General features: G+C 39.0%; 3 protein-coding genes across 4 annotated transcripts; 1 reads left to right on the top strand and 2 right to left on the bottom strand.

Annotated features, from left to right (window-relative positions):
* Positions 1-53,823: 53,823 nt before the first annotated feature.
* On the top strand, positions 53,824-121,874 carry LOC134536579 (FGFR1 oncogene partner 2 homolog). 2 transcript variants are annotated; one of them, XM_063376335.1, is made up of 5 exons: positions 53,824-54,194; positions 67,746-67,915; positions 79,192-79,443; positions 92,888-93,013; positions 104,882-121,874. In XM_063376335.1, exons 2-5 carry the CDS (start codon positions 67,781-67,783, stop codon positions 105,017-105,019), a joined length of 651 nt encoding a protein of 216 aa, XP_063232405.1. In that variant the 5' UTR covers positions 53,824-54,194; positions 67,746-67,780; the 3' UTR covers positions 105,020-121,874. The 2 variants fall into 2 exon arrangements, with proteins under 2 accessions (XP_063232405.1, XP_063232404.1); XM_063376334.1 differs by having other exon boundaries at positions 53,983-54,194; positions 67,750-67,915.
* On the bottom strand, positions 111,683-127,341 carry LOC134536534 (zinc finger BED domain-containing protein 4-like). The gene is made up of 2 exons (XM_063376266.1): positions 112,118-127,341; positions 111,683-112,036 (listed from the first exon to the last, which is right to left on the bottom strand). The coding sequence occupies exons 1-2, from the start codon at positions 112,739-112,741 to the stop codon at positions 111,683-111,685; spliced, it is 978 nt and encodes a 325-aa protein (XP_063232336.1). The 5' UTR covers positions 112,742-127,341.
* A 122-nt stretch (positions 127,342-127,463) lies between these two features.
* LOC134536580 (signal peptidase complex subunit 3) lies at positions 127,464-143,515 on the bottom strand. Its single transcript, XM_063376336.1, has 5 exons — positions 143,141-143,515; positions 134,920-134,993; positions 130,413-130,501; positions 129,873-129,976; positions 127,464-127,864 (listed from the first exon to the last, which is right to left on the bottom strand). The coding sequence occupies exons 1-5, from the start codon at positions 143,281-143,283 to the stop codon at positions 127,735-127,737; spliced, it is 540 nt and encodes a 179-aa protein (XP_063232406.1). The 5' UTR covers positions 143,284-143,515; the 3' UTR covers positions 127,464-127,734.
* Positions 143,516-144,179: the final 664 nt, after the last annotated feature.

Here is a 144,179-nt window from a genome sequence, read left to right as displayed (position 1 = left end):
TTTTTTTAATCCACCTGATAAAAATATTGTATGTTCTGATTTATTGACAGAATTTCACTGATTAAATGTAACTCTGAATAAAAATGACATGACTCAGTAAGTAAAAAATTCTTCATGCAGAGATAGATCTCTAACAAATAATCAGGAGCACTCGGTGAAAACCATCAGATGTCTAGCCAGGAATAATCAGAAACACTTGGAGAAAGCCATCAATATAATATCAAGATTAATCAGAAGCACTCGGAGAAATCCATCAGATGTCTAGTTAGGTATAATCAGAAGCATACGGAGTAAACCGCCATAATATTGTCAAGAATAATCGCAAGCTCACGGAGTAAACCGCCATAATATTGTCAAGAATAATCAGGAGCACACGGAGAAAACCACCATAATATTAACAATAATAATCGGAAGCACACAGAGAAAATCATCATAATATTGACAAGAATAATCGGAAGCACACGGAGAAAACCACCACAAGTTTTCTTTGATATCATAAAAATACAGAAAAAATATTTAATAAATAACAAAAAAAAATTAATAAAAAATTTTAAATGACAAAATAAAATACAAAAATACATAAAATTCTGGCTTGTACTAGAACTATATCTTTGCTCAACAATGAGAAGTTCACAAGCTAGCAGAATCTGTTTATGTATTTTTGTATTTTATTTTGTCATTTAAAATTTTTTATTAATTTTTTTTGTTATTTATTAAATATTTTTTCTGTAATTTTATGATATCAAAGAAAACTTGTGGTGGTTTTCTCCGTGTGCTTCCGATTATTCTTGTCAATATTATGATGATTTTCTCTGTGTGCTTCCGATTATTATTGTTAATATTATGGTGGTTTTCTCTGTGTGCTCCTGATTATTCTTGACAATATTATGGCGTTTTACTCCGTGAGCTTGCGATTATTCTTGACAATATTATGGCGGTTTACTCCGTATGCTTCTGATTATACCTAACTAGACATCTGATGGATTTCTCCGAGTGCTTCTGATTAATCTTGATATTATATTGATGGCTTTCTCCAAGTGTTTCTGATTATTCCTGGCTAGACATCTGATGGTTTTCACCGAGTGCTCCTGATTATTTGTTAGAGATCTATCTCTGCATGAAGAATTTTTTACTTACTGAGTCATGTCATTTTTATTCAGAGTTACATTTAATCAGTGAAATTCTGTCAATAAATCAGAACATACAATATTTTTATCAGGTGGATTTAAAAAATAATAACTTTACTCAGACAAATAATATGCTTTGAGACAGCTGAGAAGCATTAACATGAAAGACAAACTTCCTTCTCCTTGATGTCTAGCGAAGCCATCCTTGTTTTGCGAACGTTAGTGAGCATCCCGCATACCACATAAAAGAACTAAATAAATTATGACTCAACACAACACCTGGTGTCATCTGTTGTTGAAAAGCAGAACTGCTTATAAAAGGCCTGGATTAGCTGTCGGAGCTTCAGTGTGTTCTTAGAGTTTGAGTAAGTTAGTTCGTGTGTGAGTTTCGCTGCTACCACGATTCCTACCGCCAACGCTACATCATCTTCTGCAGCTCCACTTCATCGTTTTTTGAGGTATGCTACATGTTTCGTTAATATTTTTATGTTTCTATTAGAGTAGTTTTGAGGTTATGTAATCAATCATTTTTAGTTAGCATTGAATACTTTTTCAGCTTTAACTTTTACCAGTACTTTAAATATTATACCATTTTTTGGATTGTACATGAAGGAGCAGCTATGAGGTTATGTTTGCAACTTTTTTATTTAGTTACATTGCTAACAGTTTAGGTTAGTAAGCTTGAGGGCTAGAGTTTTGAGGTTATGTTTGCAATTTTTTTATTTAGTAACATTGCTAACAGTTTGGGTTAATAAGATTGAGGGTTAGAGTTTTGAGGTTATGTTTGCAACTTTTTCGTGTAACATCTAGCTACATTGTTTTCTTTATTCGTTTGTTACAGTACTCCGTGCGTCGAGCTTCCTTCGCGTGTTCCGTACGTCGAGACCGGACTACAGATAGCTGTGATGGCATCAACCATGCAGAAATGCCGTTTCTGTCCTGCTACCTTCACGGCAGGCAACAACCGCTACCGGCACGAGCGTCAGTGTGCTGAGAATCAGCTTCGTAACTTCCAGCAGTGCCACCTGTGTGGGAAGATGGTCGCACGCAGCGACAAGATGCAGCAGCACCTTTCAACATGTACTGGTGCTGTCGCCACGACATCAGGCACCCGGTGTAGCTTCTGCCATAAGGCCTTCGCCCGTGCTGATGTCGCCAGACTACATGAGAAGTCGGCTTGCGGTCTTAACCCTAACCGCATAGCACATTCCTGCACGAACTGTGCTAAAGAGTTCGTCAGGGCTGACACTCTTCGCAACCACATTAAGGTGTGCAAGGGGGCTGCTCCGCCTCCAACAAAGAAGCAGAGGATGGCAGCAGTTAAGCCAGCAGTACTGCCTAAACCATCGACCAGCCGAACAAAGGTGGTGACCGGCGCGGGTTTGGCCAATACCCATGGCTTCATCACCGCCGAAGTGGGATTCAAGGGCAACTTGAAGACTTACGTTGCTGTAAATACGTCAAGTTCTGCCAAGGACATTTGTACGTACCTGGACTCCATCAAGGCAAAAATAATAAGCCAACTTGAGGAGGAGATTGAAGAGAATGGACCGCTGAAGTTTAATGTCGTTCTTGAGTGCGACTACGAAAAATCAGTAGATGCCTGTGAAGACAAGAGGGCCTTCAAAACCATGAATGTTCCCCTCTACGCAGTTCATGAGGTGGAGGAAGCAGTTACTGAATCCATCTCTAAGATCTGCAAGGAGGAGGAAGACTACATGGGAAAGGGATCCGGATGGACTTTGTCAGCAGTCAAGCGCCTACAGCTTCGCATAAATAAGCTTGATCCACTCCGTGCCAGTTCCTACATAGAATTACCTACTTCCATCGAGGCGAAACATGCAATCATAAATCCACAAAACCTCGAAGATCACATGTGCTTTAAGTGGGCGATCCTTGTGAAGTATGTGGAAGGACGGGATCCAGAACGTGTTAACCAGCGCTACCGTGACCTGGAGGGGAAGTTCAACTTCAGCAACATTGACTTCCCTACTCCAATCAAGCAAATACCGCTGTTTGAAAAACAGAACCCCGGAGTCTCCATCAACATTTACAGTATCGACGAGAACCTGAATGTTGTTCCTGCACGAGTCGCTCCTGAAGAGAAAGAACATCATTTCGATCTGCTGCTCTTGATCCATGACAATTCGTCCCATTTCACCTACATCACTAATTTTTCTGCCCTGGTTCGGTCCCAAATCACTTCACATCATGATGCTATTCATGTTTGCAAAAGATGCTTCAAGCATTATGATGATCGGGAAAGGGTTAGTGGGCTCACTGGTCTTCAGTGTTTGGCAAAACACAGTGAGTTCTGCAAACAGCATGCTGCTGTTAGGATGGAAATGCCATCGCTCGATCAAAATGGCTTGCCTCCTGTTCTGAAGTTCAAAAACTTCCATCACAGTGACAAGATGCCCATCGTGGTATACTGCGACTTTGAAGCTATTCTGGAGAAAATCCATACGTGTCACCCGAATCCTGATGAGTCATGTACGCTGCAGTACCAAAAGCATAAGGCATACAGCTACTGCATTTACGTGAAAGCAGATAATACAGTCATTCCTGCACACCTAACTTCTTCACTTCCTTCACAGCCTGAAGTATACAGGGGGTGTGACGCAGAAGATAAATTCATATCCCGCATTGTGGAGATTGGACATGATGTACAGAAAATATTTTCTACATATGTTACTATGACTCCGCTCACACATGTACAAAACACTGCTTTTCTGCAAGCAAGGTGTTGTTGCTACTGTGGGGGAAAGTTTGGAGGGGCTGTAAAGAAAGTTCGTGACCACAATCACTTCACCGGTGAATTTATTGGGCCTGCATGTAATGACTGCAACCTTCTCAGGCGCAGACCAAAAAAGATGATTGTGTTCTTCCACAACCTGGCATACGATCAGAACTTCATTATCAGGAAGTTGGGGTATGATACTAAAGATATTTTCATAATTCCGAATTCAGAGGAGAAGCTGATAACTTTTTCCAAGAAGTTACATGATAAGTTCAGCATTCAGTTTGTCGATACGTTCCGTTTTATGAGTCGGGGTCTCGCTTCGCTCGCCGAGTTCTTGCCTGCAGACAAGTTTATAAGTACTGCTGAGTTTTTCGCTCCTGATGAGTTGGAGTTGGTTACCCGCAAGGGAGTCTTCCCCTACGACTTCGTTGATTCTTTTGCTCGACTAGACCATACTAGTCTTCCATCCATCGATGCGTTTTTTAATATTCTGACTGATTCTGGTATTTCTGAGGCAGATTACGCTCACGCACAAAATGTCTGGGACAAGTTTCAGTGTGCTACCTTAGGGGAGTATGCTGACTTGTACCTAAAGACGGATGTTCTGATTTTGGCGGACGTATTCGAGAATTTCCGCAGTCTTTGCTTGGAAACATATAGTTTAGATCCGTCTCACTACATTTCTTGTCCTGGGTTCGCTTTCGACGCGATGCTTCGAACCACAGGTGTACAGCTAGAGCTACTCACAGATTATGACATATATATGTTTGTGGAGGCTGGTATTCGCGGTGGTGTAGCGCAAAGCATTAAACGTCATTGCGTAGCCAATAATGCCTACGTACCAGAAACACATGATGCTTCCAAGCCATCCACATTCCTGGAGTACATTGATGCAAACAACTTGTACGGGTGGGCGATGTCTCTGCCGCTCCCCATTCGTCATTTCCAATGGACAGACACATCAATTGATCTCATGTCTATTCCGGAAAATTCACCCACAGGCTACATTATCGAGTGTGATGTGGAGTACCCTCTCGAACTCCACGAAAGTCACAAAGACCTGCCATTTCTTCCCGTAAATCAGTGTCCGCCCGGCTCAAAGCAATCAAAGCTGATGACAACGCTGGAAAATAAAGAGCACTACATCGTTCACTACAAAAACCTACAGCAAGCAGTATCGCATGGTCTAAAAATCATAAGTATACATAAAGTTCTTCAGTTTGAGCAGTCGGCATGGTTGGAGCCTTATATTCGGCTGAACACCAACAAGCGCAAAGCAGCATCCAACGAGTTCGAGAAGGAGTTCTTCAAGCTCGCTGTGAACTCTACATTTGGTAAACTGATGGAAAACAAGAGGCGTAGGCTCAAAATGGAGTTGGTGTGCTCTGAGAAGAGATTTAAAAAGTTGGTGTGCCGTCCGTCCTTCAAGGACCGCACGATGTATGAGCCAAACTTGAGTCTTGTCCACCTGAACCATGAGACCATCGTTTTCGACAAGCCGATCTATGCCGGACTCGCAGTACTTGATCTATCAAAAACACTCATGTACGACTTCCACTATAATAATATGAAACCGAAATATCAGGAAAATATTCATCTGGCATATATGGATACAGACAGCTTTGTGTATGAGATTCAGACACAGGACTTCTACCATGATCTAAGAGCCGACCCTAAGTTCATGTCTGAATTCGACACCAGCTGCTACCCTCCTGACCACCCATGCTTCTCCCCCATCAACAAGAAAGTTGTTGGCAAATTCAAAGATGAATGTGGGGGAGAAGTAATGAGCGAGTTTGTCAGTCTGCGGGCCAAACTCTATGCATACATGTGCGGTGGGAAGGTCGAGAAGAAGTCTAAGGGCATCCAGCGTTGTGTGGTCAAAAACCACATCACATTCGGTGATTACCTGGATGCCCTGCAAGACCACCACACAAGGAGGGTAGGTGTTAGAGCCATATGGTCGAGAGAGCATGTGCTGTATAGTGAATACAGCAATAAGCTAGCCATAACATGGGAGGACGATAAGCGTCGAATATGTGAAGACGGTATCCGCACGGTCCCCCACGGGTATGTCGGTGATGACATGTAAATATTTTTCTGCGAATAGTTTGGATGTTGCTGTTTCAATTTGTTGTATAGTTTCAGTTTTTTTTGTTGTATAGTTTTCATTTTGTTGTATAGTCTCAATTTTTGTTGTATTGTTTCCATTTCTGTGATGCCATCGAAATCTCAAGAACAGCTAATTGACACGACTCATGCACCAGAAGAAACAAACTAGGCGATCCTTACACCGCCGACGTCAGTAACAAACTGAGCATCCTGCTGTCTAGGACTCGCTTATATACATGCACCGTATGGAATAATACGCTAGTCAACTGGCAACTAATTTTGAATTTGGCGCGCGATACTAGCGACATCTACCAGCCAACTTGAGAACCAAGATGGCGGTGCCTCTGGCAACTAATTTTTGAATTTGGCGCGCGATACTAGCGACATCTACCAGCCAACTTGAGAACCAAGATGGCGGCGCCTCTGGTAACTAATTTTTGAATTTGGCGCGCGATACTAGCGACATCTACCAGCCAACTTGAGAACCAAGATGGCGGCATGCGACACCTGCCTGCCGACTCCCTAACTAATATTTGAATTTGGCGCCATCTGGTAGTCTGTGTTGGAATTAAAGATGGCGATGGTATAATAATAATTTGAATTTCATGCATTTGGGAAGGCAAAGACACCCTCCCCCCTTTTATCATAAAACTTGACGTCAGTACGTGGCATATATAGATTATTTATTCCACCATATCCCAATTGGTCTCGTGGTCTAGTGGTCAAGGTGTCCGCCTCGTAACCACGACATCCTGGACGTTTTCACGTCCCATGGATCGAATCCCAGCCTCGGCACTGAAAATATTTTAGTTAAAGAAAAAAATAAAATAATCCCTGCTGCTATCTGGTGGTGACCAACAGAACTATATGACGTCGCAAGATGGCTGCCTCCAGCAGACGGAAACAAGATGGCGGCCTGCAGCAGACGAAACAAGATGGCGGCCACCAGCAGACGAAAACAAGATGGCGGCCACCAGCAGACGAAAACAAGATGGCGGTTGATGTTTACATCGAATTTCAAAGTTCGAAAAAAAAAATTCAAATCGAAGATGGCGTCCGTGACACAAAGTGCAACGGTGACGTCACGATTCGAAGTTGGTGGAAATTTCTAGAAATACAAAATGGCGGATGGATTAGCATGGATTGGCATACAGATTAGCATGGATTAGCATACAGATTAGCATAGATTAGCATACGGATTAGCATAGATTGGCATAGATTAGCATAGATTGGCATAGATTAGCGTAGATTGGCATAGATTGGCATACGGATTAGCATAGATTGGCATAGATTAGCATAGATTGACAAGGTCAAAGGTCAAGGTCAAATGTCATGATGACGTCATCCAAGATGGCCGCCGATGACGTCATCCAAGATGGCCGCCGATGACGTCATCCAAGATGGCGGGCTCCTGGCTCCTGCGCCTGTGCTTGAACCCCCTATTTCCAACTACTGTAACGGGACATTTTTTCGTGCGTACATGGCTGATGAACGTAACGGGACACTTTTTCATGTGTGTATGGTCGAAGGAAGTGACATAATCCAACATGGCTGATGAAGCGAAGCGTTAAGGTGGCTGGATCGGATCCCCGATCCCCCACCACCCACCGGTGCGCCAGGATGAACCAAATACATCTACTATAGGGTATTTTATTTGTATACAAACTGTTAATTTTATATTATAATTAAAATTAAATCAAAACAATGAGCCGTGGATGCCAGGAAGAGCTTCGTAGACGTATATAAATATGTTGTTATTACCAACAACCATAGATGATAGGTACTTTGATTAATACCAGAAGTAATAATACCTGTCAATTGCATATGTTGTATGTCATTCCAACCTCTCATCATCATCAGGTGTCTACAAAGGAAACGCAAAGATTTGTATGCAAATAAAGGCCTTCTCCCCTCCTTCCTCTAACTGAAAATTATTTTGTACTATGTATGGTTTGGTTACAGTGTAAAGAATCGCACAATTTATTAAGAATAAACGAAAGGTCAAAAAATTAAAAATGGATAGGCTTTAGGTATTGACGCATAGATAAGACATGGCGTAAAAAATATTGATGTTTTAATTGTGTGTATGCAAATATTTTTTTAACTTTTCGAGAAATAAGGTTTGTAATAATAATGTACATTGTTTCCTATTAATCTAATAAACATTGCACACATGTTTCTCTTTAACAATATGTCACCAAAATTAGGACTAGGTCTACAGGTATTGAAATTTAAGTACATATATTTCCCTGGATATCAAAATTTATTTCTCGACGCCCCATAACCAACCAATATAATTTTTACATGAAATGTGTAATTCATAATCATAAATGCATTAAAATTCCCACACACAAACATTTTTGCCACTATTGCGCCAGTAGTCACGTCTGAGCGAAGCCTACTGTGTTCCTCTAAACCGTCGTCTTTGTGTTGTACAGAATATCCGTTTAGTTTCCTCTCTGGGTTCGCTTATGCGTCACTGGGTTGTCGTTGTGTTGTCAAATTGTCAGTTTTTTTTTTTGTATCATCGTTGGGTCCATCTGTTTTGTCGTGTTTTATAAGGTGGTTTTTTCTATTCGTGCTACAACTGCTTCGTAACCCGATGTGAAAACATTAAATAAAAGTAGTTGCAAAGTTCTTAAGCTTTACATTAGTTTATTTGTTGAGAGTCTGGTACAATAAATTTGTCTCACCGCCGAAGCGATCCGAGCCGCGTAGTGTGTACTACTGCGAGGTTGCCGAAGTTGGCTCGGGTCGGGACGAATTTCGCTGTTAAGAAACAAAGGTTTTTAATACATGGAAAGTTATCCCAAAGAAGAAACTGTTGTAGAATGAACGTTTCTTAGTTACATGTCAAAAGTTTACCGATGCAAGCCTTGTGATCAAACCAATAACGAGCAGTTAAACCCAAAATGACAATTTTTTGCAACGATCCACAATAATGGCTATTATAAATGCAGTTTATGGAGAACGCTGGCAGTATGGAACTCAAAATAGTCTAGAAACATTGCCCTATCTGAGGATAGTAATAAAAAGTACAAAGTTTTAACATCTTTCTATAAAATAGACCATTTAAATCATTAAAGTTAAGAAATTCATTTTCATTCAATTTTACGGAAAAGTTAATACATCTTACATCAATATAAAGAGCCCTACGTGAAAATCGCTTTCAGTAAAAGTTGTTGCATATTTATTCATCTTTAAATTGGTATATTTGTTAAGGGTCTCATACAATTTGTTTGACCGCTGAAGCTATCCGAGCCGTGTAGTGTGTACTACTGTGAGGTTGCCGAAGTAGGCTTGGGGTCGGGACGAATTTCGCTGTTAAGAAACATGGAAAATTATCCCAAAGCAGAAACTTTGTACAGTTGTAGAATGAACGTTTCTTAGTAACATGTCAAAAGTTTACCAATGTAACCCTTGTGATCACACCAATAACGAGCAGTTAAGTCCTAAATGATAATTTCCCAAACGATCCACAAAATTTGTTTCGTAAATAATTTAATAACTCCATAAATACTTTTTTTTAAGTGGGCTCTCAGTATACAGAAAACTTAGTTTTTCCTCAAACGCCATACTGCTATGGTAATAGAAATATGAAATCACTACAGACAAGATTTTGTTCCGTTTACTATGGTGAAACCAGAGCTAACCGAGAAATGACCGAACGTCCCGGAAAGTTATGATATTGGACGATATTGCGCGAGTAGCACACCCGTACGTGACTACAGAGAATGGCTAGTTTCCTTAACCGTTAGGATTTCTGGGATGAACACCCTCTCACAGCTAGGGTCATAAAATACGGTCAAACTCTTGCAAAAACATCCACCACCGCTCTTTGCCACTAGCAATCCAACGACGTCAGCTAGGCGCAGCACTCAAATACATTAACTTATAAAAAAAACTACTTTTTTTATTTTTTAAATATAATAACGTTTATTGGTATCACTAGTTAGCTCGACAGTGTAAGTAAGGGAGATAACTAGGCATTTAAATTGAAAAAAAAAATCTAAAAAAAAAATTATTTTGTAAAACTTTACCAATTGATACTCTTTCATATATAATATCAACAAAAGTAAAATTTCTAAAAATTTGGAGTTTTTCAAATCTATGTATTTATCAAACTATTATTGATTAAATGGTACTTTTCGTTGATCAAACTTAAAAAAATTATACTCTTTCAGATTACATATTAAAAAAGTTGTGATTTTAAAATGTTGGTGGCGGGGGGCGGGGGGCTAACATCCTGTTTTTTTTTTGTTTTTTTGTAATTTGATATATTTATGAATCTATGATTGATCAAATGGTACTTTTCGTTGATCAAACTTGAACAAATTATTCTCTTTCAGATTCAATAATAAAAGTTGCGATTTTTAAATGTGTGTGTGTGAGGGGGGGGGGGGGGGAGGGGCACCTTCGCATTTTATTTTTTTTAAATTAGATATATTTATTAAAAAATGATTAATCAAATGGTAATTATGATTAAACAAACTTTACAAATGATCCTCTTTCAGATTCAATAATATAAGTTTGCGATTTTGAAATGTGAGGATGGCCTTACTTCGGGTTTAGTTTTCGATATATTTTTGAAACTATGATTGCTAAAATGGTACTTTTGGTTGATCAAACTTGATCACATGATCTTCTTTCAGATTCAGTAATAAAAGTTGCGATTTTGAAATGTAGGGGGGGGGGGGGGGTGCTAACATCGCGTTTTCTTTTTTTTAAATTCTATATATTTGGAAAACTATGTTTAATCAAATGGTACTTTTGGTTGATCAAACTTGATCAAATGATTCTCTTTCCGATTCAATAATAAAAGTTGCGATTTTGAAATGTGGGTGGGAAGGAAGGGGGGGGGGGGGGGGGCGGCCGCCTAACTCTGCACTTTTTTTGACAGGCTGTATCTGTTTAAATTAATTTGATCAAATGATAATTTTATGTGATCAAATGTGATAAAATTATGATAAAACAATTCTATTAATAAGGTATGTCATTTACATACTTGGGGGGCTAACTACGAACACAGGTTGACGACCTGTAGCGCCGACGTTGTACAGAGCTGTAATTAATTTTGTCGCTGTTGAACAAAGTAATATAATTTAAGATTTTTTTAACTTTTTAGTTCATACAATTAAAGCGTGTGTTTTTAGTTTTTAAAAATATAATTTTATTCTTGATTACCTTTCGATGTTTAACATCTTAGCTCTTGGTATACGGCATTTGATAAGAGTAGGTACTAACATTTTAGTGTATTATAACAAGATGGGCAGTATTTTATTTAATTCCTTGTCGAAAACAGGTCCAAAACCGGGTTTACTATTTTTCCAGGTCTTTTTTTGCTTTAATCGGAGCATTCATCTGCAAATCGATTTATTCGATAGTTGATGTTCTTTTTTTCTTGAAAGTAGAAAGAGAGTTAATGCAGCTTTTCGTCCTACATCGACAATTTGTAATTGTTTTATTTGCAGCTGGCTTTTTGTAGAATGATGTACAATAACGGTTATTGACAGAACAATATAAGCATTATGTGTTCTTCCGCCTGTATCAGCAGCAGTGTCGCACTGATTGTACAAAATTTATTTTACTCTTCAGACAACTAATGGCAGTCTTGAAATTTTCTGCAAATTTGCAGCAAAACCAATTAGATAGTATAATAATTTGAGTCAGACTTACTACAAGCATATGAAAGCACACTTGTTATAAGCTAGTTGCAAGCACATCACTACTAGCTTGCTGCATAGCAAGCATCTCATGACATCTAGTGGCAAGCCACTGACAGCTTGTCATGGCAAGTTTGCTGCAAGCTGGTCATGGCAAACCAGCTGCAAGAAGCTTGTCAAGGCAAGCCTGCTGCAAGCTTTTCATTGCAAACCAGCTGCGAGTTTGTCAAGGCAATAAACCTGCTGCAAGCTTGTCATGGCAAACCAGCTGCAAGCTTGTCACGGCAAACCAGCTGCAATTTTGTCAAGGCAAGCCTGCTGCAAGCTTGTCATGGCAACCAGCTGCAAGCTTGTCGCGGCAAGCCTGCTGCAAGCTTGATTCAATCACATTATGGCAAGCTTGCTGCAAGCTTGTCATGGCAGGCTTGCTGCTGCAAGCTGGTCAAGTGTAAACTATGTGACAGTGTGTGGTCACGAGACGTTAATTTACAATCTACCATAAAACATTTAAGGACATGAAGAAGCTTACCTTTCATGTTGACGTGTAGGAATAAACTGACATCTTGTGACGTCACGACTCATAGATAGGCTACGGCTGTGTGCGGCAAAAGACAGTGCACTTTCAAACAAAATTTCATAGACAAAGTGGAGACTTCATTCCTACACAACATCGAATTCAGTGTTACCAACTCCGGATTTAGCAAGAAGAAGAATAAATCCCTGAAAATGGTTGTTTATCGATTATTTGAACGGGTATGAAGATCCTTCTAGAACATTCGAAAATCATCTCTATTAATCCCGAGATTTGGAGGGGCAATAGGAGGGAAGGGGGGGGGGTGAGAAATTGGTATATAAGCCCGGGATTTTGATCAGTTAGGCATGGGAGTTTGCATTGAGCCTTGGCCGAGGACGGACGTACGAAGAGGAGCTCCGCGCTTGGTACATGCCAGTGGACTAGTGCACTGGCCAGAGGTGGTATTCAGAGAGTGTACTGATAGAGTGAGCGCGTGAAACGCCTGGGGAGCCGCTGCCCCTATAGCCTAGCCGCAAACCCGGACTCGTCCGGGTTTTGTTGGTCAGTGGGTGTGTCACGTGGCTGCAGGATGCAGGACAGCGAATTGAGAGAGTGTGTAGATGTACCTCTGCCCTCCGACGACGAGGCGGAGATGCAAAGTGCAGATGGCTCGACTAGCGATGATGGCTTCACCATTGTCGCTAGCAAAAAATCAAAAACGGGGGAAACGAGCAGGATCTGCTCCCCCCTCACGAACCCGGCATATGCCAAGCAGGGCGCGCCGAACACAAGACCCGGCGAGCCAGCCGGCCCCCAGCACGAGTGCAGGTTCGAGCCCTGCCTCAGCAGAACCAGCCCCTCAGGCACCCAAAAAGATGCAGGTTAAACCCCTGTTTGTTTTTGTCGACCAGGCACATAGTTACCCGGTCATAAAAGCTGCATTAGATGCAGCCCTGCTTGAAAAGTGGTCGTGCATAAGTAGGGGGCACGACCAACTCATGGTACACACCGCCACAGTTGCAAAGTACCACAGGGCAGTGAAGGCCCTAGAAGTGGCCGGAGTGCAGCACTCCGTGCTATTGAAGCGGGACGAGATCCCGGATAGTAGATGGATATAGCCGATTCTGGGACAAGCGCAGGATCCAGGATCTGGCGGTCATCTTGGATGACGTCATCGGCGGCCATCTTGGACTCAAAAATTCCCTAAAATTCCTTAAAAATGACTCAAAAATTACCGTTTCGAGGAAAAATTTCCCGTTTTCGAGGGAAAAATTCCAGTTTCGAGGGAAAATTAGGATTTCGAAAAACCTCAAAAGTCGTTTTGCCTTAGAAAAATCCCAAAATCGTAAAGTGGCTTAATAAACCTTAGAGCTAGCCACTCAATTAATAAAATTTTAATAAAAATATGAGTCCTCGGTTCGAACCCGACGAGTGCAAAAATAAAAAATGGCATCCGATCCTTCCGTCTTGGTGGCTGCTGGCAGACTGACTCCCACCACTTTTTCATAGTATATTTATCGTCAGGTAGTATGATGTCATGTCCGCCATCTTGAAAATCAATAATTTTTATGTTATAAAAACAGGAAAAAAATTAAAAATCATTAAAAAAATAACTAATCGAATTAAATAATAAAAATTAAATAAATTATTACTTAAAACCACTGTTGAACATATCGTTATGGTCGCCATCTTGGATTATATTTAATTGTTGCATGTTTCGTTATGCCCATCATCTCGGTTGAGTACGATGTTACCGTTACACTTTACATTATGACCGCCATATTGGATCCTATTAATATTGCTTGTTTCATTATGTCAGCCATCTTGGAATCGTGTAATTATTTAGCTAGAAATTCGGGAAAAAATCCATAATTCATTAAATAAATCACTCATTAATTTACATATTGATTCAATCAGTTCCTGTCCTTGGTTCGATACTCGATCGATGCAATAATGTTTAATTTTATGTAAAAAAATAATAATTTCAATAAACCATGTTCAAAATTCTTAAAGAGGCTTAAAATCCTCTACTACCATCATATTATAAGCCATCATGTCCGCCATCTTGGAAATTCGTAATTTCAATGCTAGAAATTCAGGAAAAAGTTCAAAACTCATTAAATAAATTTTGCAACCAATAAAATGATCAATTAGATCGACTTAGGTCCTTGGTACGATTCTGGATGCTGAAGAAAAAATAAATATAACAACAATTTAACATAATAGTGACAGGTTCGTAAATAAAACATCGCAAATTCTTTCACAAAATAAATTTTATTACAAAATCTATATTTTACTACAGGATCACTTGCGAAAGCTCTGCATAGGCGTGAAATGACTAATTCTTAGCTCCAATCGGTTTATACTAGACAGAGACCAACCAGAACCTTTACAGAAATAGTCCTCCTCTTCTTGACAGAGTTTCTGGATACCGTTTTTAACAGTTTGCTTCACATCGTCAGAACTGTAAATTACTGCAGCCGATGTCTTGAATGCACACTTCCTCACTTCGTCTTCGAATGGATACGGCTTTCCATATATACAGTCCAACCACAAGTTATATTTTGATGGACCGTTTGTTGCTACATCATCAGTAAGCTGATTGATTATGTCCTCTCTGATATCATCAAGAAAATTACAAATGTCTTTTGACTCACCTAACGTATTTAGATAATAGTAATCTTTCAATTTTCCACGAAATGCAGACTGCGCCAAGTAGAACCCATTATCATTCACTTGTAATGCACCGAACACAGTATTAGGTTTATTTTCATGTCCAGACGTTATAGCAATCGGTTGCTGCACATTGGTTTTCTTGCTTGTACGCTTACGAGTCTCCAATCTAAAGCGAGGAGTCGAAATTTCTACAGGTAGTTCTTCAGTAGACACACGGACTTTACCGTTGCATTTTTTCACATGCCGTCGCAAACTATCAATACGTGTAAACCATTCATGACACTCATCACAGCGGAACTTCATGCGAGATGGATTCTTCTTGCATTTACTCCTCTCATGTCTTCGTGCTACATGAGAAAAAGTGAACGACATATCGCAGTAGCTGCAAGGATACCTTGCTGATGAAGACGAGCCTTCCAGACCCGATCCAGATACTGACGTTGCCGCAGTTGCGACATCTCCAGGCATACTCTTATGAACATCGATGCATCGCTGTTGCACCGAAACCTTTACTTTCTGCCGAACAGCAGGACCTTTGCATGTCTTCATGTGCGTTTTCATATTATCTTTTCTGGCAAACTGCTTATGACATTTCTCACAAACAATCATTTTACGATATAGGTTCTTGGCACATTCTCTCTTCTCATGCCGTCGAGCATTGCTGCTGTTTGAGAAAATCTCGTCACAGTAACAGCACCGATGTTCGTTAGTTGTTGTCGATTCGGCATCCATTGAAGTCTCCATTGAGGTTGAAACGAAGTTCGTCGAGTTTTCCTGCACAGCCAACACTACCGGCATTAAAGTCTCTTCTGCTGGTGGTATCGAGCCTGATGAAGTCTCCTCCAGTGTTGTCGCCGTGGTTGTCAACGGAATCTGCTCCTTCTCCGTCGTAGCTGTCGTCAAGGTTCCCATAGACGATGCTACAACCTCCATCGAGTTCGTCGTTAAAGTCGGTAAAGATGCCATCGAGTTCGCAAGAACAGGTAATTACGTGATGAATGCACCAGAAGAAACAAACTAGGTGATCCTTACACCGATAACGTCAGTAACAAACTGAGCGACCTGCTGTATAGGACTCGCTTATATACATGCACCGTATGGAATAATACGCTAGTCAAATCAAGAACCAATTACTATAGTACTCGAGTCACATTAAAAATAGAAACCCACTCAACGAAAAAGGCAGCACATTTGGAAGCAAATTCGACATATTAAATGGACACGCAATGCACGCACTTGCAGATTTCATCACAAAGTTAACATTTAAATTTCATTCAAGCGAAGTAGCAAGCCAATGTCACATCATCATATTAACATCCTATTGGTCATACTATCCTCAAAATTTCACAGTATTATAAATCACACCAGTTATAGACGGACTTATGGTTTCTAACACACAACATATCAGTCATTTTTCTTTAATAATTCATATTTTAAAATGCAAAATATACATGGTAAACGAAGAACCAGGTACGTAAATATTTTATATACTTTATGTACACTGTAGACGTCAAGAGCTTGAAAGTACATATGTAAGAAAGGTATTTAATAAAACTCATATTAAATTGTATATTTATTCCCATTAATACACATCAGATCAAAAAAAGTAGGTTTTATTATATAAACCTCGAATTTCTTAGTTCATGTTTCTTTGAGGACGTATAAATTTTCAGCATTTCGCGAACCAAGTAGCAGTTTTAGTCTATTCTTCAATCATTTGGATTGTCTCTCGATGAACAATTGGTCTCATGTGCTACGGCTTCCATCTTCTTTACATATTTGTTATTATTAGTCTTAAAAACCACGCATCCATGTCACTATCACAGACGCAAAGTTATCATCATCATCATCGTAGCTGTCATCAATATTATCATGAGCTGCATCAATATCACTCATTTTATGATATCGTTTCCGCATTTCAGTTGTCAGAGATTTACCACAATCTATGATCTTGTGAGCTTCACATTATTCTCTATTGTTTTGTAGACATGGTTAGTTCCATTCTCGTTTTCTTTAAAAGCCTGTGTGTCCAGTTTTATTATTTAATCCTTCAACCCATCATCCCAAACACAATTAAATCATCGTAGTATACAGAAAAAAAATCAACAAAGTTCCTTTCATTTAATCTTAGGAACCGCATCATCCTTTCCACCTATAGTATAGTTTCTTGAGCCCAAGAGTCTTTCATTATATACCATGCAGTGTTCTTCAAGAGATGTGGTATACTTCTAGTTCTACATACAAATCCATCCTATCATTGATTTGTTGACACATTAGAAAAAAAACCTTAAAGTTAATTTTTACGTGTTTTATTAAATTATCACTTCTGCTAAAAATAATTACCACACATAGTGTGTTATTACATTTCCTCCTTCATCTGCAATGCTAAGTTCCTTGATAATAAATCCATACTGACTAGAGAAGCCTTGGAGGTTTACACATTTTGTCATGGTGGTCGAGACGAGACTAAGCCGGTAATGTACTGTCAGGTCTTAGATAATAGATGACACAATCTACCTTGTTGCAGGATGTCTCGATGATGTCCGGAGCCTCCTCGTCACAATCACTGGTGCAGTGATGACCGAAGTTGCAGACCTCTAGTTGGAAGTAACCATCCTCGGTGACGTAGTGCACACGGCGGAGTCCGGGCGTTACTTCCGCGTACTTTGCAGTTGGAACGAACAGCATTTGCTTGAATTTGTAGCAGCAGCTATATACCCACACGACTATGTGTTGACTGCTGTGTCTAGGGTGTTGACCTCAATTTATTCCGCTAGGACCACCCTCCAGTCCAGTCACATGTACCGTTGCTTCCGTTGTTGTCCCCCGCCTTGCTGGCGACCTCCAACATTCCAACACGGTGATCAACCATCCAAGCCCTAAGCATGCTAGCATTGTGTCTTGAGATCGGACCTGGACATCCAAGTTACATAGAGTATAATATACTCTGAAATTCATAATAAAGAGAAAATTGATATAAATAACATTATACTTTGCTTAATAGTTCCAGAAGTAATGAACGCACTGCTTGACCAGTGACAGGTGTAACTAAATATTAAATATATTTAATATTTTATTTTCCATTACCTTTCGTGGTATTTATTAATCATTCACTCTACGAAAAACAACTCAAGACAATAAACCTGACCAACGAATTAAATACAGTACTGCTATGCCTTACATGAAAGTATAATTTTTCGATAATCTGAATAACCTATAAATCGTTCATGTACAAAGCCACACATACAGGCCAATTGTCTATGGACCATGAGACCGAGTCATGACACTATCAGACGTATAGGCTAGTCATTTCAGGACCGCAGGACCTTCTTCGTCTTTAGATAATAACAGTCATTTAGACCATCATGAAATTTTTATACATACTAAAGGACCAAGTGACCTTGAAAAATATGTTAGTAACACCAAGAGGTTTTGAACTAGTAAATATTCAGTCACTACATAATTTACTACGCGCAATCAACAAAAAGTAAGCACCATCAACGAAAAGGCAGCACATTTTGGAAGCACAATCAAAAAAGGCAGCACATTTGTAAGCACCAACAACAAAAGAAGGAAGCACATTTTGGAAGCTCAATCAATAAAGGAAGCACATTTTGGAAGCACAATCAAATAAGGCAGCACATTTGGAAGCACCATCAACAAAAGAAGGAAGCACATTTTGGAAGCACCATCAAAAAGGCAGCACATTTTGTAAGCACAATCAAAAAGGGCAGCACATTTGGAAGCACCATCAACAAAAGAAGGAAGCACATTTTGGAAGCACCATCAAAAGGCAGCACATTTGGTAACACAAGTTACGAGAACTAAGTCTTAGTTAGAAATCAGAATGCAAGAAATAAAAACATTAAATTTTTACTTTTAATATTTAATTTATTTCTTAAGATTATACAAATAGAAGTAAAATAAGCCATTATTGTATGTAGCCAGCTTTCCTCAGTTCTTCGAGTATGAAGGATATTTCTTTTATGCATGAATAGTTTCCTGCACAAAGCGAGTCTTAGCCGGTCAACCAATAAGTTTGGATCTTTCCACGATGTGTAATCAATCTCTTCTACCACCATCTCACTTGCTTGTTTATTATAAATACTTTTAATATCACAATCGTCCCAGTGATCATAATAAGCGTTATCAGATTTATTTATTATAACACGTCGTTTCCATCGTTTCGGTCTCAGGACACCGTTACATTCTTCAATCTTGTCAGCTTTAGGTGCTTCATCACAGTCTATGCTTTTGTCAACAGCCTCAGAGTCACTGTTACAATCACTGTAGAAGACATCCTCTTCACCCAGATTACCATATGAATTCGATATCGATGATGTCGAAGTGCCATTATCGTCTTCATGCTTCCTTTTTAGGAGACCATCATTTTTACAAAGTAAGAAAGATCTACTTGAATTCGGCTGGAATGTATTCTCACTTTTCACGTTAAGTATTCTTCCATTGTCTTCATTCTTCCATAAATCATCATCGTCCTTCAATTTAAGTTCTTCGTCGAGATCGGAAGAGCCACGAACATAATCTCTCTCAAGACAAGGAAAATTATTGACGTAATGCAGATCACTATTCCTTAGTCTAGTAGATCCATCGTTGTACTCTGGCTTGTACGCAGGCTTAACGTTACAAGTTCTGTCATGTCTTTTTAAGCTCTCTCTCCGCGTAAACGACTTGTTACATCGAACGCAACTTATCATATTGCGTAGTGGATTTTTAACACAGTCATTCTTCTGGTGTTGTCTACCAATTCTTTCTCAAGATAAATTCTTTGCTGCAAAACTTACACCTGTGTCCTTTCGATACAGCGACAGACACCGAATCAGGATTCATATTAGTTACTGTGACTAATGTTAGATACAAACAGACAGTTTTCCAATTGGAACCATTACTTAAATATAATTTTTTTAAATATTTCTTAAGCGAGAGTTAAGTTATCTCATGCAAAGGTACTTGTTGTAAGTAGTTCTGCTTTTCAACAACAGATGACACCACGTATTGCTTGCAGGTAAATAATATTTCTTTATTTAATGCGGGATGCAGGATTCTCACTAACGATCGCAATAGAGGGATGGCATCGCTAGACTCCAAGGAGAAGGTAGTTTGTTCTTCCAGTTAGTGTTTCTCAGATTTCTCAGGGTATATATTATTATTTGACTGAATAATGATTTTTTTTTAATTCCCCCTAATAAAAATAAAATAGAAGCACTCAGAGAAAACCATCAGGGATGATGTCATTTATAAACATCATAAATTACCAATTTTTTTTTTAAAAAGTCCAAATTTACTTCTGCTTAAGCAAAAGAGTTCACAAGCCCGCTTGTGCTAGAACTCTCATGTTGCTTAAGCAAAGAGTTCACAAGCCCGCTTGAAAGAAAGAAATATTATTTACCTCCAAGCAATACGTGGTGTCATCTGTTGTTGAAAAGCAGAACTACTTACAACAAGTACCTTTGCATGAGATAACTTAACTCTCGCTGAAGAAATTTTTAAAAAAATTATATTTAAGTAATGGTTCCAATTGGAAAACTGTCTGTTTGTATCTAACATTAGTCACAGTAACTAATATGAATCCTGATTCGGTGTCTGTCGCTGTATCGAAAGGACACAGGTGTAAGTTTTGCAGCAAAGAATTTATCTTGAGAAAGAATGGAAGACAACACCAGAAGAATGACTGTGTTAAAAATCCACTACGCAATATGATTAGTTGCGTTCGATGTAACAAGTCGTTTACGCGGAGAGAGAGCTTAAAAAGACATGACAGAACTTGTAACGTTAAGCCTGCGTACAAGCCAGAGTACAACGATGGATCTACTAGACTAAGGAATAGTGATCTGCATTACGAAAATAATTTTCCTTGTATTGAGAGAGATTATGTTCGTGGCTCTTCCGATCTCGACGAAGAACTTAAATTGAAGGACGATGATGATTTATGGAAGAATGAAGACAATGGAAGAATCCTTAACGTGAAAAGTGAGAATACATTCCAGCCGAATTCAAGTAGATCTTTCTTACTTTGTAAAAATGATGGTCTCCTAAAAAGGAAGCATGAAGACGATAATGGCACTTCGACATCATCGATATCGAATTCATATGGTAATCTGGGTGAAGAGGATGTCTTCTACAGTGATTGTAACAGTGACTCTGAGGCTGTTGACAAAAGCATAGACTGTGATGAAGCACCTAAAGCTGACAAGATTGAAGAATGTAACGGTGTCCTGAGACCGAAACGATGGAAACGACGTGTTATAATAAATAAATCTGATAACGCTTATTATGATCACTGGGACGATTGTGATATTAAAAGTATTTATAATAAACAAGCAAGTGAGATGGTGGTAGAAGAGATTGATTACACATCGTGGAAAGATCCAAACTTATTGGTTGACCGGCTAAGACTCGCTTTGTGCAGGAAACTATTCGTGCATAAAAGAAATATCCTTCATACTCGAAGAACTGAGGAAAGCTGGCTACATACAATAATGGCTTATTTTACTTCTATTTGTATAATCTTAAGAAATAAATTAAATATTAAAAGTAAAAATTTAATGTTTTTATTTCTTGCATTCTGATTTCTAACTAAGACTTAGTTCTCGTAACTTGTGTTACCAAATGTGCTGCCTTTTGATGGTGCTTCCAAAATGTGCTTCCTTCTTTTGTTGATGGTGCTTCCAAATGTGCTGCCCTTTTTGATTGTGCTTACAAAATGTGCTGCCTTTTTGATGGTGCTTCCAAAATGTGCTTCCTTCTTTTGTTGATGGTGCTTCCAAATGTGCTGCCTTTTTTGATTGTGCTTCCAAAATGTGCTTCCTTTATTGATTGTGCTTCCAAAATGTGCTTCCTTCTTTTGTTGTTGGTGCTTACAAATGTGCTGCCTTTTTTGATTGTGCTGCCTTTTCGTTGATGGTGCTTCCTTTTTGTTGATTGCGCGTAGTAAAATATGTAGTGACTGAATATTTACTAGTTCAAAACCTCTTGGTGTTACTAAAATATTTTTCAAGGTCACTTGGTCCTTTAGTATGTATAAAAATTTCATGATGGTCTAAATGACTGTTATTATCTAAAGACGAAGAAGGTCCTGCGGTCCTGAAATGACTAGCCTATACGTCTGATAGTGTCATGACTCGGTCTCATGGTCCATAGACAATTGGCCTGTATGTGTGGCTTTGTACATGAACGATTTATAGGTTATTCAGATTATCGAAAAATTATACTTTCATGTAAGGCATAGCAGTACTGTATTTAATTCGTTAGTCAGGTTTATTGTCTTGAGTTGTTTTTCGTAGAGTGAATGATTAATAAATACCACGAAAGGTAATGGAAAATAAAATATTAAATATATTTAATATTTAGTTACACCTGTCACTGGTCAAGCAGTGCGTTCATTACTTCTGGAACTATTAAGCAAAGTATAATGTTATTTATATCAATTTTCTCTTTATTATGTATTTCAGAGTATATTATACTCTATGTAACTTGGATGTCCAGGTCCGATCTCAAGACACAATGCTAGCATGCTTAGGGCTTGGATGGTTGATCACCGTGTTGGAATGTTGGAGGTCGCCAGCAAGGCGGGGGACAACAACGGAAGCAACGGTACATGTGACTGGACTGGAGGGTGGTCCTAGCGGAATAAATTGAGGTCAACACCCTAGACACAGCAGTCAACACATAGTCGTGTGGGTATAGAGCTGCTGCTGCTACAAATTCAAGCAAATGCTGTTCGTTCCAACTGCAAAGTACGCGGAAGTAACGCCCGGATTCCGCCGTGTGCACTACGTCACCGAGGATGGTTACTTCCAACTAGAGGTCTGCAACTTCGGTCATCACTGCACCAGTGATTGTGACGAGGAGGCTCCGGACATAATCGAGACATCCTGCAAAAAGGTAGATTGTGTCATCTATTATCTAAGACCTGACAGTACATTACCGGCTTAGTCTCGTCTCGACCACCATGACGAAATGTGTAAACCTCCAAGGCTTCTCTAGTCAGTATGGATTTATTATCAAGGAACTTAGCATTGCAGATGAAGAAGGAAATGTAATAATACACTATGTGTGGTAATTATTTTTAGCCGAAGTGATAATTTAATAAAACACGTAAAAATTAACTTTAAGGTTTTTTTTCTAATGTGTCAACAAATCAATGATAGGATGGATTTGTATGTAGAACTAGAAGTATAACACATCTCTTGAAGAACACTGCATGGTATATAATGAAAGACTCTTGGGCTCAAGAAACTATACTATAGGTGGAAAGGATGATGCGGTTCCTAAGATTAAATGAAAGGAACTTTGTTGATTTTTTTTCTGTATACTACGATGATTTAATTGTGTTTGGGATGATGGGTTGAGGGATTAAATAATAAAACTGGACACACAGGCTTTTAAAGAAAACGAGAATGGAACTAACCATGTCTACAAAACAATAGAGAATAATGTGAAGCTCACAAGATCATAGATTGTGGTAAATCTCTGACAACTGAAATGCGGAAACGATATCATAAAATGAGTGATATTGATGCAGCTCATGATAATATTGATGACAGCTACGATGATGATGATGATAACTTTGCGTCTGTGATAGTGACATGGATGCGTGGTTTTTAAGACTAATAATAACAAATATGTAAAGAAGATGGAAGCCGTAGCACATGAGACCAATTGTTCATCGAGAGACAATCCAAATGATTGAAGAATAGACTAAAACTGCTACTTGGTTCGCGAAATGCTGAAAATTTATACGTCCTCAAAGAAACATGAACTAAGAAATTCGAGGTTTATATAATAAAACCTACTTTTTTTGATCTGATGTGTATTAATGGGAATAAATATACAATTTAATATGAGTTTTATTAAATACCTTTCTTACATATGTACTTTCAAGCTCTTGACGTCTACAGTGTACATAAAGTATATAAAATATTTACGTACCTGGTTCTTCGTTTACCATGTATATTTTGCATTTTAAAATATGAATTATTAAAGAAAAATGACTGAAATGTTGTGTGTTAGAAACCATAAGTCCGTCTATAACTGGTGTGATTTATAATACTGTGAAATTTTGAGGATAGTATGACCAATAGGATGTTAATATGATGATGTGACATTGGCTTGCTACTTCGCTTGAATGAAATTTAAATGTTAACTTTGTGATGAAATCTGCAAGTGCGTGCATTGCGTGTCCATTTAATATGTCGAATTTGCTTCCAAATGTGCTGCCTTTTTCGTTGAGTGGGTTTCTATTTTTAATGTGACTCGAGTACTATAGTAATTGGTTCTTGATTTGACTAGCGTATTATTCCATACGGTGCATGTATATAAGCGAGTCCTATACAGCAGGTCGCTCAGTTTGTTACTGACGTTATCGGTGTAAGGATCACCTAGTTTGTTTCTTCTGGTGCATTCATCACGTAATTACCTGTTCTTGCGAACTCGATGGCATCTTTACCGACTTTAACGACGAACTCGATGGAGGTTGTAGCATCGTCTATGGGAACCTTGACGACAGCTACGACGGAGAAGGAGCAGATTCCGTTGACAACCACGGCGACAACACTGGAGGAGACTTCATCAGGCTCGATACCACCAGCAGAAGAGACTTTAATGCTGGTAGTGTTGGCTGTGCAGGAAAACTCGACGAACTTCGTTTCAACCTCAATGGAGACTTCAATGGATGCCGAATCGACAACAACTAACGAACATCGGTGCTGTTACTGTGACAAGATTTTCTCAAACAGCAGCAATGCTCGACGGCATGAGAAGAGAGAATGTGCCAAGAACCTATATCGTAAAATGATTGTTTGTGAGAAATGTTTTAAGCAGTTTGCCAGAAAAGATAATATGAAAACGCACATGAAGACATGCAAAGGTCCTGCTGTTCGGCAGAAAGTAAAGGTTTCGGTGCAACAGCGATGCATCGATGTTCATAAGAGTATGCCTGGAGATGTCGCAACTGCGGCAACGTCAGTATCTGGATCGGGTCTGGAAGGCTCGTCTTCATCAGCAAGGTATCCTTGCAGCTACTGCGATATGTCGTTCACTTTTTCTCATGTAGCACGAAGACATGAGAGGAGTAAATGCAAGAAGAATCCATCTCGCATGAAGTTCCGCTGTGATGAGTGTCATGAATGGTTTACACGTATTGATAGTTTGCGACGGCATGTGAAAAAATGCAACGGTAAAGTCCGTGTGTCTACTGAAGAACTACCTGTAGAAATTTCGACTCCTCGCTTTAGATTGGAGACTCGTAAGCGTACAAGCAAGAAAACCAATGTGCAGCAACCGATTGCTATAACGTCTGGACATGAAAATAAACCTAATACTGTGTTCGGTGCATTACAAGTGAATGATAATGGGTTCTACTTGGCGCAGTCTGCATTTCGTGGAAAATTGAAAGATTACTATTATCTAAATACGTTAGGTGAGTCAAAAGACATTTGTAATTTTCTTGATGATATCAGAGAGGACATAATCAATCAGCTTACTGATGATGTAGCAACAAACGGTCCATCAAAATATAACTTGTGGTTGGACTGTATATATGGAAAGCCGTATCCATTCGAAGACGAAGTGAGGAAGTGTGCATTCAAGACATCGGCTGCAGTAATTTACAGTTCTGACGATGTGAAGCAAACTGTTAAAAACGGTATCCAGAAACTCTGTCAAGAAGAGGAGGACTATTTCTGTAAAGGTTCTGGTTGGTCTCTGTCTAGTATAAACCGATTGGAGCTAAGAATTAGTCATTTCACGCCTATGCAGAGCTTTCGCAAGTGATCCTGTAGTAAAATATAGATTTTGTAATAAAATTTATTTTGTGAAAGAATTTGCGATGTTTTATTTACGAACCTGTCACTATTATGTTAAATTGTTGTTATATTTATTTTTTCTTCAGCATCCAGAATCGTACCAAGGACCTAAGTCGATCTAATTGATCATTTTATTGGTTGCAAAATTTATTTAATGAGTTTTGAACTTTTTCCTGAATTTCTAGCATTGAAATTACGAATTTCCAAGATGGCGGACATGATGGCTTATAATATGATGGTAGTAGAGGATTTTAAGCCTCTTTAAGAATTTTGAACATGGTTTATTGAAATTATTATTTTTTTACATAAAATTAAACATTATTGCATCGATCGAGTATCGAACCAAGGACAGGAACTGATCGAATCAATATGTAAATTAATGAGTGATTTATTTAATGAATTATGGATTTTTTCCCGAATTTCTAGCTAAATAATTACACGATTCCAAGATGGCTGCCATAATGAAACATGCAATATTAATAGGATCCAATATGGCGGTCATAATGTAAAATGTAACGATAACTTCGTACTCAACCTAGATGATTGGCATAACGAAACATGCAACAATTAAATATAATCCAAGATGGCGACCATAACGATATGTTCAACAGTGGTTTTAAGTAATAATTTATTTAATTTTTATTATTTAATTCGATTAGTTATTTTTTTAATGATTTTTAATTTTTTTCCTGTTTTTCTAACATAAAAATTATTGATTTTCAAGATGGCGGACATGACATCATACTACCTGACGATAAATATACTATGAACAAAGTGGTGGGAGTCAGTCTGCCAGCAGCCACCAAGAGGGAAGGATCGGACGCCATTTTTTATTTTTGCACTCATCGGGTTCGAACCGAGGACTCATATTTTTATTAAAATTTTATTAATTGAGTGGCTAGCTCTAAGGTTTATTAAGCCACTTTACGATTTTGGGATTTTTCTAAGGCAAAACGACTTTTGAGGTTTTTCGAAATCCTAATTTTCCCTCGAAACGGGAATTTTTCCCTCGAAAACGGGAAATTTTTCCTCGAAACGGTAATTTTTGAGTCATTTTTAAGGAATTTTAGGGAATTTTTGAGTCCAAGATGGCCGCCGATGACGTCATTCAAGATGACCGCCGGATGCTGGATCCTGCGCTTGTCCCAGAATCGGCTATATCCATCTACTCCGAATAAATTTGTTTTCTGCCGAGTCCACAGCAGCATGGACAAGGTTTTCATCCAGGGGGAGTTCCAGAGAATGGGACTCCCAGTACAAAACTTTTGGTTCCTGACCAATAGGCAGAACAGGCAACCAATAAATAAATTAGTGGTTGAACTCCCGAAGGCCATCAACTCAGACAAAGTCTATGCCATCAAGTCTTTCGGTGGCCTCAACATCAGAGTTGAGGACTACAGGCACCCTAAGGGCCCACTGCAATGTGGGAACTGCCAGCGATTTGGCCACTCTGGCAAAGGTTGCAGAGCTTCCCCTGTGTGTCGCTGGTGTAGCCAGGACCACAAAACTGAGGTGTGCCCCCAGGGAGGGGACATAAAGCAAATGAAGTGCGCGCGATGCGACGGCCCGCACTCTGCAAACTATAGAGGCTGCATGGCCTTTAAGAGAGAAAACTGGCGCCACCTCCCGCAGCAAGAAAGGAAGGAACGCGAGCTACAATCTAAGCGCGCAGTGCGCGACAATAGGAGAGCTGCAGCAGCAGCTCCAGTCCCCACTCCCCCGCAACACGCGGGCCCCTCTGGGTGCCAGCCCCAGCCCCCCAGACAGGCGGGGAGAGCCCCCAGCTACCCCGCCCCGCAACAGTGCAATCAGTACACAGTTCTGGCCGACAGGTATGAAACTGAGTACCCAGTCGTTGCCAACCCGTGGAGGCCTAGAGGCCAGCCCCAACCACAAAGACCCCCGAAGAAAAACCTAACGGGGCACAAGAATGGTAGGGGGAGAAACCCCCCGGCGGAACAGTCGGCCCCGCGGCAGGAACAGCCCGCAACATTGCCCCCTCCCCACCCCCTCCCATGGCTCCAGAGCAGCCAATCACGCGGGCAGAGCCCGCAGCCACCGACATGCAGGTGGAGCAGGCACCAGCAGTGCAGCCAACTGCTCCACTGCAGCCCAGCCCCGTAAACAAGCCAGCCCCTGGCCCTAGTGAATTCCTGAAGGTTGTCCAGCAATCTAAAGCCTTCACCCAGGATCCGAACCTGGCCCAGGTCCTAGAGCCAATGTGCCAACTGATGGCCATCTGGTGCAACCCGGCCATGTCCCTTCAGGACAAAGTACAAGCCACCATGGGCTTCGTGACCACCCTAGCGGCCAGCTTCAATGGCCAACAACAGTAATTTAGGCCCTGTCGGTGACTTCAACCCCGGTGACAATAGACTAAGCACCATCCTTTACTGGAACGCACGAGGAATTAAAAATAAAATAATAGAGTTTACAGACCACTTGATTAAAAACGATATTAAAATCGCGGCCATCAATGAAACTCATTTAAAACCAACCGATCGCCTCACGATATTAAACTATATTATATATAGGCGCGATCGCGATACTAGAGGTGGTGGGGTTGCCTTTGTGGTCCACAGAAGCATTCAGCACTCAGAATTTCAATTACCTGTATTTAATGAACTGGAAGCAGTAGCCATAAAGTTAAAAATAAATAATCAAAACATAATACTAATTTCTATGTATGCAAAACCGGGCAGGACACTAACATAATTAGACTTAGAATTCTTATATCAATCAGCTCCTTCGTTTCTAGCAGTTGGAGACATTAATGCTAAACATAGCGACTGGAACTGCCGACGCAACACGGCCAATGGTTTCGTGTTGCGAAGGCACGAGTCAAATAAAAATTACCAAATATATGCTCCCTCAGAGCCAACACATGATAGTGGAGCAATAAGGCAAACCCCCGACATATTAGACATAGTACTAAACAAGCGAGTTCACACGGGTTTCGAACTCAAAGTCGCTCACGAAATGTCATCTGATCACTTCCCAGTTCACTTAATATTCGATGACGCGGATACTGACATTAATCCGCCGAGAACAGTCAGAGACTATAAAAAAAAGCGGACTGGAGAGGTTTTCAGACTAGATTAATTGACAATTTACCTGCAGCCGATGCTGCCAACTTTGAAACTAAAGAAAATATAGATTCAGCAGTAACTGAACTTACAGAGCAAATACAGCTTGCGATGAACTCGTGCATTCCAGAAAAGGAGGTTAATTATAAGCAGGACGAACTGCCGGCGTATATTCGTAACTTAATTTCCCAGAAAAAAAGACCTAGGCGCGAGTTTAGCAGGCGTCGACAACGGGATATCAAACGGCGCATAAATGAACTACAAACAATAATTTCCGAAGAAATTACTCTATGGAGGAGTTCCCAATGGGACGAAAAAGTTTCGAAACTCCAGGTGCAATACAATAGCACCTTGAATGTGACAAAGCGGTTTCTCAGTAAAATAGAAAAAATACCTCCGCTGCAGACCCCCACTGGTGTCGCCTTCACCCCGATAGATAAAGCCCAAGCATTCGCGAATACACTCGAACAAGCTTTCACACCAAATCTAGAGCCCTGCGACCCGCGATTTACTGCCGAAATCTATAGGGAAATTAGATTAAAATTAAATCAACCCCTAACCACAGAGCCTTATTTAACTCAGTCGCAGGAAGTTAAACAAGCCATTAAATGTATGAAACCTCGTAAGGCCCCTGGAAACGATGGCATTCAGGCAATAGTACTTAAGAAGCTGCCAGAAGAAACTACTGAGTATCTGGCAGCCCTAATAAATGCTATATTTAATTTACAATACTTCCCTTCGCAATGGAAAGAAGCGAACGTAATGGTTTTTCAAAAACCTGGTAAAGATAAAACTCTCCCACAAAATTATAGACCTATTAGTTTATTAAATATATTATTAAAGGTGGCTGGGTATATTATTCTTCAGAGACTCAACACCCACATTAAAAATAATAATGTATTACCTGACGAGCAATTTGGTTTCCGTAGCGAGCATACCACAACACATCAACTAGTGCGAATGACTGAACAAATAATAGATACGTTCACTTGTAATCAATACAGTATAGCAACATTTATAGATGTCGAGAAAGCATTTGACAAAGTATTTCATGCGGGTTTAATATATAAGCTTTGTCAAACAGGCTTTCCCGACTGCTATATAAAACTACTGGCCTCAGGAGTCCCGCAGGGCAGTATCTTAGGACCTGTATTATTCAATATTTTCATTTATGACATGCCTAGACCTGAACATAGATGTCCAACTAGGACTATATGCTGATGACACGGTTCTGTTTAGTAGGTCTAGGAACTTAAATTTGGCTGCTGAAAGGCTGCAAACTGCATTAAATCTGTTTGAAAATTGGTGTACAAAATGGCGAATTAAAGTAAATCCGACAAAGTCAGAAGCCATAGTATTCACGCGCAAACATCTACCGGAATTAGAAGATAGACCACGCTTAACACTCTTTAATGTAATAATACCGCATAAAAATGTAGTTAAATATCTAGGAGTACACATGGATAGAAAACTACTATGGCGTGATCACATAGAATTCAAAAGAAATGCAGCTTTCGCAAGACTCATGACACTCTATCCAGTCATGAGTAGGCGACTCGGGAGCTCTGTTAAAAATGGCTTAATAATATATAACGCGCTCATTAAGCCCATCATAACATATGCAGCATCAGTGTGGGCAACTGCGACTGAGAGCCATTTAATAAAGTTGCAGCGAATACAGAACAAGAGCATTCGTATCGCGACAGATGCGCCTGTGTACTGCCCCGTCAGGGCTATGCACAGGGAGCTTAAACTCGAACTCTTGAAAGATTATTATGTCAGGACTGCGCAGAAATTCTATGATAAGAGTCGCTTGAGCGCAAATATGTATATTTCCTCTCTCGGAGACCGCGATCCGGAATTTTATCGCCGCCGCCGATCCATCATATTGCCATCCGGGGCAGTTAGTGTGTGCGAGACCAGAAACCGAAGTTTCTATAACTCGCTTAGTGCATAGTAAATCAGGTGCACCCCACACTTTTGTAGAATCACTTGGATCAACGGGCGGGGCGCGTGTCTTGAGGGATAAGTTTGGCACACGGGCCTGTGTGTGCGCTGGTATGTTGTGTAATGCTAGAAAAGTTACGTGTACCTAATTCGGCGGGGGAGAGAAGCTCCCCATCAGCTAGATCGGCTAACTGGCGTGATGTAGTGTCGTGTTGGTGTGCAATAGAGGCTTGTCGGTGTGCTGTAATTTCAAGTGACCTAATTAAATTCGGGTGTGGCGTGTAGTGTAAAGCTGTGCAAGCCGCTCCTACGAACCCCTGGGAACACAGAAACATGCTAGGGTAGTTAGCCCATTATTGCATGTAACAAGGTAGTTCAGGCCGTCACTTCACACAGGCATATCATCGTGTGGTCGTGTTGGTGATACGGTAAAAGAAATTACATAGATTAGTAAACACCTGGCCGCCTTAAGGACCGAACTATTGCGTTCCAATATAGTTCGGTCAAAGTTAGGCTAAACCAGTATTGCTGTAGCTAGCCCCCAGGCTGTTGTCATCTAAACCTGAAAAATAGAAAGTGAAATTAGTAAATGAATGTCGTCCTATTCTATTATTGTTCGAGCAGAGAGATGCCCTCGTACAGTTTTTTTTTATTTTTTTATTTTTTTTATTTTTTAATTACTTTTTTATTTTTTATATTATTATTTTTATTTTATTTTTTTTAAATTTTTTTGTTATTTTTTTAATCCAGACTTAAAGCTACTGTACAAGCCCCCAGAGCCCTGCCCTGACAGGCATGCATGCCTCTCGGCCCGGATCCCCAGCGAGGGCTGGGGCAGCTACCTCTGCCAGTTCACCTGCATGATTCTGCCTTGACAAGGTGCTACGACATGTGTGTGGATTGTCGCGCGTGTTGTAGTGGTGTGGCTGTAAAATGTTACGTACCCCGGGGAAGGGAAAATTAATTAGGTGATGATAAATTTACGGAACTAGCTTTGTTAATTCGAAATCCCATGCCTTTCCGAAACGCGGCCGGCACTGGAGGTGAAGCCTGCCAGGCGGGTCTCGCCCTTCAGACATAGGGAGTCAGCCCTAACAACACAGGCAGTGAACCCAGAGGTCGGTTAGTACATACACCTGCGTGCTTCGGACCATTTTGAATTAGCTAGGAGAGAGAAATGCAGAGAATGTAAGAAAATTAATTTGCTATTATTAAGTGGTGAGCTAGAAGTGTATTTTATTATTATGATTCAAAATCCCATGCCTTTCCGAAACGCGGCCGGCACTGGAGGTGAAGCCTGCCAGGCGGGTCTCGCCCTTCAGACATAGGGAGTCAGCCCTAACAACACAGGCAGTGAACCCAGAGGTCGGTTAGTACATACACCTGCGTGCTTCGGACCATTTTGAATTAGCTAGGAGAGAGAAATGCAGAGAATGTAAGAAAATTAATTTGCTATTATTAAGTGGTGAGCTAGAAGTGTATTTTATTATTATGATTCAAAATCCCATGCCTTTCCGAAACGCGGCCGGCATTGGAGGTGAAACCTACCAGGCGGATCGCGCCCTTCAGACATAAGTAGTCAGCCCTAACATCACAGGCAGTGAACCCGAGGGGGTTGTATATACACCTGCGTGCTTCGGACCATTTTGAATTGTATAGGCCGTGTAAACAGTTTAAACTGTAGGCTCTGCGCGGTGTGAACACGCCCGGAGCTGGAGTGCGACTGCCTTGGTTTTTTTTTTTTTTTTTTCCTAACCTAACTAAAACTAAGTGTATTTGGGAGGGGTCCGGGTTAGGGAGGGACCTAAGTGCGTCTCAGGCCGAAGCCTATACGCCTTAGTCATGCTGGGATTAGCCATGCAGGGAGAGGGTCGCATGCATCGTGTGCTAGGAGGGGATTGGCCAGCCATGGCAGCGATTGGCGCCATGACTAACTCCCCTCACTCTTAACTCTAGACTAAACTACTAGATAAGTTGGGCCCAGGTAAAACCTGCATAGACACAGGGAAAACCCTGGGCACTTTCATGCGGGATGCCAAATTTCATGCATTAATTTCAGGCAGGTTCAATACGGGAGAAAGAAGGATGGTTCAGGAAGAAGAGTTGGTCAGAGCAGAAAGAGTCTACCATGCGGGGTTTGGGCGCTTGGACTTAAATGTCCGCATTGTTTGTTGTTCTGCAGTTCTGGATCTTCTGACCAGGGACGCGAGCGCCCCTGGTGGTGGCTGGCCACACCGGGCCACCCACTCCGCCTCCAGTAGCACCTAAACTAAAAGTAGAAAATTAGAACACCTTACTTACTAAACATACACAAACAGAACATATTTCACTATGTGTACGCTCTGCTAGTGCGGAGCGTAGGCTACATTATTTAAGATATCTTAAAGCTAATAACTTAATATGAATTAAACTATTATATTTTTGGTATTTTATTTGATTTTTTTTTGTTTTTATTATTTTTAATTTTTCTCTCTTAGCCTAATATATTATATTACTTTATTTAGTATCTTAATATCTACGCACTTAAATATAGTGGTAGAACTGCCAACATATAAAGTCACAGGCGAATGGGAACAGAGCACTCGTATTATTGTTTTAAATATTCAAAATTTTAAGTAGTCATGCCCTGCAGCAGTGGTACCCATCGGAAAGCAGCATGCCACTCGTATCGGCAACCCCAGCTCGATCGGTGTTTATTTGCACTAACTATCCGGGCAAACACGTATCACAGGACACGACTTCTACCACTAATTTTAAATTATATCGTCGCGACGCACCACAGGCCTACCATGCCCGGCAGCAAGCAGCATGCCACTCGTATCGGCATCCCCAGCTCGATCGGTGTTTACTTTCACTGAATGCGAGGGCAGAGGGCAGGTGTAATGCAGTACGACACTCTTTGTCGCTACGTTTGGTAGCCTAACTATTTATTATTGTAATTAAGTATAAATTAACTTGAAGTTTCATTTTAATTCACGAGTAGTATTTTCATTGGCCGGACGAGTCGGCCAACCACAGCGCAGCTACGGGGGCCTGTGAGCCAGGATTGAAACCGGCATTTTATATTTCCGATGCAAATCCGGATCTTTGTCGCCAAGGGAGGAAATAAACGGATTTTCACTTAATTTACATTTATCATAGAATTTCTGAGTAGTCCTAACATAATAGTCCTTTAATAATTCGAGTTTTAGCTCCCTATGCATGGCCCTGACGGGACAATACACAGGTGCTTCAGTCGCGATACGAATGCTCTTGTTCTGTATTCTCTGTAGCTTTTTCAGATGGGATTCTGCTTGTTGCCCACACTGGTGCCGCATAGGTAATAATGGGTTTAATTAGCGCGTTATATATGGTTAATCCGTTTTTAACTGAGCTACCTCGTCGTCGACTCATGACTGGATAGAGTGTCATTAATCTCGTGAATGCCGCCTTTCTTTTTGCTTCTATATGGTCGCGCCATAGTAATTTACGATCCATATGTACGCCTAAATATTTTACTACGTTTTTGTGCGGTATTTCTGCATTGAATAGCGTTAATTGCGGCCTATTTTCTAGTGGCGGGAGATGTTTCCGCGTAAAAACAATGGCTTCGGACTTTGTAGGATTAACTTTAATTCGCCATTTCGTGCACCAATTTTCTAGTGAGTTTAACGCAGTTTGAAGCCTTTCTGTTGCAAGATTTAAGTTGCGTGACCTACTAAACAATACTGTATCGTCGGCGTATAGGCCGAACTGTACTAGGCGATGCTCAGGTTTAGGCATGTCGTGTATGTAAATGTTAAATAAAACGGGTCCCAGTATGCTACCTTGCGGAACGCCTGCTCTGATTCGTTTCTCGTCTGACAGTGCCCCCTCTGTAGTGACTCTGAACGAGCGATTGGCTAAATACGAGGCTAATAATTTTATATAGCAGTCGGGGAAATCGGCTTGGTATAGTTTATAGATTAAGCCTGCGTGGAAGACTCTATCAAAAGCTTTCTCTACATCTAGAAACGTTGCTACATTATAGCTGTTCCATGTAAACGCTGTTACTATTTCTTCCGTCATGCGTACTAGTTGTTGCGTAGTGGAATGCGCGCTGCGAAATCCGAATTGTTCATTCGGCAATATGTTGCGTTCTTTAATATGAGTATTGAGTCGTTGCAAAATTATGTACTCAGCTACCTTTGACATTATACTTAGTAAGCTAATTGGCCGATAGTTTTGTGGCATTGTTTTATCTTTACCAGGCTTATGAAATACCATTACGTTGGCCTGTTTCCATTGTGAAGGGAAATATTGCAATTTAAACATGGCATTTATTAATTCAGCTAAGTACTCTAAAATTTCATCAGGCAGTTTCTTAAGGACAACTGCCTGTATGCCATCTATTCCCTGAGCTTTACGCGGTTTCATACGTTTAATAGCCTGCTTAACTTCCTGCGATTGAGTTAGATAAGGCTCTGAAGTTAAAGGCTGATTTAGTTTTATTCTTAATTCCCTATATATCATTGCATTAAATATTGGGTCGCAGGGCTCGATATTAGGTTTAAATGCTTCTTCTAATGTGTCCGCGAATGCCTGTGCTTTATCTATTGGTGTATAAGCGACTCCAGTATGGGTTTGTAATGGAGGAATTTTATCTGTCTTGTGGAGGAACCGCTTTGTCATACTCCAGGTGCTACCATCTTGCACCTGGAGCTGGGAGACTTTCGCCTCCCATTGGCTGTCCCTCCACAGAGTTATCTCATCGGAAATTATTCTTTGTAATTCATTAATACGCGCTTTAATGTCACGCTGTCTACGCCTAGTATGTTCGCGCCTTAGTCTACTTTTCTGTGATATTAAGTCCCTTATGTATGCCGGCAGCTCTCCCTGCTTAAACTTAACCTCCTTTTCTGGGATGCACGAGTTTATTGCAGTTTGTATATTTACTGTGAGTTCTGTTACTGCTGTTTCAATACTTTCTTTAGTTTCTAGGTTGGCAGCATCGGCTGCGGGCACGTTATCTAATAGATGCGTCTGAAAGCCTCGCCAGTCAGCTTTTTTATAGTCTTTGATTTTTCTCGGCGGATTGGTGTCAGTGTCCGCGTCATCGAATATTAAATGTACTGGGAAGTGGTCAGACGACAGTTCATGGACGACTCTGAGTTCGAATCCCGTTTGGACTCTCTTATTTAAAACGATATCTAGTATGTCGGGGGTTTGCCTTAGTGCTCCGCTATCGTGTGTGGGCTCTGAGGGAGCATAAACTTGATAATTTTTATTAGACTCATGCCGTTGCAGCAGGAAGCCATTGGCTGTGTTGCTCCGACAGTTACAATCCTTATGCTTGGCATTAATATCGCCAACTGCTAAAAATGCAGGAGCTGAGCCATATAATATGTCCAGCTCATTCAAAGTGAGAGACCTACCCGGCCGTGCATACATGGAAATAAGTACTATGTGTTGGTTGTTGATTTTAATATTTATTGCAACAGTTTCTAATTCATTAAATGCAGGTAAATAAAATTCTGTGTGCCTAATGCTTCTGTGGACCACTAAGGCCACCCCTCCGCTTCTGGTGTCACGGTCGCGCCTGTAAACATTATAGTTTGATATCGTTAATCTATCTGTTGGTATTAGGTGAGTCTCATTGATGGCCGCGATTTTAATCTTATATTTTAGTAAATGATCTGTAAACTCGATTATTTTGTTTCTAATTCCTCGTGCATTCCAGTAGAGGATGGTACCTAAACTACTGTCTACGGGATTAGTGTTCGTGACAGGACCTAAATTAGGGGTGTGCGGCATTGAAGCTGGCCGCTAGTGTCTGCACGAAGCTCATGGTGGCTTGTATCTTTTCCTCAAGGGACATGGCCGCGTCGCACCAGATGGCCATGAGTTGGCACATTGGCTCAAGGGCCTGGGACAGGTTTGGGTCCTCAATAAATGTTTTGGACTGGCCCACGACCTTTAGAAATGCCTTAGGGTCGGGACCTGGCTTACGAGTGGAGCTGGGCTGCAGCGGAGCAGTTGGCAACACTGCAGGCGCTGACTCGATCTGCATTCCAGTGTCCTCGTGCTCGTGATTCACCCGGGGCGCCACTGGGATTGGCTTCGTGCGTGGTGCGATGGGGGGAGGGGGGGCGGGGTGCTGCGGGGCAGGCTGTACCTGCCTTGGAGCAGGCTGTTCCTCCGGGGCCCTCTTCCCCTTTCCATTTTTATGTCCCGAATGGTGTTTTTTCGGGGCTCTCTGGGGCTGTGGCTGCCCTCTGGGCCTCCAAGAGTTGGCCACAACAGGGTATTCCAACTCGTACCTGTCGTCCAGCACCGAGTACTAGTTGGGGCTCTGCCACTGTTGAGGAGCAGGGCAGCTGGGGCCGCGCCATACCTGTCTGGGGGGCTGGGGCTGGTAGCTGGACGAGCCAGCTTGTTGTGACTGAAAGTGTGTTTGCGCCGCAGCTGCAGCTCGCTTGTTTTCGCGAATTGCACGCTTTGACTGCAGCTCCCTTTCCTTGCGTTCCTCCTGCGGGAGATGGCGCCAGTTTTCACGCTTGTAAGCCTGGCACCCTCTGTAGTTGGCGCAGTGCGGGCCCTTGCAGCTCGCGCACTTTGCCTTGTTCCTGTCCCCTCCCTCGGGGCAATTCTCTGTTTTATGGCCCTTGCTGCACCAGCGGCACACAGGAGATGCTCTGCAGCCTTTCGTGGGATGCCCAAAACGCTGGCAGTTGCCACACTGCATGGGACCTTTCGGGTGGCGGTAGTCCTCGACACGAATGCTGAGGTTACAGAATGTTTTTATGGCGTAAATCCTATCTGAGTTTACGGCCTTCGGGAGCTCAACCACAAGTTTATTTATTGGGCGCCTGGTTTGCCTGTTGCATAGGAACCAGAAGTTCTGTACGGGCAGGCCCATTTTTACGAACTCTGCCTGGATAAATTCTTTGTCGATACTGCTGTGCACCCGACAAAAGACGAATTTATTAGGGATCTCGTCTGGCTGCAGTAGAACAGAGTGCTGCACACCTGCCTGCTCTAATGCCTGTACTGCACGATGGTAGTCCTCTATCGTGGCAGTGTGGATCATTAATTGATCGTGGCCTCGACTTACGCACGTCCATATCATATGGAGAGCTGCGTCCAGTGCAGCTTTGATGACCGGGTAGCTGTGGCCTTGGTCTACAAATACAAACAGGGGTTTTACCTGTACTTTCTTTGCCTGAGGGGCAGGGTTCTGTGGCGCAGGGATCGTGCCTGTATTTGCACTCGCAGCCGGCTGGCTGGCTGAGGCGCCACCCTGTCGCCGCGGTTGTTTGCGCGCACGCTCAGCGTGCTGGCGCGCGATGGCGGGGTTGGTGAGGGGGGGACGCAGCCTGTCACGGTTTTCCCCTGTTTTCACCTTCTTGCTCGAGACAGTGATGAATCCGTCATCGCTGCTCATCTCTGCCTCGTCCTCACTCGGCAAGGGCACATTAATTCCTTCCATCTGTATCTCTGTACTGTTATCTCTCTGTACAGTAGACATCCTACAACACACTCGCACCCACTGACCAACAAACCTGAAATTAATCGAGGTTTGCGGCTAGGCTGTAGGGGCAGCTACGCCCCGGGCGTTTTGTGTGCTTACACTCTTAGCCTATATTCTCTATACCACCTCTGGCCTGTGTACAAGTACACAGGCTATACTAGTGCGCGGAGCTCCTCTTCTCACGTCCGTCCTCTCTCGCGTCGCCCGCGCAACTCGACTGCCTTGGTGTCGGGCGGAAAAACAGTTTTGTTTGGAGGCCCCCAGCGCCCCGACCAATCAGAGAGCTTCTAGGCCTGTGATTGGCCGGGGCCCCGCAGGCCCCCGCACGAGGTGTTCGGAGAGCTATTTTATGTAATTTTAAAGTTATTGAAGACTTTTTTTAAAACTGAATCCATGTCGCTTTCGTTTTTCATATTTATAGTTTTAATTTAAACGAGGTTTTTTATGTTTACGTTGCTCGGACGGGTCGTAAATCGCTATTGAATTAATCAGTGCGTTTTCGTGTTGTGGTAAATCTAGGTACATTTTATTATTATTCTTTGATATTATTTCGCGGATGTACGGAATTTTAAGTGCGTTATGAATAGTTTCGTTACTCGTAAATCTATTACAGTCTAAAATGGCCCTTAGAAAATTATTCTGTTTAACTTGTAGCCGATTTATATGGTGATTTGCAGCATAGCCCCAGACCTCGCATCCATATAGCAACTGCGGGCGTACAATTTGAGTGTAAAGTTGGAGTTTTTTCCTGCGTGGTAAATTAGGTGCTTTTAACATAGGGTACAGGCTTCTTAAGGATCCTGTTGCAATGTTTGTTGCTCGAGTAATGTGTTTGCTCCATAGTAATGTCCTGTCTAACGTAAGTCCTAGATATTTTGCCTGTGAAACATTAGGAATAGGTTGGTGAAAAATTTCTAGTTCCCTGTCTGGTCTGCCTCTACGTTTTGAAATTACAAGCGTGGTTGATTTAGCTGCATTAATTTTAATTCGCCACCGAGTGTAGTATTGCTCAAGTGCAGTTAGCTGCCTTTGGACGCATACCATGGCATATTTTAGGTTACCAGATTGTTTAATTATGGCTGTATCGTCCGCATACATCTGTACGTAGGCGTTTGCATGCGGTATGTCGGCTGTGTAAATATTATAGAAGAGAGGAGAGAGTGGGGAGCCTTGTGGCACTCCAGCTGTAAGTTCGCGAGTAGTCGATTTAGCCCCGTCCAGAGCAACATAAAAATTACGACGCCATAGATAGTGGGCCACCAGGTATATATATGTGTCTGGAAATTTGAAGTTTATTAATTTTTGAATAAGACCCGGAATCCAGACTTTGTCGAATGCTTTTTCTGCGTCGAGCATTGTCATTACTGTGTAGGCTTTAGATGGGTTATTAAATCCGTCGGTAGCATCTTCAACGATTTTTATTAAGGGGTGGATTGTTGAGTGACCTTTCCTGAAACCAAACTGAATGTCTGGAATCACGTCGTGTTCCTCTGCGTGTGTTTTAAGGCGCGAGAGTAAAGGCTCGTACACACTGCGCTGACGTTTCGTGTTAACACGCATTAACACGTGTAAACACATGTTAACACGTGTTGCAGAAAAAAGTCGTCATGACTTTTATATGGGAGTGCGCACATTGTTGTGATGTGACGTGTTATGATGTGTTATTGCGTAAGCTGACGCGGAGCGCGTCATAACACGACATTACACGCGTCACAACAATATCTAGGCTCCCAGATTTTCGTCAGACGTGTTATGCGTCAGACACGAGTATGGAGGAGCAACTGATAGAACTTGTGCATACGTACGAGTTGTTGTACGTTTTCAACAATTTAGTAGCTTATAAAACTTATTTTTCGTCATGCGGTAGTACATTAAGAACCTCTCCTCATCGTCCAGTAGTTGAGGCATCAAATGATGAAATTCGCCAACAATTGGCCTGTCTGCGTTTATAGGATGCACCCACTCTCGTTCCTTTTTTTTTATTTAACATGATGCATACTGCTACTGCACAATCTTCTTCTTCATCAAGTTCATCCATAAGTACAGTGATTTCAGCCATTTCAAATACCTGTCACAAAACCGTGCACCCTGTTCCGTATCAACACGTCATCTGACAGTATCAGAACAATGTGCACACTTTGCCGTGTTTTGTCGTGTTATGTCGCAATCTGACGTGATGTGATGACACGTGTAAACACGTGTTAACACGAAACGTCAGCGCAGTGTGTACGAGCCTTAAGGCTTTTTCAAAAATTTTACTCATACTGTTTAGAAGACTTATAGGTCGCCTGTTTTCTGGGATGGCTGGGTTTTTCCCTGGTTTAGGAATTGTGATTATTTTTGCAAGTTTCCAGGAATCGGGGTAAGTTTTGTGTGTTAGTATTGCGTTGAATATCGCCAGTAAATATTCGAGTGCCTCGAGAGGGAGTTTTTTAAGTGTTTCGTAATTTATTGCGTCCGTGCCGCCTGATTTGTTGTTCGGACTGGCTTTAATTAGCTTTAAAAGTTCCCTTAACGTTATGGGTTCAGGAACAGACTGCGTGCCTGTTTGTAAAAAGTTATTTACCGCCTGTGTTGTTAAAGTGAAGTTTCTGTCATTTACGTCTGTGTTCGGGGAGAATTGTTTCTCCAGTAGGTCTGCGACTGCGTTGGCCTTGTCTTCTGCGATGTATTTAGCCCCGGTGGCTGTTATAATAGCTGGGGTTGAAATAAATTTGTTGTTACCGCGGAGCCTGCGAGATAGTTTCCACATTTCCTGCGGTTTTGTGGCTACTTCGTTTATTAAGTTTCCGAATTGATTTATTTTCTCCTGTTTTAATTTGCGCTGTACGAGATTATTTAGTCTATTGTATTCGTTTCTGGCTTCTGGTGTGCGAAGTCTTTGTGCCCTGTTTCTGGCTTGTCGCCTTAGAGAAATGTGATAATCCAGATCGGGGTAGTGTGTTCGAGTGAACTGCCATACAAAATGCCTATTTCAATACTGGCGCACAGCTGCTCTGTGATTGGCCGGCACGCTGGCCAATCACGTCGCGCACAGGTTCATGCGCGCGGAACCCAGCCCTGTCAACACGGAAAATTTCCTACGCGAGTAATACTTCAGAAATAATTATTTAACTTATAAATACTAAATAAACAAGTAGGCTGCAATTATTCAGCAATGAAGAGCCTCGTACGGCGGCGGGCCTGCCTTGCAGACGGCTTAGTTTACACCGGCTCCGTAGGGTGGAAAGCTGTCTGCAGGAATGGGCATTGCCATGCCAAAGTGCGAGGTGAAGAACTAAACTCACAACTAACTGTAGATTGCATGCCATGACTGGAGGCGCCTGCCTGGGCAATCAGTGCAAATAAACACCGATCGAGTTGGGGACACCGATACGAGTGGAATGCTATATGCTAATGGGCGACGTCCTTCGAAAGTGGCACACATATATATCCTCAATTAATAAAAATAAAATACGAATGCTCTTTCACCATTCGCCTTAAACCCATACGCCGACAGTTCTTCCACTATATCTAGTGAATAGACGTTAGTATAATAATATTAGCCTATATTATGTTATATAATATATATTTAAAAAATAATAAAAAAATAAATAAAATATAAAAAAACCAAAAACATAGTTTTAGTTATGATTACTTAAAGTACTATTAAGGCATGTTCGCCCGCGCAACATGCATTTACTAAAATTAGTCTAGTCTGTAGGATGTTTAATTTTCTTTCTTTTAGTTATAGGTGCTGCTGTCTGGAGCGGATGTGAGTGGTTCGTGTTACCCTCACCGCCAGGGGCGCCTCCGTCCCTGGCCAGCGAATTCCAGCCCTGGTAAATTCAAAAATCAAGGCGGACCTCGAGTCCAAGTACCCAATCCCCGCATGGTAGACTCTTTCTACTCTGGCCAACTCTTCATCCAGACCATCCTCTGTCTCCTGTACTTTCCTACACTTAATGCATGCAAACTTGCATCCCGCATGAAAGTGCCCAGGGTTTTCCCTGTGTCTATGCAGGTTTTACCTGGGCCCAACTTATCTAGTAGTTTAGTCTAGAGTTAAGAGTGAGGGGAGTTAGTCATGGCGCCAATCGCTGCCATGGCTGGCCAATCCCCTCCTAGCACACGATGCATGTGACCCTCTCCCTGCATGGCTAATCCCAGCATGACTAAGGCGTGATAGGCTTCGGCCTGGACGCACTTAGGTCCCTCCCTAACCCGGACCCCTCCCAAACACACTTAGTTTTTAGTTAGGTTAGGAAAAAAAATCGGCTGGGTAGAATACACATAACTTTTATAGTGTATTACAACCTATTAGAGCCCACATAGGCCTATGTGCCAAACTTATCCAACAAGATATGCACCCCTGCCTGCGATTCAAATGATTCTTCACCAGTGTGGGGTGCACCTGATTTACTATGCACTTAGCGAGTTATAGAAACTACTGTTTCTGACCTCGCCCACGCTTACTGCCCCGGATGGCAATATGATTAATCGGCGACTGGGTAGAATCGGGAGAATAAAAATAGTGTCAAGATAATATGCAATATTATTGCTTCTTCCTTCCTGTCTGCGATCTAGTCTTGTGCCTGCTTGGAAATTTAAGAGAGTTCTCCGAACTAGTTCACAAGAGTCTAGCGGCAGCACCGCTACTCAGGGCGCAACAACGGGGGGGGGGGGGGGGGGCAAGGGTATTTTGCCCCCCCCCCCCCTCTGAAACCTTGAAGTGGGGGCAAACGGGGGCAAAGAAAGTTCTGTGTAATCAATTTTTAGATAATAAAACTGCTTAAATAGCACCATTTTTCACCTTGAAATACAAATTTTCCCGGGGGAGGACCCCCGGACCCCCCGCTTCAATAGGGGGGATCGATGATTCTTTATAAATAGGTATATTGCCCCCCCTTTGGAAATTTAGTTGTTGCGCCCCTGCCGCTACTTCCTGCAACTGGCTGCAAATGCCGCACAGCTCACACTCGTTCCGGGGCCGGCGGCGCGATCTTGCAACAGAAAGCCTTCTTTTCACAGACGAGAGATCCAAACTCCCGATCGTGCATCTTCGGTTTTTTTATAAACAATTGAAGAAACGTACTTCGTGGATTTGTATATTTTTCATACTGTATAAAATCAAGCAAGTCTTTGTCTTCCACAAATATTCTCGGGACGCCCCATATTCCCTTGCAATTTTACGCAACTTGTAATTTTCAGGTAAGGATGTGATAACTAATGGTCAATTAGGTTAGGTTAGCTACATTATGAATACTTTAAAACATTGTGGATGGTTGATTTGGTTAGGATAGCTACATTAAAGATACTGTGAAATCATGTAAACGGTTTCCTAGCACTGGATAGCTACATATTAAAAAGTTATTTGCTAAGCAACTATAAAATGATTTTACAGTATTTTTAATGTAGCTATACTTACCTCAGTGGCGGACCTAGACTCTGCGGGGCCCTGGACAAATTATTTCAGCGGGGCCCTTGTATCTCGGAAGAAGGAGGGGGGGGTGTCTTATCAGACTGGAGTATGGAATACCTCTAGGGAAAGGGGGATTTGTGATCACTCTACCGGGAAATTAGAAAATTAAACTTTTGAGCCTACATGGAACCTAAATTTCGACGATGGTAAAGAAATTTTCTTTCGTAGTAAATTGTAATTGGGTTAGTTTTATTAATGCATACAATTTAATTCTGGTGACATCTGGTCATTTTATAAGTTTATAAAAGCTGTGACTATTTTTAAAAGTGAAATTATAAAAAAAATATATAAAAAATCAAAAGCAAAAACAAAAAATAATATTTCCTTTTATTCATTTACATACATACGATATTTTTTCACATAAAATAAAATTATACAAAGAGGAAAAATAAAAATACTAACATTAATTTTAATTTTTTTTGTACAAATACTCAAATATATGCCACATGTAAATTAGGGTTAATTTATATAGCGACCTATACTTTCAATTCCTTCGATAACTGGCAGCAGTAATATAAACATAAAACAAAAAAAGCACAACTGTGTGTACTTTTCACCGCCCTTCCCCAGAAATATATCAGAGGAAAACGACACTCAGAGCAAAGCCTTGTCGCCGTATCTGTGATAACTGTAACCTGGAGCAAACACTTATCAGCATCGCCGATTATCTGACACTCGTCCCCTGCATGTTGCGGGTAATACTTATAAAAGAGGTTCTAATAAACATTAGGGGTGTACACCTTACATGGCAGGTGCTAAGGTCAGGGCAGACGCGGGGCCCCACTAGGCGCGGGGCCCTGGGCGATTGCCCGGGTCGCCCGGCCCTGGATCCGCCCCTGACTTACCTAATATAACCAACCACCCACTAAACAGTCTGTGTGGCTTTTTTATACTGGAGAGAAAAAATGCGCGCGTAAAAATAAACATCCAGGTGGTAGGCGCTCCCGATCGGCCAACTTCGGAAAGGCTCGGCATTTGCAGTCAGTTGAAGGAAGTAGCGGTGCTGCCGCTAGACTTTTGTACTAGTTCGGTCTTTTAGTGCTAATAGTTCAACTAGTACGCTAGGTTAAAGGACACACACTAAACCTTTTTTTACACTGATATCAGTTAACCTAAATGTTATAAGTATGAATATCTTATCAGATATTTTCTTGTGACCTGCAATAAGCATTTCTAATTAGATTTACAAAGATTTTAATGTAATCTTTCTATGCATAAAAACTTTTTGTTCCATAAAAGCAAACATTTGAAAATAAATCCAATGAACAATTAATTAGAATGTAACTTTCAATAATCAAGAGCACACACTACCTAATCTTATGAATCATACAAAACAATAAAAATAATATAGTGTTACACTGCTATACATTTGAATAAACGCAACAATACTAGTACTAAATTATGTTGCCGGACTCGTGCCACACACGCCACGTTATTGTCTCGTTCAGTCGTTCAAACTCGAAGGTACCAGTACGTCATTCGTTCCGTTTCCACCCTGTCCGTGACACGGCAAAAGAAAGAAGAGGCGGCGATAAGCAATAAGAAAAAGCAGGAACCAAGGAGAGGGAAAGAAACAACATTACCCCTGTAAAGGACAGAAGCTAAGAAACGCGCATGCGCACTCCCCGACTGTGAACCATGGAGCTGCGCAGTGCGTACTGCGCAGTATGTACGCACGCAAAGCACAGCCGCAAGAGAAGGGATGACAAGAACGAGAACGAGAAGGAGGTAAACAACAAACGTACATTAGTACGAAAGCATCCTGTTTGGAAACTAGTGTACTATTAAGTATGAACTATTAAGCAAAGTGACACGGAATAGTTCGTACTAGTACAGCGGAAGGAATACATTCTTAACAGTACATAGTACATGTACTACACAAGACTACTGCGATCCCTCAACTCCTCTTACTCCTTTTTCTAGAGAAGCTTTTTGGGGTTACATTCTAGAATAGTTTTCCTCTGGGGCGGCCCTCGGGATTAGGCTCTAAATCTCCCATCCTCCCTGGAGTGGCCCTTGGGATTATGCTCTAGAGGTGTAAAAGTAGGTAACGAAAAAAAAACATACCCGTATGTATATGTTATTTTTTACTGTTGTATCGTTATGTTACTCGTTACTTCTGATACCGCATAATATACTGTTATGTTACACCAACGAATCGAGTCGTATTGCATATGCGTACAGTATGACGTCGCGTAAATAATAATAAATTGAATATAAACAATTAATATTTGACAATTAACAGTTTTTGTTAACCAAGAAACAATAAAATGTCATTAGAACGGCATTATTATATTATCTCTTTTAAGATAAGAACAAAAAACGTGAAAATACGCAATAATAAAAAACAAAAACATACATATGACGCCAACCGCCGGTGCTCCCTCTGGTCCGCAAAGGTCGTTATGCCACAACAACACTGGCTCCGAAGTGCGGCGAACACGCCCGAGCGTGATCTTCACAAAGTGTGAGAAAGTGCACCGCAACGAACGCCGCAGCGACGTCAGCGCCCGGCCGGGTGTGGCAATGCGCCTAACTACTGATATATAATTATTTGTCAAATTAAAATAACTAAATTAATAACAATTTAGAAGAGGATTCATGTAAGAGAAATTATGTCTAATTGTCTCATAAGCATATGTTGTGTAATTTGTTTCTAAGTCCAAAACTGGTCGGGTCGGTTTTCCCGCGTTCCACGCGTTTAGGCGCGAGGCCGCCGGGCGGTCTCGCGCTCAGTCATCATCAGGGGCTCTCAGGGGTCGGACGCTCCGTGAACGTCGGGCCAGCACTTCTAGTTTCTCTTCAACATTTCAGCAATAGTGTAAGTTTCTACAAACCTTTCAATCAGCTTGGCGCCGACCCCACTTCAGTCGCACGATACTTCGTGCGACGCTTAACTTAATAATTTATTCCCTACAGGGATCTTTAACTTAATACGTAAGGCCATGTCCAGTTTAAGGACAGCGTAATATTGGCACGCAGTTTTCGGCTTCAGTAGCCAATTAATTGTTATCGTCGAGAATCTTGTGAAATACTAACTTTCGTATTGTAACTTTTTTTCATATTTTAGTGCAATTTGTAACGTGTGTTTTAAGTGACTATCTTGCCATTTATTGAGGCTTTTAGTACGTCACACACTGACGTGATCGCGTAACTTTTCGAGACTTTAGTTTTTCGTCGCAGGCTAGACTGCAAACCACCCTAATCACAGGGTTTCCGCTATTCGTTTACTTTTCTACATAATTTGTTGCAACCACAATTCCGTGACTGTGTACTGAATCTTACTCAGGGACACGTAGCCACCGCTTCAACCCGTTGATTTCACTTTGCAATCTACCCTGGTCGCGCGTATTGTTCGCCCGCGTTTATACGTGTGTCACAGCGGTTCGACAACGGACGCGGCCAGTAACAGGACCATTCAGTGTATCAACGTTGAATAAAGTGCAGTGTTTTGGTAATCTGTTTATTAATCATTTACAAGGCGTCCTGGGTGGCCTGAACAGCCCAGGTGAATACGGTTCCACGGCGCACCCCTGCCTATAGCCACGAGGCCGAACCCCCATTAAAATCCCTGAGATCTTTTCAAGCATTCATATTTAATTTTAAAACATAAGCAGGCAGCGGGAGTAGCGTCACATATTTCTAATTTGTTAAAAATACTTTCTTACGTTGTTTCTGTTCCAATCTCAAACTTTGTCTAAACACACAATACCTTTAATAAACATTAAAAAAACTTGGATGACGTATTTACAAATATACTTTAATTAATAAACAAACATTGTTCTTCGTAACGTACATTTTTTTAATTCATCGAATTAGCACGTATGCGTAAAACATACGAAAAATGCGAGTAAAGAAATGCATCCGTGTGTAACGTTTCGTTACTCGGTACTAGATAGCGCACCGGTTACTCAGTACCGAATACATACGGTTTGCTACAGCTCTATTGTGCTCTAGGTCTCCCATCCTCCCTGGAGTGGCCCTTGGGATTACACTATAGGTTTCCTACCCTCCCTGGATTGGCCCCCCTTTCCTTTCTATGCCCAGTAAGCATGCAGGGCGCAGGCACCTCCGGCAACATCAACCTCCATGCTGCGAGGAGGAGCAGCGGTCAGCCCACCAACAGGGCTACTTCGCCAGTGCCGTCGAACCGAGCCCAGTGTACATCTCCGGCCGCTCCTAACAATTTTCACCTGTTCCCTATTCCCCGCCAAAATCACCAACGCCTTCCCCCTCTTCCCCCATCTGCCTGTGCTCCTCTCCCCCATCGAAATCCGCATCAGTATCCTGCTCCCTGTTGAGATTCCTGCCCTTCCCCTGCGCCGGCCACCGCCACCACGCCCAGCGGACGACCTGCCTCGAGACCCGAGGCCCCAGCCCATCTCTGTTCGGCAGGGTGACTGAGGCTGTCGCACCCCAGGGGTTTCCACCACCCCTACCTCAAGCTCCTTCCAGACACTGACCCATCGCCAGGACATGTCAACGTGGGGCCCGAATTAGTCTAGGAAGACTATCGGACTCGAGCAGCCGGAGTCAACACCCACTTCCAGGAGTACAGCAAGCACCTGGTGGCGCCCTCCTTCACCCAGATGGCATCCCAACCATGCGCTGCACCTGGCTGCAAAATCCAGGAAGGACCCAGCCTCACCTGCATCTGTTGCAGTGCTCCCTTTCACTGGCAATGTCGGGATCAAGCTGATTGGAACCCGGAATCCCAAGACTTCATCTATGTATGGTGCCCCTGCTGAGAACTGCGAGACCAAAAACAATCTCCAGGGACACCTCGGCGATGTTTCACCCCAAACTGCCCCCAGATTGCCCTAGTCCTCACGACGAGTCAGACCTGCCGTCGAGACTACCACCTCTCCTGCCTGGGCTGGGAAGACACCCCGTTGAACCTCGCAGAGCTATTGTTCAAGTGGCCACTCGATGGTGGAAAACTCATGAAGGACTCTACAACACCTGGGAGGACTTCGCCTGGAGTTTCTTGAGCTATTTAGGCAGTCTACTTCGAATCGCAGAAGTTACTGCACAATTGTTCAGCTACAAACAGAAGGAAGGTGAGGAGATTGAAAGTTTCTTGATCCGCAAGAAGAAAATGTTCGAACGCCTATACCCCGACTGGAATGTCAAAAATTTCTACCTATGGTCCTAGAAATAGTGAGGCCCAATGTGCGGCCATTCCTCAGTTACCCAGCCCCGCAGGACTGGTCTGAAATACGCCTCCGAGCCACTGCTGTACAATGTGACTGTCAGGAGACGCGAAGTCCACATCCTAGTAAACCTAACGCATCCCCAACTCAAGAGGAGAAAAAATTCTTCCCTCGTCAGGAAGTCCCAAAGTGCTGGTACTACCCAGAGCGGCATTTTAATGCAGATTGCCCAGTGCAGCGCCGGGAGCGGGACGACCAGGACTAGAAGGCCCCACCGGGAAACGCCTAAGGGGAAGGAAACGTGCCTCCGGAACCATCCCCAAGAAAAAGGAGGACCCTTGGTGCTCATATGCGACCCCAGGAGAATTAGAGGGAATGGACCAAGTAATGAGTATCGAACACAACCACCCTCGGCTCCTTCCTCGCCTATCTGTACAACTAGCAGACGACCAGATATATGCCCTCCTGGACTCCGCAGCCACCACCAGCTACGTGAAAGCCAGCTGGGTTCAGCAGACTGGAGCAGCCATGGCCCCACAAGTGCAATATGCACAGCTGGCACAATGCAATACCCATGTTGCCATCTAAGACCGGGTCTCATTGACAAGCCACATTGAGGATAGGGAACTGACAGTGTATTGCTTAGTAGCTGAAGAACTCCATGAAGACCTGATACTGGGCCAAGATTGGCTCATTGAACAGAAGGCAGTCATGGATTTTGAAGCTCAGAGGGTGTGCTTCGGAGCAGCTCCACATCATACCCTCTACTGGGTCACTCAGCAGGGGGCCGATATCACACCACCCATGCTAAATTTAGCAGATCTACACCAGGGGTTCCCTGAGCCTCTGCAACCACAGCTACTGGATACACTCCAACCCTATGGAGCTGTATTCCTGCCTAGTGGGAGACTACCACGCACATCCAGTGCTAGCCAACATATTATGCTGAAGGATAACCAACCCATCTACACCAGACCAGGGGCCCCCTCGCACAATAAACACAAGCTGATTGTGAAGCAGGTGGCAGAGATGAGGGCAGTGGACATCATAGAGCCTAGCCGATCTCCCTACAACTCCCAGATTGTGATTGTAACCAAGAAGGACAAAACGCCGCGATTCTGCATCAACTTCCAGCCCCTGAATCATCCTACTATCATTGCAGCCCCACTACCTGTGAATATTCACAAAACCCTAAAAGACATTGGGACGGCATGCGTGTTCTCGACCCTAGACCTCAAGTCCAGCTATTGGCAAATCCCCATGCACCCGGAATCTAAGCACCTGACTGCATTCACTACCCCAACCGGGGAGCGGTATCAATTTAAGGTCATGCCTTTCGGCCTGAAGAACGCCCCAAACACATTTCAACGGATGTTGGTGCAGGATGTGCTGCCCGACCTCATTGGGAAATGTTGCTCATATACCTGGATGATGTCATAGTGTTCTCCAAATCTTGGGAGTAACACCTCATTCACCTAGCCCAAGTCCTGGAGCGATGTCAACTACACCACCTGACCTATCATCTAAACAAATGCCACTTCGGGAAACAACAACTGGAGTATTTAGGACACCTGGTGACATCCGAAGGAAACGAGTTCAACCTGAAAAAATCAAGGCCATCATGGAAGCCAACACCCCTAAATCCATACACCAGGTCCGAAAACTCATGGGCCTCTGCAATTGGGTAAGAGAATTTGTGCCACATCTCACCAGTATCTGTCGGCCTATTTACGACCTGCTGAGTCCACAAAGATGCTTCCATTGGGGAACTGCCCAGGATAAAGTCCTGGCCTTCCTTCGGGAACAATTCTCCCGGATAAATAAGCTTGGCCAGCCCGACCCGATTCAGCCCTTCACATTACAAACAGATGCCAGCCAACTAGGACTGGGAGCCATGCTCTACCAGGAAGCAACGCCTGGGAATCGTAGGATTATATCCTATGCCAGTGCCAAACTCTCCCCCACAGAACAAAAATACCACAGCAACGAGCTGGATTGCTTGGCAATTATGTGGGCCATCAAGCGGTTTCGACCCTACCTAGAGGACCAGCACTTTACGCTACGGACAGACAACTGGGCACTTACCTGGCTAAGTTCTGTGAAAACCAGCAAGTCCAAACTCGCTCGCTGGGCACTACTACTACAAGAGTACGACAACTTCATTGAACATTGTCCTGGGGGAGAAAAATGAGTTTGCAGACGCCTTGTCCCGGACCCCCACTGGACCACCACTGGACGACAACTTCCAAGATTGTTACAGGATGGTGATGGAACACAACTCCCTGCTGCTGCCTGAGGAAGAAGAGATAAACCTCCAACAAACAGAAATCCTGAGGGAGAGTCTCTTTCAGCTCTTATAGCAGGGCCAACAAAACGGACCAAGGGCTCTGTCTGCTAGTACTAAGGCTACAGGACCTACAAACCACACCGCCTTCCGAGAGATACCCTGCCGCCCAACAGTTTATCCGAACCCATCGTCTTCACCCAGTTGTGTGGCTAATATGCTGTGTAGTGTGGCCACTGTACAAGCCCCACGATAATGGGTGCCACTGTAAACTAATACTATATATACTGCTGCTTCAGTATGTGTGTTCTTGCGGGGTTTTGGGCGCATACCCTCTTCGCAGTAGATATCAGGAATGCTGCTACTGGATTGACTACCAGACTGATAATCCAGCTAGCACGTCACTGCACTGTGTTACTGTCCAGAGAGTAATTATTAAAAGGAAATTTGGTATTGTTGTGTGACTAGTGGAAATTTGCATTACTTAACTGACGTTTGTTATAAATGAACTAGTAATAGTCGGAAAACATATGCTTTTAATGGGTTCCTGAATATGGGCGTGAAGTTAATGTTCACATGTAATTAAGCAAGAACAACCAAAATAATATATTTTGTATGTTAACTTCTGTTCAGACCTAGGTGTCGGTAATTATATGCAAATGATGTCACAGGAACACATTGAATACCATGCCGGGTCTAGCTATACGCTATCGGAGGCTTGAGGCTCTCTTCCCAGGACCTCCAGGTGGTCTGCTGCTACGCTGGAACACTGTATGCTGGAAACTGTAATTGGCGAACTACAGAAGATCTGAGGTAGCCGAGCGTCTGGCTGAAGAATCGACTTCCCTCTCGTCCTAGAAAGTCTGGTTTAATTTGGATCGGTCTCACCAATCGTCGTGGCCGATCGCAGCTGGCGCTGACATCAGTCGTCCGGAACCACTACGGGACGAAACGGGACCGACGCGGAAGTTGGCACTCAATGTCGCCGATACTCCCTATCTAAGACTTGGTGGCAACCAAGGTTTTGGTTCGCCCCAGCCTGAGAAACGTCTTCCCGCTGCAAGATGGCGATGGCGTCTCTTTCCTTCCTCCTTCTAACTATTTACTTTCAGTCCCTAGCAACCAAGGAGCTATAGCTATCAGCAAACCAAATTAACTGCATAGTGAAATAAAACTTGGATGTTAGCGTGTGAGAGTGCTGAACTATGACCAAATGAATAAAGTTTCCAAAGAATAATGCTTAGAAGACCCTGAAGGTAAAAGTGTGTTGTCTCTGGCAATCAGATGTGTAATATCTGTTATACTTTGGTAGTCCTCTTTACAATAAAATAATTAAATACATAATATTGGCTCATGAAATATACAATTAATTTTACAATAATAATAAAAATAAAATAATATAACTGTAAACAGTTGGACTGGTAACAGTTGGCTTAATGAGATGGCCAAAGAAAGGGGCCAACCCCCAGCTACTGGTTCCCCGGGACCTGAGGCAACATGTATTAAAGGTCTATTATGATTCAGATCTCACGGGCCATCCTGGCATAGCCGAGACCCGGAGGGCTATCAAAAAGAACTACACCTGGGATGGAATAAAGAAGGATATAGAGGATTATGTAGGACATTGCCATCTGTGCAACACCTCGAAAGCCCACCACCCTGTGGGGCCCAGTCACCTTCAACCTTGCCAGCCCAACATAATTTGGGAAATAGTGGCAGCCGACCTCATGGGACCCTATCCTAAAAGTGCCCAAGGGAACCAATTCCTACTAGTAATCATCGACCTATTCTCACGATGGGTGGAGGCTTTCCCAATAGAACTTCCAAAGCACCGAAATTAATCCGAATTCTAGAGAATAAAGTCTTCTTCCACTGGGGATACCCCAGACAAATCCTCACCGACAACGGAAAGCAATTTACCGGGATACAGTGGACCAAGACCTGCAAGTGATGGCAAACTAAACAATCGATCACTGCGCTGTACCACCCCCGAGGAAACCCCACAGAGCGGAGGAACCAGGAGATAAGGAAGGTACTACGCTTACGGCTCCGCGAAGACCACCGGCAATGGGACTCGCACATCCCAGCGATCTTATTCTCCCTGCGGACCCGATATAATGGGGCTCAACATCATCATGCATTGGCCCCCTGGAACATATTAGTTTTAAGACTTTTAAGGCAGGTATTCGTAGATTAAAATAAAGGATTATGTGTTGAATATCCAACACCGGTATCCTAACCATATTCCTAGTGCATGATAAGACATGGTCAGTCTCTTATTTTTAGGCAACAGATTTTTGTGTACCGCATTAAACTATATGATAGCGAAACTATCCTGGAATACATTTTATACACTTTAATGGTTATAAATACATATATATTTGAGAAAATTCAAAATTATACAATTTAATTCGCACGAAAGTGCTGCTATTTGTAGGATTATTGGCATAGCAAATGTATCATTGGTTGCCAAACATTCACTAGAATGCAATAAAATCCGTTTCTAGCTTTGTGCAAGGCACAGTTTATTAAAATGGTTGCATTTTCGTAATTTAACAGGGATTAGGTTTGGACACGTTCTGGAATACGGCCTGCTGGTTAGGTTACAGTTGTCAAAAAGTTATAACTTATTTGCTATCTTACCCAATTGTCTTTGAATACCGCCCTAAGATATGTTTTGTTCTGTGTTTAGTAAACTTTGTAACATAAGTTAATGTTTGTTTTGTATTCTTAACTGTAGCATTTATTTGTATATATTTATTATGCGAGAAGGCCTAATTGAAAGATCCTGTCCTTGGCTAGTAATAATAAGTAATGAAATAAAATGACAGTGGATTATTTTATGTGTTGTTTTTTTAACAGTTTAGAATTAGATAATTTCGGAAGTACTTTTAAAATTATAATATTTTGTTTTAGGCACGACATATTTGTTTTCCATATCTTTGTCAAAAACTACGATCTGTTTGTTATTGTATAACTAATAATTATCTCTTAACATTTAGAAAGTTTCGTTTCACTGATTATAAAGTATTTATGCTGAAATAAAATTTAATCTAAATGAGTTGGTGAAAGTGTAAGCATTAATATGTGTACGAAAATACGTGGACTTTCATAAGGTAAACACCCAAACTTATTTTCCTCAATTACACATGGTACCACTTGAAAAGTGATGCATATTGTACTAGTATATACATCCTTTGTTTATAATTAATTAAATTCTCGTAATACTTTCATTTGTTGACTAATTAGGCACTTATAAATCATTTGGTTCAATTCTAGGTAACTTAAGACATTTCTAATGGAGAATCACTGTAAAATTTATAGTATTCCTTAAAGTTTTTTTTTTCCTTCTGACATGTTATTCAAATTATTACCTGAGAGAGTATTGGGTTACCTACTTCAAGTAGTTTCCGATCAATTGTCCATCTTAGAGTGATTACGATAAATGCGTTAAAAATAGCATTACATAGTGAGGATAGATAGTTCGGTTAGGTTAGCTACGTTTAAAAATTAATACTCGGATTTCACGGCTTTTAAGAACATCACGAAAAAAAAATCAGAAAAAATGGTTTTAACACCTACCATATATGTTCCTAAATTTACTCCGAAGTGATGGTTTCATAATTCCTACTAGTTAGAGAAAAAATGAGATTTTTATATCTTGCATTACAATACCTGTGCTTTAAAAATTCCGCCGCTATTCGTTATTTACTCAGGTGAAGTTAGATTCGAATCTCAGATTCGTTTTCCAGCGCGTACCATAATTATAGTACAGCCTGATAAAACCGAACGAAAATGATCCACGGCTTCAGTGCAAGAAGGACATAAAGAAATGATATGGTAAATGTGCATTTAACAAGAAAAATTATTTATAAACATCTGTTTCTGCCTCTTTTACAGCCCCCCGAACTTGGCACTTTTAAACACCCATAGGTAAAAATCGCCAGGTTTAAGGTGATTTAAAATGAAAAACGAATTTTCTACCCTATCACGAATAACACCACCTTAAACTACGCTACTCTGGGTACAACTAAGTATACCAGATTCAGATTCATATCTGTTTCTGCCTCTTTTACAGCCCCCCGAACTTGGCACTTTTAAACACCAATTGTTCAAAATCGCCATGTTTAAGGTGATTTAAAATGAAAAACGAATTTTCTACCTTATCACGAATAACACCACCTTAAACTACGCTACTCTGGGTACAACTAAGTATACCAGATTCAGATTCATATCTGTTTCTGCCTCTTTTACAGCGCCCCGAACTTGGCACTTTTAAACACCCATAGGTAAAAATCGCCAGGTTTAAGGTGATTTAAAATGAAAACCGAATTTTCTACCTTATCACGAATAACACCACCTTAAACTACGCTACTCTGGGTACAACTGAGTATACCAGATTCAGATTCATATCTGTTTCTGCCTCTTTTACAGCCCTCCGAACTTGGCACATTTAAACACCAATTGTTCAAAATCGCCATGTTTAAGGTGATTTAAAATGAAAACCGAATTTTCTACCTATATACCAATAACACCACCTTAAACTACGCTACTCTGGGTACAACTAAGTATACCAGATTCAGATTCATATCTGTTTCTGCCTCTTTTACAGCCCCCCGAACTTGGCACATTTAAACACCAATTGGTCAAAATCGCCAAGTTTAAGGTGATTTAAAATGAAAACCGAATTTTCTACCTTATCACGAATAACACCACCTTAAACTACGCTACTCTGGGTACAACTGAGTATACCAGATTCAGATTCATATCTGTTTCTGCCTCTTTTACAGCCCTCCGAACTTGGCACATTTAAACACCAATTGTTCAAAATCGCCATGTTTAAGGTGATTTAAAATGAAAACAGAATTTTCTACCTATATACCAATAACACCACCTTAAAACTACGCTACTCTGGGTACAACTAAGTATACCAGATTCAGATTCATATCTGTTTCTGCCTCTTTTACAGCCCCCCGAACTTGGCACATTTAAACACCAATTGGTCAAAATCGCCAAGTTTAAGGTGATTTAAAATGAAAACCGAATTTTCTACCTTATCACGAATAACACCACCTTAAACTACGCTACTCTGGGTACAACTGAGTATACCAGATTCAGATTCATATCTGTTTCTGCCTCTTTTACAGCCCTCCGAACTTGGCACATTTAAACACCAATTGTTCAAAATCGCCATGTTTAAGGTGATTTAAAATGAAAACAGAATTTTCTACCTATATACCAATAACACCACCTTAAAACTACGCTTTTCTGGGTACAACACAGTATACCAGATTCAGATTCATATCTGTTTCTGCCTCTTTTACAGCCCCCCGAACTTGGCACATTTAAACACCAATTGGTCAAAATCGCCAAGTTTAAGGTGATTTAAAATGAAAACCGAATTTTCTACCTTATCACGAATAACACCACCTTAAACTACGCTACTCTGGGTACAACTGAGTATACCAGATTCAGATTCATATCTGTTTCTGCCTCTTTTACAGCCCTCCGAACTTGGCACATTTAAACACCAATTGTTCAAAATCGCCATGTTTAAGGTGATTTAAAATGAAAACAGAATTTTCTACCTATATACCAATAACACCACCTTAAAACTACGCTACTCTGGGTACAACTAAGTATACCAGATTCAGATTCATATCTGTTTCTGCCGCTTTTACAGCCCCCCGAACTTGGAACTTTTAAACACCAATAGGTAAAAATCGCCAGGTTTAAGGTGATTTAAAATGAAAAACGAATTTTCTACCTTATCACGAATAACACCACCTTAAACTACGCTACTCTGGGTAGAAAATTCGGTTTTCATTTTAAATCACCTTAAACTTGGCGATTTTGACCTATGGATGTTTAAATGTGCCAAGTTCGGAGGACTGTAAAAGTGGCAGAAACAGATATGAATCTAAATCTGGTATACTTAGTTGTACCCAGAGTAGCGTAGTTTAAGGTGGTGTTATTCGTGATAAGGTAGAAAATTCGGTTTTCATTTTAAATCACCTAAAACTTGGCGATTTTGACCAATTGGTGTTTAAATGTGCCAAGTTCGGAGGGCTGTTAAAGAGGCAGAAACAGATATGAATCTGAATCTGGTATACTCAGTTGTACCCAGAGTAGCGTAGTTTAAGGTGGTGTTATTCGTGATAAGGTAGAAAATTCGGTTTTCATTTTAAATCACCTTAAACATCGCGATTTTGACCAATTGGTGTTTAAATGTGCCAAGTTCGGAGGGCTGTAAAAGAGGCAGAAACAGATATGAATCTGAATCTGGTATACTGTGTTGTACCCAGAAAAGCGTAGTTTAAGGTGGTGTTATTCGTGATAAGGTAGAAAATTCGGTTTTCATTTTAAATCACCTTAAACTTGGCGATTTTGACCAATTGGTGTTTAAATGTGCCAAGTTCGGAGGGCTGTAAAAGAGGCAGAAACAGATATGAATCTGAATCTGGTATACTCAGTTGTACCCAGAGTAGCGTAGTTTAAGGTGGTGTTATTCGTGATAAGGTAGAAAATTCGGTTTTCATTTTAAATCACCTTAAACATCGCGATTTTGACCAATTGGTGTTTAAATGTGCCAAGTTCGGAGGGCTGTAAAAGAGGCAGAAACAGATATGAATCTGAATCTGGTATACTGTGTTATACCCAGAGGAGCGTAGTTTAAGGTGGTGTTATTGGTATATAGGTAGAAAATTCAGTTTTCATTTTAAATCACCTTAAACATGGCGATTTTGACCAATTGGTGTTTAAATGTGCCAAGTTCGGGGGGCTGTAAAAGAGGCAGAAACAGATATGAATCTGAATCTGGTATACTTAGTTGTACCCAGAGTAGCGTAGTTTAAGGTGGTGTTATTGGTATATAGGTAGAAAATTCGGTTTTCATTTTAAATCACCTTAAACATGGCGATTTTGAACAATTGGTGTTTAAATGTGCCAAGTTCGGAGGGCTGTAAAAGAGGCAGAAACAGATATGAATCTGAATCTGGTATACTCAGTTGTACCCAGAGTAGCGTAGTTTAAGGTGGTGTTATTCGTGATAAGGTAGAAAATTCGGTTTTCATTTTAAATCACCTTAAACCTGGCGATTTTTACCTATGGGTGTTTAAAAGTGCCAAGTTCGGGGGGCTGTAAAAGAGGCAGAAACAGATATGAATCTGAATATGGTATACTTAGTTGTACCCAGAGTAGCGTAGTTTAAGGTGGTGTTATTCGTGATAGGGTAGAAAATTCGTTTTTCATTTTAAATCACCTTAAACCTGGCGATTTTTACCTATGGGTGTTTAAAAGTGCCAAGTTCGGGGGGCTGTAAAAGAGGCAGAAACAGATGTTTATAAATAATTTTTCTTGTTAAATGCACTTTTACCATATCATTTCTTTATGTCCTTCTTGCACTGAAGCAGTGGATCATTTTCGTTCGGTTTTGTCGTGCTGTACTATAATTATGGTACGCGCTGGAAAACGAATCTGAGATTCGAATCTAACTTCACCTGAGTTCATTATTTACCCACGAAAATTAGGAATATATGTTTTCCATGTACTTGAAATGTTCCTGAATTAGGTAAATATTTACAATCGCGGTAGATGCCAAAAAAAATGCTAAAAATCTGAAAATACTTTTATTCTGTGCCCTTTCACTTCCTCTTTTCAAAACAACCGGCGGAGGTAAGAAATTCCAAATACTTTAGGAGATATCGAATTTTTTAATTTCATCATATGTAGAGTCGCGGTATATGCCAAAAAAAATGCTAAACATCTGAAAATACCTTTATTATATGCTCTTCAACTTCCTCTTTTCATTAAAAGCGGCGGAGATTAGAAATTCCAAATACTTTAGGAGATATCAAATTTTTAAATTTCAGCACAAAACCAGCGCATTCCTGTGGCGTGCGTGCACCATTGTTTCTTGTTTACGTACGAGTAGCTATTTTTTTATTGGATAATGATGTCACGTGATTGTTCGTGATAGGCCAGAATTCAAATGAACTAATACGTGATTATTTAGTTCAATTATTGTTTAAAACGGTGTTTAATTACCGCCTCCAACTTACGTGAGTTTTTAACGTTTCTAATTTTAAAGTCTTATTTGTTATTTTGATATTGTTGCGCAAGTAATAAGTAACAAAAAAATTTACGTGAGTTGTTACTGTACATCCTTTGTTACGGGTTTGTTAGGTAAGGTCAGTTACATTATAAATAATTTAAAACTAAAGAATAATTAAAATTAATTCACATTATTTTTAATATCACCTTAGTTTTAAAGTATTTATAATGTAACTGACCTGACCTAATCGACCATTTTAGTTTACTGTTCACCCTCTGTCCGGGTTTGTTTGGTCAGGTCAGTTACATTATAAATATTTTAAAACTAAACATCCATTAAAATTAATTCACAAAATAATTTTTAATGTCGGCTTAGTTTGAAAGTATTAATAATGTAACTGACCTGACCTAATCAACCATTTTATTAATTACGCATTCACGATTCACGTATTCACGAACACACGGCAAAATAACAAAAATGGCGCCGCTCGAATGGTTCCACAGGTCTTGTATTGCAAAATTAAAAAAATTTGATATCTCCTAAAGTATTTGGAATTTCTTATCTCCGCCGCTTTTAATGAAAAGAGGAAGTTGAAGAGCATATGATAAAGGTATTTTAGGATTTTTTACATTTTTTTTGGCATCTACCGCGACTCTACATATCATGAAATTAAAAAATTCGATATCTCCTAAAGTATTTGGAATTTCTTATCTCCGCCGGTTGATTTGAAAAGAGGAAGTGAAAGAGCATAGAATAGAAGTATTTTCGGATTTTTAGCATTTTTTGTGGCATCTACCGCGATTGTAAACATTTACCCTGAATTAACCCTGAAATGAAGGTTTTTAAATTTCTACTGGTGACCATATGTCTTCTAAATGCATCATATTTTTAAGGTATATTTCTAAGAACGTCTAGGTACCTAATCAAAGTTTTTACTATGGAACGCTTTCAGAAAATTTCTACCTAGTTTTTCGTTTCATGGTCCGTAGATTTGAAAACCATTGTCAATTTAAAATTCTATTTCAATAACTGTTATAATTTTACACAAATTACTTTCAGACTGTAACATAAATTGTAGGAGTGTAAAATTATTGTTGAGTTCGTTAATGAGCAATAACGCACCATGGGAATTTAAATTGGTACCTAAGTTTTTTTTGAAAAACTTCTAAATCATTTATTTAGCATGACAAATATTTTTTATACCTCCTAAGATAATGTTACAAAGGTGTTTTGATAATGCTTATCATTAGCTCAAGAGGTGGTAAAAAAAAATAGGCATTTAACTCCCTTGGACATAACAGCATGAAATCCATTCAAAGCTATTGTAAAACTTTTAAATGTTATCTATAAAAAAAATTTGATAAAAATAGACTTTTAAAATAATAAAAATGTATAATTCATGATTTTAGTAGGCACAGTATCAGATATGTTCAGCATTATTTTAAACCTTATAAAAATTATCTAAAAATTTTATCCTCCTGGGAGCAGTCTGGTTGCAGTCACTGTCAACAATATGATACGGTGATTTCAAAAACGTTCCAAGTCCAGAAACTAAAATTTTTCAGGAGAAGCAAAAAACTAATTCATTTAAAAACTAGTTGTTGCAAGCAAAAATGGTTTCACATCTTTGAGTAGTCATACATTTGGTCTGTATTCATACAATAAAATAGTTTCTTAGTCCCCTGTGAAACCATCAATCGGTGACCAAAGTAGATGGACTTGGGATGATATTGAAATCACCAAATTTGTTAGGGTTTATTTTTTTACAAAATCATGATTTACTCTGTTTAATAATTAATGTATATTGAAAGAAACCTTTGTAGTAATACAGGAATGAATAAAAAGTACATACTTTTATATCGTAAGCAAAGAAATAAATCATTTTTCAAAAATATACCCACTACACACATAGCATAGCTGTCATGTAAACAATGTTCTTTCATACATTTTCTGTAATGTCTTCATAGTCTCCGTCCTCATTACACAACTCATCAGATCCAACTAGCGAGTTAATAAAGCTCACCGCATCCGGTTGTAAATACTTTAACAAAGACCTGACATCATCAAGTTTCTTTTGTTGAACTGGGAGTTGTGTGCTGTAAGCTTTACATTCAGGGATATTTGGCTTAACATTGGGTTTTAAGATGCGAAAGAATTCTGGCATCATTCCACCCATTGTTTTATCGACACAAACATCATTGATATGGCACCTATCAAACTTGAACAGTTTGTACTTGGTAACGCAAAATCGCTCGTTTTTCGTAATGCTGGATTTGAAGTACTTCTTGAAGCCCCCTTGGAAATCAATGATGTCCTCTGTTTCTAAGGAACGCACAAGGAATTTTTTCTTTATCAGTTCTACCCATCCTTCGTACATCTCCATAGTCTCCACTCTTCTTTTCATTTTTTCAATAACAGCAAAATGTTGATCACATGGCAAAAATGAATGGCCTCGGACTGGGAACATCTGAGTAACCTTTACAAATCTGTGCACATAGACTTGAGTGAAAAAATAATGCATCATGGTTAGTGTTGTGAGTTGGGTAAATACCCAGTGGGTAGGGTATTTATAAATGGGTATTTACCTAGGTACTTACCCCTGCCTCTGGTAAATACCCAAAATGAGGGTTTTTAAAGTAAAACACTTTTTAAGTGTATAATCATATGGCATATTCATTATTTTATTGCTGTAACTTTATGCTTATCTGTTACCAGTTTTGTTAAGTAACGAATTACAAGTAATCGGATTACTTGTAACGATTACTTTTCAAGTAATTTATACTTGTAACGAATTACATTTAAAAAATGTAATTCGTACTTGTAATCGGAATACATAACATTAATTGTAATCGATACATTAAGGTAATCGATACTTTATATTTACTTGCCGTTACTTTTATTCTCGGAATGTACCGTATAATGAATACAATTAAGAACAAGAAGATCATACACTTTTGTATTGGTAAAGTTTATAATTTTACGCTTGTAGTGCTACGATTGTATGCACAACATCTATGATCAAAATGAAGAGCCATAGTGACTTGCAGTGTCTCCAACATAACCCTATCCTAAAATCTGCATTTTAAAAATATAACACATCGCTGCCGTTGAGCGTCTTTTTAGTGTTGGTAAAGATGTTTTTGCCATCAAGAGAGGGAATCTCTCGGATGAGAACTATAAAATGAAATTGTTTTGAAAGGTCAATTCCTCTACTTGTATGAAGTCTTTTGATGTTATTCAAGCAAGTTTGTCCTCAAATATTATTAATTTAATTAAAGATAATAAATTTAATAATTACATGAAATCATTTTTTTAACAAAACATATATGTATGTTTATTAATTTAACAAAGTGTAAAAAAAATTAATCGTAGGTTTTTAAAACGGTAGCGGAAAGTAATTGTAATTGTAATTTTACTGATTACTTATATGTAAGTTACATTATCACCACAGTAATTGTACTTGAGCCCAATTACTTTTTCCGAGTACTTTTAACAACACTTGTCGGTTACTAAATTAACCTTATAAAACCATTTAAGTTAGTAATCATAAATAAAGTGAAAAAATACACTCAAATTTTTAATGAAATATAGCAGCATGTATTTTAATATTTTATATTATAAATTTCACAAAATTTGCTAATTATTCTAAATCTAAAATATTAATTTTTTTCTTAAGGGAAATTTTTGTTTTCGTTTGTTTTTAGAATATGGCTATACAGAACCACTGTAGATTAGCAGCCATGTTCATTGAGTTACATGATGCAGTGAAGGAAGTTAAACATACATAACCTCACTACTTCTTGTGTTCAATTTACCATGTTTTCATTTTAATTTTCATTCTTAAAGAGTTTCTCAATATGGGGAAATAGAAAGGGCCAACTTGGAATTTTTTTAAAGAGAAGAGTAAAGGAGTGGAATGTAAATACTGTTGTAAAACATACAAACATTCTAATGTTAATAAAATGACAAATCATATAAAAAAGTGTTTCAAGTGTCCTGAAGATATGAAGAAAATTCTCTATTGCAGCAATATTGTAAAAACTTTTCAAACAGTGATGTGTACATCCAAAAAAAGCAGTGATAAAGTATTGCAAAGTCATGATCATAACCATGATGTGTCACTGACAGTCGATACCAGGAACAAGTTTAAGTATTAAAAACTCTACGTTTTCGTCATCAGATGAAAGTAATACTAGGTGCTTAGCACAAACTTCAAAATTCACATCTTCACGAGAAGAGTTTGGAATATCATCATTTATGGACCACATGGAAGAGTATTATTAAAAATATTAGTTGAGGAATATTTTTTACTTTTAGTCCATTTTGCACAAATGAAGAGTGAAGAACAAATTTATCATGCAATTAGTTTATCAGCTATTGTTAGAAAATTTTGAAAATACACGTTTACTTTTTATTTTGATATTGTGTAAGTTAAATAACATTGTAGGTTAATTAATGTGAGATTTAAGTAAGGACTGGAAAGTAATAACAGATGGATTAAAATAAAACTACAAAAAGATAAATTAAAAACAGAAACTTAAAAAACAAAAAATGTAAATATGATTAGTTATGTGATATTAGGCTTTTGTGTTGAATGCATGATGATAATGAAAGTATGCTACAACTTTGAAAGATGATTCCTTCTTCCAAAAACAAGGTAGTCAAGTCTTAGAGTTACACTACGCCATTTTTTTGCATAGTACTATTCTCTAGGGAATATTTGTAGTTAAAAAATTTAAAATGGTTAATATTGACAAAGTATGGAAAATGATGTGGAGTAAAATTACAATATTTTGATAAATCTTTAGTGTGTTGAATTATCCAACCTTCGGGGGGGAAAAACCTTAAAATAAAACTCTCCCCTTCATGATAATAATAGGTCAGGCCAGGTTACCCTATTCACTATTCCCCAAAATAAAAATTTAGCTGTCTGGTTTTTCTAAATATTTCACACTGTTGCTTTTCCCCCGTAAGAATTGTGCTTGGAAAAAATGGTGGCGTATAACTATTCCATGTTTTTGATAAGGAATCATCTGCTAAAGTTTGCAACATACTTTCATTAACATTGTGTATGTAACATATTACTTAGTGAAATTATTAAAACACGAAAAAATTAAAATTATTTTTGATTTAATGAACATACCCAGGTATTTATGAAATTTGGGTATTTACCTGGGTAAGTACCCAAGGTGTTTACCCTTAATTATATATACCTGGGTATTTTACATCTCTAATCATGGTTCTGTTGTGGTTCTGACCAATACAACCATCAGAAAACACAAACAGCTCTTTACAATTTTCTGGAAGGTACGTGTTTATGTATATATTTAGACAGGAAATAACTTCGTTTGCACCTTTTTTACCTTTCGTTTCTGGCCATGTGAACATTACACTTTTGCCAGTTCTCAAATTTGTAACAGCAAAGTTGTGAAGCCACAGTTGCCTCTTGTAGAAAACATCGCTAACCTGAAGATGGGGGAAGGGAATATTCTGCTGAAAATCAAAACAGATTGCCTGTGCATTTTCATTGCCCTGAACATACCCACTTGCATCTTTCATAGATGTTCTAAATTTCCTTGCTTTTGCTTTGTGAAGTTTCAGAGTCTGTTGCATTTGTTTTCGAACCACTCCATTTTTTTCAGCGCAAATTTTGACACGATACTCTTCACAGAAAGCATATAAATCCGACCGTGGTCTGCCAAATGGATAATTAAAATGTTCCTGATAGTAGCGAAGAAAATACTCATATTTCACTGTACACTTTACATGCTTAGGATCTGCCCCACCTTTTACTTGCAAGTATGTTTCAGGGTAATGTTTTTCAAGGAACAGTACATACATTTGCATAACATCTAAATCAGAACGCAAATACCTTTGCTTCGCTCGTGACCCATAATGCTGAACACAATATGGAAAGGAACGTATGTGAGCATCAATCATTTCTTTAATGTCTTCCGATTTCGCCCTTGGTCTGTTGTTGTGACATCCTCTGTTGTCTTTTGGTGACACACCGGCGCTATGAAGTTCTGTTAACCGCCTCACTCGCCCAACACCTATTCAAAACAAGCTGGCAAATCCTTCACGGCATACAACAGTTTCTTGTTCACCAAGTTCAACCTAAAACATAATAAATGTAAAAGGCGCTATGAGAATAGCCAAACATATTATTCAAAATTAAAAACACATCTTTAAAGTTTCAGTATTATTTTATTAATATACATTATACTCACAGTGTATATATACTGTTTTTCACGCTGCAGGGACTTCTCTCCTTTTCATGGTCGTCTTCTGTCAATAACCTTTTCGCGTAGAAGTCCATACAAATAAGAATCTTGGGCATCTTTGCAGGTTAGATTGTTAAGGTTAGTTATCAGCAACTCTTTTGCTTCATCAGAATATTTTGTAAGACAGCCTCGTTTACACCTTAAATAAATAACCAATTTCACGTAACACAGTAAAGTACAATAAAAAATAAAACACAGCATAATCTGTGAAAACAAAATGTAGGTACATACCTGCACGAAGTTCCTGTTTTACGGGCCTTTATCCCTTTACCACTTTCATTAATATATGGTTTACCTTCTCTTCTTAAACGTTTACGTACATTTTTTGCCCATGCATTCTCATTTCGTTTCCTTTTAACTTTAAACATACTACCATCATCAGTTTCGGTTTCGTGGTCAGCCATGTTGGGACAAACAATAATTTCCATAGACTATTATGTGAAAAAAAAATGTATTTCGCCCACATGTATTTCACAGTTTTTCGTTACCAACCTTATTATCCACATGACATTTATATTCTCTTTGGAACTGCATCTAATTCCAAAAGATAAAATATAAGCAAATTAATTAACATTATAACAATTTTTTGGATAAAATACCAATAATTTATGTAACTGCAATAATAAAATTTATTAGTTACTTTCACCTCACTCAGCTAATTCCCAAAATACCTTGTGCTGAATTTTGAGGGTGTTTCATACATTAAAATATAAATATCCATATTTTTCTCAGCCCTACTGCATATTGTACAAAGTGCATCTGGTCATTCGTATAGTTATTTCAAGAACCTCCCAAGTCCAGGACTTGGGATTGTCTTGACATCACTACGGTTTTCAGATGGCATTTAATGCAGCAAAAATATAGAAAGTTGGGTAGCTTATAACACCACTGCATGCGGCACATTTCATACTACAACTTGCAATGATAAAACGATTTTGGTGAAATACTGGACTTGGGTCGTTTTTGAAATCACGTATCAATTGGACATATGTTCTTGTGTGTCATTACTGTTTATTTTAAAAATGGCATCATCATAGTTTTGAATGCATCAACAGAGTAATCTTTGAAACACAATCATGTAAATTATACCATTTACTCACTTAATTTTGATATATTTTTATAACTTTTTCTCTCCTTGCTTTGTACAATAATGTAAATATAACTTATATATTGTAATTTTACTGTTCATACATTAATTACCTGTATCAAAGCCAGCTTTTTCGTGTTATGTTATCAGGTATGGGATACAATTGGTTGAGTTTTACCTAAAGTCATCTTTCATTAAACCCAAGACTTAGTTGAACTGTGGCACACCGAGACAGAAGAATTCCCTAAACTTCTTGATACCTCTCAGTAAATGCCTGTTTATGAGCATAAAGAAGAAACCTTCATCAGCACATTGCCTGTGCATAACACTAGCCTCGTCATTCATTCTTTCGTGAAAACTGGCCAGTATTGTTGTGAACAAAATATCGTCATCTTCTTCCACTAAACGGTATATTAGAAGTAATCTGTTGTTTGTTAAGTGTCATCGTTCATGCTATCATGGTAGGGAATGCACTAGGAATTCAGGGGAAACACTGCCCCAGCGACCGTGGTCGCGGTTGCTGGTCGTGTTAAAGGAATCCCACCTTTAAAGCCATTCAAAATTGTTGGAAAACTTGTGAACACTCTTAAAATCTCACCTGCTGAAACTCTTATTGCTTGAGGCATAGTTATGGAATTAAATGTGTACATAGGCTAGTTATATTCTTTGGAATTTTCACTAGAGGCACAGAACATAACCAGCCATGCTGGTGGCCACGTCATTCTTATTGAGAGTGTTTGTACAAAACTGCAGGATTCTTTGAATTGAAAACATGTGAAACAATACGGCTGCATGGATATGCAACAATTTTTGGTCAGTACTTTTTGAAGTTTCTACAACATATAGTTTAAGAAATTTTTATATAAGTTTCCAGAAATTTTCAGAATGTTTGTAAAGAAATTATAACTTTATAATTTATGTGGTCTTATAACCTAAAGGAAATTTGTTTCATATATGGCATGCGTATTCTTGGAGCCTGTTGAGTTGCTGTCTTAATCATAATAAATAATTTATTACAGTAAACTATTTTTTTAGACTTTTTTTATTTGACATACTATCAACTGGTTATAATGGTCAGTGGCGAGGGTCGCTGAGGCGTACTCATGTGGTGAGGGTCATAGTCAGGTGGGTATGAGGTCCCATTGGCGTGCATGCTAGTGGGATGGTTGTAATTATACAACTACATGTAGTTACGAGTAGAGATTGTTTTGGGAATGTTAGTAATGCACTGCTCCCGGGGCAGGCAGCCGGGAGGGGTTGCTGTCGCTGTGTCCACAGATGTCTTTGACGATACAGCAGATTATTCTTGATGCAAAGCGCTTAGCGGGCCGGCTGAAGGAACAGGATGCAACTGCGGACTCTCTCTTGTCACAAACCCAGTCCGTGTACCGGGAAATCGACGCCATGAGACAAGTAAGTACTATTACACAATGTGCTGTCATTTTGCAGTTAGGTGACTAATAGCTGAAATACCCTGTGTTGCCCGGGCTTTACACATAATATAAGGAACATTTTAAGTCTGTAGGACCTACACATGAAAAACAGGAAATTTTGATTTTAAAGTCCCATTGATTGCACAGTCTCGGTGCATCAAGGCTACACATCAGCAAAACCGGTTCACCAATCTTCAGCTTCATTTTGTAGAGAAGGCAGGTAACCCCTGGGCGAAACATGATGGACTTACCAAGCGATAGCGCTTTACAAATTCTAGGCAACTCCATCAATTGACAAAGTTATAAACTAAACTGTTATTAGTGCCTTAGTTCGCTAGCAGCCACGAGCTTCACTAACCGGATGGGTTTCACCAAGGAGAAGAATAGGAGGTTGCCAGACCTTACTAAATGACCGTGTGGTGGACATAGAGAAATGACACAAACTCACTGTTTGTGTGTCTATGACCTAACTCCTATGATTTTCTATTATAAAATTGAATTTATCCCGTTTTTGCTTCTTTAGGGGTGGAATTTCATAATTATATGTAGTCTATGTCACTCACTGTCTATATACAAAACATGTTGATCCATTGCTCTGTTGCTGCGTGAAAGAACGACCAACAAACGCACTTTCACATTTACGACGGATACGACTGTACACCTGCATGTCTGGTCCTCGAAGAAGGAAATGGGCCCTGAGTGGGCGGTGGGCCGGCTCGGGGCTCAGCAGGGCTCGGCTCTCCTGTGGCTCATTGGCTCGCCCGTGCGTGAGGGAACAACACGCCAGGCACTGGAACCATGTTGGCGGCCATTTGGAAGGTGTTTATGTTCTTGACACACTGACTAAATTTTGTAGACAAATTTGGTCAGTTTTTTTGTGCGATGTAATTGGAATATATCACATCCCAGTGCCGTGTTTTTAAACATGTGGTATACTTTCAGTATTACCTTCTAATTCTATAATACATGAACATAACAATATAATACTTCAATTATACTTATAATTATACAAACAACAATAATTTGATTTCATAACAAATTATCACCCTTTTTATTAATTTAATAAGTAAATGTATTCCAATATAAATTTCTTGAATTTCCTGACTGTTCTGTATTAAAGAATTATGCTGAAACAAAAGTATACAATGGTCTTTGTGATCTTGTTATAAGATATGTGTGTGTGTGTGTGTTTATGTGTGTGTGTGTGTGTATATAGAGCACCAAAAAAACCTTTTCCAGGGAAAAAATTTTTTGGTGTCTTACTTATTAGTTATTACGCAGCTAAAAACTCACAGATAAACACGGAGCATGAGAGCCTCTGACTGAGTTGTTTCCTGTCTACTATGAGTCATATAATGTTTTAAATTTAGAAATGTATAGATGAAAAAATAAATTTTATATTCTATTTCCTGGATTTGTAGAAATCAGAAAAACAATACTTTAAATCAACAACAATAATTAAAGTAGATGAAACTTAGGTAGCTTCATGCTATGATCTGTTCAAGACTCACCAAAAAAATCAACATGGCATAAGCATTCACAAATGTATATCTTGTTACTCAATTTAAACGACAAAACTTTTACCAACTAATTAATAGAGACTCATAAAAATCTTCTATCATAAAACTTATCTAGTCAACCAAATACCAGCTACGTTCAATACTTTTTAGCTAAGCCAATAAAGACACTAAGTCTACATTGTAGCTTCGAAGTGTGTGTGTGTTAATTTCCACCTCCTTGTTAAACTGTTAGCTGCTAAACAGTATGATTTTGGAGTTTACACACATTCAAAAATCATGCCGTAAAGGTCCACATCAAATTAGTGCGTGTTACAGAGAATGAGATTAAAATACAGTAAACCCCTGTTAAGAAGTTTTTCAAGGGACTGGATAATTAAAACTTCTTAACAGGGAAAAGTACTTTCCAACGTAAAAATCGATTTTATCCAAATGACGTGTACTGTATTCACACAAAAATACATTTACTATCATTGGCATGCTGGAATAACGGAATAACTAATTACATATTTTTTATTATCAGTAAATTTAATTATTAAAACTGTATTTAATTTAATAATCACATTAAAATTAGTATTATCAAAACACTAGAAAAAAAAAGCAATAACTAACATTTATTGTTTTAAAAAATACTTGTTTAAATTTGTTTGTTTCAACACATTTTTGGACTAATGCATCACAATGTTTAAAACTGTATTTAATTTAATAAGCACAATAAAAAAGAATTATCAAAACACTGTTAAAAAGAACAATAACATTTACTGTTTTAAAAAATACTTGTTCAAAGTTGTTTGCTTCAACACATTTTCTGACTGACGCATCACAAAGTTTTCCAGTTTCCACAAACTCTTCTGCACACTATCTGGAACATTGTGTGTGCCATGAACGAATAATCTTAGCTTCTCCAGGTGGTCCAGGGCTTCAGAGTAAGTAGGCATGGAAGTGGGTTCCTCTGCATCACTGTCACCATCGTCGATCTTATCCTCAGCTGCATCCTTGTGCGGAGCACACAAATCCTCTATTGTGTGTGGCTCACATGGTAGAATTGAATCATCAACTGAGGCATATTCTTCAAAAGTGCAAGAGAAATTTAATTTTTCTTTAAGAGTTTCCCAATTTGCACTGCATGAAGCACCTGCAATTGGGTCACTGTCCTCAATTGAATCGGCAGGGAAAATATCGTCAACTTTCTGGGCACCAAAGCCTGCTTTCTTAAAGCAATTGCTGATTGTACTTGACTCGAGCATTTCCCATGATGCAGCCAGAAAATGCATTGTGTCCAGGATGTTGATTTTATAACCGCTATCTTTTGCACTTTTCATTCGTGTTATAAGTCTTAACACAAGGCGCTTACGGAAATGCTGTTTGAGAATTTTTATAATCCCCTGGTCCATAGGCTGTAGTCTGGATGTTGAATTTGCTGGTAAAAATTCTATTTGGATGTTTCTGAGGTTTGATAATTCCTTGGGATGTGCAGGGCAGTGATCCATGAACAGCAAAATCTTCCTGTTTCTGCACCCTATCTTAGCATCCAAAGCTCTCACATAATCTTCGAAAATGCTGCCCGTCATCCACACAGACTTGTTAGCATACTTACACGGTAGGGTCTTTACGTTGTTGAAACACAGTGGTTTTTATGGTTTTCCTATTACTAGCAATGGCAACTTTTCCGTGCCATCCATGTTTGCACCCAATAACACTGTCACTCTTTCCTTACTTTGTTTCCCTCCGTGGCATGTTTCACCTTTTAACACAAACGTTTTGTCAGGCAACATGTTAAAAAAACAAACCACGTTCGTCTACATTAAATACATTTTTAGGTTCAAAGTCTTTAAAAATTGCAGGCAATTTTGTGTTTATCCAACTATGGACAGTATCATCACACACACACTCAGATTCCCCACGTACAGTTCTGTAGACAATTCCCACTCTATTCTTAAATCTATCGAGCCAGCCATTTGAAGCATGGAATACAGCACCTAGGTTATGTGCTATTTGTAAAGCTTTTTCTCTTAAAATTGGCCCGTTTGTTGGGATTCCAAGTGCCCTATGTTCCTTTAACCATGCCAAGAGTAACATTTCAATTTCTTCGTATTTACCAGTTTTAATTTTCTTACACTTCGAAGAAACACTAGTAGCCAAAAGTTTCTCCCTCTTCATCATAATCCCGTTCAAAGTAGACGGCGGATTCCTGAGTTTTTTTGCCATACTCATTCGTGGTATCAAAGGATTTGCATCAACTTCAGCTATTATTTTCAGTTTATCTTCAAACGATAATGCCTTCTGTTTAATAGATCCTCCACTACTTGTAGATGCCATCACGGACGGTCTCGTACTATTTCCAATAAAATACACACAAATAATTCAGAGAAAGTAATAGCTGGCGGTATATCTTGAATTGGAAAATTGGTGTACTGACGGAACAGCCTCTAGTCCCTGAGAATACAAGCAGGTGATTGGTCGTGCGGCGTGTGGCACAGGTTTCGAAGATCGTTGGCGTTTCTCATTCGTAAGTTAAGCCACGAATGGGGAAAATGGTCTGCAGGTGGAACAGCCTCTCACTCCAAACAAACGCAGGCATATGGTTCGTCGAAATACACACAAGTAACAGCGTGGGGCGCAGGTTTCGATGATCGTGCACGTTTCTCATTCGTCACTCGAATGGGGGAAACGGCGCACAGATATAACAGCGTGTGGCGTGCGGCACAGGTTTTTCGACGGTCTTGTTCTGTTCAAATGAACTATTAAACGTTTGGAAATATGTAAGTTTTTAAAATTAACCTTAAAAATTGTTCAAAAGCTTAAAGATAAACGTTATTATTATTTTTTTTTTTCCCCCTCAAATGCTGAACGTTATATGCAGAAAGCATATATAAAGACAAAAGTTATGAAAGGGAAATATTAACATAGGGATATATGGAAGTGATCAAGGGAATAATTTTTTGAACTTAATAAACGGGAAAACGTGCTACGCGGGAACGTCTTATGCGGGTTTTACTGTATTTGAAACAGTATTCAAAATGCATAAAAGGATTTTAAACCTAGTGTTTGGATCTCACATAGTTAATAGTCTTGATATTTTGTGCTGAAAAATAACAAGTTTCAATAGCAATTCTGAAAGATTAACATAGGGTTGAAATTACAGGCTTAATTCAAAGAGTTTTGGCTGCTGAACACTGCCATTCATGTCTGTTGCAACGGTAAATAAAGTGGATGAATAATAAAATTAGATGTTTCAGCATGCTCTGTATGATAGGTTAGCATACAATAAACAGCTTCCAACTTTTTGGAGTAAATTCTGCATATTCTGGCCACTCATTCTAAACTAGTATTTATAGCTATCAGTACTATCAGCTATGATGTGTATAATTAAATTAATGTTTGTCAATCTTGTTCTTTGTTACAACCATTTCTAAGCATTATTTTTCCTATATTTTTCTCCTCATTAAACCACATTTACGTACGATAATCATTGCTGCTGAAATTGTCTATGAGAACTCATTTTGAAAACTCTAATTATTTACGAGCAAAGTTCAGAATGTGTTTGCACGATGTGTGGTCAAAAATATTTGAGTAAGGTTTGAGCGTGTGTGAGTCACTTCAGTGCTGTTGACACAGAACACGAAGGCGTACAATGTCGCTAGGGGAGTGTAGTGTCTAGGAAGGTATCGGCGAGGACCTGTCCCTGCTTTGTCGGAGGTTATTTGGGGAAAGTGTGGGTAGCAGGAATCTGGAATGGAGCCTGGGTCCTCCCGAAGGCAGGTCAGTGTTTCAGCACTGCACCACCTGGTCCGGTGAGCTGTTATCTAGTGGTTCGTTTCAGCCAGTCACTGAAGCTAGCTCACCATCAGGGCAAAGCCAGGGATGTTGGTTTGTATGTATGACGTCGATAAACTCCGACACCATTTGACCAATCGCCTTGAAAGTAGGCACATTGAAGAATTTTTTTCAAGGATATTTTTATGCTATCCATTCTTTGTAACTCGCCGCTATATGGCGCTGCAGCGCATCAACTTCTAAACCGTTCAACCGATAGCCATGGGCAAACAGAAATTCATAGGTCATAGACATACAAACAGTAACTGTGAGTCATTTCTCTATGTCCACCGCACTGTCATATAGCGCTATCCATTTTGCTTTAACTCATTGACAATATATCACCCTGTGTTCAGCCTGGGAAACACGGGTACTGCAGCTACGAATAACTATTATTCTTTTTATTTGTAGGCAAATGAATTTTGTATCACACGCAACTAAACTATCTTTGGAAGTCTTATATATCAATTACTTATACAATATCTATTTTGCTATAACTCAAGGAACACATAGCAACAAATAGTAACAGATACTGATTGTGACTGTGGTTAGTAATTGGTAAATAAGTTTAATAATAACATATAGTGATTATGATTTTGATTAATAATTGGTTAACAAATATAAAATTTATGTGCTACATCAGAGGTTCTGATAGTATTTTATATCTTCACGTTTAGCATCAGAGACTGGTGAATTAATGGTTTTGATAGGCAGGACTTTGTGACAATAATCATTAGGAGTGAGGTTAATGCACTTGTGTGGTTAAAGAATGCTTTATATTAATTTTGTTATAAAAGCCCTGGAAGCTGCTGTGAGTGTGTGAAAGACTACATTATACTCAGAGGTACACAAGGGAGAAACATTAAGAAAAGGAAATTTACTTCTGACAATAGGAAGTAGATAATGGATCATTATTGAAGAAATAAATAAAAAAGAAGTTGCTTAAAGCTTGCCCTTTTTATTGTTAGCTATGCCTTTCATTATTTTCTTTTGATAGTTTCAATGATTACAATAATACATAGATTAAAATTAATTGGGGGTCCTGGCCATCAAACTTTTTAATTACAGACAAATTATTAATTTTACCTGAAATATAAATCTAATATTTTCCTTTGACCTAATCAAACTTTAACATAAATGATTGAACTATCATATTTTAAAATTAAATTTTTGTTAGCCCAAACAGTGCGGGACTATATATATTTTGATTTTACAATATCTGATCGTTGACTGTTCACTGTTTGCGACTAGAAGCAAGAGGGACGCGTGGAACTCATGTCCGTGTAAGAAGCCAGCATGTAAATTTTGTTGAGTTTCGTGATGGGCTTGAGTGGGAGAAAACCCTGAACTCTCGCACCATCCGGGGGCGGAATGATGAGAATCACTCCCTCGGAAGAAGCACTAGCGATCGCGGTGGCCACTACGAGATCACCCAGTAATCCGAACTGGGGATCGCTCCCGGACTGCGGGAGCTGCAGCAGGAGAGACGCGACCACGGTGGTGACAGAGGGGGCATGAGGGTGACTGGCCGGGGCCTGTGCAGTACCAGGAGGAGGTGGGGGAGCTGAACGAGGCGGCGCGGCAGAGGCCCCACTCGGCGCTGGTGGCCGGCATCCAGCAGGAGAACAGGCACCTGCGCGAGCTGCAGCAGGAGAGAGGCAGCGGTGGTGACAGAGGGGGCATGAGGGTGACTGGCCGGGGCCTGTGCAGTACCAGGAGGAGGTGGGGGAGCTGAACGAGGCGGCGCGGCAGAGGCCCCACTCGGCGCTGGTAGCCGGCATCCAGCAGGACAACAGGCACCTGCGCGAGCTGCAGCAGGAGAGAGGCAGCGGTGGTGACAGAGGGGGCATGAGGGTGACTGGCCGGGGCCTGTGCAGTACCAGGAGGAGGTGGGGGAGCTGAACGAGGCGGCACGGCAGAGGCCCCACTCGGCGCTGGTAGCCGGCATCCAGCAGGAGAACAGGCACCTGCGCGAGCTGCAGCAGGAGAGAGGCAGCGGTGGTGACAGAGGGGGCATGAGGGTGACTGGCCGGGGCCTGTGCAGTACCAGGAGGAGGTGGGGGAGCTGAACGAGGCGGCGCGGCAGAGGCCCCACTCGGCGCTGGTAGCCGGCATCCAGCAGGAGAACAGGCACCTGCGCGAGCTGCAGCAGGAGAGAGGCAGCGGTGGTGACAGAGGGGGCATGAGGGTGACTGGCCGGGGCCTGTGCAGTACCAGGAGGAGGTGGGGGAGCTGAACGAGGCGGCGCGGCAGAGGCCCCACTCGGCGCTGGTGGCCGGCATCCAGCAGGAGAACAGGCACCTGCGCGAGCTGCAGCAGGAGAGAGGCAGCGGTGGTGACAGAGGGGGCATGAGGGTGATTGGCCGGGGGCTGTGCAGTACCAGGAGGAGGTGGGGGAGCTGAACGAGGCGGCGCGGCAGAGGCCCCACTCGGCGCTGGTAGCCGGCATCCAGCAGGAGAACAGGCACCTGCGCGAGCTGCAGCAGGAGAGAGGCAGCGGTGGTGACAGAGGGGGCATGAGGGTGACTGGCCGGGGCCTGTGCAGTACCAGGAGGAGGTGGGGGAGCTGAACGAGGCGGCGCGGCAGAGGCCCCACTCGGCGCTGGTGGCCGGCATCCAGCAGGAGAACAGGCACCTGCGCGAGCTGCAGCAGGAGAGACGCGACCACGGTGGCGACAGAGGGGGCGTGAGGGTGATTGGCCGGGGGCTGTGCAGTACCAGGAGGAGGTGGGGGAGCTGAACGAGGCGGCGCGGCAGAGGCCCCACTCGGCGCTGGTGGCCGGCATCCAGCAGGAGAACAGGCACCTGCGCGAGCTGCAGCAGGAGAGACGCGACCACGGTGGCGACAGAGGGGGCGTGAGGGTGATTGGCCGGGGGCTGTGCAGTACCAGGAGGAGGTGGGGGAGCTGAACGAGGCGGCGCGGCAGAGGCCCCACTCGGCGCTGGTAGCCGGCATCCAGCAGGAGAACAGGCACCTGCGCGAGCTGCAGCAGGAGAGACGCGACCACGGTGGCGACAGAGGGGGCGTGAGGGTGATTGGCCGGGGGCTGTGCAGTACCAGGAGGAGGTGGGGGAGCTGAACGAGGCGGCGCGGCAGAGGCCCCACTCGGCGCTGGTGGCCGGCATCCAGCAGGAGAACAGGCACCTGCGCGAGCTGCAGCAGGAGAGACGCGACCACGGTGGCGACAGAGGGGGCGTGAGGGTGACTGGCCGGGGCCTGTGCAGTACCAGGAGGAGGTGGGGGAGCTGAACGAGGCGGCGCGGCAGAGGCCCCACTCGGCGCTGGTGGCCGGCATCCAGCAGGAGAACAGGCACCTGCGCGAGCTGCAGCAGGAGAGAGGCAGCGGTGGTGACAGAGGGGGCATGAGGGTGAGAGGCCGGGGCCTGTGCAGTACCAGGAGGAGGTGGGGGAGCTGAACGAGGCGGCGCGGCAGAGGCCCCACTCGGCGCTGGTGGCCGGCATCCAGCAGGAGAACAGGCACCTGCGCGAGCTGCAGCAGGAGAGAGGCAGCGGTGGTGACAGAGGGGGCATGAGGGTGACTGGCCGGGGCCTGTGCAGTACCAGGAGGAGGTGGGGGAGCTGAACGAGGCGGCGCGGCAGAGGCCCCACTCGGCGCTGGTAGCCGGCATCCAGCAGAACAGGCACCTGCGCGAGCTGCAGCAGGAGAGACGCGGCCACGGTGGCGACAGAGGGGGCGTGAGGGTGATTGGCCGGGGGCTGTGCAGTACCAGGAGGAGGTGGGGGAGCTGAACGAGGCGTCGCGGCAGAGGCCCCACTCGGCGCTGGTAGCCGGCATCCAGCAGGAGAACAGGCACCTGCGCGAGCTGCAGCAGGAGAGACGCGACCACGGTGGCGACAGAGGGGGCGTGAGGGTAATTGGCCGGGGGCTGTGCAGTACCAGGAGGAGGTGGGGGAGCTGAACGAGGCGGCGCGGCAGAGGCCCCACTCGGCGCTGGTGGCCGGCATCCAGCAGGAGAACAGGCACCTGCGCGAGCTGCAGCAGGAGAGACGCGACCACGGTGGCGACAGAGGGGGCGTGAGGGTGATTGGCCGGGGGCTGTGCAGTACCAGGAGGAGGTGGGGGAGCTGAACGAGGCGGCGCGGCAGAGGCCCCACTCGGCGCTGGTAGCCGGCATCCAGCAGGAGAACAGGCACCTGCGCGAGCTGCAGCAGGAGAGACGCGACCACGGTGGCGACAGAGGGGGCGTGAGGGTGATTGGCCGGGGGCTGTGCAGTACCAGGAGGAGGTGGGGGAGCTGAACGAGGCGGCGCGGCAGAGGCCCCACTCGGCGCTGGTGGCCGGCATCCAGCAGGAGAACAGGCACCTGCGCGAGCTGCAGCAGGAGAGACGCGACCACAGTGGCGACAGAGGGGGCGTGAGGGTGACTGGCCGGGGCCTGTGCAGTACCAGGAGGAGGTGGGGGAGCTGAACGAGGTGGCGCGGCAGAGGCCCCACTCGGCGCTGGTGGCCGGCATCCAGCAGGAGAACAGGCACCTGCGCGAGCTGCAGCAGGAGAGAGGCAGCGGTGGTGACAGAGGGGGCATGAGGGTGAGAGGCCGGGGCCTGTGCAGTACCAGGAGGAGGTGGGGGAGCTGAACGAGGCGGCGCGGCAGAGGCCCCACTCGGCGCTGGTGGCCGGCATCCAGCAGGAGAACAGGCACCTGCGCGAGCTGCAGCAGGAGAGAGGCAGCGGTGGTGACAGAGGGGGCATGAGGGTGACTGGCCGGGGCCTGTGCAGTACCAGGAGGAGGTGGGGGAACTGAACGAGGCGGCGCGGCAGAGGCCCCACTCGGCGCTGGTAGCCGGCATCCAGCAGGAGAACAGGCACCTGCGCGAGCTGCAGCAGGAGAGACGCGACCACGGTGGCGACAGAGGGGGCGTGAGGGTGATTGGCCGGGGGCTGTGCAGTACCAGGAGGAGGTGGGGGAGCTGAACGAGGCGGCGCGGCAGAGGCCCCACTCGGCGCTGGTAGCCGGCATCCAGCAGGAGAACAGGCACCTGCGCGAGCTGCAGCAGGAGAGACGCGACCACGGTGGCGACAGAGGGGGCGTGAGGGTGATTGGCCGGGGGCTGTGCAGTACCAGGAGGTGGGGGAGCTGAACGAGGCGGCGCGGCAGAGGCCCCACTCGGCGCTGGTGGCCGGCATCCAGCAGGAGAACAGGCACCTGCGCGAGCTGCAGCAGGAGAGACGCGACCACGGTGGCGACAGAGGGGGCGTGAGGGTGATTGGCCGGGGGCTGTGCAGTACCAGGAGGAGGTGGGGGAGCTGAACGAGGCGGCGCGGCAGAGGCCCCACTCGGCGCTGGTGGCCGGCATCCAGCAGGAGAACAGGCACCTGCGCGAGCTGCAGCAGGAGAGACGCGACCACGGTGGCAACAGAGGGGGCGTGAGGGTGATTGGCCGGGGGCTGTGCAGTACCAGGAGGAGGTGGGGGAGCTGAACGAGGCGGCGCGGCAGAGGCCCCACTCGGCGCTGGTGGCCGGCATCCAGCAGGAGAACAGGCACCTGCGCGAGCTGCAGCAGGAGAGACGCGACCACGGTGGCGACAGAGGGGGCGTGAGGGTGATTGGCCGGGGGCTGTGCAGTACCAGGAGGAGGTGGGGGAGCTGAACGAGGCGGCGCGGCAGAGGCCCCACTCGGCGCTGGTGGCCGGCATCCAGCAGGAGAACAGGCACCTGCGCTAGCTGCAGCAGGAGAGACGCGACCACGGTGGCGACAGAGGGGGCGTGAGGGTGACTGGCCGGGGTTATGCAGTACCAGGAGGAGGTGGGGGAGCTGAACGAGGCGGCGCGGCAGAGGCCTCACTCGGCGCTGGTGGCCGGCATCCAGCAGGAGAACAGGCACCTGCGCTAGCTGCAGCAGGAGAGAGGCAGCGGTGGTGACAGAGGGGGCGTGAGGGTGACTGGCCGGGGCCTGTGCAGTACCAGGAGGAGGTGGGGGAGCTGAACGAGGCGGCGCGGCAGAGGCCCCACTCGGCGCTGGTGGCCGGCATCCAGCAGGAGAACAGGCACCTGCGCGAGCTGCAGCAGGAGAACCGCGAGCTGCGAGCGGCCCTGGACGAGCACCAGAGCGCGCTCGAGATGATCATGAGCAAGTACCGCCAGCAGGTGGGGCGGCTGGTGGCGGGCAGCCGCCTCGACCTGTCGGCCGTCCACGGCGGCCACTACGCCCAGGTACCGGTGTTCAGGCCCACCTTTAACTATCACGAAATTACATTGATTTTTCCTTTTCCTGAAACACTAGTCTTTTAACTGTAAACAACAAAGGGGGTAAACGAATTTCCAGATGCGTACGTACAAGTTTGATATCCTACATTCAATAACTTTAGGTGAATCTATAGCAGTTGTCTACAAGCACATGTGTATACATAAAATGGCGTTAATTTTGCTAAGATGACACATTTGAAAACAAATACATCTTTTTTCCCCAAAAAGTAATACCAAGTGAGCCGTGGGATAATTTGTGTCTAAAAGGTCAGGGAAACCTGTCGATTCAGATCTGGAAATGCTGTAAACGTCAGGAATTTGGAATATTCAAGCTTGTAGCAACCCTGTTCAAAAAAGTAGAAAATTTTGTTAATTTTATGTATTAATATGCAGGTGATTGGCGGAAAGTCACTTCATGCAACTGCATATAAATCAACTCAATCACAGACATTTTTACAGCCTGTCCAGCTAACAGTATATCAACAATCAGCATAACTGCTATGATTTTGAAAGTCGCAACTTGAAACCATGTAAGCTAGAATGATATCAAGCTAGAAACACATGACTTAAAAGGTTCACAAGTTAGATCCATGTAACTTAAAGGAGGCATTGCTTAAAAAAACATATGTTCATCATTGACCCCTGTTTTAATTAGTTTCCGTGAACTTGCTTGGCAGTTCCTTACTTGTTCTGAACATAATTATAAACCTAACTGGCCTAAATACGCAGTGCTTTAAAAGTTGTATGGTCTTTTTTGGCCTGAATTGATAAATTGGGGGTATGCATATGACAGTCATTTACATCCTAGTCACAAGTATTTTTTTGTGTTAATTTCCATGTTACAGTTCGTAAATAATTCTCTTCTCAGTCATATACTCGCTATATTTTTCCTAATGCATGCATTAGGTATTAAGTGGACTCTAGATCAACGCATGGTGGCTTGTTATGTGTTGAGGGCAAGTATTTCTGAAATGAGTTGCTGGTAATTTTCGTGTAGCCATTACTCTTTGTGTGTAATTAATTGTTTGCAATCAGCATAACTTATTTAATTGTTGTAAAAATTATTTAGAAAGTTGTTTTAGTGCTGTTTTTATCTGTAAGGATGCTTGTATTTTTTTTTCAATTCCTTATTTAGGTTCTCAGTAGCAGTGATTGTTGACGCGTCATGCTCTGCCATCACTTAAACTTGTGAGCACTCTGTCGCTACCCAAGTGGTTTGGAGTCCACTATAAAGTAGGATGTCCCGTTGCCTTACGCCCCTGTGCATGACAGTGTGAAGTAACACCGTATGATCACCGTATTTACCCGAATAAGCCACACCCTTGAATGAGGATCACTCCAAACTTTTGAAACAGAGCTTGTGAACATATTTTTTTAATTTTTCTAATAAATGTATATTCAGTACTTCAGTAATAATTCAAATTTATAATATAATTGACTTGAATTTTTTATTTAAATTGAATAGCATTCTCGGTACCAGTGTTGATGTCAGCCGGTTACTGTTTTAAGCACTCTTTATTCTTGCCAGACAAGTACTATTAAATATCACCATTTCCAGTGAAATGTTGTTTTTTTTTGCAAATACATGTCTCAACAGATATCAGGTAGTAAATATTTTATTTAGGGATTAGCTGTGAATGATAACGTGTTAACCATAATGCGAGGAAAAAGTATCATTAGTGAAAAATGGCTTCTGACCGCATCTGTTTTGTTTACTGCAGTGAAGTAAGTGCCTTCAACATCCCAACCATGAATGACTGAAACAAATGCTATGCTTTGTTTCAAAGATTATAACCAAATGAATTGGGATATTGCTGAAGAAGCATGTGTAACAAATTCTCACTTTTCAAATAAATATTTTTATTGTAATACTACGTCACTGAAACATAAAATTTTTATGATCTCCAGTCACGTATATGACTTTCCATAGCAACGTATGTACATACTTCCTGGTGCACAAATTCCCATTTCCTGAGCTTTTTTTAGTCATTTTAGGTTTTTTTCAGCAAACGTAGATGATCGCAACTGCTATCAGTCGGTAATTATTGCAACGTCTTTCTCATGGAAACACGCTCATAATCTTTGCCAGATGTCCGTCATCCATTAAGCTAAAGCAGGTTACCCAACCTTGGTGCTTGAAAGAACTTGTGCTGTGCAACATTGCCATGCTGTGTTGTTAAGTTTCGAATAAGCCCATGCTTTTCCAATGCACATTTTATGAAAAATTGTGCACTGGTTATTTTGGTAAATACGTAATTAGATCTTTTTGATTTTTTTAATACGCAGGTGTATGTGCTGAAGCTACGCTTCTGGTAAGAAAAAAAAACACAAAACACTGACTAGAATCACACAAGAAACACGTTAAACAAATATGTAGGGTCTATGCAGTACTTTTGGTAGTTCCAAGAGGCTAATTATTATTGTGGTATTTATGCACATGAATATAGCATACAAGTATAAACTTATAAGGGTTTCCACAACCTCTTATTTTAGTTCACGTAACAAAACTCCTTTTGTTTCCAAATGCTTATCCCTTTGCTGTGAGATATTTGGTCTGTGAGTTTATTGTTATTAGAAATATTAGAGAAAATTTGTTAACTGTTTTCTATCGGTTCATGGGCCTAGAGTTGCTAATAGAAAAAAAAATGACAGTTCATCTTTAGTAAAACAAAGTAAAAATTAGATGTCTAACATAGTGCATAACTGACATACAAAATCATGCCTTATTGCCTTATTGGTAATCCTGGACTAGTGCAGGTGCTACTTTCCACCTACCTCATTATGTTATCAGCTTATTATTAAATAGCATGATTCATCAGAATATGACTATATCACTATTTTATGTGTAATTTTCTCAAATGTGTGTTGCATTGCCTCCATACTATTTTTTAACATGAGTTGTAAGTGTATCTCCTATGTTGAGCTGTGATTTTTGTGGGCTTTCATGGACAATACCATATTAAGGCATCGGTAAGTTTACTTATGGGACCTATTTCTAATTGAATTTTCTATGCTTATGAACATTTGACTTTAATTGCACTGAAAGAGTTCCACTTCAATCTACTATCAAATACCGTATTGTCCCGAATATGTCAGAAAATTTCCCCCAAGGACATAGGATGAATGATAAGCATAGTGAATCGGCCCCAGAAAGATAAATGGGTCATTATTTCAGGGTATGTTGGTACTAATAAGATGGTTTCATCCTGCAAGTTTTATTAAATTCACTATCTATTTCGGTTTTTGAATAAATTTAAAAAACAGTAAAAGGATGTCCAATAACAAGAGAAGTGATCCAGTTTAAAGCTTTCGAATTGGTAACAAAATTGAATGTTCCGCGGTGGGAATTTAAAGAAAGTATTGGCTGGTGTCGGTAATTGTTTGGCATTGAGGAGGCTAACATTACTTGCTCGACACTTGCCAAATGACCACATCTTAAGCCAAATTGGAAATGCTGTTGAGACTCCTGTCCGCTTCAACATGCCAACCAACTGCACAGTAAATGAGAATGGTGCAAAGTCTGTTGTTATCAAAACCACTGGAAACTAAAAAAATTGAGGGTGACTGTAATGCTAAGTGTTTTAGCTGATGGTACAAAACTTTTGACCATTTGTGATTCTGTGAAGAAAAAATTTTCTCAAGGAGAAACTGCATCCAGGAGTTGTAGTTACGTGTCAGACAAGGGCTGGATGACAGATGTTCTCGTGGTAGAATGGTTGGAAAAAGTCTGCAATCTGAGACCTGGAGCAATGCTTCGCAGAAAAGGAATGTTAGTGCTGGATTCGTTCAAGGGACATCTAACTGAGACAGTTAAGAATAAACTAAGCAGGTTTACACTGATCTGGTGATTCCAGAAGGGATGAACAGCCAATTGCAACCCTGTTATAACATTCTCCAAGGGACCAACATAAAAAAATGTTATAAGCAGGAAATCATCTTCACTTTGTAAAAATTACGCGTGGATTGATTAAATTAAAAAGTATAGGTAAAACAACACAAAATACAGGAGTAATACACTAAGTACAGCAATAGAGTGGAAAATTGGTTAATTTTATTTATAGATAATACCTAATAATATGCTAAAGAAAAAAAAATGTTTTGTACGATACAGTTCAGAGTCGAAACAGAAATATTCAACTCTTTTGCAATCACAACACGCGTTTTGTTGGGGTTCCTGTCCACTTGGTTAATAAACTGAATTTTTTCAGCTACAGAATATATTTTCGCTTATATTTATCGGCCATCATAGCCGTACAAAAACCTGAATAAAATTTCAATACAGCGTATTTTAATTAAATACGACCGTGACTACAATAATTAAAAAATAATTACGGCAAAGGTTAACCACAAACAAAAGCCGTGAATATATCCAAAGAACAGTTAACCATCTCAAGGTGTTAAACCTTTGAAACAAAAACCAGCACCATAGACTACAGTAGCACTGTTTCCGACCATGTATCAGTGCACAAAATGCGCATCATAAGTATAAAGGAACAAGTCATAGGCTAACAAGCGCGAACAGGACGCCATATTGATAGTCGATCCGGTGCAAGTTGTGGAGTGCGTGTGTACCACGTCTATGGTGAACTACTCAAATGTAAACATCTGATGTTTGTATATGCGTGCTGTATTTTCTAGCTATGGTTTCGCTCTAAATTATGACTTTGAAGGAAGGGATACTGAAAATTGTGGCAGTTATCAAAGCAAATTTGAACGTTAAAGGCGGGAATGTAGAAATTTTAATATTGTTACAGGCGGGAAATTAAAGCATTGTGATAAATGGAGAAATGACGGGACCATGAAATTATGGTGTTATAGGCGGGAAAATGTTAAAAACGGGAATGTTATAACCGGGTTGTACTATTGAATGTTTGTTAATAAGCCTGTTAAACACACTCTTCGTCAGCTGTACACCGAATGGCTCACTCACTGACACCTCAGAGGCCACCAGTGAGATAACTGCTGGATGGATATTAGCAGCTCGTAGATTCATCAGTCAGAATCCATTATGAGAGCATCTAAGAAGTGTTGTGTTACCAATAATCCTTATGGTGCATAGGATGACATTTTGTGGGAAATTGAAGCCAGCCGAAAAGAAAGTGTAGGAAGTATCAGCTGTAGGAATGACAATAATGATAGTGACTACAAATGTTTACAGTTTCAATTTCAAGTATAAAAATATAAATTATAGAAATTTTTTGGTAATTTTGATGTGTAACTCAAACTTGTAAAATAATTTGGGTAAATATTATGTAATCATGTGACCAGCAGGTTCCCAAGAAGTACATACATTACATTATTTGTTAAGTTAGTAATTTTTTTTAAATTTTTTAATCTACTAAATTTTTTATTCCCAAATGTTGACCTGGAAATCAGTATGTCGACTTGTATATGAGCCATCTTATATTCGTGATAATACGGTATATGCATCCAAACATATGCTTCACAAGCTTGCATTTTACGTATGTACATATTTATTTTTGAGTTTCTTTAATTTTTTGAGGGTTGTTTTGTCCAGAGGTTTACTATATTTTGTGTGTGAATCTCGGTCAAACCTCAAATTATACAGTTTAAAAAAACTGAATTTTATGTAATAATTTTTTTTTCTCTTTAGAATGACATTAAATTTTAAATGTTGAACAGTTTATTAAGCTCGAAATATATAAAAAATATTTCCAATATTCTGACTTGAACTAAATTTCTGAAGTTGTACACAAATTGTGAAATTATGATCAATAAAATAACCTTTCTTAAGTACATACTGATAAATAATTCAATCTGTACAGTGATGTAAACTATTTGTTACACTATGATCAATTGAATTAATAATGTGCGTGAAAAATATTTTCATATTTATTTGCTCCTGTGACATTTAATTTTTTCTAGCTTACTTTCTGGAACACTGTGGGGTTAATAATAAATTAGACACATGTTAAACAATTATTTAAATTATCACCAATCTAAATGAGCAATTTTGGGTGGACCTAGTTATATTTTTGGGGGCCTAATGTTATGCACTAATTTTTCATTTACTTATTCATCTGTGATTTCTAGGATCCACATTGTTTAAAATTTTACATTGTTGTTATTTTAAAACGTTACATAATTTGTTATAGCCAACAGAAAAATGAGGAAGCATGTCGCCTGGGCCAGGCTTCTGGGATATTGTGCTGTGATGGAACATAATCTGTACATATTAAGGAGCAGGAAAATTATATTGGGCATCATCTTAATGTTATCAGAAAACTTAATTCAATAGATGTGTTTTCAGGGGCAAATCCTGTGTCGGTCGAGGGGGGTCATGCATTGTTAATTTAAAAATAAATTGCAATCATTTTTAACGTGAGCTACTGTGGACTGATTCTTTTTTCCAAAAACATATCATAAGGGTTTGCCAAGCCATCCTCTACAAATTTATATGAATTTTCACCTTACAATGAGTTGTATAGATATCTACTGAAAGGTTCCAAAAATTTAATTGTGGAATTCAGTTATATGTGATGCTTCAAAAGTTTATACTTATTTATAAACAGCATTAAATTTATGCTGATATTTACCACTTATATTAAATGCAGTCTTTTTTGGCCTACACATTACACATAGTTCACTCACTGCTTTGAAAATCATTTCACATTACACATAGTTAAGACTTACAAATTATTTAACATTAAAAAACCTTTTTATTTGACTCACAAAAGAAACAAGCCTGTGAATTTCACTCAGTGCAAACCTATCAATTACTTTATCATTTTTGTTGGGAATGTCATGATGAATTCCAAAAGTGCCAGTCCTGTCAAAAACCAATTTCACTCGTTGTTAACCACGTCGAGATCCTTCCAGCGTTGAGGTCCTCTCTGCAGTCGCTACACTCACTGGCAAAGTTGCTAACAATTGAAGTATTGTATTTATTGTAAGGAATATGTCTGTGTCACATCCTTAAAGGGCCTCTGTTACATTATGAAGATTGTTATCTTCATTATTTTGTCCAGCCCATTCATCACACCATAAATATTGACCCAAAAGTGCTTTCCTGACATCCTCCTCATCTTTATACATTAACCCAGAGTACTTGCCACCTTTCTGCGAACGGCTGTATTTTTCATTGCAAGAGTTGTGTGTGGCATTAATTAGAACAAGCTGTAGGCACTTTCTTCAATATCTTGCATGAACATATCGAGTAATGGAACATACAATGTTTGCTGGAAGAATTTCATTGGGTTAGCAGCTGATGTGTTACATCTGTGATTCTTTTTTTAGCAATGCTTCAAACTTTTAGTTCTGTTCCAATTTTTTCAGCAAGATCACTAGCTTCTAAAAGATGTGTAGGAATTCTTGCTCACAGTTTATATGCTTCCCCTTCAAAGTATTTACTGTGTCGCAAAACATTTGCTCTGCCTAAGATCCAGAAATTTCTTCTGCAGTGTTGGAAAAATTATATGTTGTAGAAAGAGTTCCGATTGTCTAATAGAAAAATACTGGTAATTGTATCTCGTGAGCTAGTGACTGAAAAAAAAAATCATGAAAACTCAAATAATTTTTTCTGCTAGTTAAGTTCTTGGGATAAGGTTCTTGATTTCTTCTGTGAATCGCCTTGAATATATTCACAACATATATTTTTTTCATAAAATCGGTCCAGTAGATCCTGAGAAAACAAATCTTCACCAAAAATACTAGTGGTATTTATATTTGTTCCTGGTGCAGTTACAAGGTTGAAATTTGGGGTGAGTTTGTAACCCATCAGACGCAACCTTTGGCCAAAATTTGGAACGAATGCGTGTGGGGGCCGCTCACCCCTACTTATCTGGGTATGGCCTTTGGGCCATCGATAGGGATAGGAATTTTTCGGTCTTTTCAAGTAGCACAAAGCGGTGATTTCAGATTGCTAATTCGGTGGTTTCATGAAGCAGAAATCGGTGAGTTCATAACATAGAAATTGGTGTTTTCAAACAAGGTACAAAAAAAATTGTTTTTACTTAAGTCAAAAAAAGCATTTTTAAAGTGCCAAAATTATTTTCTATCTAATAAGATTATACATATAAGTTTGGAAACCATTTAAATGCTTTGTAATTAACATATTGAAGAGAAAACATCACAGTAAAGTTCTCAACTAAACATTAGTGTTTAGCTATCAAAGTATATCTCACTGAGCAACTCCACACTATCTTGCTTCAAGCGATGACGTTGATCGCTAAGAATGTTGTTGTAGTTTGAGAAGAACCGTTCACAGTCTACATTAGCACATGGCAGCCATACCGACTGTAAAGCAGCTTGTGCAAATTTGGAATTATTAACAGAGACTGCCATGAGAAGCGCAATAATGTCAACCTTTTTTCCTTCACTCAACTTTTGTTAAACTAAAAATTGTAGTTCTTTGTACCCGCACAATAAATCACTTTCACTTAGCTTTGAAAACAAAAACAGTTTTTGCAACTCTTTGGCAATTTGGGGTGCTATTGTTGCGAGGACAATTTGTGGTGGGTCAAAAATTCTTAGTTGTTGGTAAATATCCCGAGCAGGATCGCCTCTCTTCAGTGCCAGAAGCTTGGTCACGCCATGCGAAGCTGCTGTTGTCAAGGTCGAAGTGACTTTTCCTTTAGCGACAGCCTTTACACATGCACTCAGGGTCTCTGCTGTTTTCTCAGCAAAGCTTCCCGTTGCAGAAGCTGAAGAATATGCTCGACTTTACGGAGTTCACTTACAAGCATGGTACTGCAAGGATACGCTGAACCCTCTAGTTTTTTAATCAGTTCAACAGCATCCTTGCAGGTTTCTTTGACAAATACTGCCTGGATTTTCACATTTTGGATGTCGTCTCCTGATGCGCCAACGAAGTACTCAACGCCGGTGTTGCTGACAAATGCAATTTCATCGCTCGTCAAAAATTCCACAACAGCTATGAGGTTGTCTGCAAGGTAGGATACAGATGTATACCAAAAAGACCACCTTGTTAGCACAGGCATGGGAAAAAGTGAAATGTCTTCCCCTGGATATTTTTCATCAAGGAATTGCCTGAACAGGTGTTTCCTCTTGCGAGTATTCAGAAACGCAGATTTCACCTTCCCAACTGCTTTCTGGAGTTCTGGCAGGTACTTGCCAAGCTCATTAATTACTAAATTCAGCTTATGAGCCCAGCACTGCACTACTAGTACATGGTCAGCCATGATGTTCTTTAGAGTGTCGAAACACTTGACCATGTATTTGGCTGAGTCAGAGACAAGTGCTAAGACACTATCAAAGTCTATATTGTACTTTGATAACGAATCTAAAATAGCTCTAGAACAATTATTTGCATTCGTTGCTTCCAGTGTATGGACATCTCCAACTACAATGACAGTTTTGTCGCTGCTTTCAATGATTTTGAACAACACAACAAATACGCAACTGCCTCGAGGATCTGTTGTTTCATCACAGAGAATTACTATTTGTTTGCCTTTAACTGTCTCTCTCACACATGGAATGTCACCAGCACCTGGAATAAATTATTACTATTATCGTAACCACAGTATTTTATTTATATGGGTTTCACTTGGATAATGGAAGAACATTGGTACATGATTTAATAAAATAATCGAACAAATATTTTCATGTGAAAACTAATAAAATACACACATTATGCTACTGCTATAAATTAATAAAGCCAAGTACTATTTTTTTGCAAGTCAATGAGTTATTTAACTTCAGTTGATTTTTATTATGAAATTGCAAGAAACAAGCTGATTAAAATATTTTACACATGTAGCAAGGCAATCAAACTCCTAAAAAAAAAGGTAATTTCATACAACTACAGCAATAATTTGGAAAGTAGATTAAATGTGATGCAAGAGTATAACCAGATAAAGAAGCTTAGAGTCTGTAACACTCCCTTCTCCTTCTTTATAATTCGAAGTTTAAGATACTGTTTCAGTACCTTTCCTACCACCCCTTATTTACACTTTCTACTTTAATGACTTTAAAAACAATTGACAGAAAAATGATGTATCTACGACAAAGCGCATCTTACCATCAATAAACTCATTCAAGAATATTCTTTAAAATTGTCATTTTCCAGTTTGTAGAGAGGTATATTCGCTTTCATAAACGTTTCTGTCACTCGTTTCCCCAGATATTCTGCAGTTTTCTTTTTCCTTTCGCCACTGCTGAAGCACGTAGCGATTGACGTCTGAAGCCTTCCATCAGGACAGCGCTCTTGTTCGGCAGCCACGTCCACGTCTTTGCGTTCCCATGCTGGCAATTACAATGTTTACACATAACGGTCCGGTTATTAGTGCAATAGAAACCGTTCTTCTGAAATTGAAATGCTCAGTCTCTTGCGCTTAATATAATATTCTGAATCTTAAAAATGAAAACACTAGCTATACGAATTCAACAGAATACTACCATAACATTGCAAGTCAATAGAGTGATAAAGCGAGCGCTGTATCGATAGGCAACATAAAAAATTTCGATTATTTACAAGTAAAACGTGGGTAATATTCCGGTTTCAATTTTTTTGGAATAAAACTTAGGCAATATTGCAGGTTTTTTAAAATATGAAGTATACCATATTGTGTCTCCTGATTTTCTTTTTAATTTTCAGATTCTTTATTCGCGTGATAATTTGTACACGTCTGAACCGGAGCAGTTAGAGCATATTTTTCCAGCCAGGTGCTCCTACTGCTTGCCATTAAATATTTTGTGACGGCGGCCGTGATGGAATTAATGTGTTTATTTTGACATGACCATTCACTAGGACGTATAAAATCGGTAACATAGTTTAATCAGTAATTTTTAAAGTTGAGTGACCGATAATGACGATGCTTGCATTATTCCCGTTAGTTTACGAATGTAAAATAATGAAGTTATTGTACATACCTACGCTCGCAGTGTAAAACATGGCTTACCCAAAATGTGTGCTACGAGCTGGACGCAATAAATAAACTACCTGGCACTTAACGTGAAATGTACACTTTAAAAAGTAAGCATTTCTACTATATTTAAACACGACATTAGGTTCAACTATGAAATGTGGAAACTGAATGCCTTGCACAGATAAAATTTGTTTTACCATCATAGGTTATGTTAAGTGCAATTTTCGGATATTTGTTCAATCTCTTCCCACTTTGTTTCCAAGTTTTAGGATCCCATTCACATTTAACGTACGTAATGTTCCGTAGACATACGTAAATTATATTTTTATTAGATACACTATTTCACTATTTGATCTGTATATTCGTGATAAAACTCGGTGATTTCGTGGTAGTTTCGCAAATTTGTCGTGAGCACACGCAAAATAATTTTTTTTTTTTACAGTGGATTTCGCGAATAATTTGCGATCACGAAAATTTCCTATCCCTAGCCATCGATAAGGAATACCATTCTTGGCAGTTTTCATTTTCTTAATGTTCTGGAATGTGTGTGAAAGGTAATTTTACATTGTGATTATGTTCTTTAAATATTCGTAATGAGTCATAATGATTTAAAACATTTTCATGGACAGACACCATTGTTGGTTTCTACTGAATGTCAGGGACAGACAGCGTAAGATGAATACCTAAACACTCACGAAGAACATTCCAAAATCAGCTGCTGTCAAATGTTTAATGCATAGACAGTACAAAGAATTCCATGGAAGGAATTTAATCACAGCAAAATACAAATAAAAGGAATTAAATAAATTACAGTAGAGAAGAACACAGTTGGCTAGTTGGCTGACAACAAGAATGTTGCAACAAGAAAAGTAAATTTTATTTAGTTACTCCATTTTGTCACCACTCTTCTCATATAAAAAAAAAGTTTCATAATTTCGCAAAACATTTTTCAAGTAGTCTGTCATTTTGCTTCCTATTGATGATGGATTGAAATAATTGTTTTTGTTTACTAATGTAGGCTATAAATAATTATTTACTATGATTTATTTTTATTGGGGTCATCCTTACTATATATCTAATGATGAAACTTCTTGTTATTTAATGATGTGTTTAACGCTATTTGTGAATGCATGATAAATAGTATAACAGTTGAACCAAAAACTGTGGTTTGGTCAGATTGTCTGTGTTTGCTGTATCGTGTCTACTACTTGCGTGCATGCAACAGTTTGCATGAGTGTTCACTGCACTTGCAGCCACCAATAATTTCTAGTACAAGCGGGCATGCTATCACGTGAACTTCTCTCGTTCTCATGCTTTTGACTGGCCGCAATGACTTCTGCTTGTTTCTTAATACTTCTGCGACCTTTGTGGTTGTTAAGATTAGTGAGTAAAATATCAGTAGAATTGCTTACATTTATTGTTTTTTTTTTTTTTTTCAGTCCCAATTCATAACTTTTCATATTCTATTGAAATGGGAAAGTAGAAATTTTTATAATTTTAACATATAATTGTCAGGAATACTTAATTTATGTGGGGGAAAACACTAATATTAATAAAGTTATTTATAGTTACATTGTTCTCTGCAATCAGTCTGACATAATGCTGTCTCTCTCTTTAAAAGTTATTATCATTTGCAAAAAATTATAAGTTCTGTGTATGCAATAAAAGGTTTTATAGTAATTTAATATTTGACTTAGGCTCTTCACTCACAGACTTGAGCACTGTCCGGAAAGGGAGCAAATTGTGATCAACAACTGCTTCTATGTGTTTTCAGTATGGTTTATTAACATACCTGTAGAATATAGAATATTAAACTGTCAGATATTGTCAGGCCCACTGAAATATCCAGTTAAATTATAACACTAAATTCTTAAAACTAGTACTCACTCACACATTACAAGATAAAACTATAAATTTTGACATTAAAAAAAATGCTCTTTAATAAAAATAAGTTTTTAGAATAAGGATTTTACCCCTTTGGATGTCATAAACTTAGGACTGGGAGGTTATCCTGGCATATGATCATGCTGGGGAAATTACTGTCCTGTGGAGTAGAGCGTAAGCCCCGTGTGAAAGCTTTACTTAGGTCATTCTTGCTCTCACAACATGCACCTGAGGAATGTTGCTCATTTTTGTAGCCATTGCTCGTAAGTATTTGGTCACATGACCTGATTTTGTATGCAAAAATGGTCATGCTTAGTAAATTAAAGGTCACTTTTTTCTTTTCTGGTTTATTACGAAACCCACAACACCTTTATGGTTTTAACCTTTATGATAAAAAAAATGTGCTGTTGACTTAATTTGAAAATGTAAATTAAGTGTGATTGATACCTTTATGATAAAAAAAATGTGCTGTTGACTTAATTTGAAAATGTAAATTAAGTGTGATTGATAACCAAAATAAATATTGTTAATTGCTGTTATCCACAATACTTTGCTAAAATAATTTTACTGATATTTCAATGTAAACCATTAGCGATAAAGTTGTATGATTTTTAGTATAGTAGTGTGTGCAGCATGTGAGTGCTATATGCTGTGAACTGTGACAGCCGAGTGTGCCGCAGGTGATCCGCGACCAGGCGGACAAGATCTGCGAGATGGCGACGGTGATGGAGCAGGCGGCGGCCATCGACGAGAGCCGCTCCTTCAGCGAGCAGGAGCTCATCTGCCGGCTCACCACCGAGAACAAGGTGCGTCTCCGCGCCTTCTCGCAGTTTCATTTTCAAATTACATTTAGCATAAATCTAAATTCTGTCACAACCCTTTGACTCCATCAGCCTCACTTAAAATTATAAGTTTTCACTGTGTAACTGCATTTAGGTCGCTCGCTACACGCCATTTCCTAACTATTTATACCTGGAAAATGTCTACAAATTTACTTCGCCCATGTATTTACAAAATATTTCTTTATGAAAATCTGTAATTGACAAAAAAAAAAATCAGACATGGTGGGTGAAAAATGTTCAAGTGTGTTGCTCAAGATGTGCTTTCAGCAGCCTTCTACCTCACACCTATCAGCATTATCAGCCTTAAAGCATGCAGCAAGCAAGGGAAACTTTTATATTAATGGAAATTTGAAAATTTTGCTATCATGCTAAATTTTATTTAAGTGCAAATAAACTTTAATGTTTCGGTTTCAACAGCCACCAAAATTAAAAAAGAGGTTTCGTAATAATAAAATGGAGGAACTTTTTTCCTTGATATGCTGCTAATCTAACTAGTGTGTGAATACTTTCTTGTGACAGTGGTTTATGAGCAGTTTTTTTACCGTACAGTTTGTTTCCAAAGTGTGGAGAGGAAGGAGCCTCATGGATTATTGTCGAGACTCGACTCTTACTTTCAAGGGAATTAGGGACATTTTAATCATTTAGTTGTAATGTTTTTCAATGGGCTGTAAGAAAAAAAAATATAAGCAGGAAATATCAATTTAGATTTTTTCACTGTTTGAACCTTTTACCAATTGACTGATCAAATGATATAAACAAATTAAAATTTTAAATCACCGATGGATACACTTAATGCTTGAATGTGCTTAACCAAGCCAACAATTTTTCAACTCTAACGTGCTTCCAGATTTCACTTTATTTGTCTTTAAAGACACACTGCCACATTTCTGTAAAATGATTCATGATTCGTGAAGATGAAGACGAAGATGAAGATGAAAAAAATTTAAATCTAAAAGCACTATTCTGGTCATTGCAAAATAGTTGGCAAACTAAAATAGTGTAGGAATATGTACATACATCTGAAAACACTAGAATGGCATGGAATAGAAGGATTTGTAATAATTTTTTTTATTTGAGATAAAGGTGCCAATAGACACGTAGCTGCGAATGTTATGTACCTTCCATACATGTAGCGCTGGGGGTACCGTATTTACCCAAATTCAAGACTGTGCCTACATTTCACTCTTTAATAAGAGGAAATTTATTTTTGAGTCACATGATTTGAAAATTTGAAGAACTTAAATATTTGTTTTGTAACAAACAAAGTTTCAATATAAAGAAATGAAAATAAATATATTTAAAACAAATCCTGGTGAGTATTGTTTACATTTTTACTAATTTCGTCTTCATTCTCCACTATATTAATATTTTAACATACAACACACCTGAATCTGTAATAAAGTTTATTGTACTGTTTTGTTGGCATTTCTAAACAATTCACTTGAATTAAATGTTTTTGAAAATCAGTACATTTCTTGCTATCTTGCAGGGCTGCCGCTGGTTTCTAACTTAAATCCTGGTCTCAGCCCTAAAAAATCCTGGAAACTTAAAGTCAATATCCAGTAAACAATCCTAGAAACTTAAACTGAAATCCTGTAAAATCATTTGAATGAATAAAATAACCATACACCAAAATTTTAACCAGGAAACTTAGCAAAAATGTATTCGCCTTTGTTACTAAAAGACCGGTAAACTAAAAATAGCCAAATTAAAAATAGACATATTTTTTAAAGCAAACTCTTGAAACAATACAAAAATCCATAAAGTTATTTCTACCCAATGAATTGTTTGTGGTCATGAATATGGCTTGTTTATATTTTCGTTGCTGAGCAATATACGGCGGTTGTGGACTGTTATACTTAGTTGAAATAAATGCTGTCTTTCACAAACCAAATCAATCACTTTTTGAGATTTCTTGCTTTGTTTCTCATCTGAATAGTGGGCTTGAATTCACTCTTTTTCTTCCTAGAAGATATTTGCATCAAAGCATTTAGCATTGGTGACTGCAGAGATGACCGATATGTTGTTTTGATGAGTTTCAATTGGCTGAATGCTCTCTCTACACTCTCATTACTCCGAGGGAGAATCAACATTGCTCGTGCCAACTTTCAGAGAGTTGGAAAATGTGGTTTGCCATTTCTCTCATACTTGGACAGTATATATTTACATTTGCTAAAGCCAATAATAAATACACAACTTTTCACATAATTTCTTAACAAAGAATTTGTCATCTTTCTTCTGTTTCAAACTTGTGTGGTGTTAGAAAGAAGTATGGTCATGCAAAAGCTTTATCGTTAATAGTTTGGCTGGAGTGGTGTCGGGCTGATGCTTCAAGTACGCCATGATGTTCATCACCTGGTGCATAGCGTCTGCATGTGTCGTTCGCTTTCGTGTGATCACTCCCGCCTCGCTGTCTGCTGTAGTTGTGTCTTCTTCTGTCATAGTGCTGTAACCATCGTCATCGTCCTCTTTTAGCCACTCGCTGACGTCTTCCATATCAACGTTTGAGCACCCGCTTATTGTTCCTAACATTTGTAGGTCATCGTCAGCGTACACCAAATCATCGCGTGCTGTTTCATTTGTAGCATAAATAGCAGGCCACAGTTTTTTTTTCCCATGATTTCTTCCAACAGTTTTTTTAATGCAATCCCAAGTGTCAGTAACCATGTAAATAACGTATTTGTAGAGACATGCAGTTTTGGGGTTTATTTTATAGCAAAATTTGTTGTTATTTACTCTTAAAAGTGGTGTTATCATACTTAAAAAGCAGTGTTATTTTTTAAATAGTTTAAGCACTATAGATTAAAAAAATTAAGTTAAGCATACCTTGAAATTTTGGACACATTCTTGCATTGTACAGTTGCACTAGCAGCAGTAATTTACAATCAAATTTACACATCACTTTTTACATACAGTAATTGAAAATATTTTAGTATCTAAACCAGCAAGAATAAATATGAAGTGTCTAAAATAGTGACAAACGCATGGGACAAAATCCTCAAACTTTAGCTCTCGAAAGCAAAAATAGCCATGATAGACAAATTAGCCTCACTTAAATTTGTCCTGCAGTCTGTTAGGACTGTGTTATATGAGGACAAAAATTGTTCACTGTCAATGTTTGCGGAAGGCATCCAGATGGCTTCAAGGCAGCTGGAAGCAAACAATGATTGTGACAGCTTTACTACATTCAATGACTTCACTATATCCACTGAATTGTCTGTTTCCATTTGTTTTGTAACAATGTCCTGAAGCTGACCAAAACCAGCTGTTAATTCTTCAGTGCTTATGGAGTAGAGACTATGGACAGTTTTCAGTTTCTGCACCATTTCTGGGTTTAATTTAGCAAGCAACAAACGTTCCTGACCAAAAATTTGAATTGCTTCAAATCTCTTTCTACTTGGGTCAGTTGTCATGAGAGAGTTCAGTTTGGAAAGGGCTTGTGTTGCTGTTCTTGTGATGGACACTTTAGCTTCAGCAGCTTTAGCAGGGGGCATGTTAGACAAGGCTCTACTGGTTGCCTCAAAATAAATGCCACGAGTGATGTTTTCACATTTTTTTTTTTTATATCTTGCAAGTCCCCATATAGTGAATGGGCAGTTGGATACAAAGAACCTTCAAGTTTCTTTATTAGCTCTACAAGGCTCTTGGCATGCTCTTTCACAAAGACAGCTTGACAAAGAATGAGAGAAATGTCATTTTCTGTGAGTGGACACAGAAACTCAACCCCTGAGTTTTGTGTTGCCTTTAGTTCATCTGTTTTGCAGAAATCAACAATGTCATGTAGTCTGTTGAACCAGGAATTCCATCTAGTAACAACAGGAAGTGGGAACAATGGACGTTTCTCTCCATGCTTTTCTTCAAGAAAGCCTTCTTTTCCTGGTGTTGTTGAACACATTTTTTTATTTTGCTCATAGCATTGTTCAACTCAGGCAACTCTTTCACCCAGACATTGCCAACAAGGTTTAACTTAAGTGCCCAGCACTGGACATGCGTTAACTGGTCTCCAAGGATTACTTCGAGAGTACTAACAGCCTTGGTCATATAACGAGCAGCATCGGTTACTACTGAGAGCACATCACCATACTGTACATTGTACATTTTGAGTGAATCTAAAATTGCCCTCACACAGTTTGTGGCATTAGCAGCTTCAAGAAAGTGAACTCCTGCAACAAATATTTCTGGTTTATCCTGTTGAAGATTCAGAATTCTAAATAAAACAACAAATACACACCTACCCATTTTATCTGTAGTTTCGTCACACAGTATGTCAATTTTTTTGTCCTTTAATGTAGTTTTGGCATCTTCAATTCTGCATTTGGCTATGTCCCCTACATATTTCTCACGGACTGTTCTCGCAAGTGGCAGGTCTCCAGCACCTTCGATGTATTTGTTCAGCCATGCCCTGATATTAGGATCCTCAAGCTTGCCTTTATAAAGGTCTCTGTTGTTTCCTTTATAAATTCCAACTTTTTGTCTTTTTGGACATTATTTTTTGCTGTCTGAAACGCTGAAGATATTGACGACTGGCATTCAGATGTACTAGATGAGCCTTGCAATGAAGAGACACGCTTCTTGTGTTTTTCACTGCCTACATGTTTTTCACATGAGTCTTTCCTATCCCAAGAGATGACAAAAAAGTGTGGTTGAATCACTAGCATAAAGTCTGTGTTGAGAAAATTCAGAGGCTCGCTGTTTTGCAGTTACCGGCACTTTAGGCATTTTAATAGGCCTGTTGTTTTAGCCGAAGTTTAAATTGTACACCTTTAATTTGTTTCACAGACGTTGAAAACTATCTGTAACAAAATTCGACCCATTAATTTTTAACTTGCGCAAAACAGAATGTTACGAATCGTCACCGTGTTTGCATTTTTAATTTGGTATTTGGTTAATAAACATGGACGTAATGGACAAACAACGCTTCGAGAAACAACCTGCTGTAAACTCCGTGATAATCGACTGTCCAGGCGAGCCGAATTTCAAAATACTAGCTGCAGTACCCAGCATTGCCCGCGCTGAACACAGGGTGAAGGGGAACTGTTTAGAGATCAGATGTAGTTAGTAATTATCTTCTTAATTTGAATGTCAAGTGTGCAAAATAATTTATATCACTTTCAGATCCCGACAGACGTTGTTCTGCCAGTTTATAGTTATTTACCTGGTCTGTATGTAATCTAGACTCTATAAAGCTGTGGTTCCCAACCAGTGGTCCGCGGACCATCAGTGGTCCGCGAGAGCTAAAATATGGTCCGTGAAAGATTTCATACTTTGAATGAACGCGCGTCGGTGAACAAAAGCGAGCGCGGCGCGCAGGCGACCGGGGGAAGGGCAAGCAACTGACTAAACATTATGGCGCAAGCCGGTCAGTCAATCGTATGTTTTCTTTTGTTTTGCTCAGCAGTGTTGTGTTTTCGAACAGCATGTGAAACAGATTGGTACTGCGTTTGTGCGCATTTCTTCGTTTTGAATTTAACTTCCCGTTGTGAGAAATTCAACTTTTATTTTTTTTTAAATATATTTTTATTCTTTTGGAAATTATAAGTGTTAATTATTTTCTACATAAGTAGGTATGTGTTCCTGCTTATAAAAATTTATTTTGCAAATATTTACAAAAATTATATATTTCTGGCAAACAAATTATTAAGTTGCTTTATCAAAAAATAATAAGCAGTTTCGTGGATATTATAAAGTGCCAGTTATTCTTTATTGTTGTTTATTGTGCGTTGAAAATCAATTTTGTAATAGTTGTAGTGATTATATTTTCCCACGACATTCTTAGTGCCAAGAATATTACTTTGATAACCATGTCCTATTTGCACGCCAATCCATTAAAAATAATATAACGTTTTCACGAGAACTTTAAAATAAAATTAATAAAAAATGCATTATTTGTTTTTATTAAATCTTAAAATATTACAAAAAATAATTTATTTATAAAATGTAAAAAATGTATACTTCCATGCTTAGAGGTAAAAAAAAGTTATTAAAGGTAAAAAAGTTATTAAAGGTAAAAAGTTATAAAAGGTAAAAAAGTTATTAATATTTAACTCCAGATATGTAATTCATTTAAAAATGACTTGGCACTTTTAGTATAACCGTCATAGAATTAGACAATTTGAGGCTGGCACCAAGAGGGTTAAGGAAAATTTAAGGTACCTACCTACCAATTACGATTAGACAACATTATTTTTTAAATTGTGTAGTAAAGATTTAAGTTTGTAAAAAAATGATAGCGAGGTTAGAATTTTTTGGAAGCCAGTTTATATTTATTTATTTATTTAATGATTTATTTTATGAATTATGAAAAAATTTAGCTATATTATTTTTTATTCTTTTACTTGGCATAAAACATAATATAAGCATAACAGTGTACATTCTATTGCATTTTGGTTTTATTTTCATAAAATGCCACCTAAGAGAAAATATGATAATAGTTACATTAAATTTGGATTTACTTCGATAGAAAGTAATGGAGAAATATAACCAGAATGTGTTATATGCGCAACTGTTCTGGCGAACGAAGCCTTGAAGCCAGCGAAATTAAAACGTCACCTAGAAACGATTCATCCAAATTTTTCTGACCGACCACCAGAGTTCTTTCAAGGAAAATTGGAGAATTAAAAAAAAAAAAAAAATCAAACTCGGGCCTAGTGGTACAAGATATGCATCATCTGAAAAAAACATTAGTAGCATCGTTTAATATATCGAAATTAATAGCACAATCAAAAAAGACTCACACAATAGGTGAAACTCTTGTGAAACCTTGTTTGATCAAAGCCGTCGAAGAAGTTTTAGGGTTAGAAGAAAAAAAAAAATACAAGCTATACCTTTGTCGAACAACACGGTGTAAGCTAGAATTGAACTCATGTCAAATGATATCGAGGAGAAACTTGTTTCAAAAATTAAAATGTCGCCATTCTTCGCTTTGCAGTGCGATGAATCTACTGACATTTCTAATTGTGCACAGTTACTTGTTTTTGTCCGCTTTTTAGACGACGACAACATAATCAAAGAAGAACTGTTGTTTTCTCAGGAACTGGGAATGACATCAAGAGGTATCGACGTCATGAATAGGAACTGGATATTTCCAGAAATATGGCATTATGTGGGAAAAGCTAGTCGGTTTCTGTACGGATGGTGCTCCTGCGATGTTAGGATCACATTCCGGTCTAGTAACGTTAATCAAACAGAGGAATCCGTCAACATTAACATCACATTGTAACCTTCATCGCCAGGTGTTAGTTTCCAAGACTCTTCCTAAATGCCTTAATGATACAATGAAATTGGTCATAAAAGTAGTAAATGTCATTAAAAGCAGTGCCTTAAATTCACGCCTTTTTAAAAAACTGTGCACTGAAATGGACTCAAACCATGAGAACCTCCTCTCTCACACAGAAGTTCGTTGATTGTCGAAAGGCAATATGCTGAAAAGATTATACGAGCTGAGAGGAAAGATTGAGTTGTTTCTAGGTGAGAAAAAAATGGAAGACTTACTAGTACAGTTTTCTGATTTGACATCCCAGATGTATTTGGCATATCTTGTGGATATTTTTACACACTTAAATAAGTTTAACTTGCAAATGCAAGGTTCAGGAAACAGAAAATTAGAAGGCGTTGCAAATATTTTTAATTTTGAAGATAAACTTCGTGCTTTTATTTGCAAACTTAAGTTATGGATTAGTCAAGTTGGCGAGGGCAATTAAAGTGCGTTTGCAACATTGAAGGCACTCCTTGACGACAAAAAGTATGTCATGTTTAGGGAAAGCATACAAAAAATCGCAAATGTCATTTGCAAATGTTGGTTGATGAATTCAACCGTTACTTCCCAAAATATAACAATACAGAAGCTAATGTGGACCAAAAACTGATACGCAACCCTTTTGGCACTAACGCTAGAGAAGTTGCAGAAGAAATCCAAGAATAACTTATTGAATTACAAAATGACAGGAACTGTAAGAACGCGTTTGAATTTGATTCTTTGGAGACGTTTTGGTGTAAGAAAGCAATTTTATATACTAAAATTAGAGAAATCGCTTTGCGCTATCTTATGCTTTTTTCAACAACTTATTTATGCGAACAAGGATTTTCTGCATTACTGATCATTAAAAACAAATCCAGGAATCGACTGAAAGTAAGTGATGATGTGTGTGTAGCTTTGAGCAAAAATATTACCCCAGGAACAGATTATTTTTTAACCTTGTGGTCCCTGCTAATGATCCAGGAACAGATTATTTTTTAACCTTGTGGTCCCTGCTAATGATAATGAAATTAAAGTGGTCCCTGATCAAAAAAAGGTTGGGAACCACTGCTATAAAGCAATATAGAAAAAAAAAACTGAAAAAAAGGGATTACTAATATTTAAAAGATTCCATTATCTAGCTAATGCTCGGCATGCATTGCAATGCCTCATTCAGTTTTGTTTTGTAATATGTTTGAAGTAGTTATACATATACAAATAATCTATCCATGTCTCTAAATATATATTTATTTATATCTACATCTATAGTCCTATATATTTATGTATCTCTCTATCTGTATTTATTTCTTTATATCTACATACAGCGAAACCCCTTATTTACGTTACCGTTATTTACGTTTTCCCGTTATTTGCACTATATTCTTCAGGTCCCGTTTGGTTCCCATATAGTCCAATACAATACTTTCCCGCGAATTACGTCTCAAAAATCGAATCAATCCCGCTATTTACGTCACGTAACAACCATAAACAACCAGAAAATACCGTGGAGCTAGTAGGCAATGAACATTTTAAATAGCAAAATATACATATTTTATAACATGAAAAGTTGCTTTTATTTCTAAACATGTAATAATTTAAGCCTAGGCGTGTAAAAGTACGAGTAATTATAGCAGGAGACAATCTAAAATGCACGAGGGAAAAACGTAAACTCATGAATGTACAAACATGGCTGCTTGTAAGTTCTGATACTGTATTTATGTCACAACTTAGCCGAAATACTGGTACGAGACATAAACTTCACAAGATAAAATGAGCGGTGTCTTGGTAACTGTTTTATACGTCTTTTATAATTTGGGAAGTATTGTACAGTTGACGCCATATTTTTTAAACTAACCATTTATTTCTGGGGATCGTAAATAATTAATTATTGGTACCAAGACATCATGATAATATAAACATAAACTTGAACATGTCACGGCAGCGAGAAAACTGGTGCGTATACCAATAAACTGGTATTATAACTGGATAAAATTGGTACACGGGAGGTGGAGCTTATATTTTTTTCCGCTAAGCTCGCATCTATTGGTTGGCGGCTGATGGCGTCATGAGTCTGGGCGGAGCATAGAGTGCGCATGCGCCGCCGCGTCGTTACAGCAGCTGACCGAGTACAATGACCTTTCTCCGCGTTTGGCGCGCTATTGACGGTAAACATTCATCAATTTGCGGCCTTTTCTTAAAAATTTTTTTACTGTGAGCAATGTGTATGTAGCCCGTATTTGTTATAAACCCTGCCGGTTGCAACTGTATTTATAATTTGGAGAGGCAAATAATCTCCTTGAACAGCCAAAAAAGCAAGCAGAAGAAAATTTCAAATTTATTTTTTAGGAAGTAATCAGAAAAACATTTTGGCTTTCATTCTTTTTTTATTTTTGTCAAATGTGGTAAATTAATAATTGATTAAATACTAAAGTAAAATTTGTTGTTAGTGTGTTTGTACCTGCATTGTAGTATGTGCTATTAAACAAAAGGAAAAAAATTCTAAATAAGGTAAACTGTACTCCTTTTTATACTTTTCCCTTTATTTACACTTTCCCGCTTTTTACACTTTTTTACTTTGTCCCCATGAAAAGTGCAAATAAGGGGTTTTGCTGTATATACCTCACACTATCTCTATGTATTCTATATGAGGGTACTGATTGCTTCGCCTTCGTTGTATCTAACCCCTCCAATGCATTTGATTCTAAATTGGACTTTTAGTAAGGATCCCTAATGTTATTGATAATATAATATAGTCTATAGCCTTCCTCGATAAATGTACTATCCAACACTGAAAGAATTTTTCAAATCGGACCAGTGGTTCCTGAGATTAGTGCGTTCAAACAAACAAACAAACAAACAAACTCTTCAGGTTTATAATATTAGTATAGATATCGAACATACACACGACTTCTTGCTCGCGAGAGTGATCACAACACCATTTTGTTCAAGATCGATACGATCTGTGCTATCAAACGACTTATTTCCGCAACGGAAAACTTGTGTGCTGTGTATTGTTCGTCAACTTGCTATACACTGTGTGCGTAGTTATCTTTGGTTTTTTGTTGTTGCTCACGTTTGTTACTGTATTTACAAATTGAATTGCCGTGTTCGAATGAGAAAATTGTTCTGAATGTTCGCCGAAAACTCAAGGATTTCGCGTTATTATCCCAAATGTGAGAAATTCGCGTTATTCTTAAAAATGTACTCAAATTTGCGTAAAAATTTGTTTTATCGCAATCACGAAATAGGCATGTGTCTACGTATTTGATATTGATTTCAACAAATCACTCTCTTTTTCCCTCCATTTACTGGTTTTTGCTTTCCCTGATGAGACTGAGCATTTTCAATCACTAAAATTGCTTTTTCTGGTAAACTATTTTCTTTCAGGAATTTTTGAACTTCAGGAACAAAGTTATAAAAAAACAGTTTTTAAACAAAAGACTGTCTATCCACACGTGTTTTGTGGTCAGTGAACTACTGGCAACGAATTGTGGTTCACATTTTTTTTACTCCTCTGATTCACTACAATGACAAGAGAAACTTAGATTTTCCTTATGCATTACTACAAGCCATAGCCGATAGTCTTTCTTTTCTTTTCTTGTAGCTCTTAGCTGAATCTTCAAGCTTTGATGCTAATGTTGGAAGCATCCGGTAAAAAAAAACTCAGTTTGGTCAGCATTGGGTGTCAATTCCTCAGATAAAACAAATGGTTCTGCATATCACGAGACAAGCTTTCTCCAGTCACAGTAAATTGGTGGATACTGTGACAGTATTTTCAATGCTCTAGCCAGGTCAGGATTTTGCAACATTTTGTTTAAGCTCAAAGTTTTACGTGCCAAGATTGGCACACCACGTACTCACTAAGCACGATACCACATGAATAGTGCATTGTCTAATGTTGCATTTTTTGATTGTATGTTTGTTTCTCTGTGTTCCAAACTGCCTTTACATATCATTTTACATCAAAAATCTTTAATTTATTTTCATTGCTTCTTCTAGTGAAACACTGTTGAAGTTGTATCTCTAATTCAGCAGCTATTTTCTTGAATGCTTCTCCTTTTATCAATTTGATTAATAGCGTCTAACTTTTTATTCATTAAAACTACAACCTTCTTTCGCTTGATGGCATTTTTATGCTACACTCCTAAACAAAATAAGTGCCTGTTTGGAAACCGGCGATTGAAGGAGAGGAAGTAATGGGTATGGATAAAGGTCGATGCTCTTGCCTAGTCAACTCACGTCAATTCCCTGTGATGTTAGTCAGACTGGCGCGAAGGAATGGGGAAGATCCATGATACTTTGGTGGAAAAAACTATTAATTTGCCACGGATGCAATGGGAGGTGTTTGATACTGTCCGTTGTGAGCAGAAAAGCTACATGAGATCACAGTCAGTGACGTTACGTGCCGGCCACAGCATTGACAAGCAGCCAGTGGTGTGTGTAAATCGGCCTTCATTAAGTGTTTGTTTCGTCAGAATAAAAAGAAAAGTTTTTTACATTGCTTTAACGGTGTTTTTCGGTTATCTGTGAAACCCCCCCTTGCCAGTAATGACCTGGGATGATCAGGAGCGTCAGTATTGGTGTGCGCGTGTCGGCAGGGCCTGAGGGAGTTGCTGCAGATCTCGTGCAGCTACGGCTCGCTGCGGGCGTCCCTGCTGGGGCTCGCCTGCTCCGACAAGGAGAGCCAGACCTCGGGCGCCGCCCCCGACGCCCCCGACGCCCCCGACGCCTCCTGATGCTGCCGTCATCCCTGCAGCTTGTGCCATAGCCACCCACCCGTGTACGTTCGTTGAAAACTGTGTCATAACTCATTTTCTTCTTCCTTCTTTCTTATATCTTTATACTTGATCAACTTTGGACTGTGAAATAAATGTAAATTATGTACCATCAAGATTTATACTGTCTTCAGTACTCTTTAGTGTTGGATAAATTACAATTCCATTAATTTCATCGGGATCAAAGTTTTCAGAATCTAAATGTTTTGGAATCAAAGCTGGTTGATGTTTACCTCTTAGCAAATTCTTGAAACTGTGATTTTCTTATTTTAATGAAGGCATTAAAGTAAATTAATAATCACCTTGGATCAAGTTTTTATGTGCTGAATTTTTTTTACTTGTGTTTTCATGTTTATGTTATAAAAAAAGTGAATTTTGTCATTAAAAATTTTGTTATCGTTAATCTGTGTTAATACAATTAGAATATGTATATAAAACAATATTGCTAATATTGGTGTTCACTTTTTATAAACGGGATATAGGATATGCAAGAGTGTTTATGTGCCAAAACACTAAAGGTTCAAACTTAGATACTACAGTCAAACCTCATTAATACGAATCCGCTTAGTACGAAATTCCTGTTTATGCGAAGTACTTTCACAGTCCCAGAAAATAAAGTATGATTTCCTATGTTATTCAGTACTTTTAATACGAAATACGGTTAATATGAATTACGAAGTTGTTTTGATCCCTCAAGTAGCTGTTTACGTGTACAGTACAACCCTGTTATAACATTCTCCAAGGGACCAACTTAAAAAAATGTTATAAGCAGGAAAATGTTATAAGCAGGAAATAAAAAAATTACATCTTCACTTTGTATAAATTACGCGTGGATTGATTAAATTAAAGAGTATAGGTAAAACAACACAAAGTACAGGAGTAATACACTAAGTACAGCAATAGTGGGAAATTGGTGAATTTTATTTCTAGATAATACCTAATATTATGCTAAAGAAAAAATGTTTTAAACATAAAATAACTTGGAATGAAATTCCAGCTGCTTGTGATTCACCTACTACAGTTACTTTGAAAAATAATTGGTGATTTTAGTTTGTTTACTGTTTGTTTGAGCAACTTTCACTAAGTAGTCCTCAATATGCCACACAGAGCTCATAATACTGTCAGGTGTATTGTTTTGTGCACCAACAAATTTTTTCAAAGTAGTTATAGCTTCGTAGGCTTTAAGTTGTGTAGGTACAACTTCAGGCTCAGCATCTTCGTCATCTTCGCCATCTTCATCTTCATGCTCATCTTGATCTGAGATGATGTCACTTGTCAGAGTTTGACAAGCTTGTAGATTGTCATCAACCACAACATACTCTTCATAACTACCCTGGAAATTGCAGACAGTCTGCAACATTGCCCATTCATCTGCAGTTGGAGAGTTATGTATAGTTAGCAGGTCTGTAGATGGAATGTCATCTGCAGCTGGAGAGTCGTCTTCGTTCAGCACTTCCACAGCATTTGTATCCGTTGTCACTGTTTTCTGGATACCTGCTTTCCGAAAACAGTTGGCAACTGTCGTAGGCAAAACAGCATCCCACGAAGCAGACAAAAAGTGCATGGCATCCAGAATATTAATCTTTTTAATAGGTTTCTTGGCCTCTACAAATCGAAGAACTTTGTGGCACAAACGCTTCCTGAAACCCATCTTAAAAACATTAATGATCCCCTGATCTAGAGGTTGAAGGCAAGAAGTACCTACTGTTAGCAGGCAAAAATTCTAGTCTGATATTTCTCAAACTAACATTTGGAGGATGCGCAGCACAGTGGTCCACAAAAACCAGAATCTTCCTATTTCTGAGCCCCATCTTAGCATCAAGAAAGTGGAGGTACTGCTCGAAAATCTTGCAGGTCATCCATGCATTTTTGTTGTAGTCATACCTACAAGGCAAGGTTTTGACATTCTTAAAACATCTTGGCTTTGCTGCTTTTCCAATTACCAATGGAGGTAACTTTTCTGTGCCATCCATGTTAGCACCAAGTAAAACTGTGACCCGCTCTTTGCTTCTTTTGCCACCAGTGCATTTTTCACCTTTGAATGAGAAGGTTTTGTCTGGTAACAAATTGAAAAATAATGCACATTCATCTAAGTTGAAGATGTCCCTTTCTTCATAACTGTGTAACAAACTCGGCAAGACATCATTTTTCCAAGTGTTTACAGTGTCTGTATTTACACTGGCACCCTCCCCACTTATGGCACGATAAACAATCCCAGTTCTTTTTTTGAATCTATCGATCCAACCATTTGTAGCTTTGAAACCTTCAACTCCTAACTTCAAAACTATTTCCTCTGCCTTTTGTCGTAAAATATTTCCATTTATAGGAACACTTGATGCCCGCACTTGCTTGAACCATTCCAACAGCTTGTCATCAACGTCTTCGTGTTTCCCGTTTCTAATTTTTTTTACCTTAACAGATGTACCTACACTTTCAGCAAACAATTTTTCACGATTTTGTACAATACAGTTCAGAGTCGAAACAGAAATATTTAACTCTTTTGCAATAGCAACACGCGTTTTGTTGGGGTTCCTGTCCACTTGGTTTATAAACTGAATTTTTTCTGCAACAGAATATGATTTTCGTTTATATTTATCGGCCATCTCATCATAGCCGTACAATAACTTGAAAAAAATTTCAATACGGCGTATTTTAATTAATTACAACCGTGACTACAATAAGTAAGTGAAAAAAAAATAATTACAGTAAAGGTTAACCACAAACAAAAGCCGTGAATATATCCATAGAACATTTAACCAGCTCAAGGTGTTAAAACTTTGAAACAAAAACCAGCACCATAGAATACAGTAGCACTGTTTCCGACCATGTATAAGTGCACAAAATGTGCATCATAAGTATAACGGAACAAGTCATAGGCTAACGAGCGCGAACAGGACGCCATATTGATAGTCGATCCGGTGCAAGTTGTGGAGTGCGTGTGTACCATGTCTATGGTGAACACAAATGTAAACATCTGATGTTTGTATTTGCGTGCTGTATTTTCTAGCTATGGTTTTGCTTTAAATTATGACTGAAAATTGTGGCAGTTATCAATGCAAATTTGAACGTTAAAGGCGGGAATGTAGAAATTTTAATATTGTTACAGGCGGGAAATTAAAGCATTGTGGTAAATGGAAAAATGACGGGACCATGAAATTATGGTGTTATAGACGGGAAAATGTTACAAACGGGAATGTTATAACCAGGTTGTACTGTATAAGTAAACGGTTAATACAAATTTCACCGCCGAAGTCTAAAGTAAATCACGTATTCATAACCGTCATGTAAACAAACGTTTCTCCAAAGATACATGTATGTATCCTACAGCGCAAAATGGTCGAAAAACAAGATGAAAAGTTCAACTCTAGTGGCGATGTTAGTAACTAAACTAGAAAAGATGCCATGTTGTAAACGGAAAACGAAAAGGAAAGAACTCTATACCGTATTAATAGGGACATGCAAATTTCGCATTTACGATAAAACAAATTTTTTTTGCGAAATACGTTTGTTTACCACGAATAACCACACTTTCCCGCCATTTGGTAACTTAAAAAAAGTAAATAAATAGCCGTTGTCACCACTGATAACACCATCAACGTAAAGACTACACTTGTCAATGTTTACGTTTCATTATTTATTTGATACGACGCGTTCTTGGCGAACTGCACTCGTGCACTAAACCCTCATGTCTCGAAGGCACGTTTACAGAGTCAAAGAGTAATGTACGGCCATTTTGTTGGATATTTTGTGCGTTACAGCGCTTGTGTCGCGAAGCAAATTATAAATTACGTACAACTGTTCATCTTGCATGTACTATGGACTGTGCAAACTGTTTTAATTTTGTTCTCTTACAGTAAACAAACTTAACAATTACGTTTTATGTTTAAGAATGATAATTTTTGTTTAAAAATGTTGTATACAGTGCAACTATTTTATAAAAACTGTAGTTTGTGATAGAAAACGTCTTCATATTTCTCAGCATAGGTTTGAAAGTGTAAAATATGCCGAAACCTCAAGCAATCACCAAACTTCGTGAGCGCGAATTTCGTGATAGTGGATTATATGCGAGGGTAAATACGTAGTTGGGCGATATGTGTTAAAATTTTTTTTTTTAAATCCGAAAATACTTTAATAACGAGGCTAGAATACTGGAGCTAGCCAAACGCTCATATTTTGCATAGTGAGCTTACCAAGGTGCAGCGCAACTTTGGAAACATGAAGGAGTGCATTTTTTTGACGAAACAAAACAAGTTTTGGACCACATGAATACTACGAAAGCAGCTGCTGTGAAAATAAGTGTAGTGCAAGTGTCTACAAAATCTCTGGTGAAGCTTACCAGCTTGATGGCTACAGATCCAAGCAGACTTGACTTTGAAACACTGACTGTCTTTAATCCAAAAAATATTTTGATTACGTAGATGAGCCCTATTTTGCTTGCTAAGTTGTGTAAAGTTTCTACTCTGAAAGAAATGGACCGCCAGGAGCTGATCACCGGTTTTGGAGAGTTAAAACAGATAGTTGAGAAACAAATGAAGGAAAGCAGTGTGGATGTAGTGGCACTTCAAGTTTTAAAACTTTCACAACCTGAATTTTCTGACAAGTGCCTGGAAGCAGTGTGGATGTTGTGTGCAAACGTTGATTCGGAACGCTTCTTGTTACAATACAATAATGTTCTCACTGACAAGAGAACTAATTTGAAACAAGAAAATTGAGCTACAATGGCTATTTTTTCATTTGAAAGTTAAATGTTGTGTCAAAGTACTTTGGTTCTGAAATTATTGGGTTGACTTAATTTAGAATCTGAGTTCTTAAACTTGTGTCTTTTTAACCTATATTTGTGTAATTTTAATTTATAATGTTTCAATTGATGGTGCAATTATATTACAATGTTCTCTTCATATTTCTTACACTTGAAATTGTAAAAATAAAAAAAATAATAACCCCACTTTTAGGTAAAACTAACATCGCTTTTAAGGGAAAATAACACCACTTTTCATCACAAAATAAACACACCTTTTGCATGTCTCTACGTATTAATATTAGTCGTCGGAAGTGTACATACGTAGAAGTTTAAACAATCTATGGAAAAAAGTTCTGATATTTTCCATTGTTCACGCACGTGTATCTTAACATCAATTTTGAGTGTTAGTTGTTTTGTAATATGACTGCGAAACGTAAACGCAACGAACTTACATTGCAAGTTAAAGTTAAAATTATCGAAGAAGTAGACAATGGAGAGAGAACGAAAACTGAAATTGCTAGAGAATTTAACATCCCGCAATCGTCGTTGTCGACAATACTAAAAAATCGTGAAAAGATTGAATCGGCTTTTGCGATCAACAAGAAAAAGAATGTGAGGCCCAAAACATCAAGAAATGGAAGCTACCTTGTTGCAGTGGTTTTAAGATATGCGTGCAGCAAACTTGCCAATTTCTGGACCTATGATTCAGAAGAAGGCAGACTACCTAGCATTGAGGTTAGGAATTTCAGACTTCAAGTTCAGCAATGGTTGGCTACAACGGTTTAAGGATCGCAACAATCTTGTTGGCAAAACTATGTGTAGGGAGTCGGCAGCAGTAGATACGACCAAAGTTAAATGTGGTAAACAATGCCTATAAGAAAAAGATAGTGCAAACCAGAATTTATGCTTTTTTTAAACCAAATGTTTGAATAGAAAATGTGTCATGAATGCAAGTTTATTGAAGTTTGTATTATGATTTATTCTGTAAGTATTGCATTGTGTTTATTTTCTTCAGTGTTTACATTTCGTCATGCATGTAGTGAAACCAGCTTATACTACCAACGGTGTGTATTTCAATCAATTTTTTTTTGTCATGATATCCCAATAGTTTGGTTAATACAAACCCTCGTTATTACAAAGTGCTAAAATTATGGTCCCTTCAGGTTTGTAATAATGAGGTTTGACTGTGTGTATTAACATAGTCCACTTGATGGCACGTGGTACCAAATCCAAAATACTAACTTTCATTAAACATACGGAATACTGAAGTGGTGTGGATGGCCGCATTAACTGATGACCTCACAATGTTGCCCTTCACTATTCATCAGCAGGAAAAACAAGAATTTTGGCATAAATAAAATGCATTAAAAGATCTACACCACCTTCACAAGAGAAAATTTATAAAACACGTAACTTTGGGGCTTAAAATTCATACTGGGCATTTGCTCTAGTACATGCGTTAGTACGAATTATGCATTACCGTGTTTACCCGCAGAAGGGTTGCCCCTGTGTATGGGTCACAAAACCATATATCTGTCTTCACTAGAGTTCTGTGGATACAAGTTAAGTTTTCCTTTTCTCAGCTGGTTGGTAGGTAAGATTGACCCTCGGCTCTTCTTTGTCTACAACCCACCCAATTGCCTCACTTCCTAACAAGACAAAGGAGAAGACTGCTATTTTTATACCTTTGTTCCCCTTTCCTTCATTGTATTTTATATTTTTACTAGTGATGGTTCGAATCCCATTTTTCTCGAATCCGAATCTCGAATCCGAATCCCAAACAGTACCTCGAATCCGAATCCAGATTTCAGGGGTGTAAAATTTAATTAATAAGGAAGGGGGGGGGGGGGGGGTGAAAGGGAAAAAACATAATGTGGAGATATTCAACCCTTTAAATTTTTATTTAAAAAAACAAGCATTTTGACACGTTCTCGATCCAGAAAATTTCGTTTTTGGTCACATATGTTCCCTGCGGTGCTGAACAAACGTTCAGAGAACACTGTCGCTGGAGGTGAACACAAATATTTTTTCGACAGTTTATGTAGCCTGGGTAAACATGCAGACTGAGTTTTCCAATACTCCAAGATGTTTGTATCTGGGTTAACTGTTGGATCACGCAGGTATCTGGTCACTTCATCAACAGCTGTAGAATCCGACTTGTTGGATGCGAGGCGTTCAGGCATTATCTGCGAGTAAAGTGACCATATGCTACTTGAGGAACCAGTTTGAATAGGTACCTGATTAGAAAATTGAAAGAAATTACTAACAGATAAAAAACAAACTGCAGAAAAATTAACAAAACAAAGAGGACTACTTACCCCATCTTGCACAACTCCACAATGCTTATGCAAGTCAAGCTTTTGTGCTGCTGTAGTGAGAAGTTCCACTGCCCTGTCAAGCTTTTCCTTGCTTGTGAACACAGCTCCTTTAAATCGAGGATCAAGAAGTGTACTTAAAACATACACTTCTTCTTCTTCTTCTTCTTCTAGTGTCCTATATCTTTCTGTCAAGGATGCAAAGAGATCCTTCTTCACACCCTGAAGACCTGAAAGTACAGGTGCAGGTTTCTTTAACTCTTGTAGCAGACTGTTAACAATGGGTATGATTTCTGATGAATTAACACCAGCCTTACTTGCTTGCAAGGTAGCTTGGTCAAATATTTTCAGAATAGGTATTATGTTTTCAATTAGTTCCCACTGGGCCACAGATATTTTTACATGCAAGGCAAGATTGGTTGCTGCAAGAGCCAAAGCTCTCCGTTGCTCATATAGTCGCTCAAGCATATGCAGGATTGAATTCCATCGAGTTGGTTCATCTTGCACGAGCCTATGAGCAGGTGAACCAACAGTTTTCTGGGCTTCTCTCAATACTTTGGTTGCATGGGATGAATGTTTAAAATGTCCCACCATGCGAAGACATGCACCTGTTGCTGCAGCAACCATTTTGCTGCTAAGAAGACCATCTTTTATTACTAACTGTAAAGTGTGTGCCAAGCATGGGATGTGATTGAAACTGGACAAGTTCAATGCAGCTACAACATTCCTTGCATTATCTCGTACAACAGCAAACACTTTTTCATTGATTTCCCACTGAACCAGTGTTCTTGTCAGAAAACTGCAAATGTTCTGTGCAGAATGGGAGATTTCTGGAAACGGTACCACCTCTATACATACAGCGAAACCCCTTATTTACGTTACCGTTATTTACGTTTTCCCGTTATTTGCACTATATTCTTCAGGTCCCGTTTGGTTCCCATATAGTCCAATACAATACTTTCCCGCGAATTACGTCTCAAAAATCGAATCAATCCCGCTATTTACGTCACGAACAACCATAAACAACCAGAAAATACCGTGGAGCTAGTAGGCAATGAACATTTTAAATAGCAAAATATACATATTTTATAACATGAAAAGTTGCTTTTATTTCTAAACATGTAATAATTTAAGCCTAGGCGTGTAAAAGTACGAGTAATTATAGCAGGAGACAATCTAAAATGCACGAGGGAAAAACGTAAACTCATGAATGTACAAACATGGCTGCTTGTAAGTTCTGATACTGTATTTATGTCACAACTTAGCCGAAATACTGGTACGAGACATAAACTTCACAAGATAAAATGAGCGGTGTCTTGGTAACTGTTTTATACGTCTTTTATAATTTGGGAAGTACAGTCAAACCTCTCTGAAACGACCCCTCACGGTTCCCAGGAATAGGGTCGGAATAGAGGGGGGGTCGTAATAGATGTTTTCCGAAATTTTCAGTTGATTTCAACCCCCCCCCCCCCCCCCCCCAACCCCTTTTCCCAAACCGCTACTCGCTAAGAAACCAGCCATACAATGGCAGGATGCTGTCACTCACAATGCTAGACGGCTGTGCTTTAAACCTTCATGACAAGTCCGTCGCCCTACAGGCCACCTCTAAAGAAAATATGTCAATAGACAGTTTATTTTTACTGGTTAGATTACATGTACGATTTCTTGCTTGCCGTAGTTAAATACACTAGAACCCCGATGTCACGAACCCCGGATTTAACGAAGCAGTGATTTTACGAATACATTCTCGAGAACCGTCAAAAAATTGGACATTTTGACCAAAATGTGAAAATCAGAAGAAAAAAAATTTAAAACAAAACAAAATGAAAGATTATTAAAATCTGTTAACTTTAACACACAGCGTATTTTTTGTGTCGGCTTTAATATTTCCAATAATGTTCATGTGAGAATAACAAAAAAATAATGGGACATTTCCTTTAAAAATACGGCAGCAGTAGCTTGTGCAACGTAAGTGGGAGCGCGGGAATATCGTCTAGACAGGCTGGCGGCAGCACAGGCGGCGGATGCATGACGTCATACGGCTTACCTCTCCTTCCCTTGTCTAGACTTCAAGGTTCATCCCTCCCAGGCATACAAACCATCGTGTCTCTCTCCCCCTCCTACTTCAACGTCCTTTGGCATGTGAAACTGTCAACATCCTTCCTCACCTTCACCAAACTGTGTGCGACTAAAGCCAGGTTTGTATAGTCCAGTTCTGATAAAATGAAAAATTTTTAAGGGCCCCCGCGACAGCCATTTACCGTTAATTGTTTTGATACAAATTGTTTGTTAGTTACACAACATTATTTCTGAAGGAAAATCACTGAAACTTCAAAATTTATTTAATGGAAAAATTTAGCAGGGCCGTAAAAGTATTCATTTTTGCCGCAAATGAACTATACTCGCCCTTCCTGCCGGACAACATTCTCGGCGCGTGACGCATGGCAACTACAGTCGTGTGCCGCGCACAGCCACGAAAAACCTACGCAATTTCCAAACTATACTATATATCCGACTGGAGTCTGTTTACGAAAAGCATTTAAGAATTTGTTAATGGTTCTTTTGAGATAAAATGGCTAAAAGACATGTTTTCGAAGTTTTAGGTGTAAAAAACCCGTTACAAATTTCTTGAAAGTATCATAGGGAAATGCATTACACCTTTATCTTTATTTTTCCGCCATATAATGTTATGGTCACCGCTCAAATTTCACTGTTATCTGACGGGAACGAGATGACTGCGCGCCAGTTCAGAAGCCTTGCACTTAGAGGTTTTACCGCGCTAGAACTACCATTGAGCGTCGATCTTATCATCCCGCTTCACTAACACACACGCTGACCAGACGGCGCCCTAAAGCTGATTAGAGGAAGCATGTAGAAATGCAAGGCAGGAAATTTTTCCAGCTTATCAACCAGGACCCGGGCAAGTCTTGACTATTAAGCTTTTCACATTAAAATATAAGAGACTTGTATTGTGTAATTTCGGTGTTATTTAGCGGTTTTTCTTAAAAATCGCTTTTTTCGCATTTTCCATATAAATTCGCGGAAAATTTCGCGATTTCGCGATTCACCATATAATCGTGGCCCTAGTTATTGCTCGCGCGAGAGGAGAACGTGGAATGTTAGAAGAAAGATAAATGCGGGGTAGACAGACGGCAGCCAGTGTGTTTCCTGCGCGGGGAATAAGTGGCGTAGCCTTTTTTTTTATGCTGGGTGAAGCGACCTTTTTCTATCAACCCACGGGAAAAATTAATTGCTTGAGCTGTCAAAATAAACATCGCTGCGGCAGTTAAAACAAGTCGAGGCGGGCGTGCATCCAGTCGGTTGCTGTGTATTGTCAACCGATAGTAATCAAAATCAAGAGAAATCCAGCAGGTAGCTTTGCCTTAACTGCGTACCACACTAGACACTCGCAATAAGCTAAACGTAAACACGTTGCCACAAAAACCTTTATCTGCACCCTGCCGACAAAGGGACGTGGAATGGGGGTTGTTAAGCGCTGACAGCGGTCGACAGGAAGCACTCGGCAAGAGAAACGCAGCAACACGTTACTCACCACAAGAAACTTATTTTCTGTCTGTTTATCTTCGGATTTTCGGCAATTTTTTCACGGTTCCTCGAAATCGGGTTGTAATAGAGAGGTGGTCGCAATAAATGGGGTCGCAACAAAAAGGTTTTACTGTATTGTACAGTTGACGCCATATTTTTTAAACTAACCATTTATTTCTGGGGATCGTAAATAATTAATTATTGGTATCAAGACATCATGATAAACGTAAACTTGAACATGTCACGGCAGCGAGAAAACTGGTGCGTATACCAATAAACTGGTATTAGAACTGGATAAAATTGGTACACGGGAGGTGGAGCTTATATTTTTTTCCGCTAAGCTCGCATCTATTGGTTGGCGGCTGATGGCGTCATGAGTCTGGGCGGAGCATAGAGTGCGCATGCGCCGCCGCGTCGTTACAGCAGCTGACCGAGTACAATGACCTTTCTCCGCGTTTGGCGCGCTATTGACGGTAAATATTCATCAATTTGCGGCCTTTTCTTAAAAATTTTTTTACTGTGAGCAATGTGTATGTAGCCCGTATTTGTTATAAACCCTGCCGGTTGCAACTGTATTTATAATTTGGAGAGGCAAATAATCTCCTTGAACAGCCAAAAAAGCAAGCAGAAGAAAATTTCAAATTTATTTTTTAGGAAGTAATCAGAAAAACATTTTGGCTTTCATTCTTTTTTTATTTTTGTCAAATGTGGTAAATTAATAATTGATTAAATACTAAAGTAAAATTTTGTTGTTAGTGTGTTTGTACCTGCATTGTAGTATGTGCTATTAAACAAAAGGAAAAAAATTCTAAATAAGGTAAACTGTACTCCTTTTTATGCTTTTCCCTTTATTTACACTTTCCCGCTTTTTACACTTTTTTACTTTGTCCCCATGAAAAGTGCAAATAAGGGGTTTTGCTGTATATGCTGGGCACAAAAGTCTCTGTCAATGAAGTGCACAGTTACTCCTAAGTAGTCATCATTGGCTGTTGAGGTCCACAAATCCATTGTAACCGAGACAAACTCTGCTTCACTTAGTGTTTTTTGTACAGATGACACAGTTTCAGCATACATGCTGGGAATAACTTTATTAGCAAAATATTTCCGTGATGGCATGGCGTACCTAGGTTCGAGATGATCCACTAGAGCATTGAAACCTTTATCTTCGACCACTGAAAAAGGCTGTCTGTCCAAACAAATCATCTTGCCAATTAACTTGGTAATATTTGCACTTCTTGTATCTCCTGGCTTAAATTTCTCTCTTTTTGCAATGAAATCTTTAAGTGTTGGTTGAGTTTGATGTACAATGCTTTTGCTATATCCTGGTTGACTCTCTTTACTAGACGAGTCAGTTTCAGTTTCAACTAATTTTAGTTCAGCCACATTTTCACCAATGATTTCATTAGAACTACTCACAGAACGTGATGCAGCCCTAACGTGGACTGGATGTTTCTTCAAGTGTTTCTTCATAGCACTAGTTGTTTGGCTCTTGTCACCACGAGAAATGTTTTGTTTGCAGTATTTACAAACGGCATAGTTAGGGTCTTTCGCATAAACTGAAAAGTGTTCCCACACTTCACTTGACATTTTGAACTTGATATCGGTAAAAGTATATTACTTGAACTTAAATATCATATATAATGTTTCAACACCACACTGCCTAGAATACATTATTTCAGTCACGGAAACAGAAATTATAATCCGGCGGAACAATTTTAGTGCTACCAACATAACTGTTATTAACAGTCACAGAAGTAGTCAACCAAAGTAGGCCATCTTGGTTTTAGCCATTTTTAGGAAATAAGAATGTTTCGTCGTATAACTTTTAACATTTAGGCTCACTTAAGCAAAGAAAATAATTAGTTGTAATTTCAGAACTAAAGTGGATGGGCACTGCGTATATTTTATCTTGGAAATTTAAAATGCTTGATATGAAGATTCGTAATTTTTTGCTGCTGAGAATAACTGGCTAACATACATATGTTGGCCATTATGCAACACTCAGCAAATATTTTAATGTTGGTAGTATAACAAAAACAAACACGGACGTAGAAAGATAATTATATTCATTTCGGAAAACGTGTTTGATATAAGCAAATTTAAAATTGAATTGCTATTAAAATAAATACTGCATAACGTATGTTTTTTATAGAGAAAGTTAATTTCGTTGTTAATACTGAATGTGCTGCCGTAACTTGTGATGGAGGCCAAAATTATGGTTATATTACCAACGAATTTCTAGGTTAACTGATTTTAAAAGTCGAGAATCATTATATGAGTTTCGATCCGAAACGTGTTTTATTTTAAGTCTTAGCTTATTCAGATGACACTTCTGTGAATTATGCCTTAATAAATTTCCACTTTTATGAAGCCACTGTGCAAAAATGTTCATTTAGTGAACATAGGTTTCACATCAGTGCATAGTAATTTTAGTTACTTAATTACTTATTAAAAGTACAGAATCTTGGGAAACGGTAAAATTATATGTGCCTTGTTATCTTAGGCATGAATTTTTAAATTTACAACATTTCCTGGAATATTTCTTCGAATCCTCGAATCCTTTTCCTCGAATCTCAAATCTTTCGAATACTAGAGATTCGGTGGGATTCGTGGATTCGAGGATTCGACCGGCCCATCCCTAATGTTTACCCATCCCTTTGCTGGAGGGAGAAGAGGTGCCAAGCTACTCTCTGTGAGTTCCATTTATAAAAATGCAGTTTACCCCGAGGCTGGAGGAATATAAAAGGTGCTCTTATAAACACCAGTGATGGCTGCAGTTTTGTCGTGATATGTTCAGTTAAAAGTGTGGGAAATCTCATTCAAAAACAAAAATGATTGAGCATAGTTGCAACAAAAACAACTTTGAAGATGGACACATTTATTGTGTGGGTGTCAGTTCACGTGACATTTACGAAGAGAGGGATGGAAAACCATAAACACTGCCATATGGCCTCGTGTGCACACGCACACACACACACACACACACACAAACTCTAACACATAATTTAACAAGAAAAAAATTATTTATGAATTGTTTTTTTGTGATGGAAATTAACAGTTTCACCCTAAAATTGGTGAATCATAGCAGTACCCAGCACCAAGTTGTGTCGTCGCTTCCGGGACCTGTTCGCGACAGCTAACTGATTCGTTCACTTTACACCCACAAAAAAAAGGTCAACGCAACCCGGATGACTCCTGAAATTACCGATGCAGCCGCAACCCGTTCACGTAACGTCACTCCACGTCTCCCTTCGAGGAAAAAGGGACTAATAACAAAGAAGAATGAAAAAACGAGATGCTAATACCACCACTAATGTAGCGCAACATTGATTGTTCCTTCATCCTGTGGAGCGCCAGTAATTATTCAGTAATATTCCATAATTCTATGTTTACTATGCAAGACATTTTTAATGTCTTCAAATTGCTTCTTCCAGAATTCGAGCCGCACCAACACGCTCGTTCCGCAGACGTCTGCGTGCCTTCTAATCACAACTGTAACTGAACCAACCCGCCGCAATTATCACTACGTTCGTGACTGATATGGCCCAGGCGACCAAAACATTCCGTGTCGACGGAAGTTAACAATTTCACCCAAAAATTGGTGAATCATAGCAGCGCCCAGCACCGAGTTGTGTCTAGACGGTAGTCTTAAGTTTGACGAACTTTTGTTGGATACTTATAAGCTTGGAGAAAGTTTTGTCCACATCCAAACTACAGCATTGCGCAAAAAAAAATACTGTGACATTTCCAAGTTTCAAGCACAAACAATAAATGTGAAACATATATACAAATGGTCTTTATAAAGTCATTAAACATGCATGTTTACATATAAATTTGATAGCCTTTACTCAAAATTTTCAAGGTATCGCTAGTAATAGTTTGCAATCATGTATTTTGATCTCAGACTACATTAATTTTACTATGATGCCATTTATTTTGATTGACATGTACAGTCAATAAATAATCCAACATGGAACTTATTTACAATAATACTGGAGATTACCGGCTTTTGTGGATTAATAGAGATTAAGTTAGAAGAGTTATTCAAAAATAGCAGAATAATTTAATCACTTGTAATGAAGTTTAAATTAATAATTTTTGTGTTGGTAAGATGGTCAAAACAGAAGTTTTATCAAGAATATATTTGTGATTTCTGCATTGTTCGTATAGACTGGTTACGTAGGTAGGGCTTATACGTTAATATCAAACAAAATATATTAAACGAAAAACCTGACCGCACATGTTCAATTGCCTGGGGGGAGGCCTAATCAAACTGATTATTATGATAATGCAGTAATTGCAATATATAAACTAGTGTTGGGCCGATTCCTAAAATATACCGATTCCATTTTCGATTCTTAAATTGAAGGGTCGATTCTTCGAATCTGATTCTGATTCCTTAATTTTTATCTGACAATGTTCAACAGAGTAATATACTAAGAAAAAAAAGGTTGTGTAGGATTTTATAAATGTAATTGTGTTGTGTTACATTTTCTGTGCAGAAATTAACATTATATACAGCTTACATAATGTTAAAAAGTATGTTCATTACCATCAAGTTATGCTACCTTGAATTTCTAGCACAATTTGGCCTTTTAACCTTGCACATGGTTAGACAAAACACGTGTTCAAACACTGCAAATAATCAAAGATGTCTTATGACGTAAATTGTAAAAATGTTATAACTTAACCAACTTTAGATACCTTACATTATCAACTCAATTAATTAATTGTAAAACAAGAGGTTTGTACGGTTAGGTTAAGAATTTTATTTTCAAGCACAACTAAATAATGATCCAAATAAAATGACAATATAACCTCGTTTATACATATTTCAAGGGATCAGGACGGAAAAAAATAAAAAGAGGGAAATGTAAAAATAAAACTTTATTATCTCATTATGATGGAAATGACAAGAAACAAATATGCACCTAATTAAAATAAAATGTCAGAGATGCTTACGTTTTAATATATTACCTATAAATTAATTATTTCACTTGGTGCAAAGAATAAATCCATCCAGCCTTGTAGTTCTTCACAACCGCAAAGAAAAAATAAGTTTTCGGTTCTTGGTTAAGAAAGTTCTGTGCATGTTTTAGCATCTCAAAATTTCCACATTTTATGGTGAGATTTTCTTACACAAAATATTTAAACTCTTCAAATAATCGCGTGTTAACATTTAATTCATTTCAGAAATTTATCGGAAACAATTCTGTTAAACTAACACAAATACTTTCAAAAGATTGTTTATGTTTGGTAATAAAAATTTACGAACGTTTCAGCAGCAATGTTTGGAAATTCAGATTAGCCAACTGCCTTTCCAAAATATATCTAATGTAAAACGAGCATCGCTGAACACGCACAAGAACGCCAATTTATAGCAATTTGGTTATGTTGCTTTTAAACTTATTTTAATATAGTTGCAGAAATCCACTGTGAATTTGGGTAAAATCTCATTCAAAAATTATTTCATTTTAATTCTTTAAAGTTTAAAGTGCAGCGATGTGAAACATCTTAATTTTCACGTCACCAAAGATTTGGTTCATGGCCGTATGGTTTACCATGGCAGGTAGCACAAACAAAAAATTAGGTTGTTTACAATGGCAAATGTAGCTGCCATGATCAAATAGTTAACAACGTTTACATTATTTTACTTGCCATTTACATTTACATAATTTTCTTTAAAAATTTATGGTTTTGTCTAATTTAGGGATGGGGCGAATCCTGATTTCCTCGAATCCGAACTCAAATCCTCGACTGGAAGTGCCGAATCTCGAACCCAAACCCGAATCTTTTAACAGATGATGACCACATATCTAATGTAAGTGAGATGTATTCTGCTTGCACTAAAAGTCCCTTGACTTTCTCACATGTTGTTTGGTACATTTCTGGTATAAGTGTATATAAAGACAAAAATTTTTTCTTGAGAAATTTCAGATTTAGTACAGATTAGCGGTTAGGATTTTTTTCTATAAATAACTAGAGGTCTGCGAGCCTAAGAATTTTACTTCGAGCCGAGCTCGAGCGAGCCTACTTGAAACATCTCGAGCTTTGAGCGAGCTCGAGCTTGAACTTTAGTGGTACAGTTACACTTTTGGGAAATTATTTTTATCTTAAACTTAGTATAATGTTTGAATAAAGTATTAAAATGAAGTGGGCTTATTAATTTTGGGTAACTATTTACAGAGTGTGTGTACATTTTGCACTGCTAAAACATACCTGTTTCCATTGGTTCATTAGTAACTGATATCATCCAACCAACATAACCACAGTTTACAAGTATATGTTTGTGTAAATGTAACATATCTTTGGAATAATTTCATCCTTGTCAATTTTTCTGGAGTCCTTACTGAGCTTCAACAAACTTAGCACAAAAAATCATGTTGTTTGAAAAGTACATTCACATTGTTTCAACATTTCCACTTTTCAGCACAATAATTCTGAGAGAGATTGTCATAAGAGTATTAAATTCTGTTCTTTAATCTATCATGCAGAAAAATAATTTGTTCTGCATGTTCAGGAGTTAAATTAGCTCTACGATTGGAGATAGTTTTTCCAGCAGAAGAGAAGCGTCTTTCGCTGGAAACCTGCGTGACTGGGATGCTTTAGTAAAATTGCTTAACCTCAAAATTAGTGTCATAAATATCTGTAACGGGTCATTAAAGTTTAATCAATTGAAAGCAATAAAAATAAAAGCATTTTACTTAACTCAATCTACACTTGAAAAAAAACATATGCACAATAAACTTACATGAAAATTAAAGTCTTTTTCAATATCCTGAAGTCTGAAATATGTTTACTCATGTCATCAAATGTATAGCTTTACTGAAGAAGCCGATTTTGCCAATATTTAGTTGAATCTGTATTTCTGCCGACTTCCGATATGCTTGTTATTTTTCGGCAGATATTACTGAAAAACGAAAGAGACTGCCATAACCTAAAAATCACCTAAACATCCACGAGTACCATTTTCACTTTTCGTTGTAGTACTGCATTCTTTCAGATCTCATTATTTCTTAGAAACATGTGCCAACCGTACATATCAAAATTTAACATCCTTTTTTTTCAACAATGTTCTTTAATTTAATGTCATAAATAAATAATACATTACTATCACGGTAAATATACATCTCGGTTGTTACGGTAACTATAGTGCAAATGTGGTAGCTACCTGCTTCTGTAGTAACTATGGTATCTACAAAGAATCTTTAGTTCTTTTTATGGTAATTATCTTAAAATAACTATTGGGTTTGTACTGTAGTTATGGTACATCATCCATATTTCTTCGTATGTTGTTGTTCATTTGTCTTTTCTTCATATTTACATGCGCCATTACTATTTGTATTTGACAGGAACTTTCATAAAAAATTTTAACGGGACTTAATATCACACATTTAATGGCGTAAACGATGAGACCCCGGGCAATTTAAACGCTTTATACGGAAAAACCTACCATGCGGGACCTCGTAAGCGAGTTTTACTGTAATTTTTTTTTCGTAAATAGTAAAAAACCGAATCCTTTGACGAATCCTATATCAGACCTGCCGAAGCTTCGAATCCCTAGGATTCTGCGGATATTGGATTCGGTCGCCCCATCCCTAGTCTAATTATTTTTGAAGGTTTACAATTACAAATGCAGTGCTGTTGCAACGTAATTTCCGAAAAATGCTTTCACTTAAAGCGGGAAAGTAGATACTGCATTTGTACTGTAGGTAAAATTGCGGTGCAAGTAAATAAATACGTTAATCACCGTAATTCGTAAATCTCAGTTCCGTAAAAAAGATTGTGTTATGTAGTTTAAAAATTATATTTGCATGCATTACTACCTTACGTAGGAGATGTATTTTGCAAACTTAAAAACAATGCAGGAATCGGTCATGGTCGATTCCAAAACCATTGTATTCTGAATCCCACGATTATACTGGAATCGGTGTAACCGACCGATTCTGGAATCGGAATTGACCCATCACTAATATAAACGCTAGCCTAACCACTGAGAGTGGTAAACTACTGCTAAACACATTTAATGATTGGAAATTGTGTCAGGGAGTAAAAATTAAACTTTTATTTTTTCCAGAAAAGAGGCTCTTCTTTATAATTACCAATAATTAGTTTTAATATCGTGAATTCTAGAGTAAAAATACATTACCAATTAGTGCAGTTGAAGTCCTTTGCTAGTGTTTTCTTCCGAGAAAAGAAGTTTTATCATGTAATTATTAATTTATTTTGATATGCATACATTCCAATATGAAAATTTGACATTTGAATGTCTGAAAGGTCATGGAAATTCGTCAATTAAGGCCTGGGAAACCTGAAAAAGTCAGGGAATTTCGGAATTCCAAGCTTGTAGCAAATATGTTGTTGTGTTACTCATACTCATACTTCAAAATAACAAATATTCATTTGCTTACGAATCCTTGACATAGCATACCTATGAGTTTGTCATACACCAATGTACACTGTTGAGATTAAGTCATTTGTGCTATATAAATACCCTTTTTTGATGTTTTAATGGGACTTTACAATCAAAAACATGAAATTAACAAAATTTTAAATATGCACAAGTATTAAAGTTTATTTTTACCAGCCTTCTGTCTCGCTACACGAAAAAATCATGTGAACTATTCAAAAACCAGCATATTTGTAACATTTAAATCTTGAAAACTAAATATTTTTAATTGCTTCGTCCCACGTACCGGTAATGGGGAAAAAATAAATGTCAACAACCATGGTCTACAACACCACAAAACACAGACACTCCATTGCCATGGCCATTAAAAGAAACTAACACCATAATTTCAATCATGCAACACAGTAGCAGCTTGCTTGCTGTATATATATCTATGACAAACCAGACAATGCGACTAAAAAAAAGGAAAATTATGATTTTGGATATCTGTTGAAATTAGCAAAAATTGTGTTTATAATATTGCTGAACTAAAGTACAGTTTACTTGGCTGCCGTTAACAAAAGCACGTGAATAACTCATTCATCACTAACTTTTGGGAACACAAAATTAAAAAAAAAAAATTCAATTCTTTCCTGAACTGGATTTTACAGTATTTTGCGGTTAACAAAAATTTTCTGGAAAATAAGGGAAACAACCCAAAAACACAATATTTTTCTTTCAAAATTTAAATATTTTTAACAAAATTTTATGTATTGTAGTGGTTCTAACTTAACCAACCTTTCACTTTAATATTATTTGTCTAATTTCCCAGAAGCCACAACGCTACGTGTTATATGATGTAAAATAATTTTTTTAGTGGGATTCTAATTCACATTCTTACTATTTGAATTTGATATTTGTATTCGAGAATAATTTGGTATTCATATTCAGTTCGAACTAAAAATAACGATATTCGCACGGGCCTGACAAGAATGTTTCCACAAATCAGAGATGGATGCTGCAACACATGAGCGACTTGCGGAATGATGGCTGCAATGTTCATCACGAAATGTTACACTTACAGTTAGAAGTGTGGAAACGATATTGTTGGGGCATCATAGAAACCTGTTGTGATAGAAACAAATGGTTTTCTGTAACGTACTTTGCTAGTTCATGGGCATTTACAACAGCCCAGAGAGGGAACGTTGAGTCACACTGTTCAAGATGTGGTCGCACACTCGTGCATGCCAACAAAACGTGCACACACAAGTTCTGGCGTATCTTCCTCCAGCTGAATGCCAGTGAAGTGGCCCGCCGGCCGGCAGTGGAGACGTGACAGTGGCAGGCCATCCCCCTCGGGCTTAAAGTGCGACAGCTGAGAGGAGACATGAAGGGTCTACTAACAGTGACATGGTGTTTACAAATATAAAATGGCCAAGGGAGGAAGTGCACTGAAGAGATACCATTGTTATATTCTGAAACTGTCAAAAAAAAAAAACTAAGTAATACTGTAACTAAGTACAGTAGAGCTTCATTATAAAGAACACGAAGGGACCAAAATTATGGCAGTTTGTTATAATGAAGTTCTTTATACCGAAATCACAATGATTGCCTGTTTTGGGGTTTTGAACATAACTCGATCTTGTTAAAAAACAAAGTAGAAAATCTAATACCAATATGAGTGGTACAAGCATCAATTACTTTAACAGCTATACTTTGGGATCAAGATACATACTACATACATACATACATACATACATACATACTAGTATGTATATGTACAATACAGAAATACGTAGGTAAGTTGTTTGCCAAAGCAGTAAGCCTACCTTTGGAATCAAGACAAGCTGTTTGCAAAAATGCTGTAATAAATTAAAAATATAAAATTTAAAAGTTAGGAATTTTTTTTTTACATTTTATTGTCTTCCAAACTGGATCGCTGGGTGAGAATTGTGGATAATGTTGATTTGGAGATACCTAACTTTTTAGCCACATCAGTCTTTTTATTTTCTTTATCTACTGCTTTTAACATTTCAAGTCGTTTCCTAGAAGACATGTTCAATAGTACGGTTTTTTAAACTATAAAAACAAATGCACCCTACACATATAAAAATAAGTTATACATGTAGTATAGCCACGTTTCTGGGAAGCCTACAACTCACGTAGTTTCAGTTCCCTGCAAGAATTTGCGAAGATTTCCGAAGATTTGCGTTTTGGTATTAACGCCACTTCAGCCACTAAATCAGAAGATCAAGCATGTTGTGACTAACCTAACACAACCCTTCGATTTTTATAATTTCAATTTTTGAGAGAAATCCGAAGTTGCACGAACGTGCTAGGGAACCGAAACTATGTGAGTTGTGGGCTACCGCACGTTTCTCAAACAATAAACAAGAAAACGACCAGAGATGTGTGTGTAGCAATACTTTATGATGTAGCACTTCGCATCGGTTAAACACGTCGTGCGAGCATAGAACAAAGAGTAACGTCAGCGAACACCACATTGCAGCGCTTTAGTCGCTACACCAGTTTTGTGCATTAATTTCAACACTAGTCCATTGCAGTCATCTATGGCGCGTATCAAAATAAATAAGATGGCAGTTTGTGGGTGAATGGCGACGATTTTATCCGTTTGTCGTTTACCGTGCCGGGCAGAAAAGTGTTCGTTCAAATGAATATTTATAGAATATTTAAAAAATTTGAACGAGAAAATTCGTACTAGTGAAATTTTTTTACGTTATGTTATATGGACGTCTGACGGGACCAAAGGCATAGTTCGTAGTAATGAATTGTTCGCTCTAATGAAGTTCGTTAAAACTGTGTTTTACTGTATAACCACAGATAGCCCGAAAACCAGATAATCCAGGCCTGGATATTTGAAAGTTTAATGAATTTGCAACAATGTCATTATTTTCCCAAAATGTTCTGCTTCCAGCTATTCATAACACATGTGGTGTTAACATGTTTTTTTTTTTTTAAACTGGGATATTAATTTTTTAAGACCATGAAGTTTTCTTAAGGATAGTGAAAAAAGTTCAACATGTTGACAGTCAGTTTCTTGATTCTTTAAAATAAATTACACTTCACCCTCTTAAAAAAAATGGCTACATCTTGCAGTTACTGATGGACTCTAGGTTAAGTCGACGTTTTTGGCTGATACAACTAGTACATATTATGTAAACTGAAGCCACTCACGTGAAATCATTATCAAATTCCTCCATCTTGTTACATGCTGGCACCTGTTATTATTACACATTTAGAAGAAAGAGAAAAAAAATGCTATATATACCTTGTCATGTCAGTAACTAAGATTATTATTTCCGAATATGAATTATCGCAAAAACTTTCAAATCCAAGACGGCACTGTAAACACCACCGGTAAACACCCCCTTCCCTTTTTAAAAAGCAAACAAATCTTTAATCACATTTATATTTTCTGAATTTTTTGTAAGTAAAAAAAACTTAACCTCTCCACTGTTTCATCAACAAGACCAAGATAAATTGAGAGGAGAGAGATCACAATCAGTCAACACGACTGCCGTTTATAGAATTCCACAGTATTTATATTTATAAATACAAAAAAAAGTAAGTCTTGAACATACATCTAAACCTCTAACTATGCCATAACTTTTAAAACCACGTAACAGTTTGTAAGACTTGTGCAACTGTCTCTCAACAGAACAGATCAGACTCTGGACACGGTGTACTCGGCCGGGAACCGGAAGGAGTGCTGGCCCGACGCAATGATGTTGGGGAGCAGCCCTGCATTGGGGATGATGTTCCACGAGAGACTCAGCGTCACATTCGAGTTGTCCCTGAGAAAAGCCATCACACAGCCCTTAAGGTTCCGCCTTGCAAACCATTTTGGTTATTTCATTTTCTTGTCTTCACTCTTATATAAGGGCTTTTACTGTAAATTTAACACAACAACTACTCTGCGTTAGTCATTCAGTCACAAATTTTGTCAACAGATGTTTACTAAAGGTTGAGATCTGCTCCCCAACGCTTGCCCCTCTCTCCTTGGTAAGGGGGTGACGAGGGGTCTCAGCCGAGCTGCCTCGTGATCCGGGAGAGGGGAGGCAAGGCGACCGAGTCTCTTCAGGGCGTGTGTTCCCTGCCAGAGTCTAAACGACTATTACAGACAATTTCAAGCGCAATGCCATTTATTGTGCTAAACGAACACAAATAACAGAATCTGGCCCCCCTTTACACTGTGCTGACTGAGTTAAGGACACGAAACAGAATGCCTGTGATGATCTTAGAATTTTCCTGTTACACCGGCCACACAATGCTGTAGACAGGCGGTTGGCAGCAGTTACTTTCAGGACAAGAGCCACGACAAGTCTGAAATGGATGGTCAAAATCCATTACCTTTCAAGACAGGGTGCTCATAAATGGACGTTAGAATCGGCTGCTCTTGTACCTGAAGGCTGCAGGTCTATAGGGCAGATCCAGTAGGAAGAGGATACCAAGAGCTGCGGCGTTGAGTTCCGAGACAATGCGAGTCGATGGTTAGACGGCGACTGGCAATCACAGATGCCGCACCGTCTTTCACTGCATATCTGATTGGGAGGTTGGGATTATATGCAGGCTGCTTATTAGTGGCCACAGGTGTGACTCAGTTGCTCGGGAGAGACAGCAGCATTGAGCCAGGCGTGCTCAGCTGCACACATCCGAGAGCTGATAGAGATGGGCGGCCGACGCTGTGGCATTAAGAGGGAAGGGGGTAACGAGGGAAGTCCTTACGCAGTTGTGTTAGGTATAAATATCAACGTTATTTGCGAGCTGTTACATGTCGTGGAAGTGACCATAATTATAATAACTTGCATGACTTTATTTTAAAAAATGCTTAAAAAATATCCAGTGACAAAATTTGTGATCAAACATAAAATGAAAGAGATATATCATGTTAACTACCAGGAATAACTGTTAAATAACATAAATGGCAAGAAATTGAAATAATCAAAATGCCATGTGTGACTGAGACAAACAGAACACTACCAGAACACCCGCATGGCAGTTAAACAATGTAACTCAAGATGGGCCCAGACTCTCAAACCCTAGTGGAGACGAGCAAGTAGATGCAGCTCAACTCTACAGTCCAGTTCACTGTATTCGACAAAATGAGACTCAACTGTATTTTTTTTTCTTAAAACTCTATACATTTTTAACTTATGCAATGAACATAAAATCACTTTCATTAGTTTGCACACACTTTACAGTATAATCTCTATTTAAATTCTCACAGTTTGCTAAAAGTTCAGTTAAATTTTGAATGGCTGTTATACATTATACATTTGTAACACAGCAAACAAACTTCAACAAAATGTACGTCCGGAATATACTTTTTTTCTACTGCAGTTGCAATTGATAGTATTTTTCAACACAAACAATAGTGATATAGCATGAATTTTTATTCTGTCTATTACCTATTTAAAAATTGTGAATGGTTTTATTTTTGTTTATAACAAAAAATATCATAGAATTTTACACCCAATTTAACACTACTTATTTTTATAAAAAATTGTGATTGAACATATTAAAATTTCATTACCATTTTTGAAGTCAGGACAGAAAAAGGCAGAATAAGAGTACAAATAATATCATGTGAAATTTTTTTAGTGTCATAAAATTTGTAGAATCATTGATCTATATCATCATCAAAATCAGATCAAATAGCACTTTATTTAGAAGTGCAAAAAAAAAAAAAGATTGAAATCACCCACATTACACCAACACCAGAAAAAAATATTTTGTTGTTCTATAAATTATTTATAAATATTATTGATCCTCAAGTATTTGGAATCAAGTCTTGGTACTTACTTGAGTCCATTGCCATCATCCCAGAAATAATACTTTGTGTTCATATTTTTGAAGTCCAAGGCAGCATTTTCACCGCGTAGAATTATCTTGTCCCACAAGACCACCTGTATTTGGGTGGAAAAGAGATGGCAATTGGCAAAATTTACACATCACAGACTTAATAAATACTTAATAAAAATAAACAAATTAGTTTTCTCTAATAAGTGGTTTCACAAAGCATTCAGAATGTAACCACACAGATAAAAATAATAATGAAGTAGCTTGAATATATGAATGACCATATTTTCTTATGTAACTTGGGCAATTCAAAAACTTTTTTTTAATGTTAAGCAAGGAGAGTGATATATTTAAAATAGATACGCGCAATTTTTTTGTGAAAATATTACTCTTAAATTTAGTGTTGACACACACAAACATATTTTCATTATTTATTTCAAAGAAAATATAATAAATGAAATAAAATATCTTTTAATTTTTTTGAAGCTATTTGAAATGTTGAATGTTCAGTTATTCACACACTTGTTCACCAACAACAATTACCTGGTTCAGTTCGTTGGCCTTGGTGGTGTACTCTGCTGTCAGGTACAGGAACAGCTGTTTGACATTCCAGTTGAACAGATGGTTCAGATGTAGCACACAGTTAAGATGAATAAAGCATTCAACATTTGTAACATTTGAATATGGTTGCACCTTCAAAACATTAAATGATTTTCATTTGCAAAAATACGCATTAACTTTAACTGCTGACAAAGGCTCTATACCACACCATCACATCATCACCATAGCATATATATTTGTTCCATTATTCAATAGTGGCATCTATATCAAAAATTTCTGACCACTAATTTTTAATTGATATAAAATTATTTCAATGAAAATCACTGAAACATTTTTTTTTATTTAAATAAATATTCTAGAGCATAATGAATGCTTATTTAGTCATTATTAAATTATTGTACTACATGGGAGTCATATTCATTTTAAAAAAAATTTGTTGTCTGTAAAGTCTGTTTATGGACGATCATTTAACGTGACGTCATAACAAAACATTGACAAAATGATTGCATACTTTATGAATAAAATTGTATCATTTTTATTTTAATAATAAAAGAATAAATACTTGAAAGTATACTAGTAATCAGATTTTTAAAATGCAAGAATAATTAACCTTTATTGCCGAAATTGTTGTTGTAATAAGCAATGAAAATCACATTAACTTTTCACTTCACTTTATAAACAGTCGAATGGAAGAGAGATAGATGCGGCGCAAGCGTACAATGAGCGTAACGGGACATAGCATAACGGAAAAATGTGCATAACGGGACACAGTGTAACGGAACAATGTGCATAACGGGACACTTTTTTGTGCGTGCAGCCGGCGTTCATTGATTTATTAGACATTGTCACGACAAAAACTAACCAAACATGAAAGTTTAGAATCATTGTAGCATAGCTTAATTCCTGCCCCCTGCTTTTAATAACCCAGTAACTGAGAATGTGTTGTTGCTGTTTTCTTCATGTTTCATAATTAATTTTTAGTTATGTTTCTTCTATTATGCATAGGCATTTAAGGTATTTTGTTTGTGCTTAAATATTAATTATTATTAATTTTGGTTAGGTTTTACATAAAGATGAATGTATTTTTTATTATTTAACTCTAAATTGCTTGGTCAGTTAAAATTAATATGCTTTTAATTACTTTTTGGAATTTTAAAGCATCTTCTGGTCAGTGAGGATGTAACATTCTAGGTTTAAAAAGAAAGGAAGACACTGGCACATAACTGCACTGCAATGAACCAGAAAGTTCACTAGGCGATGTCTCACCAGCCAATCAGAACGAACCATGCGGTGGTGTGATGTGTCTTTCCAGACTGCCAGAGAAAAATTTTTTTCCAAGAATATTCCCTAAATGGTCATGGAACTGTTTATGTATTGTGATTGGTCAGTTGACCCACGGGGTTGCTTCCCTTTATTTTCACCTTTGTAAGGGAAGACAGCTTCGCTGTTCAACTAGTTGTCGCCGCGTGCTGTCACGTCGTCTGCAAGTGAAGAGTGACGTGATGCTGGTTGTGGCACCAAGTGTCGGCACCGGCCCAGGGGACAGTTGTCACCCTCCCTGGGATAATTCCGAGGGTTACTGTACCTTAGTTAAAAACTTAACTAAGGGGCTTACATTTTTGTTTATAACCGATAGACGAGCTGCAGTGAATATGGAACTGTTATGCAAGTAGTGATGGCAATTTTTTTTTTTTTTTTTTTTTTTTTAGAAAATAATAAACCAAAAGACTTTAAAAACTCTTTTCTTTGGAAAAAGTAAAAGAAAAACTGCTCTATGTAATGACTAACTCATCCCACTTTAGTGAAAAAATAAACTTCAAAATAATAATTCATAAAAAATCATTGAGAATAAAAATTATAAATAGTAGTTACTATTCCTAGTTTTTAAAGTCTTTTAAATTAAAAGTCTTCTCAGTGATAGAACTAATAAAACTTAGTGTGTCAAATTTTATAAGGGAAAAAACCAACTGTAATTAAATTACAATCAATTATTTCTCTTGAAAACAATTTTAAGATTTATACGGTGCTTTACATGAAAACATCACTTAAAAGAATAATTATAGCAAAAGTCATACATAGCTGTAAGTTCATTGCAAAGAATATCACTTAAATTTATCTTTTCATAGTTTCAAGTTCGCGAGTGTCACTCTCTTACACTAAAGCCAGTACCTTGACTCCTAACCATGTGGTCACTGGTTCAAATACCAATCTTCAACAAACAAAATTGTTAAAATTAGTTTGTAAGCCATTTTCCTCTAAGCCTCTTGACAAATGGTGGGGATTAATATACTCTTACTAGGATGAACATTTTCTGGTAGGCACCTGCTAACCGGATGGTGAGTGGTCCTAGACAGCAGGCCTACTAACACAGGAGACTCGTCACCAGCGTCTGTTCAGGCCACACTCACTACAAGTCATGACTGACTAGAAATCTGGCAGATACTTTAGCAATAACAGATATAAACTATTTAAGTTGTACCATCAGGGTTATCACATATCCAATCACATATTACCTTAGGCTGTATTTTTAGAATTTTGTTGCATCTGCAGTTGTTACTTCGAGTGAAACAGTAGAAAAATAAAGAGTCACAAAAAAAATGGCAACTTGCAAAGTTCTCTGTCACATATGTTGCTGAGGATCAAGTAGTCAACATCAGCAGTCGAAAATGGTATAAAAGATGGCATGTTTAGGCAAGGCATGCAGTTTTTCAACAAAGCTGTTTTCAACTTGCTGGATAAACTGCTAATTCCTGATGGTTTTCATAAATTCACAAGTTTCTCATGGATTTTGCGGCACCAAAAAAAATTCACAGCTAATTCAAGGTTTCCCGATTTCACCAGTAGAGTGGCCACCCTGAATGGGTCAAGTATTCAAGTGTATTCCCAGGCCACCACAACTTGCCCGTATGGCGAGGGTGGATTAGTAACAGCTGGGACCTTCCACAACATGTTAAGTACACAATTTTGGTGAAAATAATATAAAAAAACTTTTTCAGCCTTATTTTAATACTGCACCATATTTATAAACAAAGTAATTAAATAATGCTGAAAAATATGCCATTAAAAAATTTACATTGAACTAAAAAAAATTGTTTGTCTGTAAAGTCGGTTTACGGACGATAGTTTAACGTGACGTCATAACAAAACATTGATGAAATGATTGATCCAGAAGAAAAGGAAATATCATATTCAGCCTGAGACTGAGCCTTAATAGGTTTTTGCAACCAAACCATTTAGGCATTAAAAATATTATATTCTTTGAGGAATAATTATTTTTTTTAATTTTTCTATCTTTTGTATGATAAAATCTACCTCTGCATACTTTTATAAATAAAATTGAATCAATTTTATTGAATTATCACTATTTTGTATGGATACAAAGGAGTGAAATGAAATGTACAATTTAATTAATAAATTTACTTTTATTTGCATTCATTAATTCAAATATATTTATTACTTTTGAAATGTTGCGTGCGCCGTATTTATTTTACAAGTAGGTACAAAAAAAAGATTCGCAGCTGCCGAGATTCAAACTGATAACCTTTTGGATTAGTAGTCATCCATGCTAACCACACGGCCACGAGACCATATTGAGAATAATTGTTTCAGATGGTATAAATTAACAACATTCCACGCACAATATTTGTTTGAATTTCTTTTAACTAGAATATTCTCTGTTGGACTCGAAATATTTACACGCTCGTGGGCTCATAACTATAATACGGTGTGTGATTTAGTTGATCAAATAATAACTCACGACAAATAATTACCAATGTCAAACTAAAGCGTGAAAAGTATCATACCAGCAATAAATATTTAGTTACACAGCTAAAACAATACTCATACAACACTGTTTAAATATACTGATTTATACTAGTAATTAAAATAATACGCGGTGCACAACAGTAACCTCGAACCAGTACGCCGCCACGTGCCGGCCGAGTTCTCTGTACCGTCCGCAACATACCAGAGAGATGCCACGCATGCGTAAATACATCCGTAGTGGGACAATTTTTCGTGCGTGCAGCCAGCGTTCATCGATTTATTAGACGTTGTCACGTCAATAAAACCATATAGCCTAAGTTATCCCTACCTAAAGCTAAAAAATGCTAAGAAGAAAAAGACTGGCATATAAAACATTAAAAAAAAAACCTGGACAGACATGCAAGCGTAAGAAATTAACTAGACGTAATTAATTTATAAATAAAACTAACATGCATATGAAATGTGCGACACGGGAGATAATTCTGGATGTCATAAGACGCATGTGTTATTCATTAGTACAGAATAAGAGGACTATTTTCTTCCTTCAACCTAGCAGTCGCTGGAATACCTTCCCGCAGGGAGGAGGAGGCAAGAGCCGCTGCACCCCAGTAAGTACCTGCACACTACCAACACAAGCAGCGTAACCCCACTCGACGAACGACCGCCGTAGCAGCCCTTCCCTTGCTTTCATACGCTTTCAACGTGACTTGTTTCAAAAGGATATCAGTGTGAAGGTCAAACGTAATGAAACCCAGGTCGTTCTTCTCGCGGGAAGCACTGTAGTCAGGTACATTCTTGCTGGAACAAGGGAAACAAACAGTTCACACAACAATTGAAAATAATCACCATTATAAAACTGTATTTTCAATGGCTGTTTCTTAGGAATAATTCAGATGCTTGTTACTATGACTAAAGCACAAAATCGTTAAACTTGAATGTCATAACATGCACACTGTGGGTTCATTCCTAAGCTTCTATTATTTTAAAAACCTTTTAATTTTAAAAATATAAAAAAAATTAAATACTTGTTTTAAAGCTAATACATATGCCATGTTGGGTGCTGAAATATAAATTTTCATCTTCTGTAGTAATTTTATTTAAAAACTTAATCTTAAAGGTCAAAATATAATCATCATTAGATGGATTTTGAACTGGATATGAAACAACTATAACACCTTAGTAGTTTTTGGTAGCAACTGAAAGACCTCCACACAGACTTTCATCAACAGTTAGCAACAAGTTAGTTTTGCTTCGCAGAAATAGAGAAAGGCAATCCCTGTTTGTATGTTTATTATTCATACACAATATCTTACTTTATATGATTTATATTATTAAACCAAGATTATTCTATTTTCGCCCCCTTAAAACAGAACTTACAACACAATACCTACAATTGGAACAAAAAAATATTTGTTGTGAATTCATTAATTATGCCACAGTCAATAATTCCATATCATCAAATAAAATTTACATGCAACAAATAAAGATTTTAAAAAACTTGTTTGACATTAAAATTAATACAGTGTAATTAAACTATTTTGTAGTATAAGACATTTTATTACTATTACTAACATTAATTATAATATATAATTTACTTTGATCTGTGTTGTATCACTACCATGTGACTTTCATGTTTGTTTCGTACATTCAAACAAAATTAATTAAAATGCCAAAGAATACCCACTAATTTACATTATTATGAGTACATACAATTTTTGAAAAACAACAAAAGTGCCAGAAAGTTGAGGGATGAGCCAGGCAAGGGCGGTTGTTGATGGAAGGAATAAATGACAACATTCCACTGGTTGAGTTGAGCACAGGCTAAAGAGTATGATAAGACTGGCAGAAGCAATAAGAAAGTATGGGAAAGCAATTGAACCTGGAGCAGGTATACTCTTGGACAGGGGCGAATATTCTACGTAAGCATTGTAAGCAGTGCTTATAGTTTGAAAATGTCCTACATATGTGGTAATGCATTCTTAAGTGGCATATATCAATGATAAATGCTTGAATAGCTAACACACAGCCTGTTATCATACCGCCTCATTGACGTCTCGCTGTTTGTAATTGTTCGACAGTGGACACCCCTCCTAACCGCACGGCATCCCTACAGGCTGGCTGAAGCCGGCCGAGCTGCCTACTCGCCCTCACCCCTCTGCGGCAGCGCGACACCCCTCTGTAAGCACTTCTCTTGAATACAGGCAGCTGTGAGCTCTTCTTGGCCAGACTGTCACCCCCTCCCACGAATGTGCGTGCCAGAGGGAGGGCGGAGGTCCGCTCAGCTGGGCGTCCCGTTACCATCCGCCTGTAAGTTGACAACCCAGCCGTGCACGCTGTAAGCAGATAGCTTCCTGCTTGCAGCCACTATCAGCCGACTGGAAATTCAGACACTGCTTATCGAAGCGGGGAAAGGGGAAACTCTCCTCTACGACGATCTTAGCGCCATGATTGGCCTGTCAACAGCTTTATTGTTTTAATCATGTAACGTACAGCGATTATCAATAATTGAAACGTGGTGAAAGTGCGAGATATGATAAACGCATCAGGAACAAGGTTTAGAAATTTTTTTTATTTTATGTGGTGTTAAAAATGCATTGAAAGGGTAGAACAATTTCAGCAATATCTTGAGAAACTACGTGATAGTTTCGATGATTTCTGGTGCAAAATTGAGGATAATTTGGTAGCTTGACAGAAGATAGTCAGCCCAAAAAAAGACTGGATGACAAGAATACTTGTTACAGACGATTATATTTTGAAATCATAGACACAATTAAAGAAAAAATAAGTCAAAGATTTGGTGATATTGGCAGTCTCTTCTTCATTGGTTTGCTCAATTTCATTGAGTTTTCTGTTTATTCACGATCATTTCCCGAAAAACTATTCCAGTCCTTAAAATTTTCTTATGGACAATTCTTCGATTTTGCCAGACTGAGAAGCGAACTTTCCGTGGTTTATTCTTCAAAAGAATTTCAAAAGAACAGTGTGGCCGAGTTACATAAATATTAAAACTTGAATGATTTGCACGAAACTTTTCCCGAAGCATAGAAACTTATTTGTTTGGTGTTGACGATTCCGACCACTAGTTCATCTGCAGAAAGATCCTTCTGTCCTGAAGATAATAAAATATACAGGTATTTCCGTAACTCTCAAGGGCAATCGCGGGTCTCAGCATTGTCTTTGTTTTCAATTGAAAAAAAAAAAGGTATTGCAAGACCTAACAAAAAATAATACGTTTTACGACGATGTGATCAACATGTTTGCGAAGCAGGGCCGTCGAAATCAGCTTATGTATAAGTAGTAACTGAACACTTGGGTTACGTTTGGTATTTTTAGAACTAAAAACATTAGTGCATAGCTTTCCTTTCATGACACAGAGAATTAAGTTCTGAGCGTCGTCCATCTTGGCGGAGCGAGTCACCACCAGTACCAGGCTCATCAAATCTGAGGGTGAATTTACATCTACTAAGGCAGGGATTTACATCCACTCGTGATAAATTAGTAAATAAACATTATAAACATTTTACTAAAACAAAATTCTCTATTCCTTAGGCATGTTAGTTTTCTGAACTGTCTCCTAGTACCTAGTAAGTTCGTAATGATTTAGTAATTTAAGTTAAAATGGTTTAATGCATTGCTTACACATGCAATCAACCCACGCCTCGCCACTGCTCTTGGAGAAAAATATGTTGAAAGGAATTAGCTAGCAGAAAACACAAGCATATATTAGACAAAATGGTGGTAGGAGGCTACAAGCTATAGCATGAAGGCGATAACTGAGTAATATTTATAGTTAATACAAAAACTAAACAAAATTATTTTTTTCATGTATGTGACTTAGTTGGGACTAGCACAATTTACAATTCCATAACAATACTAATGACGTCACCAACATGGTGTCATGTCATTACCACCTCTACATTGTTACGGGACAAACGCAGAAATATGGGGGTTTTGGACGGGGAACTATAAACACACTAACCTTTAAAAAAAAATTATGATAAATATAGGCTCTATTATCAAATTCATATTTTCTACTGTTTTACAATTTCCAGTTGTAGGGTTGGTACCACTTGCCGTTTATGTGCTTTATACATGTGTTCTATAAATGACTGTGATTTGCTTAGCATTGGTTGTTTGCTGCACTGTTGCATACCTTGTGTGGTTTATAAACCTGGTCTAAGGCTCGTTCTACAATGACATGGAAGCGGAGATGGATCAGTAAATGAAGGTAGATTTCATGGTACAGAGTATCTACAATGGCATGCATGCGGACACTGACAGTTATGGATTAGAGCCGTATTTCCCAGCTCTTTTGTTTATGTTACTCCACGCAAACGTGCAGTACAAGAATATCTAGTTATCTATTATGACATTAAGGCTTATACTTGTAAATTATAACCATGTTATGTTTTTGTATCTCAATTTTTTTATAAATAAAACTTATGATTCGTAACCTGAAATTCAATCTGATTGGTTGCCACTGTTACATTTTTGGCCAATATGGGAGCAGCAGATGGATAGTAAAACTTAACTATCTTGCAGGTCCGTGAACCGATTTCATGCAATTGTGGAGTAGGCTAAACAGATGGACGAATGAATGCATTACGTCAAGTTGTAATTATAATAGCCGACACGTCCGAGCGATTTACTGCACTCCGTTCACGCATCAAAACATTTTCCTAATACATGCTGCCAACTGTTGAGATAATTTCAATATTGAAGAAAATTTCTCTTGTATAATTAGATTAGTTTGAAAATCATGTAAGCTATGCAATCATAGCCCATTAAACTCAATATTTTCACTCTGGTATTTTTATCAACAATTTCAGACTTACTCTGCACAATAATTACTCTTCTGTGAAAACATAATTTAAAAAAAATTATCATGAGAATATCTAGAGAATTAAACAAACTTCAAAAACTCTTAATATAAAAAAAGACATGTAAAACATTTGCACAATTTGGAAGTTATAATTTAATCCCTCTGTTTGTCATAAGGCCCTTTCTACAATGGCACGTTAACAAAGACAGATCATGTACACGGAACATTTCACTATCGCGTCTGCTGCTTCCACAATGCACAGAAACGTAAGAAATGGCAACCCATAATATTACACAACTGTTGCGTAGCTTAGCCAGCATGACCTGTTTTGGAATAAAACATTACCTACTATTTCTGTTCAATTTAATGGCCAGATTTCGTACATCCCAGTAATGAAAAAGCCTTTAAACGAAACTAGTAAAAAACCATTACACACCTGCTGCATAAAGCTGAAGTCACAATGCCAAGCCAACACGACATGAAAAATCTGATTAGGCATTGTACATCATTCCAGAATAGCGTAGTCACGATACCCCACATTAACACCATGAACTCTAATATGGCTGGCTGCAAATCATTCCAAGCCAAATGCATACATAATATGCAGTATATAATACACCAAAAAAAGGGAATCTTATTTCCTGTTGATAGCTGAAGTGCATAACAATATAACATTTGGTCGTCTGTTGCATAAACTGATATAAGTTCATTTAAGATATGGAAAGCAAGGGACAAAAAATAATTCCGCCATTGCTATGCTAAAAACTAAAAATAAACATAATAAACTGTAATAAAGTGGCTAACATTCTTACAGCACAGATTTTTCATAAAGTAATAATAAAACTCCACAAATACTTTTTTCAAACACTAGAAATGTACCTGTACTTATCCTGAAGACAGCGTCTTTATTTTCCTACTAGTTTCTGAGAAATCACCATTTATAGCTTACACTACAATATCTGTGCACTGCCATAGCCACCGGCATTTTATACCATTTATATGTTACCTATATTAGGTAGCCTGAGCAGTGATGCGGCTGCCATTATTGTGCTTCAGCACAGCAACTTTAATCTGGGCTTCTTGAAACATAAGTACGTGTATATTTTGTATTTGAATTTTGTGATGCAGTGGAAGGTAAATAGCAATTTAAAATATATATATATACACACACACACACACACGATGAGTCCCTACTGTGCATCCAAACCCAAGCGTCAACCCTTGACAAGATATTTATTTTTAGCAGCATGGAGGAGCGAAGCACCGACTTGTTATGTGCGATAGCACGTAACCTGATGTATAAAAGTAATTGTCATTACGTGTATCAAACATATAACAAGTCGGTGCTTCACACCAACATACTGCTAAAAAAAATCCCCGTCAAGGGCTGACGATTGAGTTTGGATGCACAGCAAAGACACACACTTTTTTTGGTAAATATGTAGTGTACGCGAATTAGCATCAAAAATTTTTAAAAAAATCTTAAATAACTTTCATTATATGCTCTTTTACGTCCTCTTTTCATTACAGCCTGCGGAGATAAGAAATTCCAATTACTTTTGGAGATATTGCCGTTCTTATTTTGCAATACAAGACCTACCTATGTAATCATTCGACCGCCGCATTTTATATTTTGCCGTGTGTGCGTGAATGCATAAATAACAGAAATTTTCCATTAGGTAAGGTTAGTTACATTATAAATACTTCAAAATGAACGGAAATTAAAAATAATATCAATTAATTTTACTTGTTGTATAGTTTTAAGTATTTATAATGTAACTGACCTGACCTAACAAAATGGGACAAAGGTAGATTAGGTCAGGTCAGTTACATTATAAATACTTTAAACTGAACGGACATTAAAAATAATAAAATTAATTTTAATGGTTGTTTAGTTTTAAAGTATTTATAATGTAGCTGACCTGACCTAACAAACCGGGACAAAGGATGAACAGTAGGAACTCACGTAATTTTCTTTTTACATGATTTAGTCGCTCATGTCACGTGGCAGACCTAAGATGCACATAAAGTTCTGCCATTCCCGATTACACCCGAACAATTAACCTTCAGCCAACTTCGGGATTTGTTTTATTTTTGCGCAGGAAAAATGAATTCAAATATTAAAAGTGGTCGGTTAGGTTAGCTACATTAAAACACTTTAAAACACTATGGACGGTTAGTTAGGTTAGTATAGCTACATTAAAATAAACAGAGAAATATAAATATTAATAAATAAACCCGAGGTTGGCCGAAGGTGAATTTTTCGGGTGTAATCAGGAATGGCAGAACTTTATGTGCATCCTAGGTTTCCCCGTTCACGTACGTCGCAAAAAAAAAAAAAAATTCTTGTAAACAAGCAACAATGTTGAACGCTACATGAGTGCACAGGATGAAAATTAAAAAATTTGATATATCTTAAAGTATTTGGAATTTCTTGTCTCCACCGGGTTTAATGAAAAGAGGAAGTTAAAAAGCACAGAATAAAAGTAATTTCGGAATTTTAAATTTTTTTTTAACAAATATCGCCCAAATATTAAAATTAAAAAATTCAATATCTCCTTAAGTATTTGGAATTTCTTATCTGCGCAGGCTGTAATGAAAAGAGGAAGTAAAAGAGCATATAATGAAAGTTATTTCAGATTTTTAAAAAATTTTTTGACGCTAATCCGTACACTACATATTTACCCCTTTTTTTTATTTACCTTCCATTGCATCACAATGTCCAAATACAAAATATACATGTTCTTATGTATGGAAAGTCAAAGCATCAGCAACACAATTAAAGCACAACATGGCAACGGCCACTTTACTGCATAGGCTATCTTTGTGACCAATAAATTAAATTTCTCAGAAACCAAGATAAAAGTTTTTTATCACATATCCAGGTCTATCCCTTGTTCCTCATGGCATTATTCCTCTGTGGGTAAATATGTAGTTGAGCGGTATTTGCGAAAAAAAATTTTAAAAATCCAAAAATACCTTTATTAGACGCTCTTCAACTTCCTCTTTTCATTAAAAGCGGCGGAGGTAAGAAATTCCAAATACTTTAGGAGATATCGCCGTTCTTATTTTGCATACAAGACCTGTGTTTATCATTCGACCGTCGCCATTTTTTTATTTTGCCGTGTGTTTGTGAATGCCTAATTAATGAAAATGGTCGATTAGGTCAGGTCAGTTACATTATAAATACTTTGAAACTAAGCGTACATTAGAAATAATATGAAATTATTTCAATGGTTCTTTAGTTTTAAAGTATTAATAATGTAACTGACCTGACCTAACAAACCGGAACAAAGGATGAACAGAAACAACTCACGTAAAATTTTTTTTGTTACTTATTACTTGCGCAACAATAAAAAATATGACTTTAAAATTAGAAACGTTAAAAACTCGCCTAAGTTGGAGGAGGTTTTTAAACACCGTTTTAAACAATAAATGAAGTAAATAATCACGTATCTGTTAATTTGAATTCTGGCCTATCACGAACAATCACGTGACATCATTACTCCAATAAAAAAATAGATGCTCGTAAACAAGAAACAATGGTGATAGCCACATGAACGCACTGCTATAAATGTGATGAAATTTAAAAATTCGATATCTCCTAAAGTATTTGGAATTTCTTATCTCCGCCGCTTTTAATGAAAAGAGGAAGTTGAAGAGCATCTAATAAATGTATTTTCGGATTTTTAACATTTTTTTTTTCGCAAATACCGCTCAACTACATATGATGAAATTTAAAAATTCGATATCTCCTAAAGTATTTGGAATTTATTACCTCCGCCGCTTTTATTGAAAAGAGGAAGTTAAAGAGCATAGAATAAAAGTATTTTCGGATTTTTAACAATTTTTTTGCAAATACTGCCCAACTACATATTTACCCCTCTGTGCAATACCAAGAAGGTGAATATATTTTAAGTTTAGTTCTTTAAGGTTTGTGTTTTGTTTTCCATCATGAGATACGACACGACCACCGGAGGGACCGTATTTTTTCGTGCTGACGTCACAGCCACCTTGTGTTTAATTGGCTACTGAGCGTGTCGTGCCTGTCGTGGCATTGTGACTCCAGTTTTAGGAGCCGGCAACATATGGGTATCAACTGTAGGTACCATTACATACTCACACGAAAACTTTAACTGTTTTCATTGCCGCAGTAGTCCTATAATCAATAAAAACAGTGGATGCAAAGCAGAAAAAAGTCAATGCAGCTAGAACACTTAACGTATAGGCCAGAATTGCATTCCCTCTTGTCAACACAGAATGCATAATGTCGTTTTGTTACACACGTTCAAACAAAAACTCAAAAAAATCTTAAAGAAACAAGTAACCACACTTGCGTATATATCATTACCAAAACACTATCCAACCAAACTCAACCAACTATACAAAATATTTGAAAAACGATATAAATGAAAATAATAAATATTTTTTCCTGCCACAGATCCCAACACTTTTTTACACGACGTGTCCACCATGTACCACACAAACAACATAAAACTTTCTGCTACTTATCCAACAGGATAAAATTATATTTTAAGGTTTTTCGAATTTTAAAATAAATTAAAACAGAAATAGTTATAATTCAGTTTTAAAATTATTTTATAAAGATGAGTTTATATTGGACCAACTTATATAAAACTAAAAGAAAACATTGTATCATTAGAACGAACTAGATATATATAGGCTGCTAGTAGATACCATTTTAAATTCCATCTGAACCATCGCCAACAGCCATGTTGATGACACAGTTTTACAGTTTGGTGGGAACAACAATGTTTTAATAGCTATTGTTGCCAGCATAAAAAAAGCTGCCCAAGCAGATGACGTTGTGTTAAGGTCAATTGTAGAAAGTTGACGGAATAACGAGCATATAATATTTCGAAGTGATTGATGATTTGAGTCATGTGATTTTTTGTTCAGGTTGTTAAAATCTTTAGTAAAATGCCTATTTCTAATGCAGCATACAGTTGCACGAACAGAGGATCGCATGGCAATGGACTTCATGAATAATTTTTTGCAGTTAGAGCTGTATGCACATAATTATATAGCTTATATGCAAAATATCGGAATAAAGTGTAATTTTTTTAGGAGTTCGTGTTAAATTATTTTTCAGATGTTTATTTACATTAATAATCTACGAACTGTCGCGTACCCGCCTCCGT

Source organism: Bacillus rossius, chromosome 11 (assembly GCF_032445375.1).
Source record: "Bacillus rossius redtenbacheri isolate Brsri chromosome 11, Brsri_v3, whole genome shotgun sequence".
Taxonomy (NCBI): Eukaryota; Metazoa; Arthropoda; class Insecta; order Phasmatodea; family Bacillidae; genus Bacillus; species Bacillus rossius.
Note: the sequence above shows the minus strand (reverse complement) of the source record. Positions and strands in the feature narration are given on the sequence as shown.

Excerpts from the sequence above, each read along its gene's own strand:
- LOC134536579 (XM_063376335.1), top strand. The coding sequence starts at position 67,781 with ATGTCTTTGACGATACAGCAGATTATTCTTGATGCAAAGCGCTTAGCG. Across the intron at positions 67,916-79,191 it reads AAATCGACGCCATGAGACAA|TACCAGGAGGAGGTGGGGGA; the intron begins GTAAGTACTATT and ends GGGCCTGTGCAG. Across the intron at positions 93,014-104,881 it reads GGCTCACCACCGAGAACAAG|GGCCTGAGGGAGTTGCTGCA; the intron begins GTGCGTCTCCGC and ends GCGTGTCGGCAG.
- LOC134536534 (XM_063376266.1), bottom strand. The coding sequence starts at position 112,741 with ATGGTTGCTGCAGCAACAGGTGCATGTCTTCGCATGGTGGGACATTTT. Across the intron at positions 112,037-112,117 it reads GTGGAGTTGTGCAAGATGGG|GTACCTATTCAAACTGGTTC; the intron begins GTAAGTAGTCCT and ends TTTTCTAATCAG.
- LOC134536580 (XM_063376336.1), bottom strand. The coding sequence starts at position 143,283 with ATGCATTCTGTGTTGACAAGAGGGAATGCAATTCTGGCCTATACGTTA. Across the intron at positions 134,994-143,140 it reads AAAACAGTTAAAGTTTTCGT|CAAGAATGTACCTGACTACA; the intron begins GTGAGTATGTAA and ends CCCTTGTTCCAG. Across the intron at positions 127,865-129,872 it reads GATGATGGCAATGGACTCAA|GGACAACTCGAATGTGACGC; the intron begins GTAAGTACCAAG and ends GGCTTTTCTCAG.